Source organism: Pieris brassicae, chromosome 9 (assembly GCF_905147105.1).
Source record: "Pieris brassicae chromosome 9, ilPieBrab1.1, whole genome shotgun sequence".
Taxonomy (NCBI): Eukaryota; Metazoa; Arthropoda; class Insecta; order Lepidoptera; family Pieridae; genus Pieris; species Pieris brassicae.
In genome coordinates, this window is record NC_059673.1 from 14,366,041 (window position 1) to 14,506,115 (window position 140,075).

Genomic DNA, 140,075 nt, shown 5'->3' on the forward strand with positions numbered 1-140,075 from the left:
GACTCAGAAGCACGTGGAGTGCGCATGCTGAGTGCGTGCTAGCCGGTCCCCGCTCCCCACTATACCCCGCAGTATGAATGTGGCCTTTGCGAGTAACACGCACCAACCGCCTGATCACGGCAATTATAAAGCTGACTTTACACTGTTCAATCTTCATGACACATCGATTCCCGTGTCCATTTAGTTTCTATTTTCATATCGACCAAAAACATTTGCATCTCATCGCTTTTTTAGACAAGCCCAGTCAGAAGAACATGTCCAATATTTTTGGATCTAGACGTGAAATCTTCACGATATTTTCCTTAATGGTATGCAAGTATTAGTTTTAAAAATAGAATGTAAATTGTAAAATCCAATGCGAACAAGCGGGAGTCAAACGAACCGAATCTTTTCCTTACTTTCTTAAATTAACTATCAAATCTTCAAGTCAAATTATCGAGTAAGTTTTTAAATAAAATTGCTTAATAAAAGGGTCAAAAATCAAAGCGATCAGTTTTTGTTAACACGCAAAGTTTTAGAGTTAGACATTATATTTATTAGTCTAGAATGTTCATTGTCTGTAAGTACCTAATTAACGTCCGCTAGAACGTTGTTATTTTTATTTGGTATTTAAATAACTCGCATAAAATCTTTTGGGGTTTCTTCTTTAAAATAATAAGTATCTATGCTTTTTGTAAATAATGTCTGTAACTCTTTATAAGTAAAAGATAGACACTGCTAATATACCACCGGCAGGCAATCATTATACATATGAAATTGACGTATTGTATGTGAGGAAAAAAGTAGATTTTAAAAAATAGAATATACACATTAAGAAAACACTTTTTAAACGGATTGAAGCTATGTATTATTATTAGAAATGTATAATTATTTACATAATTTTAATAATTTTTTTTCCAACGTTTCGCGTGCTTTTCACGTGCTTGGTCACCGTGACCACGCGCGGTGTTTTCTTAATGTGTAAAAGCTATGTTAACAAAAGAGAATATACATATTTCATCAAAGTATGTACCGTTGCTATCTATGCACTTTTGCCATCTTATAGGTAGTTCATTGATCCCTTTACTTATAATACCGATCGGACGGAAATCAATAAAATCTTACAAGGCGGGTTCGAATACCCCATCAGTGTTGAAAACTATAAGGACCTAATATAAATAAACCCAGGATCCCACTACCACCACATTCATAGATCTTTATTACCTATCCTATCTTTATTATTTTGACAGGTTTATAGAATGTGACTACACCAGGTACCACACACGCTTGCGGTGGAAAATCCCCCTTTGGGCGGCCTTAACCCGGACGCTCTGCACCCGGTGACGGATGTGCAGGTCGCCGTTCTTATACTGGGGGGTAAATTGCGGTGTATAACTTTAAAAATAATTCAGTTACAAATCGATCTCGGGGCCGATTTGTTCATTCATTTGCACAGCTCATAAAATAAATCAATGGCACTACAACCTTTTTAGGTCTGGACCTCAGATTTCTGTAACTGTTTCATGACCATTTATTAATCTAATAGGCAAGTAGGGGATCAGCCATCTGGTCCTGACGCACGCCGTCGACTTTTTGGGTCTAAGGCAAGCCGGTTTCCTTCACCGTTCGAGCGAATGTTAAATGCGCACATAGAAAGAAAATCCATTGGTGCCTAGCCGGGGATGAGAGACCTACGACCTCTGGAATGAGAGTCGCAGATGATAAAGCCACTAGGCCAACACTGCTCTTATATTTACAGCCCCTACATGGCCAAATTTCAGCAAAAAATATTATCAAACTTTAAACTAAAACTCAGATAACTTTATTAATATAGCACACTTATGAACTTCAACAAAAAAGATGTTAAATTGGTTATTTACTACCAGTTCTCAAGTCAAGGGCGTAAGGCGGGCAAGAAGAATTTGCAACTCTCCGCCACTGTAAGGCCACCTTTACAAAATCCACAGTAAACCCTTAGTATTAATCCTCTTTTAGTATACCTTTAATCATAGTACATAATTATAATAACCCCAGACGCTTCACAAATATTACCTATTTCTATATACCCTCTTCGGCGAAAAGTTGAGAAAACTATTAAGCTGGAAGAGTAACCGGGAGAGCAATGGGAGCTCGTTGACGCTGGACAGTGCTTGTCAGTGCACAGCAGTAGCAGAAGTATGCGCTTCTTATATAATTAAAGCATAATTAATAATTAATTATGCTTAAATTATGCTTTCTGCCGCGGGCAGTAGTTTGCGTGTACGTCGGGGAGTATGTGTGTTCTCATCAGAACGCTTGTAGGAACGGAGCTATCTAACCTCATACTGCGCGTAGACTGCGATGACCATTCCAGATTCTACGCGTGTCTGTATAAGACCCATAATTGGAACGACGAAACTCACCCACTCACGAGCATCGAGCAAAAATCGTGATAATAGACGCTAGAATATCCTTTCACGACTTTGCTTTGACATACAACAATTTTAAAACTTTCATACAAATCTCAAAATACCTACCTAATATATTTAGAATCGGATATTTCAAAGTGGAATCAAAAATGGGAGTTGTATAAATGTTTATCATACGATAATACTAAACTCACAATTTTGACAACTCCTATTAATAATTTATAGACCAAGACTGTCACTCAGATTAGTCACTGTCAAATTACAAATTATCCTTTCGCAAATGGGAAATGTCAAACGTGTTGTTTTCATTCGAAATTGCAGTAAACCATTATAGTAATGTTTTATATATAAATTATAGTTTATTTAATAATATACAAATCATTATTTTGTTTAATGTCTTGTCCAAAGTATACAAGAACATATTGTACGTTCATAATGTCTAACTAATATTGTGTTATTAAATTGTGCTGGATACTTAAAATTTATAAGAACCAAGAAGATGGCTTCACATTTAAGTACCCGAGATCGTTTGCTTTCGCAGATTGATGATATTGAGCTAATTGCCAAGTAAGGATTAGAATTTTGTCCATACATATAACTTCGTAAGAGAAACAAAGCATTTCATTTTGATATTCTTTCTAAAATTCCCTAAAAACTTTCATAGAATTACTGACTATACCTTATAATTTATATTTTTTTCCACTTTCTAATGTGGAAAATACCTTTAGTCTATAATTAGCATTTCATACAGTTTTCTATAAACTGATTCTATTTTGCAGGGAAATAATTGAGGTAGCTATAGCCCCTAAGTCACAGAAGTTATCAGCAGCGGATCATGCACAGTTAACAGAATTACTGCTGTCTAAAGATGCAGAATTAAAGAAAACATTAGATTTGGCAGATGAACAAGCAAAAATACAAGAAAAAATGAATGAGCTTAAAGCTGAAGTGTACAACAAGGTTAATAAAGAGTTGACTATAACAAATTAACTACTGAACAATTGCTATTCTTGTTTTTGTAAATATAAATAAATAAAAACATGGAGACCTTAACCAAATCATCATAATTAGATTGTTTGTTCCATTAAAGAGTATCTAAATGTGCTTTAATATGATACCAAGTCATAGAGTTTCCTTGTGTGTTTGATATTAATATAGGCTATTAGGAGAAAAAAGTGGTATTTTAAGCATTAAAGGAAAAGAGACATTTGAATATTATAGCATATTTTTTAGGATCAAGATATTTCACTTCTTCAACGGCAACTGAAAGATGCAGAGCAAATATTGGCAACATCATTATATCAGGCTAGACAAAAGTTAGCATCAATAGTTAAGTCTAGAAAAAGACCTGTGCCTTCTGAAGAATTAATTAAGTTTGCACACAGGTAAGAAAGAATTCTTGTAAAGAATCACATATTACCTTCCTTATATATACCTTAAAAACTGTAGCAAAGTGAGGTACAGTATCACCTAGAATGGCACAATGAAAAATCTTTTATATATCTGCTTAACTGATAATATTTGTGTTGGAGAAACAGATCTATGTAGTCAAAATCAAATTTTTTGCTAAAAGTTTTTAGTTAAATTGGTAAACTTTACAGTTAAATTGGTAAATATGAAATTTTAATGATATTACATACCCACTTTTTATCCAATTTTAGGATAAGTGCATCAAATGCAGTCAGTGCTCCGTTAACATGGCAGCCTGGTGATCCAAGAAGACCGTATCCAACCGATCTTGAAATGAGACTTGGAATGTTGGGCCGACTCTGTGATTTACCTCTAAATGGACATGCACCATCCACACTTAATGACCTACACAGAATCACTACTGGAGGAGGTGGGCCTAATCACTTGTTTGTCAAAAGTTATCAGTAACATTAATATGTTTACTTAATAGTAATGTTGTAGTAGTGGCAAAGTCACTTACCAAAATACTTTCTATTTAAATATATACCTACTATATAAAATATATTTATGACTTAAGGACTGTAGTATTAATCAGAGAGTAATAAATAAAGTAATAATTACTTAGCCGTAACTATTAGTCCTGTATGTCGAAATGCATTGGATTTAACATACTAAAGTCATTCTTAGCTTAGCTTAGTTTGAGTCTTGCAACAATAATGGTTTGCGTTGGTAGTTTTTATTAAGAAAACAGAACTAGAAATGTATTTGGCCCTAGTACATTAAAGGGTTCAAATAAATCCTATTTAAAAAAGTTTAAAGAATTTAGAATATTTCAAATGTAAAAATATGTATGGTTATATATTTATCGAACCCACAGTTTTGAATAGTTATTGCGAACTTAGCAAGGATGTCGTACCAACACATTTTTTCATCATTAAATTATATTTATATCATAACTGAGAAGTTACATTTTTTTTTATTCATATGTAATATAAATACAATTGCATGCCTTCATAGCAGATTAGGTATTTATTAATATTGAACTCTATTTCAGTACCCGCTTCAGCGACAAATCAATTCACCTGGCACCCATCTGGGGAACTCCATATGTCAGTGGGTGGTGGAAACTCTGTGGCAATCGATGGTCGCGGTAAAGATGCGCCGGCGCAGGAAGATGTCGAAGTTATGTCAACAGACTCTAGCTCTAGTTCTAGCAGTGATTCTCAATAGAATTAATTCGTTTTTAAGTGCTGAAATTTTAACCACTGTGTATTGTGTAATAGTGTAGATGTATGATTGGATGTATGTAACTTCGTGATATAGTTGTTGAGTCGTAATAAACTTTTTCTTATTCATATGGATTTTTATTCCGACAAATGATGTCTGTAACTTTATTGAAATTATCATATTCTACAGTAGGTATTATTTTGTAAAATAAGCTTTTGATGGAGCTTTTCTCGTAGTACTTTGCTTATTTGCTGGGCTATTACAAATGATCGGCTAGTCAAAGCTTAATAAACATAAACATGTCCGGTTACTTCTGAGTTGAACTAAACTTAGGGTTAATCTGTGAAAGCAATTTTCTTGTCTTCTATGTATTCTCATTGCCTTCGCTTATCTGCATTTTATAAATTATGTATATGTTGCCGCCGACTACCTTAGTCGTTCCATTAACAGCCTAACCTTTAAACTAATCAGCGCCGTTCAACTAGCGACCTGGATGATGTTCAGCCAGTTGATGAAACAGCTAGACAAATGACTTGGATTAATGACGTTTCATTACTTTTTTCAAACTATCAATATGGCGTCGGTAAACTGTGATCGGTAAACAACTTTGATGATGTTATGGTGTTTTCAAAAGTTACTGAAAAGCAACAAGTACAATGGAAGATTGTAGTGACAATAATAATGAATGAATTTAGCTGTGCCTGACTCTAGCAGTTCTCAAAGCAAAGCATTGATAAAAAAAAACTGAGATAAAATGTATGTACAAGTTATAATGGTGAATACCTAATATATATAAGGTATTCACTGGGCCGCGCCGCCCTTATGTGCGAAGTGTGCGGTGCACACAGGCGCCAAGACAACGAGGGAGCAGCCACCGAAATTATTTATGTTCCACTTACAAAACAACATAGTATTCTTTGTTGTAGAGTTAAAATGCCAGCAACGCACTCGTGAGCCCTCTGGCGTTGAGAGTGTCCATGGCCGGCGGTATCACTTAATATCAGGTGAGCCTGCTGCCCGATTGCCCCTTAAAAAAAAGAGTATCCATTAGAAAGTAGGTGCAATAGGCGCAACATATGCCTTGTAAATAAAAAAGTATATAATGCATTTATTGTACAAGTCTCCTAAGATATTATAATATTTACGTTTGAAATTTCATTTTACGCTTTGGGTTTCAGTTTATATTAATAACTCAATGTAGAGAATCAAAAGAACGACCGCCGCGCTGGGCCGTGAGGTGTTTTGAGTGTGTTTATACTTTGTCATATTCATAATATACCTTGATATAATTCAAATTTAATTAATTTTCATACTCGGTAATCAAATTCAACATATTTTATACATTTATGTAGAATTAATAAGTGTTTTTCTATAATACTGGGTTGTACTTCTGGCGTTTCACACGTAGAGCAAATTAGTATGATAATAAAACACTAAAGTTGGAAATATGAGAGTATTTCCTAGCTTTCTGTCTAATTATACCCATTTACAACTGGCGCTGGATTAACGTCTAATAAATCTAAACGAAATTGATTTGGACATAAACAACTTAAGGGGATAAGACTTATGATAAGTGATCAAATATGCACGGTAAGAATAATGGTCGTCAAAAAAGATTGCTGGATCTAAATCCCCGCGCTTTTTATATACCGTGTACAGCTTGCTAGCTAGTGGACTGTGAAATGTGTGTTTAATCTTTATATGTATTGAATGTCAAGTATCTGTTATTATCTGTATTGTATATGTAACTAGCGGACCCCACAGACTTCGTTCTGTCAAAAAGATTTGAAATGTGGCAGTTTTTTGTTCCTACCAATTTTATAGTCGGCGACAAAAATTCTCATGGCAGAACCATCACCCTAATGATAGGCCGATGTGTGAGGTTCAGCTCGGGTGACCAAAGTATCTTCGCTCGAACTTTGGCCCCTCTTCTGTGACCCACTAAAAACCCCGACTGGGATGTCTGGTAGAGGGCATCAAACTAAGAGGCGAGCTTAGGGTTCATTGGATTGGAAAATAATATAAAAGGATAGTGGGAACCTAAAAGTGACAAATATTTAAAAATTGTGTGCCTCATTGATATATTTTCCTATTAGTATGTATTCAAATAATTTTGCTCAGATAGGGATATTAAATTAATAATTCAAATATTAAATCCTTTTTTTAACGCGATTTGTTTGGCAGATGTAATGATGTGAAAACATATGCATTTTATGTCGCATGCCGAAACTAAAATAAAAGAAATAATATAACGAAGCCAACCAAATTAAAAATCAGTACTAATGATCTATAGCTCTCACATTTTTTGTCTATTCAATTTGGTCGGGTTCGCGATATTATCACTTGTTGTGTTTCGCAACGCGACATTGCTTAGACAACAGTGAGTGCTTGTAATTTAATATGAACTTTATTAAATGGCAATAAAGTTCAAATTGATTCTACATTTTATTTACAAAACATTTGTATGGGAAAAAGAAAAGGGCTGTTTTTTGGGTTTTCCCGGAAATTATTAGAATTTTTCTCGCCGTAAAAACCATCCTTAGACTTCAACGAACATTTAAAAGGGATTGGTACAATTGGTCCAGGCGTTGTAGAGTTATGCACTTACCAACACATTTTGCGATTCATTTTTATATTATAGATCTATGTATGAGCAAGCTGCACTAGATAACTAAATATATGAGAGGGTGAGATGTAAGAACCTAATAACCCTACGGATCCCTAAGGCCTACAGGTGTACCCTAACACATAAATAAGTACGGGATGTCTGCACCAAGAGACCTAAGCTAAGAGACGGAGGCCTACGGTAGGATCAAAGGTTCGAGGTGGTGGGATTATCTCAAAGCTATCGGGCAGGCTCACCACGATAATTAAGGGCTTGAAGTAGTCTTCGCCACTTTGAGAGGAAGCGAGAAATGAATACAACAGAGCAATGTTCAAATCTCAATTATTGTTCAAAGACAATATCTTAAATACTACTAACACCTATTCACACGTGATATTATTTTAGTGAGCTGTTGGTGTATTGCGCACCTTTAGCTATTAACATTTTGGAACACACGTGAGTCGTGTCAGCAATTGATCAATATTCGAATAAAATATAATTCAAAATTACTCTTCAGCTAATAATATTTGGAACACACGTAAGCCCTGTCAGCACTTGGTCAATGTTTAAATTAAATCTGAACACCGTGAGCCATAGTTTAATAGTATACGAATAGTAAATTTAATAGTAAAAGACGACTGGGTTTTTTAATATTGTTCAAGAATTTTACAAATATTTATATTTATTAAAATTGTCATAAATCTAATCTTAAAAACATCTAATCTTATAACATCATTAATAAGCATCAGTTGGCAAGGTGACGTTTTACCTATTTCAGAAATTATTATTTTAGTAATTATATTAAACTAAAGAACATTTATCTTTCGGTCAAAATTAATAAATAATAAATACATTGAAACTTGAAAATCATATAAATAGGAGGCGGTTTTCGCACACAGGCGCTGCCGGGGGTCGGCGAGGCCCTGTATTCACCATTTAAACTTTTCAAAATAACACAATCAGCATAAACATTTGAATTTTATTTTACACGCGTTGACATATTGGTAGGCATGAAAACATGTAACTATGGTAACTAAAATTGTTTATAAACAATCCAAAAGTAATATATTACGAAAAGATTAATTAAAGAAAATGGGTGAAAGGGCACCAGTTTCTGCTGAAGATACATTAGTACGTTATGATAATCCAGTGTTGGTCACAAAACAGCCAGAGAAGCCTGTGAGTACATATTATATATATATAAGTAATTATTATATTATATATATTTTCAAATACTCCTTGTGACCCAACACTCAACAGCTGAATTTGTTTGATTATATAATTTTGATAAATCCTAATCTTTATCTTGGAATTTACATATGTCACATTACTATTTATATATTATTTATATATTTCACTCGTAGGATAATAGGAATCTGTCCATCTCGTTTAGAGACAAGTGTCAAAGTCTACTAAATTACAACAGTATAAGCGTAATGTCAACTAATGTGTTTTCTAGTCAGAGCCTAGTATCAGTACAGCTGCACAGCCATGTGTTCCGACCGAAGCTAAACGAGAGACTGAAGAAATTCTAAATGCTATCCTTCCACCCAAAGAATGGGAAGAAGACGGTCAGATATGGACACAAAAGGTATTTTATAACATTTATATACTGTATTTCTCACAGACCAAATAGAGGACAACATGTATAACAATAAAAGTATGACTTATGCGCCGGGTGTTAATTAAATGCAATTCTTTCGTATCATTCTTTTTTTTAAGTTCTTCTATATGTATTGTTTTAAGCAGCTATAAGAATTTCTTATAGATATCGTCAACCCCAGCCACAAGGCTCGACGTGATCAACTTACAAGAAATTCTAGATACGCGCCTTCAGCAAAGACAAGCGAGAGAAACTGGTATATGTCCGGTGCGCAGGCAGCTGTATACACAATGCTTTGACGAGCTTATTCGACAGGTAATCCTGAGTTTAAAAATGTTCGAAATCCCTCTCAAATATCACAGGCAAGATTTGTCGCTGAATCGTAACACCATATTTTATCTAAATTCATTTTACCCATCTTATATGCTTCACCGAAGAAACGTCATGTTATTTTTCTCATTTTCATCGGATAATGAACACAATAACATAATGAAACAAAGTGACCCTTACTGAGGTGGTGGTCTACTTGGAAGTAAAGTAACAGTTATTTATGCACTTTCATGATATAAAAATGTTTGAGTTTGTACTTCCAATAGTATTATTGTTTAAGGTAACAATAAATTGTGGTGAAAGGGGGCTTCTTCTATTACGTGTTCGTGATGAAGCCAGAATAACAATGGAAGCTTACCAAACACTATACTGTAGTTCTATTGCGTTTGGAATGAGAAAAGCTTTACAGGTTTGTTTATTTTTGTTTACCTCGTTTGTTAATTTATTACGCATTTTTAATTTTACTCTCTATTTTTATTATTGTGAATTAAGCCTTGCCAAGGGGATGTGAACATAACACATAATCTAGTTTACGTCAATAATTAACAAGATTGTAGAGTTGCTTAGTAAAGTTAAGCTAATAATGTAACTTTTATATTATAATATAAAAAATAAATAGATCTGTAGCGCTACAGCCTTTTTAGGGCTGGGCTTCAGATTTCTGTATCTGTTTCATGATAATTTGTCAATCAAATAGACTAATAGGTGATCAGCCTCCTGTGCCTGACACACGCCGTAGACTTTTTGGGTCTAAGGCAAGCCGGTTTCCTCACGATGTTTTCCTTCACCGTTCGAGAGAATGTTTAATGCGCACATAGAAAGAAAGTCCATTGGTGCACAGCCCGGGATCGAACTAAGCTAACATTGCTCTATATTTATAATGTAAGCTCCGCCTAAATCATTACCTTCTTGAAACTGGTCAAAAGTTCAGCGACAAAATAGGATTCAAGATTTAATGACGTCTGTTATTGTTTCATTCATTCTTACCAATGAATTAAGGACAGACTGGTACAGGTATCAAAGGTATAAAACACACAAACACACACATAGACAGACTACTTTTTTCAATATAATCTATTCTAAAATCAGTAGTAGTGTTGACGGATTTCAAACATACTATTCTTGGAACTTTATCGTTAGTAAAAAAGTTTTCTCTACTAGTCAGAACAAGGTAAATCCGACCTCATGGATCAAGTAGCAAAGCTAGAAACTGAACGTTCAGCCCTCGAAAAGCTATGCACAGAGTTGAAACAGAAGACAGAACAATTGGAGAGGAGAGCTGCAGAACTACGAGCGGCAGAAGAGAAACGTCACCAAGAAGAATTGCTCGCGCTGAAGAAAACTAATGCGCAATTGAAGGTACACATAATACACAAATAATTTAATAAGTACAATAAGGGATCAAGCGACTCAGTAGTAACCACTATAATTACAGGTTAATGAATTAATTAAGAAAATCTATAAGGCTATATACAATTTTACAGCTTTTATCATTTTACATAGTAATTTCTGGAAAGTAATTAAATACACTTCTTAACTTTCATGTTCCGATATCTTGATTGTAATGTTACTTTGAAACAATAAATTATTACCTTTTACAGGTTTGGTTTTTGGAAGCGATCTCGATATATATGTCAACCAAATAAATATAAGACACTTGTTATGACTTCATCAGAATAGGCTATATTATTAATTTAACAAAATTCGTAAGATAATGTTAAAGATGACGTTGTCAGTTTATGCTTTATGTCACTTTAACATCTGTATTATGCTTAAATATTTTTACTATACAATGGTGGAAAGGCATAATTCAAAATTCCTTACTTATGAAAACCTTGGTCTGGCTTGGTCGTCTGATTTCTGTAACTGTTTCAACATTTTTTTTATGTATGCAAGTAGGTGATCAGCCTTACCTAACATCGATATTTTGGGTCTAAGGCATGCCGTTTGCTCATGATGTTTTCTACTACCGTAAAAGTCGCATATGACATAAGTCCAAGCTAGCTACAGAAAATTAAAACAAATTTTCATTTTCCAGGCGCAATTGGAAGGCATCATAGCACCAAAGAAGTAAAATATGCAAAAGATTTGCCCGACTTAACTGATGTTTCTCCTATATATACTAAATAAAACATATACATCTAACATTGGTTTTGTATAAATAAAACCACGTAATATTTTTATTAAAATATATATTAAACCATTTATAGGACAAACGTACAATAATTCATTAGTTTATATCCACAAGTAGCTAAAGAGCTTAAAAAGTTACAAAGGGCACACAATTACCATTCGCACAATACAATTCATTCATAGCGAATACCTATTTAATAATTTTCAAAAACAGTTAAAAACGGAAATATACAATTTGATAAGTCAATAGACAATTATACAACACGGTAAAAAGGTCATACAGTTACAAATGCAATAATTGAAATATTAACAATTAAAATTGGAATCTATTATAATTTATTACAACAAGTGACATTGTTAAAATCGCTATTATACAATAATAATTAAGGCACCACATACAACTATTACAATAAAATAATTGAATTAAAATAATACACCGAACACAGATACTGCACGATTGATGACAATAGAAAAATACGTAAAGCTTACTTTAATCTAAAATCAAACGAAGACTGTGATGCCAATAATATTAGAATTAATTACAGGTGTTATGTACACCTAATCTCAAAATATATAACGTTTAAGTCACAATTACCACTGCATCAACATTCAGTCGATCAATAAATGACGGAATGAAAATATCATAATACGTAAAGTACTCAAAGTAGAATATCAAAATAAAACTCCGTTGCAAAAAAAAATAAAAAAATAAAAAAACAAAATTGTGATCGTAAAATGCATACAAAAAATCGTTAGTGGATTTCTTCTACCTCAATTAATCGGTGGAATTTCTATTTTTATTATCACAGTTAATACAGAAGATGGTGAGAAATTTCGTTGTTCCGAAGAAATCTACGAACGATCATCGACGGAATCGTGTCGTGAATTGTTGATTGTAATGGCGACTCCCACGCACCTAGCGAGAACGCACGAACTAATAATATTTTTAAGTGATTCCTTTTGGGATATTTTGCGGAATAAAGCAAAATTGGAAAAGAAAAATAAAAATACAATAGTTTGTCGGGCACGAGCTGTCTATTCGTGTTCGGAGTAGGTTGTGAGCCTCTGTGCCGGTCCCACGGAGATGGCGGTGACGCGGCCAGCGCCGCCGTCGAGCAAGGGGTTTACAACCTGCACTATGTCAGGTTGGAGGGAGTTGTCTCCTTCTGTTTCCCCTTCCCCGAGACCTATTACAGTACCCTCTAGATCTGTGGGTGCCGTCTCACTACTGGGACTCGTCGTCAATTCCAATGATATAATTTTCTCTTGTGTTGTCTCCACCTGCGAATATTGTGAGTTATGGAATCGAGATACACTACTAGCGACACAAAATGAACTATGTGAGAATTCGACAATGAGCTTGTCCCGTTAGTGGATACTAAAATTAGTAAGCGTTGATAAAGCAAAGCAGTTGAATACTGATGGTATCGATGTGATGATCTCGTAAATATATAAACGCAACGCACCATTAATCCTGCTGTGTTGGCCCGCTCTAGAACCCAGGTATTGTCTGATAAATACAGAACAAATGTTAACATGCCATGCTACCAATCATGCAATTAATAACTTACAAACTACACATCGAAAGTTACTTGAAACTATTAACAAATTCTGCCACCGCATCTTGTGAACGCCTAAGTGCTATCTACTCAAACTGGTGTCGCTAAGTGCCTAATTGCTTGTAGTCTTGTTATAAATAAAAAAAACGCGTCGAAAGCTAAGCATATTCCACAGATCGAACCACACAAACGGCTGTGTACAGCGTCGTATATATAGCATTTACAATCGCAGTACCTCTTTCTCTATGACTTTCTCAATGTACTCGACGGTTCGGACCTTAGTATCGCCGGTCGCGGGACATACGTATTCTTCGGTGCGGAGCGTTATTCTCTCGTCTAATAACTTTTCCTTCTCCTTGACGGCCAGTATCTGGCCCGGTTTTGTACGTAACGCGATACGTGGCAGGGGCCATTTCTATTTTAAAGCCAAAACACAAACCCCATTAGACGTACACAACGCGAAGCACCCACAGATGAGTTAAGGAGTTAGGTGTCAACTAACTTGAAGCTGTACCTCGAATTGTGAAGTATGGAGGTATGAGACAGTATGATCGGAATGCAACACCGACAGGTTTAATGTTAATAACAGTTGGGGTTAACGACATACATTGGATTAAACATTCTATTGTGAGTAGAAAGAACAAGACAACAAAATAAATTTTCTTTATTCATTTCTTATTTATGACTTGTTATTTCTACGTAAAATATTAGATTACGACACATTCGGGATATTTATAAAGGTAACATTTACCTCTGAAGGAGAGGTGTCCCTTGGAGGGACTTCTCCAATGATCTCATGCGCCGGGCCCACCATGCTTTTAATTGCTTTTTGTGACTCAATCGCATCCTAAAAATGTTAATCGTCAAAGCCATTTTAAAACCGTTTCCCTTTAAACTGGATTCTATTACGGTTAAATATGTATAACAATACAGAACAGGAGATATTATAATATAATAGAGTGACTACTTTTATCAGTTTATCAGACAAAACATTAAAACAATTCAAAGAACAGTCCCGTCTTCAGTTAAGTTTTGAAAAATACACCTAAAAACACGGCTTTACAAATTTGAAATATAAACTCAAATTCTAAATTCCACTGAAAAATTAGCAATTACTTTTACTGTGTTAAAATCATAATCATACCTTTTCCAAAGAGCGTAGACGTGCAGCTCTCCAAGCTGCTCGTCGCGCCGCACGTACGTCCGCGTCTTCGTGTTCTGCGTTCTCACGCGCAGCCCTACGCCTTTGGGATTTCGCTGATGGACTCACGCCGCCTAGTGATACGCTATACACCCCAAATTGCAGAATCAATAGTAATGTAGTATTTTAACCATAATAAACAATTTTGCATGGTTTGTGAATGAATTTTACATAGCCTTCCAAAGGTAAAAAAATATTTTTTTGCTACATTGTACTAAAGACTTCGATGTGTTTTAAACTAACCTACAAAAACGGTGGACCTACCTGTGTCCATTTTCATAAGGCTCATCATCAGAATGTTCACTTTCTCCGCTACGCTCCTCCCCCGGGGACCAAGAACTCATCTCGGAACGTGACAACGACGCCATTTTCCTCTCCTCTTCTTGCTTTAATTTTTCTACCTCATCGGCCGACAGAAAGGTGAAGACTTTCTCTGTAAAATTAGTAATAGGATAAAATAAAGTTATGGAGTTATCGCAAAACTCGCTTTGCTGTATATAAGGTTAAATTTATGCCGTCATAATATTATTGTTATATTGTACAACATAGATATATGGATTAGTATAAAAATGTAATTGATATATTTATATGAAGTACTAAGAAATCTTTACCTGGTTTTGGTGACGATTTATGGCTCTCTTCCATGGCGTTCTCAAAAAACTTTTTCTTATCGCTGACAGATGCTTTTACAAAATTACCAGATTGAGGTGGTGACGTCTGAAAGATCGATCACACAATTCAATATCCTTGCAATTAAAATTGTTATTCATGAAAATGTTGAAACAATGGAAAAAAGCACAATAATATACAGTGAAATCCCGTCACCAGGCAATCAAACACCCATGCAGTCAGAGATGAGAATGCTAAACGAAAAAGGGTAAATATGTAAATAAACGAAACATGCAAAATATAATAAATGCAAGTTAAAATCCGTACAAAATGGTATATGAGGAACATTGATCAAATGTTTAGTCAAGTCTGGCTGGGCTGTCGACGAACACAATCAAAAGAAGCTGAGTGTTTGTGTGTGGTGGATAAGTTGCCGAACATCAATTTATTACCTCGCCGATAGCGAAGGATTTGATTTTGCTGCTCCATGCGGGTTTCAAGGATGCGGGCGAAGGGCTTCCCTCTCGCATGGATTCCAAACTTTTCGGTATATCGGATTCAAGAGTACTCGTCACTTCGCCAAAATGCACTCTTCTCTCAGACTGGGCACTCTTGGGCCGATTACTCACATCATGAACGCTTTGGTTTAAATTAGAGTTTATGTCCTTCTCTACACAACTGACTAATGTAGGGGATAGAGATTTATGACCAGTAGGAGGCGGCACGATACATGTGTATGGATTATATGTTCCAGCTACCGTAGTTAAGGATGGATATGGGTCGTAGGGTGGGTATGTCGTGGAGTGCACCATGGAGGGTATATTTTTAACACGCAAGTCTCTTAATGATTGATTCTCATTCGAAATGGCCATGTCAGCGAAATAACTTCTAGTTGGATGTAAATAACAAGGCGAATTAGGTACGTGCGAAACGGTAGGAAGAGTTTTATATTGAGCGTGCAGTAATTCGGGCGGGCCAGGTTGGCCACTGGGACTGACGGACAGCTCTGTATAATGTTCGTCACTTTCGAATGACGGTAGTTCATTACGGAAGATTTGTTGAGAAGGTACTTCAGAAAATAGGGTTGGACCTAAATTGTTATCGATGATTTTAACGGTTGGATCCAAATGCGGATACGCTGTATAATTGATTGGAGGAGGGTTTTCTGTTTCTGGCGAATTTGTGGAGTTAGAGGACTGCACGGTTGTTTCTGCCACAGTCGGTTGTGGAAGCACGATGCGCTCGGGGACAACAGCTATTAGCGGCACTACGTCGTTTAAATCATCGTGAATTAATTTACTTTCACTTACTTTTGTTGCAAATAATGGCGGAGGGGGAATAATAAAATCTTCAGGACGAACAGTGTTGGCTATCGTTTTGATTTCGACCTTGGTCTGACTCTGAGTTAGTAATGGGGTCTTTTCTGGGCATGCATTGTTAGTATCCGATTCTGTCGCGGAGCGTTCATGCAATTCATGCGTTACGGGTCGAGGGTTCGTTCGTTCGTTTGTCGACAAGGATAGGTCGTGTACGTCTTTTGAATCCGGAGTGAAACTAACTCGCTTGATTTGCGGTTTGCGGGGAACTTGAGGTTTCTGTTTGGGCGGTTGAAGCGGAGGGCGCGGACGAAGCGGCGGATCCACGGGAGTACCGTTGTCCATCGGAGGAGGCGTCTTCACCTTTTGTTCCGTGAACACCGCGAGCGGCGAAAGCGGCGCCGCTTGCGAACTAGACGACTAACCAAAACCAACAATATACACTTTACTCGTCGTTACTTAGCAATAATAGAAGCTAAAGTGCAGTATTGAAATAGACGCTTCTGAAAAGTTGCCGGCAGCGAAAGCAGCTTGCACGAAAACGCTTAATTATAAAGAAGGGGAAAACAAAGATTGATATAGCGCTAACAAAATCTTCCAAAATAAATGATTTAAAGGCGGTAACGTAAAGCTATTGCAAAGAGATAATAGAAAAAACAAACATTTCAGAAACATTGTGTATTTAAGTTCAACACTAAATATAATTATATAATTCCCATTTCAATAATTTTGTATACAAAGTAAAATGTCTAATAATCTAATTTTCCAGTCACTTCCAATTAACACAATTGAAATGATTGGCAGTCAATATTTGGCAATACAATTGATGGAATACCCACGAACAACAATAACAATCTGAAGGCCAACAAAGTCTGATATGTCATTAATATTTCCGATACAGCTCTTACAGCCAACAAAAGAACTAATTGATAAACAATAAACTATTGCATTATTACAAATAACATCTAATATAATTAATGAATCAAATTTAACAACTATCGATACAAATGTAGTTATGGGAACACGTTTAAAATTGGCTTAAAATTAACACCTTTAGAGAGATACTAGCTTAATACACAGAACTTGTATAACCTGGGAACTATTAGTACAATATAAGGCTTGATAAAATTGGATGTAACTAGCGCCAGTGTATCTTGGTACAATGTATTTGTATTATTTAATTTGATAACCAAGATACAACTCTACTTGATTTGTTTAAATTGGAACATTTTGTGGAACTACAAAACGGCATCAAAAATGTTACAGAGTACACCGAGCTACGAGATTATTGAGGTATATTGACTACTTGGTCATTTAAATGTATATTATCTTATTTCATACACAGTCACGCCATTATTGGTGTTTCACAGTAAAAGCTATATGTAAAAATACAGTACTAAAGAATAAAAGTTCAGAAAAGCGATTACAATTCAGACTACTTTTATATAGACATCACCAAAATATAACGTATTTGGAAGAAAATTTATTGTAAATCCTTCGAAGACTTAATTTGTAAATACTTAAACCGAACGCCACCATTCTGAGAAATACATATATCTAACCTAATACGAAATAGTAACCATTTAAAAAAATGTCAAGACATTTCTGTTCCATTCGAGATATTTCGAAACGTTATTGCCTCAGTGGAATGCGAATTATCACATCTAAATACGTAAATTACAAATGGAGTGCGCACAACTTAACCTACTAGTATAAAAATCTCAATCGAACTATTTACAAAATTCTGGACTGTTAATGTATTGCTTACTAAGTGTTTCGCTCCTGTCCTTGTAGGTACGCAGTCTGCAATGGACGTAATAACATCAGTAAACTTTACATCTACTTCACGAATTACGACATCTATGTATTCGGGTACTCGAGACCGAGAGTTATCGAACATGCATATTACAAAATATTGGACAATACATCAGAACCCCATTACTACGTTCAAACATTTATTTTGGAAGATAGTAAACAGTTTGTAACAGAGGATATTTTCATGCAAGCCATAGTTTAAGGTGCATGCCTTCCTTTATTCCACCGTGCATCAGAATTTATTAATACAAATTCGAAAACATTCATGCCATCAAGAATCTTATTACGTAAAATAGTACCTGTGTTGAAAGTCTCTATTATAATAGCTACAGACTTATTAGATAGGCATGCATTTTCATTTCATCTAGAATAATAAAGATTCAATATTTTTCTAATCCTAAAACTAATAGCCTTAAAGACGTCCATTGAAAAATACCAAAAACAAATCAAACTAGCCAGTTATAAAATCTTAAATAACGGTTTGATTCATAAAATATTGGTATTTCACTAATCAGACAGTACAATTACGAAGACGTTGTTTAGTACGCGTATACGTGCGAATTCACTTACTCTTACCACAAACATACGTATACTACATACGTCTATAAAAGTATTGTGTTATAAAAATACATAAAATATGTTCATGTTTTTAAGCAATTTGTATTATATAATAAATATATATTGACGTATAGCTTGAATGAAGGTGCACGTATACGCGTACAGTTATAACGTATCTAATGATCTATAATCTACGGATCATACGTCGGTGTGCGGGAAGAAATGTAGACTGACCTGAGGCTGCAGCGTGTGTTTGGACATTACGACTGTAGTTGTTTTATGTTGAGGTTCTGGAGAAATGGGCGGACCGGGGTCTAGTGCGATACTTTCCACTGCGTGCACTATATCCATTACCTGAATTTATGGAAATTAAACCGTTAAAATCTGTGAGAAATAAGAATTGATGTTTAAAGCTGATAATTCGCGATTTCAAGACAAAGAATAAAGGATTTCAGACACATATTTGAATGAAAAGAAAATTAATGGAAGAGACGAAGAAATGTGTCTGGCGCATGCCTCAGCGAGGAGTTATATAAGCGACAGTTTCAGTAAAAATTAACAAAATATGTTATTTATATAGCACAGTTTGATTAATATTAAAATTGTTAAAAGCTTGAAGACCTTTTCTGGTGTAGACTTTTCTCTCATCTCAGCTACTTGCTTTTCTTGCTCAAACTGTACAATATCTTGGTGCACATTGTTGTCCTGAAAATTCACAAACTTACAATAAATACTTTCGACTTTTATAACCATTCTTATATAACTTTCTATAATACATCTAAGCATATAAGGCAATAAGATAACGCACACAAATTAATTTCAATTTTAACAAGCATAAGTGAAGAAATCGATATAATACTTAGAGTATGATGGATTTATGTTTTATTAATAAGCGAGGTGCTTTGGCTTCAACGTGCGACGCATATGAGATCGTAAGTTTGATCCCCGGCTGTGCATTTGGCCTGGACTTTCTGTCTATGTACGCATTTAACATTCGCTCGAAAGGTGATGTAAAATATCGTGAAGAAACCGGCTTGCCTTAGACCCATAAAGTCGAAGGCGTGTGTCAGGCATAGAAGTCTGATCACCTACTTACGTATTAGATTGAAATATATATATACAAAAATCTTACACCTGTCAGAAAAAAGGTTGTAGCGCCACTGGGTTTTTTTAAATTAAAAAGTGTTATCCTAGTAGGTCCTAAGCCGCGCCATCAAACCATACCTGTACCTAATATATGTACACCAAATGAAACTTGCTCATGCGGCGAAGAATAATGTTCATGTTCATTAACGGTAAAAGTTAATTTTGATACGATAATAAAACTACCTGTTGTTGATGAAGGGTGTCGTCCCGATCTAGGCTGGACGTAGAGTGAGACAGCGAACCTCCTGTCTCTCCTGTCCCGCTCTCGCTACCGGTCTGTATTAACATGCACTGTTTACGCATACACATACAAAAATTGCGACCTATATTTAAAAAACTACATTCTATAGTGCATATGTAAAAACAATCACACTAGTATTTTAAAGTTTGGATTAGATTTTAAGTAATGCGTAACAGCGTGCATTTTTACAGGATTCAGATTTGAGATATAGCGGTGAGTATGACTCTCGTATGTGTTAACTTATTGCATTTGACACACGTGAGTCATTCTCAGCGCTAACTCTCAATTCTTTATACTTTTTTAGTGCACGCTATAATCAGAAATTAAAAAATGTTACCCTTCATTCAAACCTAGACTATTTTACAAATAGAGAGAATAGTGAAATGAAATTCAATATAAAATTGCAATTTTGAATGTTGATTTATGAACTCAAAGAGAAAAATGGACTTACGGTATATTTTTCAGGTCGTGAGTAACCGTGGCACACCACTAGGTGTAAAGGAGCGTTTGTAGCGGAGCGTAGAGCGTTCACGGCTTCATTGTGAGTCGCACCCAGAAGCGAGATGCCGTTCACTTCCAACAATCGCATGCCCACCTTAAAAATTTATTAAATAAATGAATTGAAGCTAAAATCATATAAAAATGCTAACCAATACTTTCGAATCTAACTTTTGTTTTTTCTTCTCAAAATACGTGACATTGTTTTTTTTATATAATGAGGAGGGGGGGGGGATACTACGGGATAACGCAGCCCATGGACACCCATTTTTTGTAGGTGCGTTGCCTGCCTTTGAGGTACACTCTTAACATACGTAATAGTTGTGCGTATCTCTCAGGAAAGACCCCACCGGAAGTCACCAAAGTTCGCTTGTTCGAAAAAGTGCCTTGTGAAACGGACTGTGCGTAATTGTGGTGTCCCTAGCCTTACCTTACCCCAGAAGTATACCCAGCATTAATTATTGCAACGTGTAGTGCTTCTTAAAAGACTAAAAAATTTCAATCAGTAGTTCCTTGAATTATCGCATTTTTTTCCTAGTATAAATTTCACAAAAGTAGTGCTTCTTGACATAAATTACAATCTAGCCTATACAATAATTATAGCCAATGAGTAATATTATGTTGACTTAATTTTCTACACTACTAATGAAAAGCTTAAACTAAGGTAATGTTCATTAAAAGTCTTAGTGTTCTATAATGTTTTGACACTATGTTCATGTGTCCGAGATACCGCACTTATATTCTACACTACTACACACTTGATACTACTATTCTACACTTGATATTTTAACTCAAAATGTTTTATCCCTTGAAAGAAAACAATTTTTTTTCACCGGATTAAAGCTATGTGTATTATTATAAACTTATAATTATTTACATAATTTTAAATTATCGCGTGCTTTACAGCGTGCGTGGTCACGGTGACTGAAGATAAAAGGTGTTGAATGTCAAAAGTATCACAGCTGTAGAGAAAGTTGTGTTATCTGTATTTATTTCCCAGGAGTTGAAATAGTTGTCTTTCTATGTGTAAAAGCTATGTTAACCAAAGACTACTACTACAATACTATGTTCGATTATCGCATTTAACAAAAAAAAACTTGTGACTATACATACCTTTAGTCGACCATCTCTCCTGGCAGCTCCACCGCTATTAATCTTAGATATGAAAACTCCTTCATCGTTAGGGTCGTTGGGATTTCCTCGTTGGCCATTCAGCCCACCCTTTATATGCATACCCAGTTTTTCGCCTTCTTGCTTTACTATTGTTAAGTCCTGTTAAACAAATAATCTTTCAGTCTGTACAGACTCCATAAAATGTTATTGTGTCGATCGATACAACGACAATTATGTAAATAATAAATTGAACATAGAGAAAGATGTAAAAACCAAAAAGACTTTTCATTTACGACTTGCTTTAATGATCAAATAATTTTGCTAAGATACTAAAGTCGATGCATTATGAACTGAGGCTACAGGGGGTCATATATCATATTTATCTGTCTGTCTCGCTCGCACTTAAAGCTCTTATAGAGAGGAGTGATGTGCGTAAGAATTGAAGAGGTACATATCGATAGGTATGATGGATGCTTAGGGTAGTTTTCAATTCTTTAAAAAAAGGAACACTTTGTGTTACCATTTATTCTCTTCAAAACCAAGTTAGAAAATAAATTTTCCATTGTGCGTATTGCATACAAAACATCTTATATTTATAGAAAAAAACAACAATCCACCAAAAGTATCGACCGGGTTGCATTGCGTGCACATTTCCTGTCAGTGACATTTATTGCCCTACGACTCAGTTTAAAATGCGTCGATATTAGTCCCTTAAAATAACATCACTGTTTTGGTGAAATATAGGAGTAATAGCGTTGCATTAAGAAGTACAACAAATTGCCACAGATAACATGCAGAATCATGTGCACTACGAAATTTGCATACAAAACGAAAGCAATATAAAGCTGGAAGCGCTACAGTATAGGCAAAATGTTCAAAAATGTCAAATGTCATTTGTCAATATTACGGCGGGGTTACAGACGATAGCACACCAAATTTTGGAATAAGGATTTTTGACATAAACACACAGACTCTTTCGGGTTTATTCCACTTACAGTTGCGTCAATAATCTCAACTTGAATGCGACCCTGCAACGGCCGTTGTACGCACGGGAAACAAAATATTTTTAAACCATTATGTTAAGCTTGTTTGTACTGTAGCGATATTTTTGTTGCTTAACCCTATGTAGAAGCACAATGCACGTCAAAGGTCACAAACACGCTCTTCACTTGCGATTCAAATGTTTAAAGTATTCGAACACAATGGATTTAATAAATTAATTTAAAGAGGGAAACATGTATCACAAACAAAGAAGTAACAATTTAATTATTCGATAATCAACCTTATTCCATACAATTTAGAGTTGATTTTGCCGTTTGAAGCGCAAATGCACTTAGCGTATTTTGTTACCTACGATTATCCGCCAAACTACCGAGCATCAAAATTGTCTACTTCCTTAGCATTGATGAGATACTTGCAGTCATGCAGACATCGTTGCCTCATCGTTTACAGTGAAATGCATGTTTTAAATTTTAGACATAAATCTTCACTCAAACTTTCAGTTACATTTGACACAAGATCGCCAAATCAATGAGATAATTGTTAGTATTACATAATGCTTTCATGCTTGTATATTATATAAATATTTTAAGTATATATAGTCATTATCTAACTTAAATTTTATTTAACCTATTCCGATTTCACGTTCATACAGTTAGAAACAAAAAATAAAAACATATTTTTGTGTCACTGGCAACTGTCAAGTTAATGTAAATTAAAATTGCGTATTGATTGGCGATTCCTGTGTCAAATATGTGTTTAAACACTGACCTGGAATCCGGGTGGCAATGGGTCGTGTCTCACAGATAACGCGAGTGTGTTCCCTGGCTGCAATAAAAGTTGAACTGCATCTCTATGCGATGCACCGATGAGATCGTTTCCGTTGACTTTAAGCAAGCGATCGCCCATACGAAGCTTGCCCGAGCGAGCTGCTACACCTCCAGGCACCACCTGTAAATTAAATTACTGAGATATAAATACGAACATTTACTGTAGGGAATAAATGTCATACTAATAAGATTTCTATCGCGGTTACAAATTATTTGTTTACACTCTGCCTAAGTTCATATGACAGCTTGTTATATTATTAGTTATAAAATGTATAGTTTCCTTTCGTTTAGTTATATCGTATTAGTAACTGTAAAGATAGATATATTATGTGGAAAACGAATAAAATTTGTATGAGTGTGAAGGAAAATTAACCATATGATAAAAAGATATGCAAAAGAATCTATTTTGAACTGATTTTATCTTAAAAAAAATCAGAAAACCTTTTCCTAATATATTAAAAACTTACATGTGATATAAATATTCCAGGTTCCTTAGCGCCAAATGGAACGCACGAGTGATCTGTCCCTCCAATAATACTGAAGCCAAGTGAACCACCCTCTTTAACCAACGTCACGTCCTAGAACAATTTCATCTCAAAGTTTAGTTCGGTAACAAATTAATTTTTCATTTAAAAATACCTTACTGTCATTTAATATAAAAGAGGAAAGAAATTCTTTAGTAGGAATATATGCCTTTTGAGTACGTATTGAAGTGTACCATGTATCTGGAAAATATTGTAACTTATTCAGGCAAAGAGTCGTACGACAACTAACTTTTCAAAAACCATAAATACTATTCGGCCATACTCTAAGTTTAAAGACTACCTTAACAACTAAAAACTAAACATAAACAGCATATTTCATCGAACTGCCGTGGAATCAAGCTCAATTTCCACGAAGTTACGAGAAAACTTATATACTATAATAAATAACAAGCTTTCTATGGATATAATAACCCCAAACATATGTCATGAAATGTAGTTGTAGTTTTGGTATTTTTGTTCTTACCGATGCCTCTTCGAGAAGCATTTCGTCTGAACTTTTCAGTACTAATCGGCTGCTGTCGTTAAAAAAAATGCAAAGACTTTTAGGAAATGGCCTTGCTATCCGCCTAAGTTATATATTTTTTTCTAAATATATTACTCAAGTACTGCTGTGATGCATCAGTATAACTACAACTATGTACTCGAAGCACATTAAATAAAATCAATATATATGTAAAACCTATGCTCTAACCTCGAACGTAATTGTAACTAAACGAAAGCACGAATGGAATTTGTTAAAGCTTTTCACTTTCAACCTGTCAAAAACTGACATTTTAGTTTTATTACTGTGAAAGCCTTGAACCCTTAGCGGATATTTTTCCGTATATACTAGACTATATACTAGACGATACTGTCGCGAAGCGGTACCGCGAATAAATGTTTTATAAATGATTTATGTAATATATTTATGGTGAGTGCTCATGACTTTAGCGGTCTCTGTTTAACACTGATCTGGCCAAATCTTTGGATAAATAGAACTAACTGTTTCAGCTTTTAGAGCATGTTTTTTTATGAGATACTCTATAATAGTACGATCGGTTTACGACATATACAAATAGCTAAATGAAACAAATAGCTAAAGTAAATCAACATTCAAAAATACCTAAGCAACTGTTTTCAATTACACGTCTGTTTTATATAAATAAGGAAATTGCTATTTATTTCGAATAAATTCTTTTTTTTATTAAAACTAATGAACTTTAAATTTATTTTACGACCATAAATAATGATATGACCTAAAATATTTGTTTTGCTAGTTTAGATTTTAAAGTAGTTCTCTACTATAAAGCTCGAGTAACGAGGGATACTAGTATTTTAGTATATATATATGTATATACCTAACCACCGATTTCGATGAAATTTTGTATCAATATTACTTCAATTGAAATATCAAAAATCGCTACAGTAGTCCTTTAAGAGTAGCATTTTTAACTCCATTATTTGTAACTTCTAATACATTACACTATTTCTCGTTAATTATAGTATGTATTTTAAAACACGTATACTTTTTCATTGAACAATGTATTCTGAACAAACGCGTCTATAAATCGTTATCCCCGTTAAAAGTGAAGTCAGACACACAGATATCTTACTTCTATGATCAATGGCGTCGCTAGGTGGTTATCTGTGACCCGGGTGACCGTCGTCTCGGTGAAAGTGGACTTGGTGATGGTCTCAGTGACGCGGCCGAGGGCGGAGGGCGCGGGAGGCAGAAGCACTTCGGCCTGAGGCCGCTCCACGGTGATGCGGAGCCCCTGAGCAGGCGGGGCCGGAGCCCGAGGCCCGCCCAGGAAGTGAGCCGGGATCATCGCTTGGAACTCCTCGTTCGTGATCGGCCGCGCCGGCTGCGCTCAACACGTTCACATCGCATCAATTTAGTTGAAAAACTCGATACGGTAACCGTTATTACTAGCATTTTACGTATATTTTCATATACAACAATTAGATATAGGTTTTGTAGCTAAATTTGGATAGGTTCATAAATGCTAAAATTTCTAAAAAAAATTACGTAAAATTACATTATAAAATAACTTTTTAAACCTGTTGAAATTTTTTAAAAGCAATTACCTTTTTATAAGTCAGAACAATAAACAAATCAATTGCAAATTGAAATAGGTATAATTATAAACTAAAAGTTTTTTTCAAGTTTACTAGTAAGACTAATAAATTACTTGAATAAAACTAGAATATTAACTAAATAATATATATGGGTACCATAACGAGTTTTAGTCGCGATAACTACGATGACAACGTGTGTTTATATTAAATCTATTTATTTTAATTCAATCCCCTGCCATATGAAACACTACTCATTCGCAAAAACACTACAACTTTATCTGCAAACAAATCCAGATATCATAACAATGATGTTAATGAGAATGACGATGAATATTTGGATTTGAAACTCAAATATGATAAGCGTAAGGTCTATAATGCAGTGAAGTCCAAACCAATAGTTTTACAATATCATCACCTATCATCACGAAATATGAGCTCTTTATTTCGAGACGAAACAGTTTAGATATCGAACTATCGGCTGGACTATATATAGTGCACGTGTAAAGCAATTTAAGCAGGACAAGCTTACGTTCCACTTATTACTAGTCATTTTAACGTGACTATAAATAAGCGTTTAAAGTCCTTATGTTGCATGGATGTGAACGTGTTAAGCCGATAACCATCACCACGATCCGCCATGTGTGCCAAAAAGATTGCATTCACATTTTTCAATATACGGCAAACGTCACAGGAACTATAATAACTTATAGACCAGACTTTATTATATATATAAAAATATTGAATACATTTTTCTATTTACCCTCGGGACGTTTTGTTATCATAAAGCACGCTTAAAACAAAGTCAATTAATTGTCTGGTCTTTAAGTCATTACATATAGCCCGTACCGATACGTTACCTGTATGTCGTCGAAGACATCGTCGTTAGATCCGTGCAATCTACCGGCGGGCGTTAGAGGCGTGCTCGCACTGTTAGTTGGCTTCCTTTCCGCCTGCAGTAACAATTATTTATTAACGCAAGCGGGGAAAGCTACTAACTACTAATGTACACTATACTACATTAGGTTAGTATTATATTTTACATTTTAAATCTATGATACAAACAAGTATCAAAATTTGTATTCAGAATACAATTTTTCAATTCGTCTTAAGAACAAATACACAACACACATTTCGACCAAATATCAAAACTTTTTATAATCATTTCGTACACCTGAAAAATAAATGACTTAAAAATACCGACAACACACAACACATATTTCAGAAAACTATCAAAACTTCATATACCGTTAATCAGACCAATACAAACTAACAAATGTTTTAATAGAACATTTCTTGCCTTGATAAAATTATAAACAATTTCAGATAAAGTATCAAAACCATTTGACAATACATCATCGTATAGCAGTCGTATAAAAAAAGCTTTTCACATCCTTACCGTTCCGTTGGTTTGACTAAGTTTCCTTGGCGCTGGTTGGGGCGGGATATTTTGTGACTGTATATTAAGTTTTAGTGGGGCTTTTGGAGCGATTTGTGGAGCGATTTGTGGGGCGATTTGTGGGGCGATCTGTGGGGCAACGTGTGTCGTAACTCGTGGAGCTGTGTGGTTATGTGATACGTGATTTGCAATTGGTTTGTTCGAATTCAAATTGGTGAGACTTGTTTTGTGCTCTCTCACATCTTCTGACGTCGATTTTCGAGCTAGGGCGTCCGCTGGAAATTTGATTAATCAAATTTGTATTGTAATATTTAATAAGACAACCTGATATTGAAAATAAATCTTAAATTTCTAATCAGGTTACATATGAAGTTTCATTTTTATCGCTAGTACTTACCTTATGATTAATTTAAAAATAAGGATACATTTTAAAAAACAGTAATATAATAAAAAAAATAATTAATGGCGCCAAAACCTTTTTAGGTCTGGGCCTCAGATTTCTGTATCTGTTTCATGAGCTAAAAGGCAAGAGCCTGACGCACGCCGTCGACTTTTTGGGTCTAAGGCAAGCCGGTTTCCTCACGATATTTTCCTTCACCGTTCGAGCGAATGTTAATTGCGCACATATAAAGAAAGTTCCTTGGTACACAGCCGGGGATCGAACCTACGCATAGCAGTTGATAATGAATCTAAACACGATAATTTATAATAAAAGGCCGGCCACGCAGTTGCGAGCCTTCTGGAAATGTGAGTGTTCATGGGTGGTATCACTTAGCATCAGGTGAGCCTCCTGCCCGTTTGCCTCCTATTACATAAAAAAAATACAATTTTTTTTTTAATTAAAATATTTTTTTTATCATTCACCTTGTTCAGGAGTGATACTGCGTTGGAGAACAAGTCTGACGAATCTCTCGTGACCCGTAAGCATCGCCACAACGGCCTCGTGCGAAGCGTTCTCCATGTCGACACCATTTATCTAAAATATATATTGCTCAATTACAGTAGTTTGTAGTTGCCATTCACGTACAATAGCTCATTTGGGTTATAGACTCAACTCACTCACTCATACAATTAGTATAGTAATACAACACAAAACAGGAAAAAAAATGTGTGTAATTCACACGTGGTAGAAGTTAAACTTTCAAAATTTTTTGTTTCAAGATGAGACAAATGTTATTTTAATTTTTAAGTTTAAAATTTATTAATTCTGATAAAAACTACGATGATTAAAAACGTTGTTATAATTAATATTTATAAATTAGACATTTTTCACTATCTAAATGTAGGTTATTCAATTTTTCATTTTTAAATCTATCGAGTCGGAGAAAATGAGATCAAGAATTAAACAGTGTATATACAATTTAAATTAGTATAGTAAGAAGTTTTCATTTCAAAAAGGTTTTATAATTGAATTACATCTCTTATATAAAAACTTTTGCTAATCTGTTTTTTTTTTAAATTCGGAAATACACATATAAACAAGTTTTCATTTAAAAAAAAAAACAAATAAAAATACATTAAAAAAATCTATTAGTATTATCATAATAAATGATAATGGTTCTTACCGACACAACTTTATCTCCGACAGCCATCTTTCCGTCCTTAGCGGCTGCCCCCTGTGGGGATATCCGAGAGACATAAATAGCGTCACTGTCATCTCTGTACGGAGGAGATCCCTTTCCACCAGCTATGCTGAAGCCGAGCCCGGCACCGTCACGAATAAGCGTCGTGTGTACTAGGACTTTTTGGTAGTACACTGAAATTGATTAAGTATTTTTTTATCTTTTATGCTACATATTTTTTTTTGTTATAATCATTTTGGATATAATATGTTACACAAATCTAAAACAAAGTTATTAGATAGATAGAGTATTGGCTACTACTCAGTAGACCAGCCAAAGTCAAAGTACAAAAATCTGTTAAATAAATTAGACTACCAGTTGTGCCTTGAAAACATTTTATATATATATATATTACTTAAATTTAAAATTTACCTGGTGGTATATAAGGTTGCGTAGCGGGAGGTGGTGAAGCCTCAAGTCGGTGATAAGTGGCTGGAGTAGGTGAAGGAATAGGTGATGATGATATAATCGGACTCGTAAAATGCAATTGGTCCTTCTGTTCCGGCTCCAACTCTTGCGCATACTGATTGCTTATAATTAACTGCTTCGTTGGTATACCACGACCGGTTAATATCTGAAGGTTTAATTTTTAAATATTAGATCTTATATTTAGGAAAATTTAATAAATAGCTTATCTAATCTAATAAAGTTGATATTAAAAATATTATTATATAAAACAAACTATTATTATCACTAAGCGCATATAAGTTTCTAATGATCCTTTAAATATAAAATTTAAACACCGTTTTCCTTTATCCAAACCCAGAGCTTTTGGAAAAGATCTGGTTTCGCGTTTGTCTAATAAGTAAGGGAGCTAAATAATTATGCAATATTGAGTGAGCTAATGATTATTTCAATAGTATCTTTTGCGTTCAATAGTCTGTTATCAATTCTATCCGAGGGAGATATACAGATAAGGTAGGCATGCGATTACCTGTCCATTCTCGAGTGTTGATACTGTATCGGCCGTAGATATTGAGTGATGGCTCGCTCCACTAGGAGCACGGCTATGCGTTCTGAAATATTAATTTATAAAATATCTGTATCTTAATTGCATCGGAATCGCAGTAGCTTAATTTAAGTTAGTTGAATAATATATATGGTTGCTTTATTTATTAGAAGTGGGTTTGAAGGGGTGCGGAGTACCATAATCATTCAGTAGAAATTTTATTTTTAAAACGAGTATGTAGTGTGTCTTCCTGAATTCTTTCAATACAGCTCCAAAAACAACCCACTTCAAGTACAACAAGTATTGTTATATTATGAATATAGAACTTACAGATTACACTGTGCGATACCAATTACAAAGCGCTGAAAGAGGTATAAAATATAATGTAAATACCTCGTAGACGTAGGAGACTCCCTAGTGACAACTAACGTGAGTGTGGCTCCACTGGCCTTTAGAACTTCCACGGCGTAGTAATGGTCCACCTCAATAACAGAAGTGCCGTTAACGGATAGTACTTTATCACCAACCTGAAAGTATTTTTAATCAGTTAATCAGTCAAGACGTTATAGAGTATTTTTAATCAGTCAAGACGTTAGCTAGTTTTTGGCCGATTTGGACACGATCGTGGCGTTTAAGGCAGAAAATATTATCGTTTATTAAATCATAAAAAAAATTCTGGCTTAGCTTTACTTACGATACTATTCCATAGAAGAAAATGCAAAAGTCACTGCATTATATGCATTAAGTAGATTAAGAACTATCAAAGGCAACTGAGGTCCGGGACACTTCTACGTTTAATTAAATTTCCTATCAAGAAACAACATCTTACACAATGGATTTGGTTCGGAACTCGGGTTAAACGTGAACGAACTAAGTGCGTGACGGTGCTAAGAAGTTGGAGCATGAATCTGTGAAATAGATTCACGATAATGCCCTTTCAATGTAACTGTAATCTTTAATAGAAACAATATCCAACAATTGTTTTGCGGTAAAAGTCTTGGTTTTTATAATACGTAAACCGCAAATTTAGCAAAAACTCGTTTCGCTCAAATCAAATACCTTTTTTGTTCGTCGTAAGATTTAACACTTATTACTTGGATGGATTATGCTAAATATGTTGTCAATGTAATCATTAATTACTTACCCTAAGTCCAGCCTGGTAAGCTGGACCACTAGGCGTGACCCGCGATATGAATATGCCTTCGTCATCACCGATGTAAGGTGTAGATCCTCTGCCTCCAGCTATACTGAGACCGAGCCCTCCCGCCGCTCGTGCAATTCTAACTTCCATGCATCTCTGCTCGCCTGGTATTCTCGTTTCGCTTTCAGGACGATCCGATACTGATTCACCTGTACATAATATTATTTTTATAAATAGTTTTGCCAATTTTATCTTTAGCAAGACTGAAACTTATATTTTAATGGTGGAGGTTTTAAGTAACTCCTTTCGAAGACATCAAAAAATGTAAGTATGACTAAAATATATCTAGTTGTATGCAATTACTAAATTGAAATGTTAGCAAAGTGTAATTAATTTCTGTTGATGTATTTGGAAGAAAATCAAACTCACTTTCTATGTTTAATTATTATTAATATATTTGTATATATTACAACTTTGCTATGTACTTTACCTATAATAAACATGTATAACAACTCCAAGAAACAAAACATCAGTATATCATTCAAAAATCCACCATATAAATTATTATCGAACAGCGTTCCAAAGTACTATACGCCATATAGCCATATTTACTGTGTAAACATTTCAATGCTTGTGCTAAAATTATTTCAAACAATAGAGCATTTGTCAAAGTGAAGGACATTTATAGGCAGAATATTGTTTTTCGGATTGCATCATTGTCAGAATAAGCGGTTAATTAATACCAATTTAGCTGTAAGGCGAACCTCATAGTCAAATCTAATACCGGTTTTGAATAACGTGAGAAGCTGCAATGTTTCCTAGTTACTAACTTTCATTACACAAAATCGTATTCATTACATTATTCTTAAACAAATTATATTAAACTAAGGCGAGTTTTTAAGTTCCGGCACAATTTTGAGAATTATTTCTAAACGATTCATTTCCTGTAAACTCTTTCCCGTGATTTTAGATTAATGATTTGAACGGAGCAGTTTAATTTATTGGAACCAGTATGTTACAAGTACCAGGGATTCATAAGTAAATAAGAGCTTGTTAATTAAGGGAATGTGAGTAATTATGGTCCCTTGATAGTGTTAATGCGTCCAAGGATGCCGCTACAATGCTTTGCGGCATCCTTGCTCAACATTTGGTGATGTGATATTCAAGTGAACTTGGGTAACAAGGTCACTTGAATATCACATCACCAAATGTGGTCACGAATATAACATTTAATGACAACAAATGTTTCATACTTTACATTATTCGTTCTAATTGAATAGATTGATAGAAAATGAAAGCAAAACATACAGGAAAAGTCCGGGAAATCTCACGCTATAAGTTTAGCAATTATTTTTAATTATATGTAAAAAGGCCAAAGTAAAACAATAATTCAGAGCTAACAAACGCTGACAGCACAAACTCATTTGTAAACAAGAGTTCACACGACAATCAAGATGAAGCGAGAAATTACGTCCGCCCTATCCCTACAATGGCCAATCATGACTTTCACTCAATCTCAATTGTATCAAGTCGTGATTTAAGAAGGACTCGTGACCATCGTTTATCGGTAGTCTTTATTTCATTGGGAAACACTCTAGGAATGATAATTTACGAATCGCAATAGACAGGTGAAAGTACGGTATAACAAAGGCCAGGGAAGTAAATGGGCGAAAATCGACGCAGAAAAAGCTACGGACAGTTAAGACAAATAGCGGGGAGATTAGATTTAATGATTACTGTAAATAATGGTTAAACGTTCCGAGCTCCCGTCTCCAATCACGATAACGTAAATTGATAAATACAGTTATAAATAAACCTCGGTTATGTTATGATATTTACTTATTTCTTGTATAAGCCGTTTGAGGACGTCGTAAGGAGTTGCGTTGTTATAATCTACCAGGCCAACTCTTTTGACAATACCGTACTATTTCCACCAACTACGTAAAGCAAAAAATATATGAAAATTTGTGTGTTCTAACAAACTTTAGAGCAGAAATATGTAAAAATGTTACAAAAAAATTATTTCGATACCTTTTTAAAATTGTAGAGCAAAAATACAGTAGCGATATTGTATACAGTTTATATAATATACATATTTTATATTGGCATTAACGTGTTGGTACTGTATAGTATGGTGTATGTATTTTGTTTATTTTTTTCTATACAAAATACGAAAGGAAAAAAGTCAATGCCGTTTTGAGAGTGCCAGCTCAAATCAGTATTCATATCACGTTTGAATTAATAGCATTTGTATGGATATTTTTTTATGTCTGAACCAATGCCAAAGGTTATGACAAATACGTGTAAAATATCGAAGCATTTATATTTGATTTAAGCAAATAAATGAAACAATATATAACATTTATTTATTTCATGTATACGTTGTTTTAGACACCTCTTTATTCGTAAAATTCTTTAAAATTCAGCAGTTTCGGCGTCTACTTCTCATCCCTAAGGTTCGAGTCAATCCATGTTATACACTGTGGACTTACTGTGCGTTTAACACTCGCTAGTTACAGTGAATGAAAAAATCGTAAGGAAACCGGCATGTCTTAGACCCAAAAAAAACTCGATGGATTGTGCCAGGCACAGAAGTAAAAAATTCTACGTTTGTTTGACTTCCCAAGTAAATAGATGTCATCAAACATTTATTAACTAAAGACTTAAAGGACAAACAAAATTATACGGTATAGGCAAACATATACACACTATTAATAATTGTTTTGTTCACTTCCTACAAGCACGGCGCCAAGAAGCAATAATGCCAAGTTACCATATGAAACAATCCAATAAGAAGCTCATACAATTTAACTTTAACGAGGTAAAGTTTCAAGGAAGTCCGATCATCGGCTATCTATTTCAGAAGCCATACGCAGTCATCCGTTGCAACGTAAACATCTAATCTCAATATTATATTACATGAAAGTGTCAATTGGTAATTGTTATTTTTTTACTCTTAAGTAAACCATTTATCTATAATATATAAAATGAATTGTTGCTCGTTCGAATGGCTGAGCGATAATGTCCTTGAAATATTTGTGCAAGTTCAGGGCATATTTAAACGCTGGAAAACATAAAAAATAATTTAAAAAAATATACAAACGATAATTGTATTCTGTAATAAATGACGTCTTTTGTTTTTTTTTTACAAAAAAAAATTTGTCACGTATGGTTGTCATATATTTATAGAAGCCTTCAAAAATTTGTGTTTCATAGTATAAGTCTTATTGATCTCTCGCCAGTTAAGGTAGTTTTAAATAATTGATTAGAACGGAAAATCTCGACGGAATATAAGTGATGCCCGATTACTGATGATAAGCATCGGACATTTCCAGCTTTCTAACTTTGATATATTAATTAATAACTAAGTTAAGTAACCGTTATCTGTTTATGAACCAATCCTTATATCGATTACGTCATACGTAACAATGACATCATCAAAACAATCATACGCAGTTACGAAATAACTTTAGGGTAAATACATAAACCATGACCGCATCACAACGAGTACATTATTTACCTCCACACCTGCGCATGGCTACTTTTGTTAAAAACACATTATTTTACATTATGTTTTCATATTGTAATTTATATAGATTATGAAATATACAAATCTCTTAAGCTAGACTAGACTAGGCTCTTCCTCTTAGGCTACTACTACTTTACTATCGTTGCTATCATAGAATTGACTCTAGGTATATACTCTAGGTAATACCCCTGATAGTGAGTGCCAGGGAAAAAACAAAAGAACAGTCCCCTTTCACTTGCTCTTGGTTGTGAACGCCTTAATTAATATAGACGAAAAGTGATTAAAATTCAATTTTCCATAAATCTAAAACGTATATCAATCAAATATATAAATGTAAATCCTCAAAGAACGAACATAAATAATGTAGGCCATAAAACAAAGTTAGTGGTAGAATGTTAATTGATGAACAGTTTAATAACTCCGAAATAATGATTCATAATTTAACTTGTCGATTTATTAATTAAAAAATACAATTTTGTTAATTATTTATTTTATTTAGGATTTCACATTTTAATATAACCCAGGTCAGTGCTCCAGGATAGTACTACGGTTGAATGGATTGAAGAGTATTTGAAGCATGTTAATATAAAAAACTAGGTTCATCAATGCACCCGCCTTATGGTATGTAGGGAATGTCACCTGCCGCAAAATGTCAATACAAACACATGATCGAACTCAAAAAGCTTTTTTATCGGGTTAACTGATAAGTATTTCATTCTAGTGAGAGCAGTGTTGACCTCGTGGCTTCAGCGTGCGACTCTCATCGCTGAGGTTCGATCCCCGGCTGTGCACCAATGGATTTTCTTTCCATGTGTGCATTTAACATTAGCTCGAACGGTGAAGGAAAACATCGTGAGGAAACCCAATTATTATTATTTAATTCTTGTACCGGCTTAATACTCAATATACTATTAATATTACCAAAATATATAAGATAAGTATCGAGGAAATGCTGCAGGGACAAAAACTTTTTAAATTTATTTCCATTATCTATTTTTCTATTTTAATTATTAGTAATATATAGGTTAAGAATATTATCAACACTCTATATTTGTTCATTTTAACTATATAAAATATAAGGAAACGAAAGTTAAAACAATTTATATGAACCAATATAACTTACGTTTTTTCCGCCTTATAACCCCCATATCCGTTACAGTTGTTTCCTCTAAGAATGTTTATAAACTTAAACAAATGCACTAAACAGTAATTGTCCACACTCAAAACCGGATTATATGTAAACAATATCAGCTCGTACGCGCGGCTCGAGACTCTATGACGGAATGCGCCTAACTATATCCCAACTTCCAAGATGAGAGGCTGTGGCGCCTCGCCCTTCTCCCCTTGATTAAAAATAGAAAGCAACCTGCTGCATACCAATTCCTTTTTTATTTTATCCTCGCATCTATTACCATAAGATCATTAGCTCCATTTTACTTCAAAGGTAACGTTATTTATATTTTTTATACGATAAACTGAATTTCTGATCAAAGCTCAAAAGAGAACTCATAATTATTTTTACAGAAAGTAAAACCTTTTTCCTAATTAAAAAGACCGTTTATTACGTAAGTTTTAAATCGTGAATATTGTTCCAACGTAAGACTATAATATAATTAAATTTTTACGAGATATATAAAATGTAAAAGTTGGTACAAACGTTTGTTTACAGCAAATAGTATAAAGTAGAAATACATATAAAATATATGTATAATTGTAGTCACATAAAATTATAAAAGAAAATTCTAGAACGCATTAAGTTCACGCGTTTATAGTAAAAACGCGCTCGTACGCACCTCTAATTAGGTATTAATTTAAATATAATCGACAAGCAACGTCTAACAATTTACTGTAAGTGAAATTAGAAACCGTCGAGGATACCGCTCACTTTAACTGATTATTAAAAACGGGATCGTAACTAAACGGCAGTTATCAGTACAGTGCTTGGGGTCTCAGCTAAGTGAACACACCCTCTCTAGAGTTCAGGGTCCAACATTCCTTACCATGCCATAAGGGAGCGCACAACCATTATGTATATTATGTATAACCAGCTTCCCACCGATGTATATTCGAAGCAATTCAACGTAGGGTCCTTAAAAAAAAGCGCGTGCCAATACTTAAAGGCCGGTAACGAACTTGCGAGCCCTCTGGCAACGTGAGTGTCAATGAGCATAACATCACGTGAGCCACCTGCCCGTTTACGTAACACTTGAACGTCCCTTGTTAAATCGTATTTCATAAATAAATAGTTTTCTTTGGGGCGTCACCATTGATTAAATGGTTTGAGTGTAAGTCATAGTTTATTCGGTTAAATTCCCTATTGTTGAAGGTCTGACGGGCCCCTAAAACCTGGGGTCCGTCGCTTTCGCCCGACATGCACGCCACTGGTGATCTACATTTGTATGAATAAATTACCATTTAATCAGCAGGTTAAATATATTTATATCCTTAGAAACTTTGTAATACTTTCGCGCTATATTATTTTAATTTCATTAAAATAATGACGGTTTTCACTTTTATAATCAAGTGATTAATCCATTGTGATCTCAAAACTTTTATATTCTAGATTTCTACTTTCGAATCCTTTCCAAGACACATACAAATAACATCAAAATCGGTCTAGCTATTTAGAAGTTTAACATACACACGCACAGAATGTTTATATATGCATCAACACGACAGGGAATTTAGTAAAATTTAACATAAAGACAAATTCATTTCTTGACATTAAAACAAAAACAGTTTTTTCCGTAAGGCATAGTAAGTAAGTAAGTAAGGCATTCAGTAAGGCACATTTAAAATAAAGTACCGTAGTTGTGAGTAGAATATAATAGTTTCCTTGATATAAAGTCCGAGACAAAACATTTTGTTAAATAAACTTAAAGTTCATATAACGGTAGATGTTTAGTGAATTTACAGAGAATCTCGTAACGCTTTTGTTTCGCAAGTGGACGTGATACGAAATTTATATCCCGTAGCCGTGGGCTGCTTACATTATTATAACATTTGTAAAGTATTGTTAAATTAAAAACAATATTAAGATAATTTTGGCACTTTCATAAAATTCCTTAACGAAAGCTTATTAAAATAATAGACTAAGGTCTTCACATATGTACGAAAGCATAGACAATATACCCCTTTCAATATGATTAAAATTTCTAAAATCTTCAAGAACCATAAAGCAAAGACAAAAATACAAATGGAGAATTTTAATGTCCGTTTAAATTACCAAAATGAAACTCCGAGCCATTGATTAAATTAAATATTGACTATTCTAAAGTCTCTATAAGGAATGAATAGTGAAACGTTTCGTTTATGATACTAGACTTTTGCAACTCACTGCATATAATATTCATTATTCATGACAATACTTAACATACCTAGATTCACGAAATCAGGTTCTAGCGACAAGTGTTTTTATGCTATCGGAATTTAAATTTCACCTCAATACAACATTCAGATCGAAACAATAACAGGATGGATTCATAACCATATTTACAATAGCCTAATCTTTATAAAAACACTGAATAACAGAAAAATTCAAAAGTCTTCTAGTCGAGCACTTTTTTCAAGACATAAAAATCGAGTAGAGCATGACGTACAGACCCCAGCTCGGCAACGCAAGTTCGGCTCTGTACATAGAGAGCAAACACCGACAATGGCAAGAGTATAACGTATTTGCTAGCGCATACGCCAATAAACATACTACACGGTCAGTTATAAGTTAAAAAAAAAACAATGGCGCGAATTGAATAGGCAAGTAGCTGATAAGCCTTCTGTGCCTGACACACACCGTCGACTTTTTGGGTTTCCTCACGATGTTTTCCTTCACCATTCGAGCTAATGTTAAATGGGCACATAGAAAGAAAATACATTGGTGCACAGCCGGGGATCGAACCTACGACCTCAGGGATGATTGTCGCACGCTGAAGCCACTAGGTTAACACTGCTCTTAAGTTATATGCTAACGTTTAGCAACATAAAAAGTAAGTTTGAAAACTATTTTTATATGCATTTATTGCGCTCCTAGGCTGCTATGCTTATATTTATACAAAGACAGTTGTTTTTTAAGGTAACGTTTCATGATTTATTATTTTGTAAAATAAAAATAAAATATTAATTAATCTAATGATGCTAAGCGCAATTTAGGGTAATTTTTATTTATTTCTTGAACTCTGAGAAAGGATATAGCGAGAAAAATTAAATTTTATTTTATACTTAAGCTTTTATTCCGGAAATGCGAACGGTCTATGGTTTCTCAAAATCTTCTATACGTAGGTATTTATTAAAATCATGTTAAGGCGAAACGAAGTTCACACGAACGAACCAGCCTAAGAAAAGCGAAAAAAAAAGCCAAGTCAACTTTTACAAGCCACTTTTTTTCAGTGAGTGTATTACGGATCTGTTTTCATTGGTAACATGCTTAAAAATTATCTACATAAATTTTTCAAGCGAGAAGCGTAATTCAATCAAATAACAGACATACAGACATAACATTTAATACTAAGGAAAGACGCAAAATAATAATAATCAAAAATGATAAAACATAAAGGAATAAGGTACATTTTAATAATGTGTGTATGTTGTGGTTGTAACTGGCCCTGGCTCAGCATTATGCTGTTGAGCAGACACACAGCGCTGGTCATTCTGCCCGAGACCACAACAGTTAGTTTGTCAATTATGTCATAGTTATAGCCAAAGAACTATTTATTAAAAAAAACTCATTAATTTCTCTTAATAATTTGATAAGGGCATCGTTTTTGAAAATGTATAGAAAACTGTCTACAATAAAATTATATAAATGTATATGTAAACGGGTAGGCATTTAAAGTTAATACCATGAACTTCGCATTACCGATTTACTCGAGACAGCTGGTTGAACATAATGAGGCAAGTGCCTTAAAACATTCAATAACGCTGGAAAATACGAGAATTCCGTATTATATAAGCTGGAATTTATTATATATCAGGTTACTGTTGCACTTGAATAATTCATTTCACAGGTTCACTTTCAAGATCTTTGTCCGTAGTGTTAACCGCAAGCCTTCCTATGATCGATGCGGTGTAGCTACCGGCATTCGAGCAATAAGACACTCTAGGGTAGATTCATTTATATTCAAATGGAATTAGTGAAAGGCATACCTAGGTACTATTGCTAACATTCCCATGTGATTGATAGTCGGATTTATGGCCAACGATTTATTTATTTAAGGCATTTTGATTCTAATACTTACTAGCCCTGTTGTTTATTTATTATTTTATTTATTTTCACTTCGTTACATTACAATATAACTGGCGGCCTAATCGCTTTCGAGCGATGTCATCATCTCTTATTTATAGAAAACAAATCAGTCTTATAAAAGTTCTCTTCTACATTCTTTCTGCTTTCTTCTTCTAAATTGTGCTTACACTGCGATAAAAAGAGATGACTTTTCTAGAAGAGTTATTTTTTGTTTCCATAACTTTCCATTTGGATCTATCATTTTATTCAACTAAAAATTCTTATTATAGACGCACAAAGATAAAATTTTAATAATTATAACAAATGTAAGGTAGAAGTAGTAAGGAATAATAAAAGTCAATGGTCATTGTAATTTACAGTAAAAAATAATATTTTTACACTTGTAAACTATTAACGATGCACGAACGAATGATGACGTAGTAGGTGGTGTGTATATGTAGCACTGATAAAAAATTTAACCGTGAATGGTAAAGTTGGACTAGGTAGGCCTTGCCGGATATGCCTGGACCAAATCCAGGAGGTCCTAGGGACAAATTAAAAATTCCAATAACCGACGAGAATGCATGGAATGTCAGAATAGTTGAGAAGCGCCTATCGTTGTTAGAGATAAGTGGTCTCTGCCTACACTTTCGTTAAAAAGGTGTGAATACACAATAAATTAAATAAACACACACATAGTGTAATAAACTATTATTGTTAAAAACCCCTATCGTGTAACATTACCGACACATTTTGTTATCGTCTCGATGTCTAGGCATGCGTGACATTTCGTTTTGTTTTTGTTACAAGTACTACAATTTCTTTATATTGCAGTGTATAATGCTTGAATACACAAAAACAACTCCAATATGAGCTACCGAAATTAGTTCTAACATAAAAAAAATTTCAGAAATGAAAACTCGATCATTTGCTTTTTGGAATCTGGCATATTTAGAGGACGTGAACAATTTTACTGGTTTTTATAAATGCTTTTAAATTATTACACTAAATACTTCACTACATTCATTCCATACCTAAGCCACATCTTGCGTTTTAAATAATATATGTACATAATGATGCGTGATTTAATAAGCCAAGCAATTTCTCAAATCGTTATGGACGAACATAATACAATTGCGTTTCTCGTCTGGTTCTAATTGGTCAAACCGAAACACCGTTTATAACGTGGGCCAACGGGCAGAAATTAACGGCCTTTATTATTTATTATAAGTTAAAAGATATGAGAAATAATCCTACAATAATATTTTGGAATAATACGTCATAGCTCTTAGTGTATAGTATAAAGTCCTATCTAATAGGAGGAAAAAATATATCTTGATTGCGACCATAACTTCAGATCACTAATTTATTGATGGCTTATCTGATGTTAAGTGATACTGCCCGTGGACATTTATATTGCCAGAAGGCTTGCAGGTTAAAAGCGTCTCTGTGATTGGGCTATAGTTGGGAAAACGACTCAGAGTAAAATTCGAAAAGGGACTTAGTTTAATGTGCATATGTCGAAAATGTGTTATATTTTCACATACGAATTGGTTGTTTGTGAATTTGCCTTCAGCCCTACAATCACGCAATACTAACATTTATATAACGTAGATGCAATTTAGTTGAAATCATTTATAATAAAATGAAATCTTACACAATAAAGCACGAATACCGTGAAGTAATTACAGTAGAGCGAATCATCTCAACACCGTCTCTCAATTAACTTTGACATTAATATATGGAAAGCTACAATTCGCCTCATGACTGACAAGCCACCTATTTGTCTGTATCATTTTTTGTATCAACAACCTATTGTTGGCGAGAAACGACAAACAAATGTTTATTTGTCATATTTTTAACTTTTTTCACAACAACCATGAAAACAGATTTTTTAACTTCAAAATTGTCGATACCTATTAACTAAGAGGTTAAATAGTAGTTAAATAATACAATGAGTTAGTTAGGTAAATAAGATATTTAGTAAATATACTAATCAAATAAATTCGATATTTTTCTAATTGGTACTGAAATCAAGAAATGACGTGTACGAGAACGTTATCCCACGAGCCGCACTGACCTTTATAAACCCAAAGCATGAACCTGAGCGAAAATTAAATCAGGTTCACAGAGGGTGGTCATAGTCACTCCGCTATCGATTCACGACCAAATTAGCTATCTGAGGTAATGGTCGCAATCGAGATATATTTTTTCCTCCTATTAGATAGGACTTTATTCTATATTCAAGAGCTATGACGTATTATTTCAAAATATTATTGTAGAATTTTTTCTCATATCTTTTAACTTATAATAAATAATAAAGGCCGTTAATTTCCAATCTTTACAAATCTTAACAGTATACAGTTTAAATTAGATATGTAAATTTTAATTCTGGTTAATCGTTATCCTAACTTGCTTCATAACCATTGATCGAAAGCTCTTCACGGGTTTTTTCACACAACTTTCTCGTTCGCTTCCTGCTTCTATACCTCCTATCTACCTTTTTCCAAGGCACCCCCTCCTTCTTGGCCTTGGTCCTTTCTACATAGTTGTCTTTAAAGTCCATATTGTATATGCATCCATCTTTTAACTCACGAACTAAAGACCAACCAAAAGCACCATTTATAATAGCGCGAAAGTTCTGCGAAAACGACCGCGCCAATACATGCCATATTTCGTAATCCAAATGCCATGCGATGAAAAGCACATCATTCAGCCAAGATTAACTATAGACCATTCGTTATGCTACGGGATATAACTCGGCAATTTGTGATATTGAATATAGATAAGAATTATTATTGACGTCTTGCACTGAAGTTTGTTTTTAATTGTTAGTTGATTTATGTAATTTAATTTCTAAATGTAACATACATTACAAAGTTTTATAGACCAGTTAGCTCCACCTGATACCTCTGAAGCCTCAATATTTTAACACTCACCACACAAGCTCGCCAGCTATGGGTGCATTCTTAACGTTTTATTGTATATATCCACTATTTTTTTAATGTAACGGGGCAAGATGCTCATCTGATGTTAAGTGATACCGTTGTCCTTGGAAACACAGCCTTAAAAAACGCTCAGTTGTGAAACGACGGACGTCGAAGTGATACGGGCAGCTAACTCCATATATACCTCTGTAGCCTCACTCATATATCTTTGACCTGCTCTTTTCCAAGTATATATTGTATCTATTCAGAGCCATTCAAGATCTACTACCCGTCGCCAGTCATGTTCATTCATATTTCCGTTAGTTAATCGTCTAGTCCAGACCACCTTCAACACTGCTTTCTATCAGATAAATCGTCGTAAGAGCAGTTGTTTTTTTAACGGAAGTATATTAAATTTATGTAATCCAAACAATCGATCAAGATAAGACTATAAACGGTAAATGTACTTTACATTTATAGCAAACTAGACTCACGACTTCCTCTGAGTTCTGATGAATGTTGAGCGAAATGTGGTGGGGACTTGACGCATAGTTCACGATTGTATTTAGAAGGCAAAAACACTGGGTCTGTTGACGTATACATTTTTCATTTTGGCGCTATTAAACTGGATGTTTGTATTATTTGTTCCGCTCGAGTAAGTTAAAGTAATTACCTATATTAAACGTTGCGAAGTTTGGAATAGGAAAAAAAATCGACATACTTATGTAACTTGTAAATGTAGGTTCGGTTCTCAGCTGTACTCTGTACAGCTCTGTACTGTACCAGTAGCCTTTATTTCTATTTCGCTCGAAAGCTAAGGAAAAACCTCTTGAGGAAACCTACTTGCCTATTACATTGACAAATGATCACAGATACAGAAATCTGAGGCCCAGACCTAAAAGGTTGTAGCGCCACTGATTTATGTATTACAACAACCGTATGCTATCCTTTCAAGTTCAAAAACCCAAGCGGGCGGTTATAAAATAATGTTAACCGGTATTGACCTTCGAAAACCGGTAACTCTATGCATATTCCAAATTTGACATTTTCGAGGACTATAAAAGAATAACGGTTTTATCAATAATGTTTGTATGAGTCATAGACTAGAGTATTGATTGATTTCACTATATTTTTAATTTATAAAAACAGTTTTCATTCAAATTATGCCAATAAAATAAACCACTTTTGGGAATAAAAAAGAAAAAGTGTTGCAATTAAAATAAATCAAAACGTATTCCTAATAAGTGCCAACGTTTGATAACCTAGCACGTAAATGATAATAAACATACGCACGTCTCACGAGGATAAATAACAATTGTGAGGACGCTGAAAACTAGACCTTGTTCTTGGAGGATGTGAGTGGAAACAGTTGAATATTCAATAGACCATGTAGTAACAACTTTAGACTTGAAATAAAGGAGACACTCTTACTTGCTTTGAACGTGAACTCCATCAAGGAACACATAATTCCGCGAACGGCTGACTTTGTCACCGCCATTGTAATTAATACTTGTATGTATCATATAGAAGCTCATGAAGTACTGAGCAGGTTTGCATCTGTTGTGGTTCATTAGAGCGCACCAGTGCTCCGGGGGCCCTGCTTCTATTATTGTCCGTCCCTAGAGGGTTCACGATCGTCCCATTTATGCAAAGCATGTTACAATCTTATTATATTACGGCATGTTAAATACATTTTTAAAATATAACCTAGCTACCCCGAGCAACCTAAATATTTCGCTTGTAAAATGAATTCTAAATTACCTTAACACTATATTCTATAGATTTGAACAAGACTCGCTCAGTTTCACCGAACTGAGAATGCCGTTCTCAGCCAAGTCAAAGGCTATCTACTATCTATCTATTCTTATGATTTTACAAATGGCATCTTTATACAAAATAAGATATAGTCAAGCTAAGGTCGATGACAAGATTAGTTTCTATTCAAAGCAGCTTTCTACGGCGAATTTCTCCTCAAAGTTCAAGATATCTTAAACGCTTTCAACCATTTACCCTTCTGGAATTTGTAGGCATAGCATAACATACAATCGCCTAGCTTGGCGTCTATCAAATAAATGACATAGTAGAATAATTAGTCTAAAATAAATATTTATCGGTTTAATCGCGAGCTTAAATATACAAAAAGTACAAATGTTTTTCTGTTTTGTAGATAATTTAAAAGCTAAAAGTTAACGTACCGTATCCATATACAATGGGTTGCAGATCACTAATGCGAACCCGCCTCGGCACTCTTGACGGCAAGGTACTAAAATGACCTGGAACTGACGCATTATCTTGCGTATAATGTCCATGGCGTGGTAAAGTTCCATATATTTGATTGTATGGTGAATTCAATGCCGTCCGAGACAGTGTTAAGTTACCACGGTCTCTCAACGGCGTGTACTGTACATACGCACTGTTTCTATCAGGGGCGTGTCTTGGTCGTTCAAATTGATCCAGAGCTTGAAGGCTTTGCGCAGGATATCCGTTCTGGTTAGGCTGGCGCCGATACTTATCTAGTATATCGAAAGCTCGGTGGTGCGGCGCTGAGAAACGATCCGTTGCAAATATCTCACTAACCGGTAGCTCACTGTTATTACTCAAGTTGCTGCGATTACTTCTAACACTACTTCTAGTACTATTCCTACTCAACGAACCATCCCCACGCACACTTAATTTCACTTCTATGCGTTTATCTTTCATCCTCCTGAACAAATTTCGGAACTTTCTAGAGAAGGTAGACAAAGATGTTTAAACCGGAAGTAAGAGATGACTACAATGTTCTTTATTCGAAATGACTAATGAATGTCGATGTATTAGTTAATGAACACAAGACAGTACACGCCGAACATTGTCCGGTCAATTGGGGTCAAAAGTTTATTTATAACATCGCAACAAAGGTACTGTCAATTCGGGACCGACAATAAAGTTTGACAGGAGAAAATTCGTGATGCCGATTCGTGAGAATAAAACACGTCTTGAGAAATGCTAATGCAGAATAAACAAATCTAAAACATTAATCGCTTCGTGCTCGGATCCTGCAGAAAGTTTTGCTTATAAAAACACTTTCACGACACAAATCCTATTATTTATTTGATATTGTGATTCAAATTATTGAGAGAGCATAAAACACGACTCTCTTAGGTAATCATTTCTTGACCACTGTTCGCACTTACATCGTTTTCTTGTTGACGTTAATAAGATAATATTAGTAATAGCATGTGTTGTGCAGTTCTTTACGAGTATTGCATACATAGCAGCAAAATTAAATTAAATTGTAATTCATTTGTAACGTACAACAAGTTTAGCAATTCTTAAAAGGCAACGCAATAATTAGAGAAAAATGAGAATTAGACAACAATATAGATTACAAGTTTTTGAATAACTATTTTAAATTCTAATCAAATTTGAATACCCCGAAATAATTATAATAATTAATACTATGTTTCTGTTTGAGACACTTTATTGTTAGGAACGGGTTAGTGAATCTGTTGATAGACCAGAGCGAAGTTACATGAATCACATGATAATATTTACTATACAACATAAACACTTGGCCTTCAGTTAATCGATGTTTCGAGCAAACTATTTACATTGCATTATATATTCTATTCATTTACACCTGTATCGCATTAACATGACACCTGACAAAAATTCTAATCACCACGAGGTTATACCTAATTTCTCGATTTTGTTGATAGTTTAAACTTACAATAGCTAAACTATCTTTTTTATATTAGTAACTTTAAGTACTTCCTATCCCCAATATTATAACATGTTGTTCGTAAATAAGAACAATTGTTTCCACAATAAATCTTGTAGTCATCTCTTAGGGCTCGATTATAGAGTAATTGTAACTACTTCCGGTATAAATATGTTGTTAGACTATGAATTAGTCATTGTTAAATTTTGTTTGACTTCACTTCACTTCACAAATACGAATATTATATTAATATGTTTAATATTGAATGATATGGGCACGAACACTTCACTAAAAAATTACCAATTAGAAATTCTAAAGTTTAACAGGCGACTTCCATTGTGTAAACGCGAATATGGTACAGAGTTTTGTTATACACTGATTATACACGGCTATGTCATTGATAATACGATAACGAACTGATAACGCGCCCTCAAATATTGCGAATGAAAAACATTGCTTCATTTAACACATTTTTTACGCAAAATCCCTTTGTCACCATTTGCTTTTCTTGAGATTTCCATTAGTTCTAGTTCCATACATCTAGTAAAACGCCCGACTTAAAATATGGTTTCAAGGTTGTTATAAATTTGTTGATAATTCATAACACAGTTTGTACATTTTCAGAGAGAGAGGGATTAAAAATTAGAAGCAATGCTTCTAATTTTTAATAAGTAGGTCACGAGGCCGTGACTAGGGTAATAATCAAATATATACTACAAAGACATTGCGCAATTCCAACAAAAAGAAAATAAAATAACTGAAGCCTTGTAAAGTACTAGAAATATGCATTAATTTATTCCCGTAACAAAGGAGATGTGGTCACGACCGCGTGAAGTGTCGCAAGCCGGGCCAGAAACAATTTATCTTGTAGCATCGTGCACCGATGTCACCATACACTTTCATATCTACGTTAGATAGACAATAAACACAATTTTACTTTGCTATTTGTTTTCAATGGGTACTTTTCTAATCGTTATAATTGCCTTATTTCAACGGAAAACACCTAATTATAGCTATGTGTTAGCGCTTGAAATATCATATAAAAAAAACAACTTACCATCAGGAACATCATCGACCCCTTCTTCGTCATCTGTTTTATGTTCTTCAGGCTGCTCTTTCTTCTTGATCGCCTGCAAACACGCAGTTATTAACATCCAAAACAAAGCTGTACGCAACATGGCGCTCGAATCTTAATCGAAATCTTAATCTCACCCGGGCCAGCCATACACCCGCTGCTTTCAAGCACCTCATTTTACCAAGTTCTGATTAAGTTGCATTGGAAAGTCGATGAATCGCGGAGAGAGCATTATTACGGACGTCGTGCAAGACAGTTGCGAACATCACTGAGGTTTGATGATGTGCTTGAGGGCCCACGCACCAGCCCGTAACAACCGTATTCCAATTACCCACGCTAGTCACAGAAACGATTCCACCGGAAGATATGTTGTTTATTTTAAACAAAGTCTATATGAAATTTACGCGAATACAGTAACAAACACAAGTAATTGCGGTCGCGTCTCGCAAAATAATCTGTAATGATCATATGCGCTCTCGACTATTGTTTTGTTCTAACAAGAGCATACACAGCTTTTCCCCTTTCTTTAACGTTCGTACGATAGTCATCATAAAAGGCGCTACACTCGTATTTTGGCAGCATAATTAGCAAAATATTTAGGGAACCCACTAATGTTAATTACGTATAAAACAATTTAAAATTTTCTTTACCTTATTAGTAATACCTAGTATATATACATATATCATATTACTTTTGGATATTATCGAAAAAACAAAGCTCGAAAATCTTGAATATACGAAATAAATATGATTACGTCAACATCTGCTTCGTGATATTACCATTACAGATTTTAATGGCATCTGATCATAAAATCGACACCTTAATATACCATAATGATTAGTAGAAAGTTTATTCTCTGAATAGACAAACTTTAATATCAACAACAATTGGACACACTGGAGCTATAATTTTTTATCTTTAATAACTCCATCATTATTTTTCTAAGAACGATGGACTATAAATATAAATTGCAAAAGAAACGTAAATTGCGTAACAATCAATACAATTTTGTAACTGAGGTTTAAAAATTTTTTTATAGAAAAGTCGGACGCTCGTAAAGGGTTATAAGTAGGTGCTATGCCGCCCTTTGAGGGACGTAATGCTCTCTCTATAAACAATTGAAGGTCGTGTCTCCCAGGAAAGACAGGTCGACTCCGCTAGTTTTCAAAAGGTAATGCCAACTCACGTACCGTGGAAGACTTCTTACAGCACTTCTACTTGCTTAATACACATTTAATCAACAACTCACTACATTAAAACCACGCAAATAAACAAAATAGTGCAGTGCAATGTTTGTGTAAGGCATGACCTATCTCACACGAACACGTATTCCAAAAATTGCATTAAACATATTGAATTACATAAGATCAGGTTTTAAAAGCATTCGAATGAGAAAGACAATGACTAGTGTTACTAGATCGTATTTTTGGATATGATTGTATCGTCCAAGGCCATTTGGAGGGAAGTATAACTAAGAGGTGAATAATAAAAGGAAAAAAAGCTCTAATAAACATGTTTTTTAAAAACGGATCGCTAAGAGGTGGATTAGTACAATTTGGACTAACCTTGTAGACAGATGTCAAATTATTTAAATGAAAACTGGTCCACAGTCACAGTGTTCATTCAGTTTACAAGCCACGCTATGTTTTTTTTATATTAATTAGCAGTAAAAATATTAATTATCTCACAATTCGTGACTATATGGGGACTAAGTGTTTGTTGTATATCTCTTACATAGATATATGTATTATCTTTAGCAAACTGGAGACCAGTAGCTTGTTACTTTATGGGTTATGGTTTACACGCAAAAGTAAGAGCTCTTAGATACAAAACGTATACAAAAAAAGACGAGCGGCTATCTACATGCAAGCTGGGAGACCTGCGCAATAAGTTCCCTGGCTCTTCCAGCGTCCACTTGGCTGATGCGTTTGTTCTTCAAGTGGTGGGGGGTGTCTCGCCGATGCAACCGACCCCCCACCGGTCCGGTCGGACCACGTTCTGTTACCCCTCGCCAGGCTACACGTCTGCCTGCCCGCTAAACGAATACCCAGGTTAATAAGCAGTCCATTTCTTAGCATACTGTTAAAGTGGCCATTCTTCATTGTGACTTAAATTAATGTTAAATATAGTTCCAACCACGACCCATCTAATACTTTTAATGTTAGGTTTAAATTAAGTCCCTACTTAACTCAGTTGTTGATCATTGTTTACGATAAATATCACTAATCTAGATTAAACAAATTTTAAAACTCAAGTCAGGCATTTAAACAAAACACTTTTGTGATGAAATTCATGTTCAATTATTATCTTCTAAACCTCGATAGTGATTTGATATTTTCAATAGAGTCCATTTATAAGGTACATGAACTTACACTCAATTAAGCGTCAGGGCCGTGGATGGGACATGAAAAATTAATTATTACCACCCTTTTAATTGAATAAGATTTCAAAACATTAAGCAATTAGTTTAAATTACAGTCTAACATTTCAAAAGGAAAACATAATTTTCCCGTAATTGCAAGATGACGAAGAAAATATCTAATTGTAAGTTATCACTTTGAAAGTTAATCTAACCTCAATAGATGTTAATAAGTATTAACCGAACTTTCCCAAGTGGTCAATATTATGTTAGTACTACCATCCTGGAATCTTTATACCATTGACTTGTTTTTTTTATCAATGTTTGAACTATATGCCTTACTTAGATATTTCAAATTGAACGAGTCCTTACATTAGAATTGTCAATCGTAGTGGATATTATCGTAAAATTTTCTGCCAAATAATAAAATCCAAAGTCAATAAGCAAAGAGGTTGCAATGAAAAAATTTGGACATGTCTTAGGCCCGTAAGTGTCCCTTGGGTAGAATGCCTGGCGAACCCCGAGGGCCAATCTTCAGGGCGTGTGGAGAGCTTAAGTATTTTTAGTGGGTGGGGTCTCGCTACCCCTTTGAATAGCAGAGGGAGAGGGAGTTTAGTCTCAGTCTCAGCCTCACAGTCCCCGCGTCAAACTCAACAACGATGGTGCGGGATTGCGGAAGCGCATTTATACCGCCCATAAGAGTGATGATGGTCATTTAAACGATTTTTTTTTAAAGATATATTTATTAAATAATTATTTGTTGTAAATTGTTGTTTGTTGTAGAATTTAGATAATTTTACTTATGTCGTAATTTAAAAAGTTAAGATGTAAGATTTGACAATATTCAACTCATTCATAAGTAAGGCATACGTTTCTTTCCAACGTATGGTAAGAGACCCTTTGATGTTAATATCATAAAAACGGTTAGACAAGCATCTAAGATATAAAAAATAAAATGATTAATTTATAAAGAAATACCTCTAGTTCATCAGATTCGTCATTGTCGTAATTTTCTCCGTCGGTTGATTCCTTGTCATGTGTCTGTGTATCGCTATCTTCGTCTTGTGTCTCCTGCGCAGGCGGTACCGGTGGCGGCTACAAAGACCAAAAGAACCTTCAATATTTCGAAAAAAAAACTGGTTTTTGGGAGTGCAAGATTTTGACTACTTTCGACACATTGTCGAAAATTATAAGGCAAGATGAAAAGCCTTCAGCTATCTTTACTCCTCCAGTGTTTACCATCGTCAAAGGCAATCAATAAAATACATACCTCGATAATTTCCTTGGCTTGAACAGGTTCTGGTGAGATAATTCCATTGGTCGTTGGTGCTTCATTCTGCTGCTCCGGCGTCCTCGTGAATAGTTTAACCGCTTTCGCCTTAAGGTCCCTTGGGTGAGGTGTATTTTGACGGACGAACGGCGTCTATAAACAAATGTAAACATGAAACTCATTGATTTCAAAGTTTACGAACAAGGCTATACTGCTATAAAAATCGAATTTTTCAACTTTAATAACTGTCACGGGAATTTTAATTCAAGGTTGTAAATACGGAATACCAAACTGAATACCGACAAGATGATATACATATGCGAATCGGATATACATTTGCAATATTATAAAATTAACAGAATACAAGAATATTTAATATAAATACGATATTATGAGCAGAATAACCTTTGTAACATGCACATGCTGTTATTAAAATTGAAAACCTACAAACTCGAATGAAACAATGGAATCGGGACAAAATAAGTCTACCAAGCAAAAATTCATGATTTATAGCTTAATATTTTATATTTCATAAAAATTATAGTAATTCACGCGAAGCTAAATTAAATAACTTTGCGACTTATACGATTATATATAAAATGAACGTTGTTCACACTAATACCACGATAACGGACCACGCCTACGACAAAATACATTTGACTCGGGCCACGATACCTTAGCCGGTGACTAAATGTCTAATTTTATGTACTCTAACTGTAATCGATACTATCAAAGTCAAGATTAAACATTAAATGAAATTTGTAATAAAATCAAGTTACGTATCAATCCCGATTAGGTTACGTATGTTTCGTTAAGTTTCCTTTTATTTAAGAGATAAGGACAAAAACTACTAGTAACTTATAGTATGTTTATAAGTAAGGATTTACATAAAGTTATTACAATTATTCACCAGAATAACCATATCTTCATTGAGCAATTTAAGTTACCAATTCTGCATGTATAAGAAACGATAATAATTAGCAATAATAAATGCATTTTATAATCGTATTCGTTACAAATTGTGATGAAACCGAACAGATGTTAACAAAGTTACCACCTTCAGTATTTGCGTAATTATGATAACTCAACTGACGTAAAAATGGCTGATAGACGTCGCATCAACGCTTTCGAAATTCGGTTCTGGCAACATATCCTGCATATTTACTGGACAGCCTATAAGGCCAAAGTCTCAATTCAAACTACATACAAACTGTTACTAAGAGGCTTTAAAGAATTTGTGCCCAACACATGAAATTCGAAAAACTTATAATAGAAGGAACGCCCAAAACGATGCATCGACTAGGTATCACAAAACCTAGGCAATAAGGTCTCTGACGCCATTTACCTAGCTGGAGATCGAAGACATGGAAGCAGCCGTCCAGTAATCTTCCACTACGGGGTTGTGAGCATCACAATGCTCAGCAGTACAGAGGAGGTTATCTCAATATTTAGTTCAATAGAATACGGAAATGTTATGTAGTTAGTATACATTGTTAAAAATGTTAATTGAAAAGTCTTAGTAACGACAAGTTCGACAATGACGACAACAATTCTAGAGATTGAAATAAAATGATTTTTAACCCAAATTTATACAGAAATATAAAGTAATGGTCAATAAATAATGAGGATCAAACCGTACTTGTAAACGTTGTAATATAAAAAACTGGAAAACTAAGAATTCTTGACCCGTAGTCAAAGAATTACACTCACGAAATAATTCAGTAACCAAATGAAACAGTTTACCAAGGCACCTTATGATCAGGATATCTTGACCTTCACGACATTATAATTGTCGTTTAGTCTATTAAGACCACGCGTGAAACACAGGATATGATATCACACGATAGTTCACCTCGACGCTGTTTGGACGTCTTGGAGCTAAGTGCAGTGCAAATAGTGATAAAGAGCTTTAGATAGTTATACTTGGAAAATGTTGATTTTTAGAGCAGTTGCCAGTTATATAAGGAAGGGAGTCGTTTGACATGTCAAATTCGTAAATGGTTTTATATAGAACGATTATTATCGAGTGTTTTTGGGGAACAATTATAATGCAGAACTAGTAATTTTATTTTTACAGATGCAATGGGAATGGGGCATATTGCAAGGTGTACAGACAAAAGATCTAGACCACCGAAGCCAGATGGAGAGGACCTCCAGGAAAAAGAAACCTGAGAAGACCACAAAAGCGATAGGCTGACGACATCATAAGGGGTACTGGGGAGTAATGGATGGAGTAAACAAAGAGGAGATAAAATGGAAGATTCAGTAGGGGGCCACTACCCAAAACGGGTTCATACTACAAAACACTAAGTAATGAAAATAACAGACCTTGACGAATTTATCACACATACAGTGAAAGTTATGATAATGTTTGAATAAAAACTAAAAGTATCTATAGTCCAAGTATCAGTTGTTATTAGAAATTCCGAAACAAATTGCGCAATTAACGAAAAATGTATTGTTTCAGGTACATTAAAGCAACGAAATTGTATAAATCAGGTAAGGAATCCCATACTTATAAACAATATATAACATTTGCCACTATTCAAATTCTTAAGTAAAATATTAGGTATATGAAGTAAAAGCTTCACACATTAAAGAACTACATGAGTGGCATAATAAAGTATAACTATAGTCTAGTACATAACAAAATTGCAGGACAAAAATCTAGAAAGGCATGCTTACAACCTATTTCTAATTCTAAAATGTAAAGCGGTATAATTGTTCTCTTACAAGTTACGTAATTGTTTATCTTAATCATAATCTAGGTAGCGATCGCAAAATCTAGTTCAGGTAACTAAGGCGTGGAGGCGGCGCATACGGGCAGAGTGCATTCACAAAATTAATGTATATTTTCTCAATGTATTAAATCTTTGGGATTAATTAAATAACTTGGAGCATCCTTCATACAGATGTTATAGAAACTAAACTAAATTACATAAAATAAGTTTCTCGTAACTTTACACCGAAAAGGCCAATAGCCATTGATGCTAGTTAAGCTGGTTTAACAGCCATTTTACAGTGAAATTAATATAAGTAGTTTTTTTATAAAGTAATAGGGGGCAAACTGGTAAACCTGATATTAAGTGTAACCGTCGCCAATGGATACTGACATTGCCAGAAGACTCGCAAGTGGGTTGCCGGCCTTTCAAGAATTAGTACGATCTTCTCTTGAAGGACCCTAAGTCGAAATGGTTCGGAAATACTTCAGTGGGCAGCTGGTTCCACATAGCGGTGATGCACGGCACTACTGCCTTAGAAAACGCTCAGTTGTGGAACGACGGACGTCGAGGTGATACGGATGGTATTTTGTATTTTGCTGTGACGTCTGATAATGAAACTCAGCTATAGGTATTAGACCGAACAACTCCAGAAGATACGGAGAGACCCCAGATCTCTACGCAACGCCAAGGGATTAAGCCGCACGAAAAATGACTGGTCGTCGACGATTCAAATCGCTCTTCGTTGCATAGGTTTTACGACTACTAGTTATTATATAATTGTTTGAAAATACATTGAAATTTACGCCCCTATTCATGAACATCTAGCCTTAACGAATCGAAGAATGTTTTGTTCCGTTTATGTGTTTGAATTTAACACTAGCGTGGGAAGGACAAAACATTAGATATTTAGGGCTGTGACTTCCCAAATGTTATATGCGTTGTAAATTTTAATATAAATAAGAATTCGCGTATTTTGTGAGTGCACTCAGTTAAAGTGTATAATAGACGCCGCAAATCTTGAGCGATGTGATACAATCCAATTATTCAGTTTTCATTTGTCTATAAGAAAAAAAAATCATCGCTCAAAATCCGCGACTAACTCTACCTCAGCGAGGTTTGTTATCGAGGAGAGCCTTTGTAGTGAGCTCCTTCGTTGTGTCGTGACTAGCTTGCGTACTACATTTAAAGGCCGCCTTAGGCCTAGCATCTGTGTGCCGAAGAAAGAATCGGTCGCTTCCTCGCTGTCTTCTTGAACCTTGAAATCAAATACTCGAGTGTCGCCGTGTACGTTTAACGTACACATACTGGTGCGTACTTTTGTGCAAACTAAATAAATGGAGTATTTTTCATTGTTGTTTTTTTCTAATAAACAATCCTGTTTCTTTACAATATTCTATCTAGATGATTGTTATGATATCATATATAAAAAAAATATTAAGTAAAATTATATAACATCCAACCATCAATTATGGATATTTGTTACAAGCCAAATTATTTACAAATTCATTTCATTGTTTAAAATTTAACATATTTTTTTTATTTGACAAATATAAAATCACAAGGTTTCCTTAACTAGGTTATAAACAAAACATGCAGTTAAAATAAAACATACAATAACATTTCGCAATTTATTAAAACATATGTAACAGAGAATAAAATCTAAAACTATGCGCTATACACGTAATATTTGGTATATTATTCCAACGCTACAACAATAGAACTGAGAGCTGAGTATGCTCTCTGTCTAGATAAGACATTCCCGATCCAACTCCTAAAATTCCTATATCGATTTCTGATTCCAAAACTATTATATGTATGATTGAACGCGTTAAAACAACAGATGCTCACCTCTTTCGCTTCTGAGACGTCTTCAGTAAATTTCACTGATATTGTACGCGATGCTTCCTTTTCTTCCCAATCCTCGTCGGAGTCGCGGTCACGTGAAAACGTTGATTCTGTACATTTTACAACTGTTTAATATAGAATATATATTTATATTATTTGTTTTTATTATAACTTAGATTTTTCACATAATGTGAACTTTAAAAAAAATATATCCAATCCAATGAAGAAATATTATATTTTGCATTTATAATGTAATGAATTATTGGTATGTCTATAACTATTCTACCCTTTTTATTCCATATAACCATAGCTTGCGTAAAGCATACACAATTACAAAACACAAAACAACATGAATATTTATTTGATTAACAAAAAAGTTCGCACGTATACGTGGACGCAAGTTTACGTATACACACGTGCAACCAAAAACTAATATAAGTATAAGACTATCGTGTATTCAAGCAGCTAGTGAGATCAAATGACAAAAAAACATCAGCCTGGCAAGTAGTTAAGCTATTCCAGAAATACTTCGATAGTAATAATCTCCGGGGTAGTAAGCAAACTCAACACGGAACAATACCTTGTTTCAAACACTCATAGTCTCGCGTGAATGTGATTGGACTAGATTCTGTAGACCAATCACAATCAAGCGATAATTGCCATCGTGTTACATTATCTCTGACGGACTACGACTTTACATTGACATACAAACACAAGGTAAAACTGTTCCTGGCATTGACAATTATTCAAAACCCATGAATCTAGTGTATTTGAGTGTTAAATATTTTACTATAAGAAGTGTTTATAATTGGCGACTTTGTCTTCACTTAGAAAATATCAGTTCTTCTATAGGTATTGCCAGGCTGTTGAAACTCACCTCTTATCCTATCAAGCTCCTGCGACTGTGAATTAAATCTGTGTTCCCTGAACCACGTGCCACTGCCGACCTCTGACGTGTGTTCCAACTCTATGTGTCGAATGTGTCGTTAATATTTACACGGCAAACAAAACATAACCACAGTGTCCATACACAAAAGAAAACATATATACAACTTTTTTCTTAGGTTCATATGTAACTGACTTAAAACATACAACAGATAAGGTATTCAGGGCTAATGGTTAAAGGTCAAATGGAGGAAATTAGACCAGAACTCTTAGAATGTTGCATGTAATTAAAACATTATTATCAAAAAAACTTGTATGACTGATTTTATTTTATATGAAAATCGAATATAAGGCGATATGCCTTAAATTCTAGAATTTAGATTGTGTATAGACACTGACGTACGCACAAAAAGGGAAAGCACAATAAGCAAAAATTATGAAAAGAAATTTGCGTTTACATTTCATTGTAACGTGTATTAAACAGTAGAAATAAATTCGTGATAAAACTAGAAAATGCAGTTTGAATAAATAAACTGATATTCGCCCTTGTCATATGTCCAACATTAGTAAACTATAGATTAAGAATAAATCAAATGGTAAAATCCATAAAACTTATATAATAAGGGCGTCAGTCATTAAAAATAAGCAACAATAGCAAATATTTAGACAAAAAAATCATGATAACTGTCAAAGCGAAGCAGCGATATAGAAGCCACTTTTCAGATATCGGAAATCAATCAACAGATGGCGCTAAATCAAAATGCTTAGAATAAACAGCAATGTCCTACAATCTTCTCCTAGTGGTAAAAACAACTGCTTTGGCGTTTTGTAATACCTAATCTTTTTAAAAATCAAATTATTAAGGACGCTAATTTGTACCGTGTTCTAAACTTAAAGACATTTGCATTTAAAAAATGTTTTAGTTAGCAAATTTTTGTTTTGAAATATATGTTCATTTCTCTTTCGGATGTTATGGTATCTATGACATGACAAAGATAACAGTGATTAGTATGATACTATGCTATTGTATAATGTATATTAAAATATATTTTTTAACTTTCATAATACAAATTTTAATATAGAGCCATCTGTTTGTGGAATATCGAAACGGATCATTCCCAGAAGTCTTGCAAATGAAATACCTGGTTGTTGTGTGTAACTCAGCTGAGGTAATAGAAAGCACGTGAGGACATTCTCGCCAGTTGTTTCGTCTCTGTCTGCTTGGAAGGTTAGCAATGGCTGCGCTTGGTTCTCAGACAGCCACACTGCTTTCAACTCTAAATTGACCAGGGTATATGGAAGATATTGTAATCTGAAATCATGAATAATCATTAAAATTTGATTACAATATTCTGATCTGTGGATGACATTTATTAAATTGTCTAAGACATTCAAACTATATGTGTTTACTAAAGAATAGGTTTAAAATTCCAAAAACAAAAGAAGGTGAACAATTGAATGCAAAAACTAAAAATGTATTTCTAATCACAAGCTGCAATGCGAGTTAAGCGTTTACATTTAATAATCCAGCCCACATACCATTACATGTATTATTTTTATTGGTAAGAAATATAAAAACCACTCACCGATTACCGCTAACATCTAAAACATGGAGGGATTTACAGTTTCCTAGGTCGTTTGGCAGCTTTGTTAGTTTATTATCTCGCAGACTTAGTACACCCAACAATGTCATATTGCCTATCTCAGCTGGTATTTCACCCAAGGAGTTCCTATCAACATTGAGTACCGTCAGCTCGTTCAGATTTCCTATAGATCTTGGCATTTCTGTCAGAAAATTTTCCGTTAGAATAAGCTCTTGCAGGTTTGTACATCTGAAAAGAAAATTCTTAGTTATTGATTGACCTAATTCGTGGTATCGAGAGTGTTTTAAAAAAATAGAAATAATAAATGTTTATATCCGGATAATTCATACAATCCAAACATATATACTTCCGGAATTTTTAACGTACGAGAATGTACTGTTGGAAAAGTAAGCTTGTTGAAATATAGCTATATAACTCATTGTATAAACAATAATTAGACAATCTTCTACCATTAGGCTAGTCTCTCAAAGTGCTCATTGGTCTGTCTTAACTTGCAATTCTAATTATTTTCTATGCAGATTCTATGCATCTATACAAGCAATAAGTGCCGTTATCAAGTGTTTATAAGTGAACTTAAACTGGTAACTAAGCACAATATTTTTAATTTTTTAATAGAGGTAATTTGTTGTTGTACCTCTAGAGATTTAACTTTTTTAAGCGTTATACGACAATTCTTTGAAAAATTAACATAAATTCAATTTAAAGAACACACTTTTTACCGGATTGAAGCAATGTATATGTATAAACGACATAATTTTAAGCGTGCGTGGCTTCAATCCGGTAAAAAAGTGTTTTCATTAAATGTGTAAAAGCTATGTTAACAAAAGACAATACTATAAATTTAATTGTTCAAAGAATTATTTTAAAGGCCGGCTACGCACTCGCGAGCTCTTTGGCATTGAGAGTCCATAGGCGGACGGTATCACTTAACATCAGGTGAGCCTCCTGCCGGTTTGCCCCCTGTTCTATAAAAAAAAAACATAACACAATCGTATTGAAAACAGCCTCCTTTGTCATTATGTCGCTTGTTGAATTATTATCCCAACATAGAAAATGTATACACACCTTCCCACATTTTCATTTAACGTATGTAGTCTATTTTGGTCCAGTTTTAATATTGCTAACTTCCCAACATTTCCAATACCGTTTGGTATAGTCTCGAGCATGTTCTGCGACAAATGCAGATCCGTTAACGAACACAATCCACCGATCTCTTCTGGTATCTTTTCGAGTTTGTTCTCGCTAACATCGAGGCATATTAAAGCCTTCAAATTTCCTATTTCTGAGGGCAAATACTGTAGCTTGTTGTGATCGAGCCATAACTCTTGTAGTGCCGGCAACTCGCCAATAAAGCCGGGCTGGAAGGAACAATTTTAATTTTAAATATAATATTCTATGTCTGTATTCTATGTCTGTATTCTAAAGTAACAAGTAATATAATGTCTTCAATTATACTCAATAATATTTTTAAAACTGCAAAATAACTTTAATAGTATAAAGAGTGATGGATTAGATTTCTAAAATATGAAAGAAATACTTCATTTTTAGCAAACATGCATGAGTGTTAAGGTATCCCCTAATACTATTCATAAAATTGGAAGAATGAATAATTTAACATACATTTTAAGCGATAAAATAAACGTACGACTTATGACAAGCAGGTAATAATAAAAACTTACAAGTATTTCGATTTCATTATCACCAAGGTCCAATCTTTCCAGTTTAATAAGATTTTTCAATGACTCCGGCAGGGACTTCAGCAAATTCTCTCTCAGCTCCAGTGATTGGAGAGACACCAAGCTGGAATAAAAAACAATATGATAGAGACGATAATAAAATGACATATCGGATCTAGATCTAGATAAATCACGATACAAAAGTACTTTACAAAAGCAATACCAATTTCACACATAAACTACCACGTCAATTCGGAAATTAGATTTCGTAAGATGACGCCATCTATGTCAGCAGTAGCAGTATGTCAAAGTGTTGTAGTAAAACATTTGGTCAATGAACAATTATTTGTAACGATTTTACGGAGTAGCCTTGCTACTTTATAAAAAAGTAAAAGTCGCCGACAACTGTCATTTGATAAGTATAATAAATCTTTGTGTTTAAGTTTGAGATATCAATCGCAACTGTTTACAAACACATTTATCATTGGGTTAACAGATTTCGCTCCCTGAGTCATACAAGGGACGAAATATACATATATTTTAGTAAATAATTAGAAACGCAAACCAAATGTTTGCAATTATGGCACACATGAAGCCATAATGAGCCCTATAGTTTTCCGATACAAACAAATTATGGTATAATGTTTTTGTTTCTGATAATGCTAAGCATTTCTGTAGTTTATGTCGCTCACCGCCAATATGTCCATATATATTAACTACATTCCCACGAATTATTTAGAGCGTACCAATTCTTAAAAGCATACCATTTCTTAAAAGGCCGGCAACGCACTTGCGAGCAATGTGAGTGTCCATGAGCGGCAGTATCACTTAACACCAGATGAGCCTCCTGCCCGTTTGCATATTGACACATTTCAAAACCTATAGTGCCACGTAAGATTCTTAAAAGAAAGTCATTTCGAACGGATTAAGATGTATGACAATGGATGACTAATCCATTGAGTATTCAAAGCTATACGCAAGGTTAGATAGATAAGTGAATATTATTCACTAAATAACTTGACAAGTGTATTACGCTTATGTATTAAGTGTATTTAAGGTAGATTAAATTCAAAATTGATGTAAATCACGTCGTTTATTTTGTTTTCTTATTTGGATTGTTGTAAAAGTCATCATATTATAATGACAATAATAATAATGCACCTCCAACTTTATATGGGTTCGACAAATTCAATTTATTTTCATTCATCCTTTACTTCGGAATATGATGTTGTAAAATCATTTCCAAGGTCCCTATCTCTGCCAAAACTCGAAGTTATTAGTTTTTTATTTGCTTTGGGTATTCCCAGACTATGTCGTTGCAGGTATTAAGTAACGTAACTAGTATGATTAAATACTACTATTTTCTGTCAACTCCTTTTAACCGTCAATGTATTATGAAAAAAATTGTTTAAACCGTATTTAAGATCTTATACGATTAATTGACATAAATTTACAACTATAATTTTAGTTGTAGTGATTAAATCATTAATACACCTATAAGACTTATCAAACTTGATAGAGAAATAAAAAAAACATTTCTCAAAATAGACTTTTTTTATAGAACAGGGGGCAAAAGGGCAAGAGCCTCTTCTTCTCATCCGGTACACTCTTGACAGAGCGGTCGTGATCGCTATTTAGCAGTGGTAATCAAAGGAGCAGATGTGATGCGCTTCACGACGTTTCGCCATCGTTGCCTATTAGTGGTCATCCTACTACACTCATTGAGTGTACCTCCTACGGCAGACTTGATCTGGTCAGTCCAACGCGTAGGTGACGCAAGGCGTTCTATGGACTGAACACCACGCCGAGATACGGGTCCGAAGAATGTAAGGATGCGAGATTGTACTATTGAAAATAAACGCTGCTTAATACCGAGTTCTTGAAGTATCGAGAGAGCAAGAGCCTCACCTGATGTGTCCATCCATATCACTATGGATGGACACTCTCAATGCCAGAGGACTCACGAGTGCGTTGCCGGCCTTTTAAGAATTGGTACGCTCTTCTCTTAAAGGACCCTAAGTCTGAGATACTTCAGTGATCAGCTGTATTAATTTCTTACTAAGTCACACGATAATACTAGGATAACATAAATACTGTAGAACTAAACATTGTTTATCAATATCACTTTTAACTCTACAATTTAATATATACTTGCGGCACCATATGTATAGCATTAATGAAGAACCAATGCCAATTTAGTATAAGCGTCGCAAATAGGATTGCGTTTACATTCACCTTTGCAACGTATGCTTAGTGGACCTTGGCATCGGATTCCTAAGCAAACCGAAAATCAATAATTGATGAATCATTACGCAAAGATGAATGAATCCATTATCATTTTTTGGAGTGACGTAAATATGCTTATCAAGGTTATATTTGTAGTTTTTACTATATGAATTGGGAACAGTATAGAGGAAACGAGCTGGGTGAGTTGCAATCCAACTCATTACATCCCGTAACCGCCAAATAGAGATCGAGCAAGCAAATAGATTATGTTTCATTGGTAATTATTAAGTACATAGTTGATTATATGTTAATGTGCCCAACATTATTTGTCTAAGGGATGGTGGGGTACAATTAATTGGAAACTACCTAACTACCTACTATGTACTGAACGTCTTGATCTGGACAGTGTGCTACCCAAGTGTAGTGTAAAAACTCAGTTTCTTGGCACCTATGGGGTATGTGCGACGGCGAAAGCCTAGGTTATTTGCGATACAATGAGCAAGAACCAGTCTGTTGCACATATCCCCTTTATCAAAGACGTTGCGCCTGCTGAATGCTGTCTCTGACAATATCGAAAGATTTATATGTTGTACTTATATGAATTCACAGTAGCGATATTGTGTATATTACGTGTTTAAAATTATATATTTTATTTTTCTCGACATTATCGTATTGGCATAGTCTGTAAGGATAATGTATGTTTTTCTGTAATCAATAAGTAATGTTAACCACAAGTATTATTTACGTCAAATATGTTTATAAATAAAATCATTATATAACTTAAATACTATATGTCAAACGTATCCATAACTAACGGGCATGCATGGTGAGTGTAATGAAAGTGTATGAAGCGAGTACGTCTGGACCGTAGCAAGAAGATAGCTGTCTGCCTTCGGTAAGAGTATAAGAGTGTATATAAAAAAGATTTGAAGTTGTCTTTAGAAATCTAGACGTTACTGTTTAGTAAATATACCTTATATTAGCTTCTTGGTTAAATACTTAATTATTTTTATCCAAAAATAACAAGCGTATAAGTCGTAAAAACTTTTGGACAAAAATGTAGGTTTATTACAGGCAATTATAATGCTCTCGACTTTGCGTTTATCGTCTCGCAAAACAAGTTGATTAGTCACGCTGTGCAAGATTTAATACAAATCTCTTATCGTAAATACTACGTTAGCAATGCAGATCGAATCATGAAGTAAAGAAACACTAATCACGGTCACAAAAGCGGTTTTAATTTTTGTCTCATAACATCAGACTTCGGCGAGAAATCTTCCATTCAATTCGAATGATGGAGAAAGTATAAACAGTTGGTAGACTTCAATTGTGACCTGAACATTGAACTTGACAGATGAAGACACAAAAAACGCATTATGCACATGCATTTATTTTTAAATAATATTATATCATATGCTTAAAGTCCATCTGGTTAACAACATATAGAAATAATAAACAAAAAAGCTAAAAATATGGAATGTTATAAAGCCAAGATAAACAATAACACCTTGATAACAGGCACGCCCTAAATACCTATACTTATCGCATTTATTACTTTAATATCACGTTCAATTGCATTTGTATAAAAACTGCATAATAACTCGTATACCGATGCAAATAGAGCTTAAAATTGTTCGTATACAGTTTTGCGGTTGATGGGTCTAATGAATGGGACATTTTATACTTTGAACAATGACAAAGTGTCCTGAATACCTTTGCAATTCGTACATGGCCCTATGTGCTTCTATGTTGTGTTCTTCAATGGTCGGTCAATGCTCTACTCTACATAAAAATAAATCACTAATCATATATCATTGTAGCACAATTACGGGCCGTTCAAGTATTACAAGTATTACGTAAGCAGATTTATAATCCCCCCCACCCCTTTCGCCCTCCTCTTACCAGCAAAAGAAGCAAAGCTCTCAAAAATTACAGTACATAAATGTATTAAGTTTTTGTAGGAATCCTCGAAAATGTATTTTGTTTTCAAGCATAGACAATGTGTGGGTAATATATGTAAAAAAGTAAATTATTGCCGTTGACGTTAAAGATTAACTCAGGTCGTATTACTATTGTAAATACGATTTTGTAAAGTAATTGACGGAAGGTGGCATTTGGTCGCAGAGCCAGCGGAGACATTGTTATAGGGTTATTATATGTTTATAAAATTGATGTAAATTTAATAATTAAGAGTCTTTATATAATATATTATACACTTGTTATAGTACGTGGTGGAGTCAGTCATAAAAATTATGATACAAATTTTCGGCTGAACAAATTGTAATATTACATATGTATTAGCGAAATTAGTTTTACAATACAGAATATGTAATTAATTTAAAGGTGTTATAAAACCTTAAAACTTTTGGCCTTATCATTTTAAAAATAAACAAAGCGTCTTTAACTATTTGAGGCAAGACCGTTAAACTATAATACAAGCCATTGTACAGAACTCAGAAGACTTCACGACAAAAAGTCGCCCAGGGCAGTTACTTTCCACTGAACTTTCGCTTTCATTTCTATTTGCAGAGCTCTATTAAGCTGTCATTTAATAAAATATGGTTTACCAGCTATAAACATTGTTTGACCGAGTTTCCGTAACAACAGAGAAAAACCCGCTATATGCTATGAATATTAACTTCGATGACAATCATTATCCGTATAGCTTTAATGATATTTAACTAGATATACTGTATATGTTTAATGATTGTCTAGGTTGCTGGTAATAAAAGTACTATAAAACCTCAAACAAATTAATACAAATAAATTATACTACTCAGTGCTAGCCTAAGAAGATGGTGGAGGGGATAATGATAAAGAATTAATTTGCAAACCATTTGTATCTATGAACCTTATCAATTTAATCATACCTGCCAAAGTCGCTAGGTAGGCTGGTGAGTGACATATCATTGAGGCCAAGAACCGTGAGCGACCGGAGCTGGCTGAATCCAGCTGGCAGCCGAGGTATAGGGTTGCTACTGAAGTCCGCGATCTGAAGAGCACGGAGTTTCTTGATGTCTTCTGGTATGTCGGGAATGTCTGGAAAATTTTATATTTTACATTAAAATTATGTTCAACGTTCAGAATTCTCAAAAAAACTACAGAACTTTTATAAAAACTACACACTTGGTGTAAATAGATGTTTTTTTTTTAAATAGAGTAGTAAGAAAATTTTGTAAAACTCTAGGTAGGCAATAAAATTCATCCTTCAAATTTTTGTATTGGAATCTTTGCAACTTATAACCATTATTTTAAAATAACATCTTTTTACACCAGATGTAAATTTTACCTCATTAATTATTAAGTAATTAAAAATGCTTCGAGAAAAAAGTAAAGTTGCGTCGCTAATTCAATACATTTCACGCTTTCGAATAAAACAACGTGAAAAATCATAGAAAAGAAAAAATATATATCGATAATATATATTTATAAAATACTGAGATATTGTTAGCGTAAAATCCTACGTGGCCATGTATTGTTTCTTTCTAATTCAAAACTCGAATAGCACTAGTTTGCTATATCGAACGTCATAGATCGCGAAAAAATATACTTTACGGTTTCCTTGAAAACCGATATGAGTACACTGTAGCCACATTGTAAAGCTATTTGGCAGCAATCATACTATTATTCCATACACCGTAATATAATCGTAAAACTGTTACAGACTTGCGTGGTTTTAAAAGATTTTCGATTTTCCTGTTTGCGAGGCGACCATATGAAATTTATCTTCGTAATTACTTCACAATATAAATTTTATTAATTAGGTTGAATTATTAGAAATATAGCGGTTAAAAGTGAAATCACGTAAGGTAAATAAACCTCCGTGTCACGTGTCTATGGCACATACGATTATCCTTAAAACAAACTTTAAGCTTGTAATTTAAACGACTGTTTTTTGAGTCAAAATTGCTGTTTTTTTTTCTTCAAGGGCATGGCGTTTTGGCGGCATGCAATACAGTGTCTGGTTAATAATTATTATATATACAACTTAAATTGTTAAGATAAATAAATTAGTTACGTTAAAATTTGTTTCAAATTGCGTCAAAAACAAGTCTGCCCTTCAGAACTATTCATAAAGGTAGAGTAGGTCAAAAACGATGATTTCATAACTCGAAAAGCATTGAGAAACCATATTTGGGGACATTGTATTCGTGAACTACTCATTAAGGCAACCTCAATCTGAAAATGGCCAGTGATTAAAATTAAATAAAAGCGCTGTAAGCTATGAATTCTCGAAACATATAACATGCTCTACACTCTAAATAACAACAAGTGTTCGCGGGTAGAAATTAAACTGTGTACATAAATTTGAATTTAGAATTTGAATTTCGTTTTATGTCTTGTTTATGTTTCTATAGCACAAAGTCTAAAGTTGCCACAAATAAATATTTCTATTTTACAAAACAGGGTTCAAACGGGCAGAAGGCTCACATGATGTTAAGTGATACCGCGGTTCATAACGCACTTTCAATGTTAGAAGGCTCGCGAATGCGATGCCGGTTTTTTAAGAATTGAAGCTATAATATTTTTGAACCGTAGTTTTTAATAACATAGCGACGATAGGCTTAATTTTTATCACTCAAATATTTAAATAAGCAGAACATAGATAACAAAGGCTTTAAATAAAATAGCGTACTCAAATTAACCTGTTCTATATAGATTTTTTAACGTCAAACGACGTATGGGCATCACAAGAACGGCTATGGACAAGATGCAAAAAATATGGAGAAACAGGAATATAACAAAAGCCACGAAGACCAGGCTCGTGAAGACTATTATATTCCCCATATTTCTGTACGCGGCCGAGACGTGGACCTTGCGAGATATGGAAAGACAGAAAATAGACGCTCTGGAAATGTGGTGCTGGAGAAGAATGCTTAGGGTTTCGTGGACCGAGTTTCTTACAAACGTCTCGATAGTTCAACAACTTGGTATTAAGCAGCATCTATTTTCATCAGTACAATCTCGCATCCTTACATTCTTCGGACACGTATCTCAGCATGGTGTTCAGTTCATTAAACGCCTTGTCGTCCAGGGAAAGGTGTAAGGCACCAGACCGCGCGGAAGGACACCTACGCGTTGGACTGACCAGATCAAGTCTACCGTCGGAGGTTCACTCAATGAATACAGCAGGATGACCTCTAATAGGCAACGATGGCGAAACGTCGTGAAGCGTATCACATCTGCCCCTTCTAATACCACTACAACATAGCGATCACGACCGCTCTGTCAAGAGTGTACGGGATAAGAAGAATTAGAAGATATAGATTTTTGTCCGAAGTTATTATTTAATTTAATATCCATACCATATCCATAAACATCTTTAGAAAAGTACAACGAACAAAGGCATTATGTGCAGTTGTTAAATACTACACAAATACATTAAGTGTTTCGCTTTTTCACTTTCGCTTTCCATATAAAATACATTAATTTGTCAATTGTACATATATTCGTGTAACAAAACGAATGATCAAAATCTCAACGTAAATTTCCTTTTAAAATTTGTCTGATATTACGAATATATAAAACGTTAAGAGGGCAATTGGTTCTCAAAGAGTGAAAAAAAGTTTAACGTGAACGATGTCGCTAAATTGAATTGTATAAAAGCTTAGGTTCAAATTATTTGAATTGCAAGGGCCACTGAAGGTCAACCAGCCTTAATTGACACACATAGCGTAAATAGAATTTTATTGCCGATCTTTAAGTGACAATCGAACACACAAAATTGATTATTTTGTTATCACACAAAGGCGCGTAGTCAGCCTAGAGTAATTTTTATAAAAAAGTTTATAATAATCACGTTCTACGAACTAAAAACGAATCAACGAAGGAGACGCTTAAGAAAAGTAAAGTAGCTTAAAAGCTCAAACAACGTAAAAAGGTAGTAACGAAAAAAAATATTTTAATAAATATCCATACATTGATGAAGTAACTTATGATTACTATTAGTTACTTATTTATTTAATTATTATCTTACAGCTAACGTATATATAAAAACAAAACACTTAGAGAATACAGAAAGCTAAAACAGATAGAAAAACAACATATATGAAACAGAAAAAAAAGTAAGTACATTAATGGACAAAATATATTTTTTTAAACTAAAGAAAACTGAAATTTAACATTTGAAACCACAAATAATACATAATTCAAATTACTGCTTAAACAAAATCTTCCCGCCGCTTCAAACACTTCCTCACATCTTGTTTGGTGAGGTGGAAAATATCGTAATAGTTGTTGTCATAGTAAAATAAAACCCGTAATACTGTTTAACGTTTAAAGATGTTGCGCGTAACACAAGAGTATTGGAACAAGGTCAGGCTAACCAGACTATTTAATAAACATTCCTACGTACGGCCATTGTTATCTAATATTGGACACAATCCCGTAACTACCGCAATCGAATGCACAGAGGTTAAATTACATACAAATGCTAAAGTGAATAATGAGTATAAGCCTTAGACAGGCTCGTCAATCATCGTCGTATTGAGTCTAAATATTATATAGGTGACGATGTTAAAATTTCCTATCGGTTGGGACGACCAATGGTTAGCAATACACCTGGAACTACCCGGCTCCCTCTATATGTAATTTATTGTCTCTTGGAAACATGTTAAACATTTCTTTAAAAATTCTCATTAAAAAATTGCTTTTATATCATTAACCCATTTAAATTTAGTTCGCGACATAGCTTTGAAGAAGGTATTGAAATTTTTATTTTTGTTAACGCAGTAATCGCATTTATCTATTTTCAGTTAAATTGCATGAAAATAATCCTGCGATATGTTAAATTTCAATTTCCATTATATTTTTTATTATTTATGAAGAGTGTAACATTTCACAGATTTTCCTAGAGAACTTAATATCGTCCTCGACGTAAATGCTACTTGGTATTGGGCTTGGCAAGGTTCTCCAATGCGGTAGATTTGCTGAGACTCTAACTAACAGTATTAAAGCCATCATTCGGAAATAGGTGGCATCCATGATGCATCATGTTAGGCATAGCACCAATGGTATCCTGAACATGTTGGTTACAAAGAGCATGCATATCTTAAAACGTTGGTATGGTGTTCATGTTCTACTATAGATCTTTTCTTGTTCTGGATATTACCAATACTAGTATAACAACTAAGACCAAATCAAACTCTAACTAAAACAAAAACAACATATTAATATCGTTTGAAATAAAGAATTTATTATTATTAAATACAGAAAAATATATTGAAACACCATAGCGACATTGGCTTCAATTACTTCAATTGAAACGCGATGAAAATAAGACTATTATGGATCTCAATCGTGTGGCATATAGTGCATCAACACTAACACTTCCGAAGTTTTTCTTTGTTTATTTAATTATTCACACTTCGTTACATTTATACATAACAAATAACATAATACATACAAATTATAAGGTATGCAACGGGCGGCCTTATAGCTAACAAGCGATCAGTTCCAGGCAACCCTAGTAGGGGAAAAACTAAAAAAATATATATGATGGATAAACTGCAAGCACTGCATAACCAAATATTATAAAAAAAAATATAGAAGCTTAACCTAACAAATAAGAAAAACTAGAACTACAGTTAATATTAAGTAGGATAGGATATAGTTAAGAAATGTTTATGCAGAAGAGTTTTAAAAGATGTTAGGGAGGTATCGTATGAAGTCGGGCAGCGTATTCAACACATAAATGGCGGAGATCCTAAACAAATTGCATAAGAAGGATGAGCTGTGAATTTGCAATAAGCATCTATTGGAGGAGCGTAAGTTGTAAGGGCCTGAGAGTTTGAATTCAAGAAGTTTTTCAAGTAAGGCAAATATAATATTTTAAATGTATTTGTATGTAATATACTTATAATTCAGAAATAAGTAGAGCCTAAGTATGCTTACCGCTACGTCTCGCCTAGCTTTATTTTACATTTCTTAGTCGTGGTAGTATAAGTTCTAAAAATAACGGTTTTTGAGTGTTCTACTTTTTGTATGGGTAAAAACTTATTCCATATTTTCCATTTCCCTTATCTTGACCAACACTCATCCAGTTTCCTCCCGCTTGATCTATTACGTCATCTGTCCATGATTTCTAGTCCTATACATCTCTTTCCATTAGGACTAGTACATTTTGTTGTTTCAAGTGCTGTTTTTATAATAAAATATATAAGACAAAGTAAAGTTATTATTTAAACCGACAATGAAGACTCTCGCTTTTAAATAACATTAATCGCTTCTGTCGGGATGAATAAATATCACATGAATTCGAATCAAAAAAATTGCTATTTTATTAAGATTTTAATACACTGACTAACCAACTAACATTTTAATAAATTGCATTATTCAAGGGCGTCTATACAATTAATATCAAAGCATCGGTATTTAATGTTATCGACATCGTCGTATATTTTTAGTTCACAACCCGTTATTTTAATAGACCGTTAAGTAACCTAACCTAACCCAATTTTTTTGTTACAAATCATCGTAGCGCGACGCATTTACGTTTTAAAACAATTGTGCTAGATTAATGCACCCTTTATAGATAAACCTATATCTAAAATAGTAATTAAACGTCTAATTTCGAAAGTCATTTGAAATTAACGAAATAATAAAACATTATTTATCTAGACCACATACGAGTAGAATATATATATGCCGAACACAGTGTACATACATTCTATACAGTTGTTATAAATAGATTGGATATCAAATCTATCTAGAATAATATTTTTGACAACTAAAATATTTCGTTTTTGCTTACCAAGCAAGTACCTATTCGCATTTGATTAAGTTTAATACAAATAAATAAAATACAATATCTATTAATTTATTTCGCGCAGTTTTTTATCACCAAAGTAGGTGCACTAATATAACTTAACATTTAAAAAAAACACTTTTTAAACGGATTGAAGCTATGTTAACAAAAGACAATACTAACTTAAAATTGTAAAAGTGTACAAATTATTAACAGTATAATTCGTCAACTAACTGGATTTCTAATTTCTCACTAACGGTAGCTTTAGTTTCCGGTTCCAACATTCCAACATGACATCATCAATCATTTGTCAAGAACATGCATTCCGTAATATTTCACTGTAGTTGCATCGATCGCAATAAGTAGGTCGTAGTTAGGGCCTTGCGACGTTTCCTGACTATGGTAACCTCACGATTCACCCCTAAGATAGGCTTACGTAAGTGATAACTTAAATGCATGCATGCTAAACTATTCTACATAAGAACATGCAACTCGTATTTTTACCTCATTTAGTCCGGATTCATTCATCAAGTCATTATATAATACACATAAAGCTCATAAAATACATAGACATTATTATGTTTACTATACTAACAATATTTCGTTTACCAACGAAACACACAACATAATAATAATAATAAAAAACGATTTAAAGAATAAGATACATTTCAAGTGTGTAATGTGTGTGTGTTGTGCTTGAAACTCAATCTCAAAATAACTTTATTCATATAGGTAAACAAGTACACTTATGAACGTCAGAAAAGAAGTTATATTAATTTACTACTAGTTCGCAATTCAAGTGCGTAGAGCGGGCAAGAAGAACAGGCAAGAAACTTTCCACCACTATTATTAATCTCTAAGTTTTGAGTCATACAAATTGTTTGAACTGGAGCGAATCAATCCCAAGGATTGGATTGGTGGAAGGATTGGAAGGAAACTGGTCCTGGCTCAACATTATGCTGTGTAGCAGACGTGTTCCACGACGCTGGTCATTCTGCCAGAGACCTCAAGCAATAATAATAATAGTAAAAATTAAAAGCGTAACTAGAACGCAGTAGACTTAAAAAAATCGCATAGTGACTATGTCTATTCTTAAATATTTACGTAGAACTATTAAAATATAAAATGTTTATTTCACCTGGAGAATGTTTAGCGGTTCGTTTATTTATGTAATTTTTAAACACGTAAAATCGTTGGTGTTTAGCTATTTTGGGCGCGGTATGGTAACGGTTTAAGTGCATAAGTGTAGGGTGAACGACTATTCAGAGGAAGCCTGCGGGTAGGGCATTCACGAGCTTTGAAAACGTTTATTGAAACTTCCGCTTTTAAAATAGGCCAGCGTTTTTGTTAGAGTAATGACATACGGTCTTAGTATGGGCTTTGCGAGATATTTTTTAAATCGGAAGTGAAGATGCTTGGGGACATACCTCGCTCCTGAAGGCTGTTTTTTATTTTTTTTAATTAGTTAAAAATGCGCTTACGCAAGCCCACACCAAGGATGTCCAAAATTGACGCGGGGACTTTGGGGCTGGGTCTACACTCAAATCCTTCTGCTATTCAGAGGTGTAGCGAGACCCCACCCACTAAAAACACCATAGCCTTTCACACAGGCATTAAGATGGGCCCTCGGGGTTCGCTAGGCATTCTACCCAAGGGACTCCCGAAGAAGGCTATGATATATAGGCTCCACCCACACCAGATTTTCTACACGTCAGAAGAACATACTAAAACCAGCTCGGGTAGTTTTAATTGGGCTGGACTACAGAAGCATCAGCATTCTTGAATTGTATAGAAGAGACCAACTGAGTTTTTATATACCTAAATCCTCATTTAATTATTCATTCCGAACACATTTCTTTGTTTAATATCTTTAACAACGCGATTCCGTTCGTGTAGAATCATTTTAAATATTTATGTTATGCCCAGAATAGCAGAGCAGTGTAGGCCTAGTGGTTTCAACGCGCTACTCTCCCTGAGGTGGTAGGTTCGATCCCGGCTGTGCACAATTGGATTTCTGACTACGCGCGCATTTTAAACTTGCTCGCACGGTGAAGAAAATATAGTAAGGAAACCGGCATGCCTTAGAGCCAAGAAATAGAATAAAAGGTCATTGGTATTGATATACAGTCAAACTCGGATAAGTGAGAACTGGGAACTTCTCTATTAATGTGCGTATTTACCAGGTCCCATAATTGTGCCCTACTAAAACCTCCATGAGAAATATAAAACCTGATAAGTGACAGACATTTGTCACGCGTGAACCTCTATTAAAGAGGTTGATACTTACCGATACGACGATAAGCGACAATTAAACGCGTTTAGTTTTGCTATTTATGGCACATTCTTAAATTTCGAGGCATCCTTATTTAATTCAAACCAAATGAGCGTCCCGTCATTTTACGAAAATGTGGTTGGCGGTGGTTGATCAATTATTTGATAGATATTTGATAGAATTTATGAACTTAATAAACATACACAATATTTAAAAACAGAATCGCAAAAGAAATTACAATTTTTTTCAAGTAAATGTTATAATGTTAATTAGATTAAACATTTATGTTCAGCTACAATTTCAATAAATATGTAATACTTTTACATACACGTATTTTATTTCTAACTACAACCTATTTGCTATATTTTTATAGACCTCTATAAGTGAGACAGACCGTCTGTAACTCTGTAATATCGAAACTCGAGTTAGCGCGAATCCTCAACAAGATAAAAAGCGATCGCGGTTCCTTGAACTCTCCCTTATCCAGGTTTAACTGTTTTAGGTGTTAGATTAATTTCCCTTGTTGCGCAATTATTCGCGATGGAATAAACTTCAAAAGTCGGTGCGCCAGTTTGAACATCCAAAACAAACACTCTCTGCCCTTTCATTCGCCAATTTCTACTTCATGATAATAAATCAAATGTATAGTCACACGACATATTTAGTCTAAAACGTGAAAGTTCGCTTTCCTAAGGAGCTATTTATACCAACTACTACAGTAATGGCCTACTTATATATTCGCATATATATGGGAACCACTTTAACCATGAACAACCAATCATAACAGGATAATTATATTGCATTTACTAGTAACCGGTAGTGCATTATGTACTGTCGTTAATCATGTCTTCAATAAGCATGATGCCTCAAATAACTCTATCAAAATTTTTACGGAAACCCCACATAAAGTCCCCGAGATTCGCCTTTCGGTTTAATTAAGATCGCATCTCATAATACCATTATGTTTCAGAGCTAATAATAATTTTAGACTCAACGATGCATTAGCGTCTGCAAACATTCTTAATTTTTCGTTTTAAATTTTGTATGACATTTTGCATAAGCATTGCAAACGACTTATAAAATAATTAAGATAAAATTCCTCACAAATAGATATTCTTAAACTAATTGATTGGACTCATGCTTATAACACCGTAAATGTCCTTACTGGTACAAAGTAGTACAATTTCCAGTTGTATTATTGTACATATATATTTACAAACATGCTTCACATAACCACGTCCTATAAAACCGGTTGGACATGTTGCAAAGTGTAAAAACCTTTTACTAAGTTATGTCATACGGTGTAAATAAGAAAATAGTATCTTGTATAACCAAAACGTTTGAAAAGGAAGCCATATTGGGTACGCCGCACACGTGTCTACCGATTCTCCCAGATCTTGATAACTACTCCCTGAGTAAGCTTGCTTAGGATTTCAAATCTAGCATCTAGTTGGAAAGTCAACTAGTACAAACAACTAAAAACAACTCCATCTTCAGTCCTTCACTTTAGCCTTCACTTCTGACTCTCGTCTTGTATACAAAAAAAACCACTTTACAGTATTAGCTGTTTTTGTAAACACATTGTCTCCTAACTGAGATATTTAACATTACGATCAAGCTTAACTTAAAGGCCTGTGTACACTTTGACTAGTGCAAGTGCAAATGTTTAGTAGTGCAAGTAGTGTCGAATTCTTGTTTAGTAGCTCTGTTAAGTAAATTCAGTTGTCGATAGCTTTGGATCAGCTACGCACAACGGACCAATTATGAGTCTAAGTGCGGAAACTGAGTTCACCAACCTGGCTGTCGATCAGCAAAATTTGACGAACATCTAGAAGCATGCTTGAAATTGGAAGAAGTCCTGAAAGAGGTATTAAACACGGTGCTATCTGAAACCGAAGAAGTTTTGGAAGCTGCGAGTAAGGGGGAAGGAATGGCGCACGGGACGTAGTAGCCATACTGGCAGTTCACTCGCAAACGCTTCTAAACACGTTACTACGCAGCCAACTAATCACTTGTTTTCTCCTAATCCCTTATCAAAGTGAATACAGGCCTTAAGACTAATAAGTAATTTACGTCTAACCTAATTTAATTATATGTAATAAGTGTCCATAACGTGACCGTTTTAAAAGTTTCTCTCCATTTAGAGAAGAGACTCCATTCTTGTGTTCTATTTCACTTACCACGGTTTAGCACTTAAGACTAACGTTCGCTTACACTAATTCAAGTTTTTTTACATGTGTCTTTACTAAGGCATCATGGAACATTACGATCGAGCCTAACTTAAGACTAATACGTATTTTAAGTCTATTACAAAAAAGGATTTTTAACATAAGGATGTGTCCAATACCGAGAGTATTTTTACGCCGGCCTTTTCTCTCGGCCTACATCCTCTGTCTTCTTTGCTGATGGGTATGGATGTCTACCCAAATTTAATGACGTGGAATAAGTGATACTTGTATCTTATGTTTCATAATAAACATATTTTATTATATATATTTTTAATAACACTACTTACAGTATCTATTAAAGGGAAGACACTCTGTTTTTGTGTTCTATTTTTTCACTCACTGTTTAGCACTTAATACTAACGTGTATTATCACTAATTCAAATGGTTTTCATTTCTTCAATCTTCTCACTAGGCCCGAGGTGTCAAGATTTTGATATTATGAGCTTTACGAGCCGAATCGAACTAAAAGCCTCATTTATCTATAAAAAATACAACTGTATCTAGTTTCGCACTACGCACGATCGCTATAATATACGTCATACGCTAACCGTGAATCAAATAAACCCGTATAAAAAGCTGTTGATAATATAGGTCAAAATATAGCAACCGCTTTGATACGTGATTAAGACCCAACCCTCAATCCGGGCCGTAATATCCGTGACGCTCAGCCCGGAGCTCCACAGGAAATATAAGGAAATTAATATCCACTGAACAACATAATTTGTTTACGTACGACAAATTTGGGATTCTAAAACGGTTTATGTATAATCTAATACTTTTAGATGTTTTCTGGCTTACACTGTAATACATAATTTTAATATATATATATTTAGGAGGTCAAATATGTAACTGTTACATATAAATCTTCCGTTTGTGAATAAATTAAACGGAACCGATCAATTCGATTCGAGAATGGTTTATATTTACACTAAGATGTTTTTTTTTATATAAGACGTGTATAAGACAACAGTGAGAATCGCGGAGAGTTCTTTTCTTCTGTTCTACGCCCTAGATTTGAGAACTGGCAGTAAATGTAAAATTAGAAGCATTTAATGTATTTTTTTTGACGTTCACAAGTGTACATTGTACCTACATGAATAAATGATTTTTTATTTTGACTTTGAACATTTGTCGAGTCCGCTGATATAAATCGAACAATAACCTCTGAATCTCCATTGACAATTTCCCACAAGAATACATCGTCCGCGTTCTCACAGTGATATTATTACATTTCGTTTTCATTGGATGGCGAGGTGAAAATAAACGAAAATTAAAAGTTGGCGGCTGGTTGGCCATTAGGGAATCCCATTAGATCAGTTGCGAATACAAAGGCTCCACAAGTGGATTGTGACGACCCATCGAGCACGTTAATGGACTGTAGCCGCGAGTTGGATACAAATTAATACCAATACATTTTGCGACTGTTTTAACATTGGCTTTGTGGTGATATTATCAGAAATGCTTTGTATAGTACAAATATCGCGAAAGTGGGACGGCCAGTTTTAATCAAGTTATGGTGGCTTGGGTTATGGCGCTGGTGACTTGGAGTTCTTTTCTTTACCTTTTGCGTTAACCTATATCCCTCCTATATATTTAATTTAATGCTGGTTCGGAAGTCGTGTGTCAGTATAGTAAAAAAGCAATCCAGAAATTGATCACACTAAGACTGGCACTCACCATCAACGGTGGTGATTGGCTACTCCAAACACGGAATCCTAAATGTAAAAAAGTGGGCGTTGATAAAAAAAATTACTGTGTATACTTCCACCATTACACCGTAACGTCATCTACCATTTCTGGTTCCTGTGTCAAAATCAAAATCCAGAATGACAATTCATTCTTCTTTTGCAAGCACGCGCAAACACCAACCACTCGTAACAATTTCAGTGTAGATTGAAACTAAGTAAAATTGGTATATGGTCTATAAATGAAGCTTTAATTTTCGTTTAACAATACTGACCACGTTGTCATATAAAGTTTGTTCAAGACTATACGCGAATTCGTTTACGTAACAGTTATAATATTACCGTTGATCATTCAACACGATTTAGCATTATTATACCGCATTACAAAACGTGAGTACGATAATAAAACGTCAATAAAAAACGAAGCAAAAAAAAATTAAGTTATGAATTTTTTGCAGACAAGATCAGTTTTACATTTAGCTTTGTACTGTACCTTAACTTAAAAACATCAACTGTAGAATTATAGGAATCGCGATAAAAACTTGATCTGAGAATGAATGGGCAATTCAACAGAGGGTTACGAATAACAATAGTTCGAGGCTTTCGAAAACTTTTTAACATTTACTTGAATGCAGGTCAGCTGAATGAAGAATGCTTTTGTTGGATTGCGTAATGCGTTTGCCGTGGCTTTTGCGAATAATATTACTTGTAGTATCTGCTTGCTGTGTATAAAAGCAAACACAAAGGCATGTTTGTTTGAATAATTAAAGTAAAGTAATCATTGGAAAAATAACTAAAAATACAATTAAAAAAACAAAATGCCAATACATAATGTTCATAGGTTTCGTAACTGTCAAAAATTTAACGTAAATCTCGTCGATACGGTAAACTCACCCTTCAAATTAAACTAATTTAACGTATTTAAATAATAGGTTACAATCGACAAGAGGTATCCACAGTATTGGGATTACGTTGTTTAGATTTTAGTTAAGCTAATGTGTAAAACGACATTCATTGACTGATAGGCGGTAATATAGTATTCATAAATAAAAGACATTGAATAATTCAAGAAACAACGAACAAAAGCCAAATACTCTTAGATTAAATCCTGTATTATATTATTATTATACCTTTTATTAGTAAAAAATACTAAAAGAATATTTTAGCTATAATAGGACAACTAGACTGATTCAGGTTTGCCTCAAATCCATCTCAAAAAAGACACGATACTGGTCTAAAGGCATTTCAATCAAAAAGTAAACCGCACCAATCACCACGGTCATTAGAGTGAGACTATACACATTTGTACTGCATGCTTATGACATGCAGTACAACAAACAACAAAGTAGAAGAACAACGAATTTATACGTACATTCGTTGTTCTTCTACTTGATAAATCTTTGCAAAATTTGGTTAGACTGAATACTATTTTTGTATTATATACAGACCATCAAACGTCTGTTTCGTGAATATTATCTTTTTCTTATTGGCAACTAGACGATCAGCCTTCTGTGCATGACAGACACTGTCAACTTTTTGGATATAAAGCAAGCCTAACGACGTTTTTGTTCAAACATGGAAAGAATCTCATCTCATCTCAAAGAATTACATTCACTTAATGAAAAAATTTAGAATAGGTTACCAATGTACTTCGTGCTATGAAATTATTTAAAATTAAACAATATAAATTAGAAATATTAGTTGCTAACAATAGGCTTTATATGTGGAGCATTGTAGGTCCACATATAAAGCTGGAGAAGTTTAGAGGGAGTCCATACAATGTTACAGTGCGATAAGAAAATGCATTACATACTTTATACCTGTCTTTTAACAGTGATGTCGTCATTTTACGACGTTTAAATTTAATACTTAGGCACGAGGTTTAATGCTGTCATTAATAAGTTATTACTCATAAAACCGTTTTACCAACTTTAAGGGGTTTGAAATGATAAAGATTTTAAAAGTTTGTATATCGTATGATACCAGCTTATAAAAAGCAAATCCCAACGTTGAGTGACACTCGTTTTCCATACATAACGCTCTAATAATAAGTAAATTAAAATCTTTATTAAATTGCTGAATTGAAACATCGAAGACGGCTGGACCAATTCGAGTATTATTTTGTTTAAGTTATTCCTTGATATAAAGTTTTATTTAGTAACTAAGGTTTTCATTCCGGAAGCGCACAGTATGGAGTCGCATAGCAAAACTGTTATATATATACGTATCTACTAAAAGTAAAAAAATAATTTTAAAACGAAACAAAGCTCGCGGGGGAAGTTACTTATAAATACATTTTAGACATTTCAATCTACGTTAAAATGAGTATATTTTTAAATGTATGTGTAAATAAGTTAGCAATAAATTAGCCCATCAAAAGACTATACCAATAACCGAACCGGTCCAAAATGATCTCACTGTCTGGTGGCCTATTACGTAGAATGGAGCTCAATATCTTAACAATATTGAAGCGTGCCTAGAAATCAATGACGTAAGTTTAAACTAATAATAATTTGTATTATTACAGCATTACTCGCTCGATGATGAATTATAAAACTACGATAATAATTACAAACACTTTTATATTATTCGTTTGTATGAGATTAAATTGATAAAATTAACTACTAGAATTGCTAGCGAGATTTATGCTTAAGGAATAGGAAAGAAAACTGTAGCCCTACAAACTTGTTAGATCTAGGCATCAGTGTGTCCATCTAATAGGCAAGTAGGTGATCAGCCTCCTGTGCCTAACACACGCCGTCGACATTTCGGATCTAAGGCAACTCGGTTTCCTCACGATGTTTTTCTTCACCGTTCGAGCAAATATTTAATGCGCACAGGGTCCATTGGACCCTGAGGTATGAGTCGCTGAAGCCACTAGGCCAACAATGCTCTTGAAGAAAACATTAATTACTGATTTAATATTCTTATACTAAAAGCAAAGCAAAAGAACGTAATGCATGCCTAATATTTGGTATTTCGAAATGCTATGACCGAATGCAATCAAGGTTGCCGAGCAACCTAACTAGACATTTATTTATAAATATGCCAAAAAGATACAAGAAAATATGACATCACAAATTGTACACATACACATCAATTACATTTGAACATAAAAATTACAAACTGGAAAGAGAAAACGAACACATGGTATCAGTAAAAACTGAAACTATATAGAACATAATAATAGCGTAATAGACAAAATTTCAATAAATAGGAAGATTTTTGTAAAATATGTATTAATATTATTCATTAATATTAACATTCTTTGAAAAAGATGAGCCACAAATCAGCTGTAAAAGCTGTTTGAAATTATTTTTCCGCCAATTGTGAAGACTAGACTCAGTTATTTAAAAACACTATATCTCGAAAAGAAAACAAATCATGGGAACAGTCGCTACAATCAGAAATGTAATGCAAAATTATTTTAATATTCATTAAAAAGTATGGGAAAGATGTGCAATGAGATGAAAATGCGTGGGAGCCGAGGACAATGCGGTCAGGTTCAATAGCCGAATAAGCCATAGCCATCGAACCACACAAACAAGTTATTCAAACCACTTTTACAAACGTAACGAATAGATCTCAAATGTTTTACAAAATACACTGGTAAATCACAACCTACTTTGCTATGTAAAGAAATCTTGACGACATTATTTTCTATTAAAAATAGGAATTTATTACTCACCCATTACGCAACAACTGATTGTAATTAGTGTAAATACAAAAATTAATATTCCTTAAATTATCAAGTCACTTTCCGACCTTTCCACTATCCGTATGCGAAACATTACATCAATTCGTTGATTTATAGAATGCACTCACTATAGTATAGATTTGAATGTACACTACAAAATTCAGATCGTCACGGACTTTACTTTGCAAAATAAAAAAATCTTTACAATTGGACTTTAAAAGCGTCGTATTTTTAGGCTTAAAGTGACGTATGCTACTGTATATATGTTTGTCTACAAATTACCTTAACTAACAGTCGTATGAAGATTTTTATCAGGTTAATTCCAACTTGGGAACAATCAAAGTATAATTAAAGTCAGCAGTTTTCGAGATCTAAGCAATTTCAGGAATTTCATGTATGACATAGGTATTTTTACCTTACCAGTCGACAGGTCGGTTTATTTTTCTTTATTCCAGTTTGTTATCGATATTACTCAAATAATCAGGTCAACCTTATCAAGCTTATCTATTGTTATCTATTCTTGGGGGGCCTTGTTATCCTACAACCTGCTCCCCGTTCCTTGGAATACTTTGCACAGAGTAACATAAGGGTATATCGTTTATATTTTAAATTATTGTCTTTATATATATATATATATCGTATAATATAAATTAATAAAGAATCCATAATATACGAGATGAAAGTAACAATGATTCATGACAATTTTACTAATTCTGGTCAGGGTTAAGATTTTGAAGAGCCTCCTCTTGTCGTTTTACTCGTAACGAGGAAAACCTATTAAGATACCCCTTTAAGTAAGTACGTTGCCGGCCTTTAAGAGTACCTATACCTATGCTCTTTTTTAAAGTTTGTAGGTCCAAACACTGGAAGTCGATCCCACAGCTCGCCAGTTCGCAAAACAACCAAGAGAGGCGGACTATGAAACACTTCTAGCCATTGAGGTGGTGCTGATTAAACTTGGATGTATTAAAACTTGGATGTATTACAACGTGGTTTTACCGGTTATTTATTCTAAAAAGGGGAACAAACGGAAGTAACCAGGCAACATGGCTCGTTGGTGGTATTGGTGACAACCAGACACCGTGACCTTTGCGCATCCGATGAAAATTACACCAATTACATTTAACCTTCAGCTTGAAAGGTAACATTACCGTTAACAACGTAATAATTCTTTGCACATAATATGTATTATAATCTTTTGTATGTACCCTAAGGATGCATAAGAAAACATTATAAAGTATGGGCCTTCTCTAACAAAATAATTAAAAGCCATTTTAAAATAACACAACAATATACCTCACATACAGTACAACTTATAAAAGAAGTCGCAGTTATGGGTCTCGCAAAGTGTAATTGCTTTTATTATGTATATAGCACGGATTTTCCGTAAAACATGTCGTCTAGGAGTGTACATATACATAGGCATATAGTTACGATATGCCACGAGACTAAAGTATATCACATCTATACAATAACTATATATTAATTATTAAGAATTCCATACTTCAAAGTAAGTATTTATCTTTATCAAAAACCTATCGTACGCAATGCAATCTTCATTTTACTTACATATTTACTTACTTATATTTATAGGCTAACAAATTTTACACATGCTCTGCAATAAGTTGTGCATACAAAATTTTATTGTTACCTTTATTACTCAAATTTAACCACCAAAGACTACACAAACTCTACTAATATTTTGTCTGACATATATTAAATAAAATTTTAATACATATCACAAACTTAAATAATCGCAGTGTATTATAATAATCTTAGAATTTAATCTCAAAACTCAGGCCATTCCATCGCATTAAAACGGTACTAGTAACGTACCACGCAATAACTATGCAATTGCATTATGTTTATCTCCATAGCGAATATATTTTATTTGAACAATAACGGTAGAATTGAATGCATTCAACGATTATAACAGTTAAATCTCTAGTAGCTGCAGCTGTTTGTTAAACAATATTCGACATTCAAATCATTGCCGAATAGGTAAACGCTGCGTAAAAGATTCCTTTCGAAATGCAAGAAAAGGTTGCGTTCATTTTTTTGGATCTTTGTTAAAGAAAACTTTTTTCACTGTGCACTCTAAATTCACTATTCTTTACTTATTATTATATTCATATATTTGTGACGAGAATTGGCGCTTTTGATGTACTTAATAAAATTGTTACATGACAAGGACAGTAATTACAGTACTTAATGTGCATGATGAGTCCGTCCGCCGTTACTTCATGTGACCACAGCTAGGACTAACCTGAAGGGTACATATGATTCGCTGTATAACTTTTAGTTAACGAATTACATAAGACTTCTTTTATAACGCGTTGTGTGCACTGACAAAAGTTCTATCATTTCTTAGTGTCTTAGCAGTTAGTTATTTTTTTTAATTACGTAATTCTATGATTGTTTTTTTCTGGTGTCAATTAAAAAATATACACTTTTAATTTTAATTACGAATCCATAACGAATTTCTAATAAAAACTCATATCTTTTCGGTCACATAACATATCTAACACCAATAAAACTCGGAAGCTGATAAGCCAATAATTCCGAGCGATATAAATTCAATCAGCTCATTTCGTTGAGAATCTGTAATCCTATCATGTAATAAAGTATACGATTCAAAATATATGTACGTATCGAATTAACACTTGCCAGATGTACAAAGAGAATAATTGTATCCAGCTACTTAAGAAGGATATAAGTTTCATAGTGTTACAAAATTAACAAATTTCAGGGCAGAAATATGAATGTAAAATATTAGAAATTTATACAGTTCACGAAGCACAAGTCACAGCAACTTGAACACGAACTTGTGATAAAAAAGAAACAACTATCAATGTAAATATTTCGTAATGCGTAAATTATTCCGATATGTACAAATAACAATAATAATATGTTGGATAACTGGCTTCATGTTCCAAAACTCTTAATGAGGCTGACATATTCTCCTTTTTCATTGGTGGCTTTATATTTTACACGCCTTATAATCCAAACAATTAGTGGATCGATAGGAAAACAAGACCTACCATACCGAACATCTGCTTAAAATTAATTCTTAGCCACGGAAGCAGCGGAGGTATGGACATTTTTTATAAAAACATTCGAGTACTTGTTAGTGAATTTAGAGTGAAAAAAGTGTTAGTATTCGGTAAAATCAGTTCTATAAGTCACCAAACATAAGTCTAAAATTTTACAAAAAGCTGGCCATATCCGATATTTTTAAGCTAGAAACTGAGTACTGAAACTAAAGGTTACCCGAGTGTTTATCTCACAAAACAAAATTTTGTGCACTTTGATAAAATTTTATTATAATCCGTTTAATAATGTCTACGTGCATACATTCCATCCTCAAATAAATATAATTTTATATATTAAAGTACACAACAGGAAATACAATTTTCTACAGTAATATTATATATATTATACAGTGAACATAAAAAATACACTTACAAAAAAAGATAAGGAAATAATGTAAGTACAAATCAAATCTATATAAATAAAAATAAATCCCAAAATTTGTTGCTAAGGTCAAAATTCAGAGACGGTTCTACCAAGACAGTTTCCTTGAACTTTGAGGCGGTTTTTATAGAGAAAAATTTAAAAATAATAGGCTAAGTAAAAATCATATTACGGCGAAACGGGGTTCACGGGGGCAGCTATTTGAAGATAGCTTTTCACCTTTTCTTTTTAAATTGATCAACTTACTACTGTAAACTGAAAAAGTGGCGTTCGGCATTCTGTTGTAACCTACTCTTTTCTATGCTTATATTATTTTGATTCATAACTAATTACTTTTCCGTAAATACCACAAATACCAATAAATGCTTCTGATCTGGCCCGAGGTAATTATTTACTTTAACAATAATCTGAGATAAGACAAGAAATATTTTTCAAAATTAGGTTTTTTCATCTATACTAATACAAATATAAAGAGGAAAAATTTGTGTTTTTGTATGTATGTTTGTAATGTTGTCACACAAAAACTACTGGACCTATTACAAAAACTCTGTCACCATTAGATCTGCATCTACTTACATAGGCTGTATTACATTTTCAAAAACTAATATAATGCAAGGTGTGAAAAAATTATCTAAAAAAATGATAGACCAAAAAATATAGAACGTATCTATATCTACAAAAAAAAAATGACTTGCCCATGGGCTTAGTATGTTGGCCTGTGCCGAGTCGGATCTAAGAATATGAAATTATTTAGCTGCCACAAAACAACGTCAAATGTTGTGAAAAGGGTTCAATTTCAGTCTCAAGTGTTGGGAGAAGGCGGTTCTAAGACACTGCAGTTCTACAAATAAATCTCTTCTCTAATATTATAGAAGATAGTTTTTATTTTTAACAATTTATAAAAATCAAGTTAAAAGTTCGTGGACTGTTTACAATATTTCTTTCATTACCTATTTGAAATCAAGAAGTTTTCAACACCTGTAGAGTATTTTTAAATTTACTTCTGTCGTACATTCTACGTAAATGATGTTGCGAATTTAAAAATGTATTAAATATATATTCGTTGTAAAGTAAAATCTATATCATGATTAAATTGTGAATGTAAAGTGTGTATCTAAAAATCAGAAAGGAAGATTTTAAAAACTAAGAAAAATAAGTAAAATTAAACTTTTTTGCTAACAAAAATATGTCTATAGTCCGACTTAGTAGACTTTCCACTACCACGAGATCGGTATATACGCGAGTGAAACCGCGGGGCATTGCTAGTATGTTATAAAAACAAAATTGACTGCTTGATTACGATATATTATTAGTAACGCTTAAAAAATAGTAACAAGGTATTTACGAAGTTTGATATGTATATAAACTCTAAACAGTATAGACTATAGAACAAAGTAGCTTCCCGCCATCGTTTCGCCAAGATTTTACACTTTCTATTCCCACGCGAATCAGCGTATAATATCTACTGTTCTCTAATTATTTGCCTAAAAACACTATAATAAGTTTCTTAAACAAATCTAAGCATGTATAAAAACCTATTATTGAGACACGAAGGAGGAAAATTAACTTAATTAGCAAAAGGAGAACGCGTACACGGAAAATCAATGTTTATTGTTGAAAAGTTTGCTTGAAATTTGATTACGTTAGATTAAGGTCGGAGCTGAAAACAATTAGCGAAATAAATATAAGATTCGAAGACACAATTGATAAGAAATTATGATTATAACCGGAAGTATTCATTAGTAAAACGGTACAATTTCGTATAGTGATCAAATATGATGTATGATGGCATGATTTTCAACTCTAAAAGCATAATCCCGTGGTGTCAATACATGGTTTTAAATTTGTATGTGTTATGTTATACGGTTTATTTGAAATGCATTCTTTGAAAAAATTACCATACTTGAACCTTATAATCTACTTCAATTAATTAGGGGCATGAATTTAACAGTCTTTAAAGGCTCTATTGTTTAATATCAGTTTAATTATCGGTGCTACGAGTGTACATGACACTAGAAATTACACACGTTGAATACAAAGAGGACTGTAGGCATAATCAACCACGCCTGGCCCTAATGCAAATTAGCTAGCTACATTAAGAGTATGCTCGTGCCTGAAGTGCCTTTATTTGACTTTAGCAACATAGGGTCGATATTGTGAATAAAAAGGCAGTTTGCAAATTAACAAATTACCCGTTATTAAAATTACATAAAGTATTTTATAATCACCCTGGCTTTTTTAAAGAACGATTACATATCTTTGATAAATTCAGTCCCATAAAACAAAGATAGCAGGAGCCTTAAAATATGACTATTGCTTAAGATTTGACATGGCTCTATAACAAAAAACCAAACCTACATATGAGTATAATTTTGGCCAAACAAACTACCCAGTAACAGACGTAATTGAAACAAAAATATACATATAAATTTCGCTAGTGCATAGTTTGCACGTACGCGTAGTTATGCGGGTGGAATTATCATTGCTTTGCATACAAATAAACTGTCACTGTTGTAACCTTATCTATAACAGTATTTACCCTAATATTTGGACATCACATCAGAATACAACTACTGTTAAGTATTGTCAAAATTGTTGCATAGAGGTCATATAAGAGCAACTATGAGTGTCTCAATGTTAATAAATTTTAATACTCATTATAAATAAGTATTTCTATAGTCATGAAAACATGAACTAAAGAAATATACATAATTTATTACACACATAATTATATCCTGTTGATGACAATTAAGAAAAATATTTTAATCAACTCACCATTTCGAGATACATCTAGTTCAACTAAATTTTCAAAGTTCTGAATATCTGATGGCAATTTGTGTATTTCATTATCACTAAGACCCAAACGCCTCAGTCGATGTAATCTGAAGAAGTTCTGCAAGGAAATAAATAAAATATAATTATGACAGGCTCGAGCATTGAGGCAAAAAAATTAATTATTACATGGATTATTTTTTGTATTTTATTTTGAATAATGGAAGAGAATAACATTTTTTTTCACTATTTCCTATAGCCTTGATTTTTCATATTGCATAATTTGAATAAAACAGTTAAAAGCCTAATGCTCATAAATGCTACCATATGTGAATCATGCAATAGTTATAACAGTGTTCAAAAAAGAAATATTTTATACACATGTTTGTATGCTATATATTTTTGTTAATAGAGTATACCATATGTTTTTTCTGAGAGTTTAGTCTAAAACATTTCTTGTATAATAGTGTAGACTACATAGTGCATACAACATAATATATAAGCAAGCAACTGGCAGGAAGAAGACAGAGAGTGGGAGAAGATTCTAGTTATAGAGGCCACGACAAATTTGGAGCCACAGGGAGTAAGTGATATAGTATCTTCAACATTATTCAATCTCATAATATAAACTAAATACCTCGCCCCTAAACCATTTCCCAATATATTTTTTGAAGTAAAAATTTCTTTGGCATGAGGCATGACGGTAAAATTTTTAAAGCTGAAATGCAATTATAATAATATTAGTGTCACGAAGTGTTTGACAAAGAAAAGGGAGTGAGTGATTAAGACCAATTGTGAGAGAGTTAGAAAGGGTGAATGGAATGTAGTATGAAGCAAATAGCCATATAGCGAGAGTAGAACTACAATAGACACTTTTTTACAAGATATTTAGATAATGTTGAAACACAAACTTATGTTGCATATTTTAATTATAAAAATGGTTTAGACTGCTATATCTTCCTTTCTCCCTCCATCTAAGTCTCGGAATTTAGATTTGTAAAAATATGAAGAAGACTTAAAAATAATAATTTACCAAAGAAGTTTAACTTCTAACATGTGTACTTTTTGAGGACACACTTTTTTTTATATTCCTTCCTAACAAACTATGTATTCTAAAACTTTATAGGTTAAAAAGCCCATAACAACACTACTGTTTTTGTGGTTTCCAAAATGCAGGCACAAATTGCAGATCAGTCTGCGACAGAATACAGAGATAATCAGTGAAAACACACACAGAGAGAGCTGCTGCCTCTTTGCATTGCTGTTTGCCTCACTAGGCGTTATAAGAATTGTGTCATTGTATGTATAGTTTTGCCTGCTTTATTAGCCAGTGTAAGTAAAGTAAATCTAGCAAAACTATGCATAAAGCCAAAACAACACATATATAATTAAGAGAATTATAAATAATATGATATACTTTCTTAAACTACTAAAGCTTCTAAATTAAATAAGTTAACCAAAGAATTCGTGACGAAATTAGTGTCACTCTATTTACGTTACTGATAATATGGTAAACGCCCACAGAGAATGAAAAGTCAGTAAGTGTAATTACCTTAGGTAGATCTCGTATATGATTAGCATCCAAAAACAGTTCTTCTAAACTCCTGGAGTAACGTAAAATGTCTTCAGGTACTGTTGGCAACGAGCAGTGCCGCTTGTCTACACATTCCACTTGACGATTACATTTGAACAAAGGTATACATCGAAACATGATGGAAACTACACTTTAATGAAACTGTTCTCGTATAATTCACTATCACGACACATATTCGAGCACTTTTAGTTGATAGAACTACACTAGCATTTTGTACTTTATGTCAGAACAATATAAAAACGACGAGGGAAATCTCTTAACACCTCACCCTTAAAAATGAAGCCACAAACTAATTCAGTGTTGCCAACTGCCGGTTGCCACTGTTTCACAGTTCACACTTCGCAGCTATTAATACCACAGAGTATATTTGTACATGCACCACAGACATATAAATAGTAGTATTACTATATTACTATTAGTGTGCATGAATTAAGCATGTAGGCCGAAAGTTCGGCACATTTTTTTTAATTAAAAATTACTTTATTTGACTCAAAAAGCATTACATTTTGTACTACATTCTAAAGGTAAACATACAATAGGCAACGAAACGTTGAGATACAATATTCATTTTGGTTAACCTTATACATAATATACTTCTATGAGCACTATCGTTTCAACTAGGCCAACAAGTTTGTTCTTACATTCATAGATATTAAGAGGATAAATATTTAGAATTTTATTCAGCTTATTGTACAACATGGGGCCTGTGTGACATTGGAATTTTTTAATATAACTTGTTCTATTGATTGTGTCATGTGAACAAAATATCTTTATAAAATTTAAGATTTGTGCAACAGAAACTAAATTAAATATGTGACTTCATTTAAAAAACATGCAACAATAAAAGTTTGAGTTTTTTTCTTATTTAGTTATACTATTGTAATCAACACTTTCAATTTACGTTAAACTTGTTATAATAATATATATATATATATTGTATCTGCTGTAATTAGATAATATCTAGATCCATTTAAATTAAAATAAAGTATAGGTTAAATCAAGTTTTGTATCGTTGTAAATCTTAGTTGAAATGTAAAATTTGTGAAGTGGAAGGTGTAGGAAATAAAATTTAGTAAGAACAAAACCAGCGACAATGCCGGATTTATTCAACGAAAACAATGACATAACTAATAGAAAGTAGATATTTGATAATGTCTATTTCTACTATTTCATTTATTATGACAGTAATACAGTCAGTTATATAGTTACTTGGACACTATTCTATCGTATAGCCCAGTATTGGCCTAATTTATACGACCAACATTTACTTCAGATAATTATAGCATGAAGTTGCAATAAATCACAGAATCTAAATATATATTAATATTTTATATTGTAATGAAACTTCTAATGCGACAACTCTTCCAACGAGGTTGCGTTAAACGTTTAACACTACCATAAAGGGGGTATGAAAGAGACAGAGCGTGAATGAATGTGTGGCACTCGAACGCATGCCCTGTTACAGGCCAGCGCAAGCGTTAGCTACAAATAGTCCTTTTCATGAAAGAAGTCCCTTAGACGCAGCGCTGTACTTGCATGATATAATGTTGACATTTTTGAGTAAAAAAAAATACCTATTTTCCATTTAGCATAATTATGTAATTTACCTATATTTACTTTAATATTTCTTTGTGTAAAATTTATATTTTTATTTACATAAATAAGCGGTGTTCTACCTACAGACAGGGAAACACGAGAAAATAAAGTAAAGAAAAGCATACATTTTTTCAGAGTTTTATTGAATCAGTGTGATCAGCGGTCATAGAACCACCACTGTCTGAAGAGTGGATGGAAACAGAATCATGGATTTAGTATCACTAGCCGTAGATATAATTATTCGGTCCATCTCTTCATCCATGAGCCCTCATTTTTTATTATTCCTTCTCTAAATATTCAACTTGCGTGCACTGAGCTGTTCAATCTTCCGCCGTTACAGACTCAAAGACCTCTTCAGTTATTTTCATCACGTTATTTATTTGTTCAATTTTGTAGTAAAAAGGAGTTAATAACATAAAAGTCCCATCAATACAGCAAAAAATTATTATATGGCAACTCTAAAAAGTACCTGTTATGGCGGTGACTCTTCCGAACATTGTGTAATGGTATTAAAACACCTTGATTCTTTTGTTCCGCTTCACAGCACTCTTTCACCATCAATGTCAGTTCTCGATCTCGTCCGATCTTTGGGCATTATAAACAATCTTTAAAGTACATTAAGTTAGTTAAAATCTACCACAACAAACGAACTTGATAACATCGACGAATGATAATGCGCGTGGTTTTCTTGCTATGCAGCGTAGTAAACAGTGTGAGCGTCGTAAAATTAGCTGAAATATGTTGTTCCATGTTAATTTATAAAATTTGTTTATTCATTTACTTGTTTTTTAGTTTGATGTGTATCAAACACATAATTTAATAGGGTAGTATTTTGTAAGTGGCCCACAGGCCACTTCAGGATCACAATCCTCGCAGGATATTTTAATGTGAATTTCTCGTCTGAAGCTGAAACATTATTAACCTTCCTTAAAGACAAATTTGGATTAAAAATGATAAATCAAATATCACATTGATTTGGACCTTTTAGAAAATCGATCCGATCTTCAGAAAGATTTTATTGGTTCTTTAGTAGTAATACTACTCGAACTGCTAATACTGTATTTTCATTTGATATTATCATCTACTGTATGCAGCATTATATAAATGCCTCTGAATGCCACCACAACTGTGGTGTATTTATTTATAGGTATTACTATAAATAATATTTTATTGTTATTCAGGTTAAGTTATTACGCTAACAAATTACTCTTAAATTAAAATATTATAAATGTTAATTATATATATTTGTTTATACTGTAGTTTTTGTTTAAGCAGGTCCTGAACTTTAGAGGGCGTCTAATTTATTTTAAAAAATATAGACGAGATACGCCAAAAATATAGAAGTAAAGGCTGCTCTGTTGTAGAGATTTTGCAAAGCACCTGACACATGACAGTTAGGCGTTGGCCGTTGGCACCTTGTCGCACATGACAGAATATGGACAGAATACTGATTAGTCGCGCGCGAATTTTATTTAAACAAATATTAATAAAAACGTAATTACTCTCAAGTCACATTTGACATTTGGCTTTCACCAAATGTATCTCCAAATACTTAGTTATTAGTATCATATACCAGATCAATTATAATACATATTATATTATTATACAACACATGAAGTTTATTATTCGTAATTATTACTTTACTTATGATCGCAAAACTAAGTCTAAAGTGGTTTATCTATGACATTAGAAGTCAAAATATTTAAATTTCACACCTTTTAAAAAATATTTATTCACGATTTAAAAGCATACCCCGAATATATCATCTATATTAGAAACTAAAGATGTCTTACAATTTGGGCTTTATCGGTGGAGGCAATATGTCTACAGCAATTTTTCAAGGGATATTGAGAAATGGTAAGAAATCAGAATGTTGAGAACAACAGACCAGAAGGCCTAGGTAGTCTTCCAAGCATGATTACATGTCTAAAAACTATACACTTTTATAATGTTGTAATACATTTTTATAGAATCTTATGTATTTTTCATATAGGTGACCATCCAGCATCGAAGATTTGGGTATCGGGACCTCATTTGGAAAATCTATTACACTGGAAAGAACTAGGTGCAAACATAACAAATAAGAATGGAGATATTTACAGTACCTGTGACATGATATTTCTTGGAGTCAAACCACAATTTTTATCGAATGCTATAAGTGACTGTTACAATACGTTACCTCTGAATATGCCGCCAAAGAAAGTATTATTTGTTTCTATATTAGCTGGTACTAATATAGAACAATTACACAAGGTTTGACCTGTTAACATTTTATTGTAAAAAATAAATTTTAAAATTAATGCATTTAAATCAAGAGACATGTAGAAAACATGTCAAAAACATATTTAAATATGTTCAATTTATTAAGTACTGTTATTATAGAAACATAATTAATGGAATTTATTGCAGGCTCTGAGTATTCTACCTGGTGAGAAACAAGTTGTCAGAACATTGCCAAACACTCCTATGGCAGTTGGTGCTGGAGCCTGCTTATACACACCAGATAATACAGTCACTGAAGAACAGTGCAGAAAGATTGAAATGCTTCTCTCAGGATGTGGTGTTTGTGAAAGAGTAGCTGAACATTTAATAGGATCTTTAGGGTCTCTTATTGGATGTGGCCCTGCTTTTGTAAGTAGTATTCTTACTGTTTACATAACACCATCTTATATATATTAAGGACTACAATGCGAGAATGCACAAATTTGACGTACATGCGAATTTAATTAATAAAGATGCTTATAGATCTTTGACAATAAATTCATTGGAAGAAAAAGTTATCTATAAAATAGCTAATAGTTTTTTATTCACAAATAATTACAATAAATAAATAAAATTGTTAATTTTAAATACAAAATAAAATATTGTTAAATATAATTTACATACATTTCATAAGTGGCAAGTTATAACTCAATTATGGTTAATTTTTTCAGTTCCAGGGTCATATACAGATGAGATAATATAAAGCAAATTAATAATGATGTGATAATATATTGTTGAAAGAATTTTACTAATGTGCTCTATTTATATTAGGAAAGTGCTCAGATTTTAAACTTTCTGTCAATTCCTTATTCCCATAACACATTTTTAATATAAAATTTTGTATTTAAAATTAGCAGTTTATTAGTATTGTTCTACCGTAAGGGATTAATATATGTTTTATTCATTTATTGTTAAAAGATAATTTTACAAAAAGTTACTTATACTGTCAGTTTCATATACAAAATAAAATAATAAATTTCCAGATGTATATTGCAATTGAAGCCTTAGCCGATGGTACAGTGAAACAAGGTGCACCCAGGGCCTTAGCAATGAGACTTGCTGCCCAAATGGTCATGGGTAGTGGAAAAATGGTGCTAGGGAATACTAAACATCCTGGGCTCTTGAAGGATGAAGTCTGTTCACCTGGTGGATCAACCATCTGTGGTGTCACTGCATTGGAACAGGGCAAATTCCGGTATGTTAATATACAATCTACATTAGTTGTAAATTCTTCTCTTCCAAAAAAGAGTTGACAACTAGTGTATGTGACAAAATAAGTAATAATTAAAGAGATAAAATAGGGTTAGCTGATGTTACAAATAAAACAAAACAACTGTACTGGACATGTCATAAGAGGTGAGCCAGCAGGCCAAAGAAATCATAGAAATGGTGGAAAGACCTGGACAAGATTCCTATACAATAAGGGAAAATGGAGGACAATGGGGGGAAGCCTTAGCTTGTAGGCGCACATAATTGGTTATCATAGATTAAGATATATATATAGATTATATATTTTTTTATATAAGGCTATAAATAAATATATCAAACCTAGTGTATGTCTATGGTGCTTAGGATTCATCAAAAAATAAAAAAAAGGAAAATCTTGCATAGACTTGCTAATTACCAACCGGTATGAAATATTGGGTGTTTCGCTTTCCTTGTAAGTCCTAAATGTACATATGGAGTGCTTTTTCAGCTTTTCAAACAATAACATAAGACAATCTAGTAATGAAGTGAGTAATTTAGATCAATGTCATTCAACGTTTCATTTAAACTGTGTTACCATGAACAAACCTATTACTTCTTTCATTATGATGCAAATTAACTCTTGAAAAAACAATGCTATTTGATTACTTTTTTCTTGACTTTACATATGGCTACAATATGTGTATTATCCTATACATATGATAATTAAAATAATTTAACCATGAAAAAAGGCCTACATGTTACATGCTACATGTTAATTGGAACATGTAAAACTCCTAGTGGGAAATCACTTTTTTCCTAAAGCCATAATTCATTTTTATTTTAAAACGCTTTGTTTAAAATGATGCTAGAAAATAGACATAGAGCAAAGTTATAGGTCTCATATAACATATTCTTAAAAATAAGACAGTCCAACTGCAACAATTATAGGATATCACTTTAGGTAAAAAATTGCTATTACTGATAAGTTTGGCTTAGTTTTTTAAATTCTCTTTAACACAGTATAACCTCCATGTAATGTTTCTCGGTTTAATAACAAATTCCCTAAAGCGTCGAAATCAAGAGGCTTTGGTTGATTTAGCTTTCATACAATGATACACTCATTTTGAGAAATAAAGTACTTTTGAAGTTGCTACAATTAGTAAAAACTGCGCACATGTGTACGTTCTTTTGTCGCTTTATTATACTAGCCCGCAACAAACTCGACTGTCGGCATCATACATACGCAACATTCTCAAAAATTCGTTCTTTAGTTTACGAATTAAGATTGATTGCACGTGTAGACTGTTGTTGACCATGACTAAAAAGTAGGAGTCATGGATTATCTATATGTTTTTCTTCTCTCCATTTAACCACAAATAGTTTCACTGTGTGTCATTTAGTGTTGATTGAGCTATAGTGATAGATAAAAACTATTAAAACTATCATACTTCTAAGGATTCAAAACAAGCAGGAATTTAACCTAATATTATTTTGAACAATATTGTAACTAACGCAGTAGTAACCAAATGGATTTGTAATTAAATAAATAAATTATTTATTGCTAAAACATTAAATACACATAGTCAACATCCTGATACTATACAGATTATTCTATGGTTTGTAGATGGTAATGAGTGTTGTATCACATATATTTTATTTTTTTAATTAAAAACAGTATCTTATCATTGTGTGTTATAAATTATTAAGGTCTTACACTACTTTTTGTTTGATTAGATTTAGCATTAAGACTAAATATTATTATTATTAAATTGTAGTACCTAATATAACAGCAGCTGGTTTTAAAAGTCAATTGATAATATTGTATTGAAGAACTATGGAAAGTAACACCGGCCTTATAAAACTGGAAGGATGTTAGGCCACAATCCGACCTGATGCTAAGTGAGATGTGTCCTATGGCACGCCTGTCCAGGATGCCTATTTAACTGCCACGAAATTGAACCCATATTATACTGTCTAGGTAAGATCGAAGGGGGTAATGAGCACTACTCCTTTGCTGTTTTTATAAGGAACGACGAACCAACCTGCAGTGTGGCATCTGGGGATGTTGAGAGTTCAGGAAGAGTCCTGAAGGGGTTAAAGATCTAGGGGGCTTCCAGATGAGTGTTGTTTAAAACAGGATGACGGTGTCGGATTGTGAAGTTCTATGGAGCATTCTCGGCAGTACAATCTATAGAAGACTAAAGGGCAGGCAACTGAACGCCGATGGTCAAGACTCAATAGTTGAGATTTAACGAATGAAGCATATTTTCGAGGAAACGTCAAATTTGCTTAGTCCGCCTGTCAATAGCATCCAAGCACCGGCTCAGGATAACTGCAGTACTCCACACACGAATGGACCTCAGCTTGATAAAGATTAAGAAGCTGTTCCGGTGTGAAGAGCTGTCAGACTTTTGGCAAAATACCAATTCTATTCCTTAAAGCTTTGTCGAAATAAAGTCTATTCTAAAGCTTCGTAAACCTTCGATGATAGACAATAACACTGATTTGTGTAATTATAATCAAGCAGCGCTACAAATATTTCTGATTTTCTATAATATCATGTGCTTCATTTATCCACAAATAGTAGATCAGCCTTCAGTCCCTGCCGAACCATCCTGTTTCTATGGTTTACGATGTTTACCTTCACCGAACGAGCATGTATTCAATGAAAGATTCTATCGTCTATTTGCAAAGCCGTAATTAAGTCTATTTGAAAAGCCCGTGTTCTGATCGAGGAAAAATTCACTAGTTTTAATTTTGACGTATTAAACATTATTAAATTGTTTTATAGGGCAACATTGATTAATGCAATCGAAGCGGCAGTGTTACGGACTAAGGAAATGGAAAAGAAATAAAAACACTGGTAAGAGATGAGGGTAGAATTAAAAAAAGTTATCTTTTGTACAAAACAAGACAATGAAAACACAGTGTAATAGGCATTTAGTGTATCTTTTTTTTGCAACTCTTTACAGTATTGAAATTATCATTTTACAGTTCTTAGTCGTTCATGAATAGTTAACTACTTGCATACAATGTCTTTTTATATATAATTTAGCCGCTCGTTTGTCTCGCTAAAACTGGAAAATGGCTAATGGACCGATTTGGCTAATTTTGATCCTGAAATATTTGTGAAAGTTCAGGAAAAGTTTTATCTAGAAACATGTATAATATACATATGATACAAAACATATATAATTTAATTTTCCAATAATATTCGTTTCTAGCTTCAAACATTTAATATCTTTTATTTTTCTAGATATATATTTTTAATTAAAACGAAACGGCTGGATGAAGTGGATTTGAGAATAGTTCAAAGTAATATAGTTATTTTTTGTTTCCTTTTTTAAGTTTGAATTTTTTTATTTAAGACGTGTATCTGTATTAATCGGTCTGACGGGTACTTTAAGCTAAAAGCAATTAGGTAATTTCTTTTTCAGGTTATATCAAAATATATATTTCATATTCTATGTTATCTCGAAACGTATAATCTAAGAACTTTAAAAATCTAATCTTTAGATTGATACAGATGCCCTATAAACCAACCTCAAGCGGAAGACGGGTGATATGTAGTGTTTTTTGTTCTTTAAAAAAATGCTAATGAAACTAAGGGCTTTTGACTAAATGCGCCATCTGTTGACGTCACTTGCCCATTGCACAGTATTTTCAACACAGTCACTTTGATGTCATAATAGAAAGTGCACAATTTTTTTATTTTATTGAAATACAGTGTAAACTACATGTAACGTCGCTCGAATTAACGATGACCTCCCTAAAACGTCCAAATCAATTGGCTTTGGTTTGCATTAGATCCACTCTCAATAACGACAACAATTGAGTAATAAAGTACTTTTTAAGTTGCTAAAATTTGTAAAAACTGCGCAACTGTGTACGTTCTTTTGTCGCTTTATTATCCTAGCCTGCAATAAACTCGACTGTCTGCATCATGTATACGAATTTTCTACTGTTGTTAACCATGACTAATAAGTAGGAGTTATGGATTATCTATACGTTTTTCTTCTCTACATTTAACGACAACTCTATAACGCCATAAAATGCACATACCCCTTCAGTGTCGTTATATAAAGTTTACACTGTAATTTCATAAACACGAGACAAATTATTGTATTCATTTCAGTTCACTCACTCGATTTTGGCATGATGTCGATGTGTGGGACATGCGTATAAGCTAAATCGAATTGGAAGGTAAAAACCGTATGTTTATTGCTATGCTTAAAAACATATTAACAACAAAAAGTTTTGTTACGGTGGAAAATATGTGAAATTCAGATTTGAGTTTGTTTCGCGTTCTAGAATATGTAACACACATTATGGTTTTTATCGGCATATTTATGTTAAATGTCTCTATCTCTAACAAGAATCTGACGTATTTGTATGTTTTAGTTCTAATTTTATTGGAAAAACTGAAGAAATTACTAGATTATAATCATATTCATATCTCGGAATAGATGAATAAAGTCAGCTAAAAGTGCTAGATTTCGCACAGTAACTCTTCTATAGCACCACTTAGTACGCAAACAAAATACTAATCTAGCAGCTTTAAATTTTTGAGCGCTGATGAATCTAAATTATCGCTGGAAAAAAACAGTAATTTCTTTGGTTTAGGTACTCAAACTTCTGTAATTTATACATCGACGCTACGTCAGTGACCACGATTTGTAAAAAAGTGTAAGTAATTTTATTGAATCTCGATTTTTTCTATGATCTGTTAATAAAAATATCTAAATATTTAAAAGCCCAATCAAATTGAGCATAAATTCCTATATATTAAGAATAACAGTATTAACCATATTAATAATTACAGTATTTAAGTGGAAAGTTAAACGATACAATACTCAATTGTTGGAATCTTGTACCTCATTTCTGTTTTGCTGTGTTTGTAAATGAATAATAAACTATGGAGCTCCATGTCTTTTATTTTTTCTATATTATACATAAAAATATAATACAACCACAATCTTTATCCAAAAACTTTAATGCTGAGAAATGCATTTTCTAAGTATTTGTATCGATGTCTTTCATATTTGGCGTATAATTCAAATATTTCTTATTTCCGAATTCTTTAAAGAGGGTAACATAATTTTCATTATCGCAATTAATTTATCAATATGAAATTATATGACAATCAATTCTTTTGTTTCTCATCGTTCCGAAGAAAAATCTTCCTGGTTGTTTGCTTCGGTGTGTACGGATGGTATGGATGTAAGCAAACAGACCGTTTAGTGAAAATAAACAGTGATACCCTCCGGGCTAGGCCCACTCCTATGTCAATACTTTTATGCCTCGGTATCTCGATTGGCATCTCTTCATCCTCAGTCTTCGATACACAACTCAGTTTCCGAAATCTCTTACTAACTCTATGAAATTTCGGTCCTAAGCGAAACGGGTCATTCCATATGAACGAACGATTTCCTTTTAACGTTTTCTGTGATCCTATGAGATTTGCTTCTTCAGCCTGACACGTTTCAATCGCGTCTTTTCGTGATAACAAATCGAATTGTTCACTCATTTCTTTCACATTTTTAGTACTTAGGATACCGAGTTTCACTAACAGACTGTCGTATCTCTAAGATTTTTTATTTTGGCATTGATTGAGCACGACGCCAACGATAAGATTATAAGGATTTATGTGATTAATTTCACGATTTTGTTTGCTTCCTTATCTCAGTTTTAAAATTTCATGATAGCTAAATTGACCAGTACTTATCGGTGTAAAGTTAGAAGTAAAATAATTCAAAGGTACATTGTTATAATCAATGACGCCTATGGTGGGGTATAATTGATACATATATGGGTGGTAAAATATTTACATACAAGTCAAGACAAATATATGTTGTGAGTCATAGATAAATATCTGAAATGGGTATAATAATGGTTTTCTATTGGTGGTCTAATGGATAGTAAATACAAGTACGTTACAGTCATATATATATACTAAATTCATGATTAAAAATTCCCCATTAATATATATAATTATTAGTGAATGCGATCGAAACAATTTTTGCATTGATTTGTCATAAGGCGTGTATATTGTTTGTTTCAATAAATTATTTACTTCAATGCCATCTATTGGCGCCAGAAAACATTACGTACTCAGCGCCATCTATTGGTTGTGAAGGAAATTACTTTGTCTTTTTTAAGTGGCGCAGTCTCTTTCCTAAATAAACACTGAATAAGTGTCTTGTAATCTTTTACTAATCACCCACTGTTATGGTTCCAATTTTAAAACCTCCGACTCTACCATAACAAATAAATAAATATACAATACAACCGTTTGCTTTATAAACGTTATACGATTTGAAAAATTTAAATAATTTTGGTAAGCCATTTGGTCACAATGTTTTATTATTTTCCCCTACAAAGAACATCTATCTAGTAAAAAAAGAGAGGACATTTTTTGCGACGTTGCCATTTTGAGTTAATTTTTTGTGCGAAAACTAGGAAAATACCGTAATAGTTTGTATGTTAGGCAAGCCTTTTTAATATTAAACAAGTCAAGGGTTGCTAGTATTTTTTCTCTACAATGAGCGCGGTCAGTGCATGTAGAAACCCTATTAAAAACCACCTAGGTATAATTAAACACATGAAACATGCTAATGAATTTAATTTTAAGTTTACGACATTCGACTCTTATATGTGACGATATCGAGTTTTTCAGCTTAGTTAGTTTTCATTTGTTTTGGTGAATTGTAGTTGTTAGTGTTCATCATTGTTCAATGTTACTGTGGAAGTGACAAAACTAGAAACCTTGTGATTACGAACCGTGGCGTTTTGCCTGTTATATTTGGTAAGGTCGTTTTGTTAGTCAAGGTATTATCGCTACAGTATAGTGTAGTGTTTCCCAACGTGAGGCCTACGCCCTACATGAAATTTAATTGTTAAGGGGCTATTAGAAAATTTATCAAAATTACTTCGAATATCAATTTATTTTTTTATTATTAAAAATTACGTATATTTTATAGCATAGGAATTTTAGAATAGCTAACAAAACACAACCCAAAAAAGGTTGAGAAACCATTGTCATCCTAGGCTTATGTCTTTTCGGTCTCAATTCCATAGCTACTGAATGAGGCAAAACTTACAAATATATTTTTCAAAGAAGTTTTTAATGCTAGCCCAAACTTGGGTATTTGAACTCAGAAACATAGTTCTGTGCCTACTTAATTCGGAGTTATCAGATGTCAATCAACTCCGAATCCGAAAAAAACCGTCAGGTTCAGTTACAGCTAAGCTATATACAAGTCAAATCTAGGGAAACAACAGAACATATTGCCGTTCAATATTATTATTATTCAGTAACGCCCTGCAACCGTTTTGCAGTGTTATTGATTTATATAAGCCTGTTGTGATCCTAAGAAATTGGCTGCAAATCCGAAACATAATGGTCGTTGGGGCTCGCATCCATCGACTTCTGGTTATAGGTTACCAATCACGGAGGTGTTTTCTTAACAAGCAGCAGCAGTAAAAAAAATCGTATTGTTTATAACTATATATGCTGTACTTGTTGCACGCAGTTTGTTTTGTTGCTTTTAACCGACGTCGAAAACCTAATTAGATTTTCCTATTTTGTTAATTGCTTCTCCCTTAGTGGATTAAGTTTTAACTTGACTTCAAAAAGGTATTTCGGTGAATACTTTTATTTAAGTTAATATAATCCCCGTCTCCGATAGTTCATAAACAGTCACTTATAATTGAGTAAACAATTAGGCGTATCATCAAAATAACCGTTGTTTTCCCATTAAGATAACCAGATGACGTATTAATCGAATAAAAATTGGAGTATTCATTAAAGGCCGTCAGATATGAAAAGCGGGTTTATGTTGAAATTTTATGCGTAATGTTCATTGCCAGTGCAACGTTCATTTTCCTTGCGTTATCTCTTTCTTTCGCATACTAGATAACTGAAAGAGAGCATAAGTGTGACTAAGACGTTTGTTGTGCGCAGGCGCAACTGATCGTCACAGTTTTCCCGCAGTTTGACAAGAGTGCAAGAAAATATTTTGTTGTGGATTTTTTGTTATACAAGGGTAGGTAATTTTTGCATCGCTTTGTAGAACTTAATGGTCGTCCACTATTTTTACAAAGTATAAAATAAATTGTGATAGTGTACATAGCGTGTTGTGAAATGAAATATAAATAGACAGGCTGGCTGGAAATTTGTCGCGGCTGAAGTGTTTCTATAAAGTAGTGAGGGTTTTTCAAAATATACACATTTATATACATATTCAATCATGTAATCATGCTGTTTAGATTCTGGAAAATTTAAAAAAACAAACATTAACTGAAACATTTCGCTATTAATCCCGTCCAACCTTACCCCCTTTATAAGTCAATAACAAATAGCCCTTGCCAGTTAGCCCTATCGTTTATAAAAATATATGAATTTATAACAAATTCAAACTCGAAAGCTGTCAAAGTGTCGATAGATAAGATAATATCGAGGATAATTTTATCACTTTTCCCCTCATCGCAAAGGCTTTATTTTAAGGTGTTACTCATCGATAGGATTGTATACTTCAGTTTCTTTTGCGCACCAGAGGTCTTTACGATAGCTTCGTCAAGTATCTTTACCAATTGTAATGAACAATGAATGCCCGTGCTTCCATTTCGTTCCAAACATCACCACCGAGAGCTAAATTGTTGTTTTACGTGTTATGGCCGCAGGTCGTCGACTGATACTTGTCCTTATCATTAGAAGTTTAATGAGAATCCCTTTATATTCCATTATAACAAATATAAATATGTGTTATTTCTTTCTTATTCCTTCCTAATTCGCTACATAAATAAAATTTAATGTAATATTTGATAATTATTGATAACTTAAAAATTAGATTCCTTGAAATAACATCCGTACAGATATTGATTTGGTTAAAGTAAGCTGATAACATATGTCCTCGTGGTAATTGTTTTAATCTAAATTTTAATGATTTCCAATCATTTATAGAAATCCCTTATCAGAGAATAATATATCTTTGATATCTGTTATGATCTATGGCTTAAACTATTTCGTATTACTGATGACCAATTGCAGAATGTATTTGGATTAATTAAAATTTCATATTTAATTCTATTGTGATCAAAAAGGCAAAAAACAAGTAATCGCAATTTTACATTATTTATCTATATACTAATATTACAAAGAAGTAAGTGTAAGTGAAGTTTGTGAGGTAGGGGGTAATCTCTGAACCGAACTTTTAAAAAACTTCGAAAGTCTTCGAAAGGACGTTATTTGTAGACTAGACTTTCGTGGTTGTTGTTGAAAAAACGGTCGAACGAAAACGTTTCTTATGATGCTTTAACAATGAGAGCTATATTATTAAGTTTTAGAACAGTGTTTCCCAACGTGGGGACCACACCCCACAGGGGGGCAATTTGAGTTTTAAGGGTTATTCGAAAATTATTTTAATTTTTGTTTTGTTAACAATATCCTTCTAAACCTATCATTTCAGTTTCATAAGTGTTCAATTAAATTTTTAATTAGAGATTAAAATTTTAAAAAGGCTAAGGTTGCACAAAACTGGTTGGGAAACACTGTTCTAGAGGTTATGCCTACAAAAAGTCAGCGACAGCACATGTAAACAGTTATACATAAAAGGATAGGAGGAGGTGTTTTCAATTTAATTTAAAATCCAGAATGACGTATGTAAAAACAGAAATATACATACCTTTAACCGTTTTGAATTGGTTATCAAGTTATAAAAAAATTGATAATTATTCTAGCTAAATTTCCAATAAAACTAATTCCAACAATAAACACTATCGTATATCAGATACTAACCAAATCAGATAAGCACAAGTATTAGCTTAAAGCGAATCTATATTGTATTTCTATATATTTAGAGGTGTAAATACTATCTATACAGGAAACAAGCGATAAGTTATCACGAGGTTTATTCTTTTAGTCGAAGGAGAAACGTTCCACTATGGGGTTGTGTTTTTCGTTCGACTGTGGCGATGATTGCTGCAGTGTAAACCCCTGTTGTTTGGCGTTAACGGCCTGTTGTTGCATCCCTTGTCTATGCCCGAACGCATGTGGACAGCAACAGCAACAACAACCGCCCCAGACGGTAGTTATCCAACAGCCACCTGTGTATATTGAACAGCAACCAGGTTATCCGCATCAGCCTGGAGGTTACCCTGGATACCCGCAGCCGCCACAACAGGGATACCCTGGCTACCCCTCATACAGATGAACGGATTCTCAAATAGTTAAGGTAAGTACACTGTGGACGACCAATTGCACTGCTTTTTCGATTTGCTATTTTACTTTACAACCATTATATATATATTTTAATAACATATTATCAATAAGTACAGCGTAATCAGTAAATTTTATGAATAATTCGAATTCTTTTCCTGCAAATAAACCGTGCATATATGGGTTTTCAATATTACATAAATAAGTATTATATTATAGTATCATGAACTCATTAGCATTACATTTAAGGTAAAGCATACATGTGCAAATTACTTTGTGCCTCGTCACGGTTTTTCACCTTGACACCTCCATTGCTTTACAAGGTGTAGACCTGATAACATGCCTATTTTAAAATCCTTTATAAATTCCATTAGCTACTATAGTATCTTAATGACCTTAAACTGTTGTATATCCACTATTTTACACGCATTAAGACTTTCTACCTATGCTAAATGAACACGCACGTCCGTGACAGAAAAAGTGTAGACACAAAGCTATGATAAAATGAAATAAAAAAACATGAACAAATTCGAGGCTAATAAAAGAATATTGCGTCAATGGATATTTATTTACCGGAAAGAAATATTTCTAGAGGCAATTAATTTTTGTGTTTTTACTTCAAACAATGGATATAAATATTTATGTATGTTATTTTATGACGCTATACAAAATGAGAAATGTTTCACGTTCAATGGCGTATACTTATTGTAAATTGGTTCGTTCTTATTTATTCTGACAAGGCTGGCTCACAACCCACAACCCACTCACAAGCCCTCTGGCATTGATATAGTCTACGGGCGGCAGTAACCTAACATCGGGTGAGCGTCCTGCCTCTTCAACTCCTGTTCATTTAAAAAAATAGAGATTGAGATTGAGAGGCAGTTTAAAATAGTAACTAAAAAACTACAAACAGTCTTATCTAAAATTGACAGTCGATTGAAAATTTGTGTTTGTATTTTGGTAATAGCTACTTTTAGCATGGTGTAATTACTCTCAGAGATACCTTAATTTTATGGTTTTAAGTCTCAGCTAGATAGCCTACATAGTGAACCAAATTTTGTATTAAAATTACATATCTTTAACGTCAATATATCTATTATAAGTATCTTGCAATTCATACTAATTCACATTTTCTTATCACCTTGATCAGTAATCGTCAACGTGATGGTATTTACACTGATAGAGACACACTAGGTAAAATAACTACAAGGATTTTTAATGTCAATTAATAATTAAATCATAAAACTCCTGAAATGAGGAAAAATACTGATTTAAACAATAAAATTTTAACTATAAAACTGGCTAGGATCTGTAGTGGCTGATAACTCATATACATAATGGGGCAGAGGGTTTCCACAATGAGTTTCCATCTCTTTGTGGAATGTCTTGACATGTCTTTAGTCCCGTATTTCACCTAGCTCCAAGTCCTTCCGGCTCTCTACAATAAAAAGTATTTAATCCTATGAAAATATTTATTCACAGCATAAACCCACCATTTGTATGGTAGTGTACCTATTTTTAAATATATTTATCATTTTCAGGATGGGCTGTAACATATCCTGTCGTCCGTGTTGCTGCTGTTGTATACCATGTCTTTGCTGTGACTGCTGCCCCGACCCACCTCGTACCAGAGTGGTGCACACCACAACTGTTGTTACTGTACCCGTTCAACATACACCGCGCTATGAGCCACCTCCCCCCTATAGATAGCCAGGAAATCTAAAAACGCAAAGTAAAAAAATCCTGTAAAATTAGATACACAGAACTTAATTAGTATCAGAGCCAATTAAAGAAAATTTCTCATAGCAATTTTTACAAATTATATTCGTAATTAACTACGCAATTTTAACCTTTAGGGGCGAATGTCCTTAAGTGTACTGAACAATATCGTATTTTTTTAAATTAAAATACAGATATATTCAATTTTCAGACCCATTCGAAATGTTTAAATTATTACAGGGCTTCTTGTACGCATATTTAATAAGAACAAAATGATAAAATTGCTTTGAAGCTGTGTCCTGATTTAGTATTATTAAATACTTTTTCTAATATAAAATCTTTACTTGAATATGCAATCCGAATTACATAGGTAATACTTTATGTTCTTAATATAAATTTAGAATAGGAAGCCTACGGCTAACATTTTCTTTATCTAAGAGCCTGTTTAACACCGTCGACTTCGGGCCTTTTTTTCGGGCATAATTATAGTTATTTATTTTACGGAGATACTAAATTTTTGGAGCGTTTTTAATGATTTGTTTTGAGAAAACCTACGTATTAACACTCTTCAGATATCAAGCTCGTAATAACACAAGAAAATAATATGCACGCCAGCAACGACATGAAACACAACAGCTATGTACTTTTTTATGTAATTTAAAAAACTTTCGTAAGTGCAATTCCTTATTGTTTGTTTTTATAAATATCTTATTTTTACACGTTACCATTTTGTCACAGTAGTGTTTGTTATTTATTGTAAATAAATGTATTTGGTTAATAAGTATTTTTATGAATCCTGCTATATTGTTATCATCGTTGTCGTGATAGAGATTACAGATTTATGGTATTTCGGATTTAGTTTATTCTCAATAATAACATGTATATTATTACCTCAGAAAAATACTTAAAAATTAGAAAAAATATCATGTCACCTTTGTACGGTACTTCCTCCATGTTATAATTGTGTAGTGTATGTTCATTTAGTGTAAATGTAAGTATAAGTATAGTTTGTTAGTAAGGTACTACGATAGAAAAGAAGATAGTTTCAGTAAGGATACAACGAATTAATACGAGTTTCCATCTCCGATAATTTAGAAAAGGTTCGTGCATATCACATAACGGATATACTTTGTCCCATGAAGCGTGCCTTGGTGCCTGTTTCTATGTACTCGGTGCCTCTAACTACAATATTTAGTGTTGACAAATTATTTGATATGAAATATAACTAATAACACGCTTATAAAAAAACCTTCGCATGCAATGAATCTCGCATTACTTTAGAACAATGTGATTACCATAATGTACATGTAATGTAAGTCTTAAATGATGAATTAATGAATGATTCCGTCATATATTATGTTTGAGTATAAACAACGTCAACCAACAATGCAAAATGCATGATCTGTCTCTTTCCGAGCAGCTTGAACCCACGTAGAGATCTGGGAACACTCTACATCTTCTACCTCAAATTTTAATTCTTTACTCCTCATTTGATTTAAGGTCATTTTATTATGACGAATTATATCGAATGTTCTAATGATAGTGTCATTTGGAAAGGGTTGGAAGATACCTTTTCCAAATGGTGACTAACATTATTAATGAATGTTACATATCCATTGCATTCCTGCATAAGCAGTACCTGTACCCTCTGATGCAACGATAAAAGGAAGCGGACAACAGATACCAATAGCTTTGGTCGGATACCTTACATCCGGTCAAATTCTCTACTACTAATAAGTCTATAATATATTTGTAGATTATTTGTCGTGCATATAAAATTGTCATATTTAGTTAAGTGTCTTAGTATGTAAATTAAGGATATGGAAATAAAACAAGGCTTTATTATTATTTATATCTAAATTACCAATAAGCAACGAATTCCGAAAAATATTAATACTGTACTTCGTATGTAAGATAAGTCTTATCAAGAGATAACTTATGTATTTCAGTCGATAGCGCTTTTTTTTTATTCAGTATACAGTGACTTCAAAATGGGCTTGTGCATTACAATTGATTGCGGGAATCCTTGCGAAAGTTGTTGCAACGGTGGTGACAGTTGTAACCCTTGCTGTATGGCTTTGACGGGCCTCTGTTGTATACCTTGTTGTTGCCCAAACGCATGTGGACAAAATAACCAAGATCAACCACCACAGACAATTATTATAAATCAACCGCCAGTTATAATAGATAATCAGGTTCCAGATTACGCCTATCCACCGTACGGGCAGCCAGGATATGACCAACCTGTATACAGATAAATTATAAATATTGGAATATGGATCACGGCTGAAGGTATTTTCTTTTGTTCTTAGTCAAATATGCTATGTATTGATGGCGAGAAAGTGAAACTAACTGGGTATTGTTTTAGTTAAAACACAAATTTTGGGTCCTTCAAGAGTAGAGCGTACCAATTCTCGAAAGGCCGGCAACGCACTTGCGAGCCTTCTGGCAATGTGAGTGTCAATGGGCGGCAGTATCACTTAACATCAGGTAAGCCTCCTGCCCGTTTGCCTCCTATAACATTTTAAAAAACTTATATTTCATGTTGCTACATAGTTATTTTCGATCGACCACAACTTACTGTATACTTTTTACAAAACACCAGCTCAAAACTGTTGATCTAGACCATAGATGTCTCAATGTGTCGTGACTTTTTGGCACGTAACACATGCGGTCGATTTGGGTCTATGACACGCCGGTTTCCTCGGAGTGAAATATGGGCACATTTCTCAGGAATGAGAGTCGTACCCTACATAATGCTCATTAACTGTCCGGGGTTAGCAACTGACGTTCCCTATCATCGGACTTCGTTGATTTATGGTGCCATCTGTATATAAATTAATTGTATAATATACATATATAAGATCGCAATCTTGTTTTCAGATGGGCGGTTCTGTGTCAATCCGTCCTTATTGCTGCTGCTGTAATCCATGTCTATGCTGTAAATGTCAATATGAACATAGTCCGAAAGTCGTTTACCATACAACCATTGAGGTTCCTGAGTCATCAGCCCCTGAGGTTCCTTCTAAGAACTATGACCCACCGCCGCCTTATGTTGATACCTAATGTTTTATCTAACGCAATATTCTAAGGGAACAAATATTATCTATAAATTGATACACTTTCTTGAAATTAAGAATGATACAACCATTGTAAGGCTTTCGTTGGTTTATTTTATTTGTAAAATACTATACAATGAATACTTATTATTCGGTTTTCAGCATGAAGCCATTATTTTTTCCTTATTTATGCGCTAATTAGCATTTATTACAAGTAATCGATAACTTTTATGCAACATAAATAATTATTTGATTTATTTTTCTCCGTATAAATTGAAACAAAGGCTTAGAAAATTGAAGGTAATATAAAAAAGCACATAACAGTGTATATACGTTACCAAACGCTTAACTAAAGCATTAAAATTAACGTGTAATTTACTTGTATACATATATCTGTATACAAGTTTGTTGTAAATAATGTTTATTATTAAGTGTAACACATTAAAATAATAGCAGGGGTTTAATAAAAATATGTCATATTGATTATATAAATTATTTAATTGCCCTACCCGAATTTAGATTTTCAGAAATCACAAAATTACTTCGTATATCTTATCATATGCTCACTGATTGATCGTTTAGTATCTTATCTCGAATATTCCAGGAATTGAACCATTTATTCATACAATATAAAAGCTAAATTCAAAGAATAGCGAATTTATTTTATATCTTTACTCGAACAATTAAGTACGTCCTTTGTTTGTGATATTTTGTAGTAGTAAAGTCATTTGTCTCTTGACAAGGTGTACCTATCGGCGCGTTTTGTCTGTTGGTACTGTCAAACAGAACTACGGATCGTGTAGAGTGTCTGCGATTGGACTAGTCCAACACATCTAGATTTTGCTTTCATCTAACATTTTCCTTTGAGCGTCTTTCTCAACTTTTATTAGAAATTCAAACGATTATTCATGAATATTTTCCTTGGCATATTTCTATGCGAATTTTACAGTGAAACGTGAATTTGTTTTTCAGATTTTCAATATGGGCTTAATATGTAGCAGTTGTTGTTGCGACAGTGATCCACCGGCAGGAGATGGAGTTTATGTTGCCGACAACAATCCTGGGTACAATCCTGGGTATCCACAAGACGTAGTTGTTATACAGGATGAGCCTGTGAACTACGGAAGATAACTACAATCTCTATGAAGATTATTTTTAGTGTTCGATTTAAAATAGCCTATTAACATTTTAACTGTAATAGTGAACACTCTCTTGCTTCATTGACTGTCCATATAATTATTATTCATAGCTTTATAAAATTCATTTGTTGTCTGTTTTAGGAAACTCATTAGTTCTTATGGTGTTATTATATTGTATGTGCCAACCTAATTGAATTTCATGTTACAAGGTCTTAACTAAGGATAAGACTATTAAATTATGATAACGAGTTGTTTTCTTGGAACTTTATCAATCTATCTATGCAGCAGTTTATTGATTAAATATTTTAAACGATACATGTCATTTTTCATACTATATAAATAATTATAGCATAATGAAGTATTGATATTTAAATTAAATATATGTCAGTGGTGCCACAACCATTTTAGATCTATGCTTCAGATTTCTGTATCTGTTTCATGATCATTTGTCAATCTAATGGAATGATAGTCCAAAGCCGAGGATGGCACCGACGACCTTAGGGATGAGAGGCGCACCCTTAAGCCACCACGCCAACTACTCAGTAAAAGTATTGATATCATCAACATAAATCATACATATAAATTACCAGTTGTTCTGTTCATTCTACAATCTAATTCCTTCATATAATCTCAGTGAAATAAAATAACATGTAAAATGTATATAAATTTTATTATAAAAGCCTTCATAACAACAAAAGTTATCAGGAGGACTCATTCTTATCAAATAGTGGTAAAAGCGCTAAAAATATTTACACAAACCAACCACGCAGAGAGCACCTACTTCTATATCATGGTTATATTTTAATGTACATCAAACTCAGATAAAAAAGCGGACTTTGAAGACTTACTTCAATATTGTGAAGACAAAAAATCCTATTCTTAATGCACTGTATAGTTTAAAGTTCACTCAGTAGTGGTAAATAATGTTGTTGGCTTAGCTAAAGTACATGCGCACTTTCTCTACAGCTGTGATACTTTTGACATTCAACACCTTTTGTCTTCAGTCACCAAGACCACGCACGCTGTAAAGCACGCGAAACGTCGGAAAATTTAAAATTATGTAAAATAATTATAAGTTTATAATAATACATAGCTTCAATCCGGTAAAGAGGTGTTTTCTTACAATGTGTAAAAGCTATGTTAACAAAAGACAACACTAAAGTACATCCCCCAAATTTCCCCCACCAAGAAACATTTGACCACGTAACTGGCCGAAAGTAATAATATCATTTATAGTGGTACAGCGCGGGCAATGCCTTGAGGTGGCCCTACACTACACAAAACTTCATAGTTTTTGTATGATACTTCGGATCCATCAAATGATATATAACAGCAGTTGTGACTGGGGTGAACCTAAAAAAAATATATTAGAAATGTATAATATGTAAAACTAGCAACTGTCTCGTAGTCACAATTCATTTGTTTTAGGTAAATTGGAGTCCCATGCCTTAAGGTGCCTCAAACCCTCAGTGTAGCGCCAAAAGTCGAGTCAGAGTCATTATGTAAAAAGCAAGTACGTATTTCTTATACTTATACTGTCTCCACTCTGATCTTATTCTTAGGTCTACGATTCATAGAATCTACTAATGTCTGATCTTTTTATGATATTTTTAATTTATAAAGAGTGCAATCAGTTAAAAATAAAAAAAAACTTGAGAAACGCCTTGCTATTTTGAATTGAAACAATGCCGGTTGATATAAATTCCTTTGAGTTGCATGAATTAATCTTAAATTTACCAACACAAAGGCCTAATTGATGGAACGTTAAACGTTAAATTTTAAAGATAATTAGATTGTTAAAGTTAGTTAGTTGCTGGCCTAATTATATATAAGACTAGACTGACAATTCAAAGCCACGTTACACGTTAAGATTCACGTTCGTCCATTGTTACCTTTCCAGGAGTTAGAGATCCCCTGTGCCTAACTCGTCCAATGTACAATGGCTCGGCATTTTCTGTATTGCCAGCAGGTATAGCACCTGGGGCGACTGAACCATTGCTAGATGGAATCCATCTAACCTTATTCGGATTTGTACATAAAACCTGAAAACAGTTGTTTTGTAAGCTTCAAGTCATTACACTAAATATTTAGTTGTATTCTCGTATATAGATATTTACTTTCTTGTACAAATACAAACAGTACTTTACAAACTAAGCCATCTAGAATTTAATCTCTAAAAGCTGATAAACATAACTTGATAATGATAATTTTAGATTTTAAGACACTATAATTGTAAAGACGATTTTAAAACACTATTAATTAAGAACGAGGTTTCGTTCATGACAACATCTTTTGAAGTTTATGTGCCTTTTTCAAGTTTGGCCAACCGAAATAAAAAGCGTTATCGTTTTACAATCTAAGTTTGTTTTACACCCACATACTTCTGACACGAGTCACACAGTTCTGTCTGAAAATTCATTCAGTTAAGAGCAACTTTCATTTCAAACACTCACCTCAAAGTTATGTACGCGTACTTCCTTTCCTGCATAAGGGATATAAGCAACTTTATGCTTTATCGCTAACTTTCCAGGGATCAAATTCCCATTGTGATGGGCTCTTATAGTCCATAGGGGACTGCTATCCCATCCTTCTCTACCCGTCACGAATACACGGCTGGATAGTGACTCTGCTGCCTGCGAAGACGTAGGAACCCAGTCAACATCTGAATCACCGAATGACTTTGGCGGATCGTCTGGAATTAATGAAATAGTAATAAACATAAAACCTTTAAAAAGAAATAGAAACTTACCTTCATAATCTATCTAGAAGAAAAGTATATCATATATCAGGCCGTACAAGCATATTTTATATCAACCAAATTTATATGGAATTGTCATAGCAAGCAGGAGGTAATGTTATTATGATTTAATCGTTGTCTGCAAGTTACTTCCAACATATTTCTTTTATTCATTTTTTAAAGACCCAGCCCAGCAGAAGCACTTAACTTAAGAAGAAGAAACTTTAACGAGTTGTTTAATATATTTTTAGTACCCAGAGTTAAGACATTGTCTTTTTTTTAAATGTACTTTATCAATTAATATACAGGTTTTGTTAAAATTACTTACTTTCAATGACGTTTACTGGATCGTCCGGCGGTGGCTGGGGCTGAGGGTGTGGGTACGCTGGTGGGTAGCTATGTGTTGGAGGGTAACCATGTGGCGGCGGAGGGTATACCGGCATTGGCATCACCATCGTGGGAGGATAGACGACCCCGGGAAGAGGGGGGTAACCAGCATATGGAGGGCCCCCAGGTCCACCGAATGGAGGACCACCGTATGGAGGACCTCCGGGACCACCGTATGGAGGGCCTGAAACATGTTTATCATCTTGATTATTCTCTTTGGAAATATTCTCAAAACATTTTCAGAACTCCTAACTTTTTAATATTATCGTTTTGCACTTTTAATTCTTATGACAATACCTATAATTATTATTTAAATAATTATTTACTTTAATAATACTGTTGTTATCTTCATGAGTAATTCGAACGAATCCTGCATTACGTGAAAACGTTTGGAACATAATGTTCAAAGATATGATTAATTAATATTTCATATTTATATTCACGTAGTTACCGTTAAACCAGTTTAATTAATACGAAAAAAGTTAAAGTGGCAATATCAAAAAATTTATCAGTCCGTGACCCAATCTTGTGATTGCACGTCGAACGCAACCCATACATTATACACAGTGCAATAAGTCATTTAAATCTTTGAAAGGCCTCAACATTACAACATCAAGATATTAGCTAAAACAGTTCACCTTTAGACATCCATCCTATTATTTCGAGTACGCTACTTGTAGCCAACGATCCAACTCCTTTTTAAGGAGGGAGTTCAGGAGTTCATTAAGGAGTTCGAATAACCGTTGCTACGCATTTGTCACAATTAATCCCGAAATGTTACATAAGCAATTGTCCTCAAGACTTTGACTTTGACAAAAAATATTAAGAATAACTGAGCTGTAAGCTCCTCGCCTTCTCCCGCTCGTCTAATCAAACATGTTTACCCTCGAAATCGCTACAAACTCGAAACATCGAAAACAAAATCTGTGAAGGAGATCTCAAAGGTCGCCTTTGTTCTCCAACGAGGTGCTATCACCAAAAACCCCTGACACCCTTCAAGCCTTACGGACAAAACATCCTTCAGCTCCAGTAAACCTCCAGTAAACAGTAAAAAAAATTTCTTGACTCACACAGGGCATTGCCTTCAAATTGAAAACAAAGATTTGACGGTTCTTTTAAACCAGGTTCGGCTGCACGTTTGGATGAAATCTCATCATTTGAAAGACTACTAAGACTACTAAGACGATCACTAAATGAATCAACTTTATGTATTCCGGTAATGTCAATGCAGAAATTGTTCCCATTCTTTTCGGCGCGAACCTCAGTGCCCTCACCAAAGAAGACGGAGGGTTGAGACCAATTGCTATTGGATCAGCACTACGACGTCTGGCACATTTTTGTTATTATATTTTAAGGTTATATTAATTTATGTTATCGGTAGGATTACTTTATATTATTTTTTACATATCTTATATTTCATTAACTGTCGAGAGTATAATTTCATTAATACGAGATATAACTTTACGGTTATCATTTCCCCACTCAATTATTTAGCAATTTTACACACATTTTAATCATTTCATCAATAGACACTACTTATACTAAATGTTAAGAAAAAAAAAGTTATTTTCAAAAAGCAACCTAATGCATAAATTAAGAAAAAATCTTACCGTATGACATTTTCAAGTATTTATGGATTAACTAAATAATGTGAAACTAGTGCACACTTATTCGCTTCTTTGTCCAATTGTTTATTGTACATGTGATAGTCGATAAATAAATTATCACCTGCCTCCTTATCTATTGATTAGATAGCTAGCATATAAAATTGCTCCGTTTCTACAAATTTTAAGGTCATATTTGCAATTTTAGATTAGCAAATAAAATTAATTGTTACTTTCCCCGAAACAATACTAATACCGAATATGAAAGTCTTATCAGTGGAATAATTAATTAATTTCGTTTTAATCATACGGTTCGTTTCTAACGCTGAGTTTGATTACATATTTAATTCTATAGATATAATAATGGATCATCATACGAGTTGTGCTGCCTTATAATTGTTTAATAGGAATAATAATATAATATAAACGAATAAGTATCGCAATACAGCGATGCCAGCGTTAAAGGAACGCTGCCAAAGGGACTAAACTTTTTGAATTTGTTTCGATTTTCTTTTTAATCAGTTTAGTTAAGAAAATTGTAAATATTTTTTAATTGTATTCGATAAAAAGTTTAATAATAAATAAATTATTTATTTTAAAAATATTTTGTATAATTAAAAATTAATATTAGTTTATTAGTTAATTAAGTAAATAAATTTTAGTTCAGTTAATTTATATCACCGAATAAATTGAGCCCTTCAGCTCATGCATGAAACCTTACGATGGGTGGTGAGGCGTCACATATAAAATAACAAAATAAATCATCGAGGTGATAAAGCAAAAATAAGCCCAAAGACTGAACATTAATTGTGTAAAGCTCACGGAGGCTATATAACATTACGCTTATATTTCAGTGCCATATGTTGCAGCCTTAAAATTTTATACATATGTATCTGGTAGGCTTGTTGTTTACTGTTATCTCAACGATCATTCCATTGAATTTATTAAAAATAAAAATTATAAAAAAGACATTCTTCAATAAAATATTTTATTATTTCCCAAACAATCCGATAACTCGAACATGTTCTATCACTATTTTCGATTTTTTAATTACATTTCTACATTATTTGGACAAAGAAAACCATTTGAAATTCGCACTGCCAGTAGCATAGGGATTCTTTCCAAGTTTTGGTCTTTAGTTATTGCAGCTTCTATAATTTATAGCTCTATTCTGACTATAGATTTTACTGTTTCACTTCACATCAAAAAGAATGACGAAACTGGAAACATAAATGAATTTATTGTGTGTTTGATAATATTTGCAACTAATTTGCGAAGAGAAGATATGAATAAGCGCTTGTATGCGGTTATAAATAGTGTAGTATCGGGACTTAAGCTTACTAATAATAGTGTTAAATTGTTAACAATTAAACTTTATGTGTGGATAACGTGTGTTTCGTCCTTCTATATTATTGCCATTGTAAAGGAAGTTCTCAATTCCAACCCTCCATTTATACTTCTCTTAAGAATACCATTGTATCTCACATTACTGCATCTTTATACACATTTATGCTTAATCCTATCATTATTAAAAGTAATCAATATTTTAATTTGTGATATATTTAGGTTGCATTCGGAAGATAGTTTTTTGGTTGAGGGTTTTTCGGAGCCAAACAATTTTGTTACATATTTAATCAGTTATGACATCAGATTTATAAAAGTTAAACAAATAAATTTTGACCTCAAACATCTCTGCAAAATGTATGACCATCTTAGTACATGTGTACAATTTTTACAGAAAATACATAGCTTGCAGGTAAGAAGATACATTTCATGATGATATATTAGCAAAACGTGAAGAAATAAAGATTGCGACATTAATTCTAACAGTTAAACTACTATTATTAGTTACATACAATTTTGAACGCATAAGAAAATAGTACAATTTTTATTTTGTTGTTACAGATCATATTAACTACGTGGCTAATGTTTTCATCTTCAGTCAGCGCGGTGGCGTTAATAAGTACCGAAAAGGTAATAACTAATAATTAATTAATAATATGTTCGTTTAAAATTGAATTAAATCTTCTTAATCGTTGAATTACGCGTAATAATAGCGTAGATTAATTAAATGAAATTTGGAAAAAAATAATGGAGTGAGGTAGTCACAATTATGTTATTTTTACTATCTAGTTCAAACTTACGTTGACAGTGACAATGTATAGAGTTATATCAATACTCCTGGAGTTAATCTATCTTGGACACGGCGTACATGTCATTTTGTTTTGAAATTATTACATATTTGACATTGGACATTTCCAATTACAATTTCCAATATTCAAGAGTAATAAATAGTTTTATTATGAGTGTGTCACCAAAAAAATATGTATATCAGCCATTTTCACTGTAGTTAATTTTATTTATTACAATAAAAGCCGTACAATAAAAGCAGGCAAACAACTTTTGTAATCTTAGAAATGCAAGGAAAATGAATAAAAAATTAGTAAATATCTTGCATGAAAAACTCATTGGAACTAAAAGAAAGAACGAATACGCTTCTTTCGAATAGAATATGTTTTTCTAAATAAATTTTAATGATTTTCATTCCTTAATGTCTGATATACACTGGACCAAAGTATTATAACTTTCGAAGGCTTTATCATGCAAGCTGAAAAAAATATAGAACGAGTCAACTAAAATCGATGCCTGTCTCTATAGACAGATACGCCGCTGTTAAACGCTGTAAATGGTCTTCTTCCATTCTTCTGGTTCGGCATTGGATGCTTTATTGATGACCAAATACGTCAAGAGGTGGAAAGAACTGATCTTATTATAATAAAGCTTCTAATTGAGTTTCGCTGCGGTAAGTAGATATTATAATAAATTTTGTCTTTGACTATAGTATATAGACTTGTGTCTAGACGTGTATAGAATGAATATAGATTTTTTTTTATTGAAAAACCAAAATGTTAAAATGTAAGTAACAAAATTTAGAGATTACTTCTCAATAAACATAGATCTGAAGATATCTTGAAACCGATATTTATCGAAGTGGTAAAACCCGAAAACAATACTATATGCATAAATGTCACATACTATCAATATTAATCTCGAATGGGTAGACTCTGAGATAAATGTTCGTGAATAATCAAAGAATTTCAAGCATAAAATCATCTCTAAAAACGAGAATTATTGAAATGTATATTGTCTCTCAGTTGTTCATATAATTTAACATTAATAATAATAAGTTTATAATAATAATACATAGCTTCAATCCGGTTAGAAGGTATTTTCTTTTAATTTAAAATTGCCAATGAAACCCTTGAAACAAATATTGTTTTTCGATAGTGATCTTACAAAATTAGTCATAGGAATGTGTTTCACGCTTTATCAATAAGAAAACATGACATCACAAATACAAGATATGTAAAATATATATATTCAAATTATAATTATAGAACTGTGGTTAAATTATTACACAGATATATGATAATGTCGGTGTAAATCCGTAAATAACGATATATATAATTATTCTTTCAGAACCTGGTACAAGAGAAGTTTTGAGCGTCTTTAAGCAAGCTATCAGTACAAATAACTTACAATTCAAAGCGGGAAACATGTATAAATTGAATTATGCTGCTATGTTGGGTACCCTAGTCAGTGTTATTACATATAGTATAATAGTAATTCAATTGTTCTAAACTCTAACTATCTTTTAAATCAAAGGGAAATGAAACGTGAACACAAATGCATGAAGCAAACTACACAAATTATATGGAAAGTCGTTAAGTTGTTTCCAAAAACAGAAACCATCGCATTATTGTTTACGAATACTTGACGAAACTGTGTTGTTCAAACTAAGACTTTTAATCTAGTGAAGCATACATAAGTTTATGTTCCGATATTACGTTATCTTATTTTATTTCACAACGTAACAATTCTTTAACGAGCAGTGTTCTTTAAGTAGCTTCAGCGTGCGACTAGACGGTAAAAGAAAACATCGTTAGCAATCCGGCATGCCACAGACAAAAAATAATAGCTGACGAAAAAGATACAGAAATCTGGTGTCTTAAGTAGACTAAGATTGTAGGTTATTGCGCCTCTGGTAATGTAATCTAGTAATCTAAATCTTTGATTCAATTCTCTCCATGTGACTGTAACTAAATTGTTAACGACGAAAGATATATAAATAACCCATGTAACATAATATAATCACTCAAAGTGTCAATATGATTGATTCGATTTTAGAAACATTATTCTGATATAAATAATACTTAAGACAAATACGTAATATTACCTGTAGTTTATTTATAATGCGTTCTAGTAAGTTTTTTTTTTGTTAATGAACTATTTTTAAACTTATTTTTGAAAATATTTGTGGTTTTAGTGCGTGTTTTACCACACCAATTTTAGACTAAATTTAGTTTAGCCATGTCAAACCTATTTTATTATGAAAAGTACGTCCCTCGATTTAACGACGACCTCCCATGAGAAAGCGTCTAAAGGCTTTGGTTGGTTCAGTTTTTCTTCCATACAATAAAATTCCATACACACTACATAACATTACACCCAGTCTCAATAACGACAACAATTAAGTAATAAAGTATTTTTTAAGTTGCTAAAATTAGTACAAACTACGCAGCTGTGTCATACTTTTTTAATTTGTCGCTTTATTATCCCGCAATAAACTCGACTATCGGCATTATGCATACGAAATTTCTAAGTTATTCGTTCTTTTGTTTACAAATTGAGTATTGCTTGCACGTGTAAAGTGTTGTTGGCCATAAGTAATAAGTAGGAGTCCTGGATTATCAATACGTTTTTCTTCTTTCCATTTAACAACTCTCTATAAGGCCATAAAATTCACATCCCCTCTAGTGACTTCGTTATATATAGCTTACGCTGACTCTTAACCTCGAATTGTTAATAATCAAGAGATAATAAGTGGGAGTGAAGACATTAAAAGTGGTTTTATATTTATAATAAGTATTTGTGCACTTCTAATTAAAATATAAATAAAATATTCAACTTAAATTGATTTTTATTTAAACATAAGTTTAAGCTAGCTTAATCGAAAACCTATTATAATCTATTTAAAAGTTTACAAAAAAATAGGTATTGTCAGAAGATGTTAGTATATAGATTTTCAAGCAACCAAGATTATATTTATACAAATTTTCTTACTCTACCCTTATATTAAATAAGTATAATTTAGTTAGTTCTAATGTCATACTATACAACCCGCACATACAAACATAAGTCAAATTTAAGTTCCAGTAGTTGAGATCTGACCAAATTTAGTAATTATAGAGTATTTTGAGAGTTTTATGACATACTTTTCAGAATACTGGAATGTCTTTAAACGCACTACTGTCGTCAGTTTGGTGGTCTCTGCAAACCTCTTGGGTAATCTGGCGGTCCGTGAGGCCGTTCATGCGGTGGAGGTTGAAATGGTTTCCTATCCTTGTCCCCGGAGCCGGACATCTGAAAAAAGATTTAAATTCCACTTATGGTTTTAACGTGCAACTCATCCCTAGAGTCGTAGGAGTCCTCGGATCCTGTGTACCAATGGACTGTCTAAATCCGCATTTATTACTCGCTTGTACGGTGAATGAAAACATCCTGAGGAAATAAGGATCTATCTAAAAGACTCAAAAGTCCGGGGCATGCCTATTTCGGATATGTCAGGCACAGAAGGATGATTACTTACTTGCCTATGAGAAACGATAACGAAACAGATACTAGATGTTAGAATTCTACACAGTCTTCTAGGCAGATTTGATCTTTACAGAGTATCAGTACTAGCTATTAAAATCCCAGATTCCTCAGACTTAAATACATTAGAACTTATTTACAAATTTCATTACGGCTGGTACTACACAAAACAACCTAGAATTACATTACTTGTTTGAATGCGGTAACGCATATAATAAGACATTTTGCCTATCATAAGACGACTTAATTATAATTGTACAAAATATTTATATTGCTTGAAACGGAATAAAAAAACTGTTGTATGTTCCAATTCCAATTATATTCCATTTCACCTCACTAATTATGAAACTTCTAAATTTTTAGCATTGAATACAACACTCGATCTTGTATTACTCGTGTACATGGACTGACACCTGTGATGTATATTTGTGAATAGCAAAAGTTATAGAATATGCACAAATTGGTAATTTCATTAGACGAAATGTAGGTATTATAAAGAAAATATAAGTATGTATATAGTAAAAAATGAAGCTATAACCTTGATTTTTATCTGTATTGCATAAATAAAAAAGAACATAGTAAGTTATAGGTATAACGTTAACGAAGTGAAACTTATAGGGCAGTACCGACTATTACTTACTTTTATATGTGCACTCCAATGAAATTACTGTCGTGAGTTATTAGTTGCTGCTCTCATTGAATACTAACAGAAGTGTGATGACAATAACGTATCTATATATTAAACAATTTTGATAAAAGATTTTCGTTTTTATCTCATACAATTGAAGAAGATAGAAATGGGCTTTTCCAAAATGTAATGTGGAAAAACACATTTTCCAGTAAAATCTGGATTAATATGAATTGCATGTATGTACAAATTGATTTATGCATTTTTTGTTCAGTCATAGTTACAATGATGATCAATGTTGATAGTATATGGTTTTAACTTGTGACTTGCCACATTCGTATATATTGGCATATCGAGAAAGTGTAAAAAACTAGCCTACAGGAAAATTTTACATCGTTATTGCCATCCTATTATATCCTATTTTTAAAGCCTTTACAAAAAGAAATAAGGCGAAGAAGCAGTATGGCTTCGTAGTGTATTTTTATCATCACACCACTACTTCCATCGATTTTACAATATTAATAATAAAAACATGGAAATGTAATAATTTATACCAGCTCTTGACTGATGTGACCTGCTCCACTTAACCACTTTACCTTCGCTTGCATATCAGGGCATCTAAACATTTGCATATCTACATAGTCTTTGTAGTATAGCTTGTTGGTCAACCCCTAACCCCTTTAGGAAATTTAATTCTCGTGAATAGTAATAGCGTTATCACTGTTAGCGGGTTTTTATGTGTATTATACAAGTAAACAGCAATTTTGTATAGACAATTGCTTGCAGGTCGAATAGAAATTGCGAGAGCGGATCACGCCTAACCAATTCAGTAATTGTTTTAGGTTCCTTTATTAAAATTTACAATCTTAGGACCAACCGTATAATTTCCTTGCTACCTCAAAGAGTATCCGTAATAAATAAAGGCATCGTTATCTAAAATAAATTTGTAGTAAGCTTTTGAGTTAATTTGAGACTGCCTAAAGATCCGCTTAATAAAGGGACATACGGAAGAGCTGGGTGAAGTAACTTGTCATTACTTAGAGATTATATAATATACTTATAATATGTAGCTACCAAATTAAATACTACAGTATTTGAAAAGTTTTAATGTATCTAGTGGACAAAAGAATTATTAAATAAAAAAGTGTGTGCGTACAAAATAGACATGTCAGAAGTGAAATTTAAACTACTTTTTAAGTCTTGTTCATATTTATACAAATGTAAAACTTTAGATTTCCGAGACTTAGAGGGAAGGAAAAAGGAAGATATGTTAGGAATTTAATGAATTTAATTGTCATTAAAATATTAAAAGAGTCGAAAAGTAATAAAAAAATATAAATTTAACTTCTTATATATTATTTCTTTGGTAGTTACATTATTCGACGCGATTCCTATTGGTATTGTTGTGACTAAAGCATTATAATAAGTAAAATATGCAATATAAGTTCGTGTTTCAACATTATCTAAATGTCTTGTAAAAGTAGCATCTATTGTCGTTCTACTCTCGCTCCATGGCTATTTGCTTCATGCTACGTTCGCCCTTTCTCACACTCAATCGGTCTCAATTGCTCTCTTTCACTTCAAAAAAATTTGCTTGCTCATGATAAATGGAATATAATTTCAGTAAATCGTCGTATGTCATACACATATTGGCTATTTTATTTTAGTTTATCAATAATATTGAAGTTCACATTGTCTGATTGTCAAGCGGTGATGTTGTTAAAGAAAATCAAATGAAACAATGAGAATTGTTGAAGATCTACAAATGAATTGACTATTTGATAGTCTATTTTCCATAGTTATTATTGTTATTAAAATTAATTTATTATGTGGGACCAACTATGTGGGTAGTATCAGCTCACATTGTCATTATAATTTCTTAACTTCTAATTACTTAAAACAGCTTAATAACCTATTTGTCTTCTATTTTATCGGCCAATGTTGATAGATCGATAGTCATTATTATAAATAAAAGTGTCTTTTTTGCTAAACCTTTGAAAATTAAAGACAATGTAAATCATTTGTCATTCGATCCTACGACTGCTGTTTGACGAATTGTCAAAACTTGTTTATCACAAATTCGGGTTGCAATAAATTCAGGCACTAGTTGGTACGGTTAGTACGTCTTACCAAAAAAATGCCCGTAAGAGGCCTCGACACGTTTTAACGCATCCGTATAATCTAATCACGATCACGCACTTCCATCCTGCCCTTAAGGCGATCGACTACCCCAGGACTGCCCAAGTTGAGGTCTCAGTCTCGCAAGATTCTCATTGCGCTAGTCGCGGGAAAAGGCCCACTTCCGGTCGAGCTTCGCTTGCCAAAACAGCCCGAACTGAGCAGTCAAGGCCCTTTAAGGGCTACGGCCCACGGCAAGATTCCATTCCATAAAAATATACGGCCCTATTCGGTATCGCTTTCGAAAATCTCTTGCAAATAATTATTAAGACCATTCAAAGAATTGTTATTGCTAAAAATACGGAATTCTAATTTTACGTACCTAAAATTCAAGCTAGAAATGGGTTTAGTTTAAGTCTTATTTGATCAATATTTCATTAAAATATCAATTGATTACTAACGTATACCAAGTTTTTTTTTGTCTGTATCTGTGAGAAAATTTATAAACGATGAAACGGTACGATAAACGATAAACCTCAAAAAGTTTTATCGTTTTATATACATATATATATATATATATATATTGTTTGAAAGGGAAGCTAATCAGAATTTGTAAGGCGAATTGGTTTTTATATACTCTATGAGAACTTTTTTAATTATCTTAAATCCAGTGGCGTAACTATACCGTCTGGGGCCCGTGGCAATTTCTTTTGATGGGGATCAGTAAAAATCGTCACGTTGTACTCAGTTTAATTTTAATAAATTTCGAGATTTTCAGCGTACTCAATTTCACGTTGTACATGTCCCACTAATAGCACAATAATAACTCCTCTTTTAGGCGAGAGGGAATGGTCAGTAGCCCCCACACTAGCCTAATGCGTATTGTATTCATCCATAGGAAATAATATCTCAATGCATTCATCGTCTATTTGCTAGATTTTCGGTGAAGGAAACGTGAAGAAAACTGCATACATTTACACTGAAATAAAAAAAAATTGAGCTCGCGGCCTCTTGGGTCGGGGGCCCGTGGCATTTGGCCAGCCCTGCTATCCTATTGTTACGCTACTGCTTAAATTCAAACGTAAGCACACAATAAGTTTTAGAAACTTCTCCTTTTATTTAGTCCCTGCGGATTTTTTCTTTCCCGCTGGTAACATTTTCATACAGTGTTCATAATCTCTTTGGTGATTTAATATGGCAAAATCGTTTTCGGTCTTTGTCACCTGATCCAGCCATCTGAAAAGTCTTATTAATCATTAATCTCAGTGATAAGTTAAGAAGTACAGATTGAGTATCGAGGTCAAAATAAATTTATTGTACAATCAATAAATTTACTTGTGTTTTGAAAAAGGTTCTATGTTAAAAAGTAAAAAAAATATACACATTTAAATTAATAACTAAAGAAATTAAGAATGCTCCTTATTATTATTGTTTATTTTTTGGAATTTATATCGACTATACGTATGAAACGACTTACCTTTAATACGTATTTCGACAACATTTTTATCTTAGGATAAGGAAGATGATCAAGACAAGGGTTTTTTTTCTAATAGGGATATACCTTTGACATTTTTATACATGGGCAAACGGGCAGAAGGCTCTGCATTATTTTATATTGACTGCGGATAATATTTTAAAGTATGAAGAAGTGTCGCGGATAATTAATCTGCCTATATATAATAAATAAGCTGCCGTATTTGTGTATTGTTTTGATATAATTAAGAGGCAAAATGTAACTATGGAAATCATTTGCCAAGTAATAACGATGAAGTATATGAACAAAACAAAATCTTATATCTAAGTAATAGATTTCATATTAAATTTCTTCCCTAGCTACTGTTATATAAAAGAGACTAGCTGACCTGTCGAACTTTGTTCCGCCTTAGAAGCAATAAATACGTGAATTTTGTATTTACTAAGTTAAATTTTTTATAAGGATAATAAATGTAAATAAAAAAATAACATATTTTAATGATTCTTTTTTGGGTAGCTATTTTGCGGTATACATTGCATACAGTTAAGCACCTTGTAATATACATTGTGTGTTTTGTTATCAGGCGCAAGAACAGATAACGCAAATGGTCTTCCCACCCGTGAACATGCCACATATAATTAATTGACCATGGGAAAAGCATGTAATTTCTAGATTCAGACGACAAACATTGAAAGATTATCCTTATGATTTTTTAATGGTCATAGCGAATGCAAGACGGGTCGGAAATTAAACGTTTAAACTCAAAACGGATTGAGAATTTCCTCGAACCTTCGAATTTTCCTTCGTCGCATAAATCACATTGTTTCTCAATTTACTTCTGTTTCCCAGATTTGCTTTACATAACAACATTAAACACAAGCATGATTACTACGAAATCAACCGATGAACTTTAAAACGTGTAATATTCATGTTTTTGTTATACCACGATTTTTGTCACGTCCTACGGAAACAGGGTAGAAATCCTTTGTATGTCTCCTGGTCCTAAACTATCTCCCAACCAATTATTTACCAAATTGAGTGCTTGAGTTATATCTATTTATAAAACACTCTTTATAAATAGTGTAACTAAAACCACTTTATTTTAAATATATACATATAATCGGGGTTTTTTTGCAAGACCATACTGATTTGCTTGTATATAATTTACCCAGTCCTCACATACATATACGATAAATAAAAACAATAATTAAATGAGAAGGATGTATTTAGGCGTCGAACTTTTAAACGAAACATACTCAGAGTTGTTATACTGTTAACTGATTAAACCCAAAAAGTCAAGTAAGCCAAAAATCTGCGGCAAGTCAACGTAATACGTAGACATTTGCTCCAGGCCGGTCTCGTGATTTATCAGCGAGTGTATACCACGGTTTTTCCCAAATACTGATATGCAGTACATACATGCATTGATATCTAACAAGTTTAATGTAGATATCAGAAATATCTAATACGATATATACGATAGATTGGAGCTATTTATTTGCGCTTAGTCATATACCTAGTCCAGCCATAAGTTTTGTTTCAAATGAAAATGCATTTTTTAAATAAAGTCATGTAATATTATTAAATTGTATACCTACATATTTATTAAAGTCTCAGCAAAAAATATTATATTCGAAATGGCCACCTTTGGGTTTTATCTGTTTGGCCACGAATCTATGGATTTACGCACTGTTTCCAAGGGAAATTTCGCCACTGCTTGCTCCAAAGATTCTTTAAGAGGCTCAAGTCGCCGTGGCATTTACCAATGTCCTCTAAAACTGACCATAATTTAAGTCTAAAGGTCTGGGCTAGATGAGGGCCGGATAAAGTGTGGAGTTCATGCCTTGTGACCAGGTGTAGAATCCTGTTGGACTTGTCAAGGTATATTTTTAAAAAGTGTATTACTGAGAGGTTATACAACGTGATTTAAGTCTGTATCTTGATAAATTTTGGCTGAAGGTTTCACAGTATTTCACAATCAATGTGTGTGATTCTTTATATACTGTGAAATGCAGATTCTATAGTATAGGGCTACGTAACAAGTTTAAATTTTTTTAGTATGATCATTATTATTAAATTAATTGGCAAGATTATTTCGCTACTGTATATGTACTATTTACATAGGTATAAATGAATTAAATGTTTCTCTAGTGAAACGGAATTGACCCTGGCTAGGAGGAAACCGGCATATTGTATTGATCGCCTTATCTATAAAACAAAAATCATCAATGAAATGGATGCAATCTGCGGTAAAGACCCATACAGGGTTACTAATGTACCTATTAATATTGTTTTTTTTGCTTTCACTTAAGAATATTACATTTGGTAAACCTAACTAAACCCTAAGGCAATCTAAGAAATGTATTACATTATCGATATGTGTGTGCTATAAGCACGCGTGTTTGCTTTCAGTCGAACTCGAAAAGTGACTGCAAAAAACGCAGGAGCTTATCACGGCTATGTTGCCTCAGTTCTACGCTGTGGTATCATTTTATTATGCTATAACACACATAAAAACTTATCTACGGTATCCATATTTTTTATGGACAATATTTTTAAAGAAGAACATTTGACACCACAATATTTATTTTTAAAAATCTGTAAGAGTAAAATATATTATAACATGCATAGTGGTACCTCAATGTACGAGTTGATTTCGTTCCGTAAGCTTGCTCGTATCTGAAAACAATTTCCCCCAGTGAAATGATTGGAAATATCATTAATCCGTTCCAACACCCAAAACCTCACCTCAGTTGTTTTTGAAAAAGAAAAGGATTTCATGCTTCAATTTTATAGACATCTTCTTCGGACCTATGGTTATAAAAATAAATGATAATGTTTTGTTAATGTACAAAAAGGCAAGAAACGCAAACACAACTTATCAAAAATGCTTCGAAAACGAGGGAAATAATCAAATACACTGAGGTCTAGTCTGAGGTGGGAGAAATTGTTAATATGTACTGTGATACGTGGATCACGTATCTCAATTCTCATATCTGAAAACACGCATATTCGAGTACTCGTAGAAATCTCGACACAAACAACCATCCTACATCTATTGAATACCTTGACATCACGTCAAGTTCTTTGTTCGTAGTTCTTTGTCTATTCAACTATAGCTATTCAAACATGAAACAAACACCGCGATGAAGATACCTAGTTATATAGTAAACTAATTCGACTTCGATAAACATATTAAAATAGCGCCATTTAAATTTAGGTTATTTCATTTTGGACATACAACTTATTTTTATCAACAATACGAACTAGTTTTTATTATAGAGACTGTTACTGTATTTTTAAATAAAATCTTACTTTATTTGTGACTTATAAAATATAAGATAAGCGAATACAAACATATTCAAATGTCAATGTCGCCTACTACAACTGGAAATAACGTTTGCTTTTAATTCAATTATATAGTATTAAATCATTTAACAAATTATTTAATATTTTCAGTGAAGCACGCGAGAGCTTCTGCCATATTCTTAACAATAATCCTCAGTAAACCTCTGTTTTATATAAAAGCCCTGACCTCCGTAATTGCTTCCAGAAACATTACAGTCAATTTTATAATATTCTCAGGTAAATTAAGAAATCTGAAAAAAATCTAGGCTAACTTGTCTCTATTGAGAAAACACTTTTTAAACGGATTTAAGCTATTATAAACTTATACGTCACTGTGACCACGCACGCTGTAAAGCACGCGTAACGTCGTAAAAAAATTAAATTTAAAATTATGTAAATATGTTGATCGTCTTATGCTTTACTTGTTTTGGTGAAGTCTCAGCACGGGATCAAATCGGGCTATTTAACTTTACTAAATCTATAAAGTTGCCGCTTGTCTCACTCGAACCTGCGTCAGATGTTAACTTCTCTCTATGGCCCCTGAATACCAAATTGTGAGATGCTAAAAAATTTACAATTGCATACAATCATTCTTAAATATCTCTCCAACGTTGGCTTTCTTATTCAATTTGTGACAGGGATAAGAACTCAATAGTGAAACAGCTTTTTTAACCATTCTCTAAAGTAATCCATTTCAACAAAAAATCTTTGTGCTGTCGACTTGATTCGTGAGACTTTAGGTAATTATCCAAGTATTTCCAATAACACACTCCTTCCCTTGATCCAATTTTTATATTGTCTAGCCCGAATATTCGACACGGAAAGCAGTAAATGGCATCCTTCGTTGGTGAATAAATCATCCAGCGCCTGTCAAGCTCTTCACCGTTATTGATATAATGATATTCACTGAATCGCTGTCCATTATCATTTACAGGAAATAAATCAACTTTAACCCGGATTGGACCTTTTAATACAATCTCAGTTCGGTCTACATCAGTGAATGTTATGGGCCACAAACCGGATTTTGCCTTTTTTGAGGATTCAGATTTTCCTTTCCAGCATCTATAAATTCGGGCTGAGATTTCTGTTCTTGACTGGATAGCGTTGACGGTGGCACCGGTGCCCTCTTAAGACACTGATGTAGTTAATCCATCATCATCTTCAGTGCTTTTACTTAATGATGGTGGCTGCACCCATTATAATGTGGAAGGAATGTTTTCACCAAGATCAGGATAAGTCACTTTCAGTCAATGAATGTTTTATAGAGGTTTCTTGATCAAATTTTTATTTAGTTATATAAAGATCCACGTATATTTTCTTTTATCTGCTTCCTTTTGATAGCTCGTTTCCTTTTTGAACCTGACTCAAATTTTCTACCGGCATCACGATTACGCGAGCTAATTTCGTAAATCTTGTTTTGTTTCGCACAAACAGTCAGAAACAAAATTTTGAGTATCACAAAGTTTTTTTACACTTTTTCAGTTACTATTGAGTATTGACTTCAAATACTATAATTCCTACTTTTCCAGCTAAGAATAAATACATCTCATCTAAATACTATAAAAACGTAATATTCAATAAAATACAATATATGTACTGTGCCATAACGATTTTGTAACTCAAAGCAAAATGATTTCAAGGTGACAAGATTTAACGAATGATATAAAACACGGGGATGCACGGGGGGGGATGATGATGCGATAGAGGAGCAAAACATTATGCCCCAATTCCCGAGTGCTATGCGGTAAAAAAACCATCTTCTAGTGTTTCGAGGCGCGATATTCAAGTACTACACGATGAATTATTCAGTTATGTTTTGAGTGAATGAATTACTTTAACTAAAATTATTTAAATTTACAGTATGTAATTAAGGATCAAATTCAAAAGTTTTTTATTTTTCTTCTGTTGTTGCGCGAGGCCCCTGCAAGAGCGAGGCCCCGCGCGATTGCCCTGTTCGCCACCCCCTAAGACCGCCGCTGCGATTGTTAATGAACAGTTATTCAATCTGTAACTGGCTATATTTACAAAGCCGCAATATTTATATTGAAGGTTTATCGGATTATGATTGTTATCAGATGGCAATTTCATAGTCATCATTCTATTTTAGGAAACAACTCTGATAAAAATTTCATAATAGATGTTTATCACAACTTGAACAATTATTGGAAATGCTCTAATACGTTGCTAGATAATATTCTGAGAAGACGTAAAAGAAATATAACTAATGTTAAAGCTAGGACTGGAACCAACTGCTTTCATTTGTGAACTCATGAGATAACTGCAGGTTTCTACTGTAATTTATACTTCACTAATAGAAGGTTCAATAGCCTATTTTAACTTAAGACTTTCCAGAACAATCTGCGGTGCTCCAGCGGCCAGGTCCTTCTACCTGCTACTAAGCCTTGTCAAACATAGAGAAAATATTTTAAGCTTAATAAGACTACTAAACGAGGCAACTACGAGAATAAGGAGTGGAGAGTCTACTCTCGAAAAATCAAACCCAACCGTCAAGGCCTTCGATGTCATCAAAAATATATTGATGTGGATCTCTTAGATGAAAGGAGAAAATTTGAAACACAACAAATTTGCAAACAAAATTGTGTGAATTTGTTAATTCTGAGGAGTAACCTACTGAAATATCACCAGAGTCTATGACAGGTCACGGTGGATTCTTGTTGTATCTTTACAGGTTCAGGGTTAGACAAAGTCCTTGTAGCAATACAGCTGAAGAGACGATGTTACATGTTCTGACCGACTGTCCAATGTATGGATACGACAGGCATAACACTGAACAATCTATGAGCATAAAAGTATCAGAGACGAAATTAAGGGAAATAATGTTCAACATTAGGTTAAGAGGCATCTTTCTGGGATTTGCTGTAAAGTCATACAAAAAGTTGTTAATAGAAATAGATAGTAGTGTTTAATCATCCGGGTTAACAATACCGTAAGCTATTTAATACCTCCGATGACTACATAGTCGGGGAATTATCTAGAACTATAAATTAAGAATTAAGGTATATAAAGGATCAAATTCAAAGTCAAAATTTGTTTATTCACATGACTCATGCGCATACATGATACGAGTAGCTTATGAACGGTTAAGCTTAAGTTTACAGGCCATTCATAGTTCAATAATATGTGTAACTGCCTCAGAGGTATATTGGCTATCGTGTTTAATAACAGACTATGAAGTCGGGTTCGATTTCTGGGTGAAGCTGAAGTTAAAAAATATACTGTATGATATTTTTTACTCTTGTTCACCAGCCTCTAAAGATGGTGGTGTGCACTATGCACTTGCGGACATGCAACATCTCAATAATGATATGCCATGACCGCTTAAATGTAAAATATTAATTTTATTAAATTACAAAAATGTATTTTATCTAGAATTTATTTGTATGGTATCTTTTATATCACTTTCATTCTGCTTATCATTTGATATTTAGGCATCGCTTTTTATGTCCGTCTTCGTAAACGCAACAGGCTAGGCAATTATGAAACGTCATCGATCCAAATCATTTGCCTAGCTGTTTGATGAACTGGCTGAATATATTTCAGGCCGTTAGTTAAACGGTTAGGCTATTAATTGAACGGCTAATGAAGCTATTTGTCCGCGAAATATATATTATATTGGCCATAGAAACACAAGTGAGTGTCTTGGCTTTCCTTCTCAGCCAAGTAATAACTTTTTATACGGAAACTGTGACATCAAGATTCGATAACATTCGGCCCATAACATTTTATTGATACAAATTAGCATATTAGAGTATAATTTAGATAAGATTCATGTTGACGATTACAGCATATTTACGTAATGAGTAAGAGGGTAAATAGGGAAGCCTATGATACTAAAACTAGTTCGATAAGTATGACAAGACATATAACATAAGAATGGGAGAAAAGACGAGTTCTACAAATTTTAATCAACATAAAATTATTTAATTGATACAATGGTTGTCTTTTGTTAACGTAGCTTTTACACATTGAAAGAAAACACTTTTTAACCGGATTGAAGCTATGTATTACTATTATAAACATATAATTATTTACATAATTTTAAATTTATGGTTTTCCTTGTCAAATTCGTCAATTCATATTTCGTTATCTAGTTACTCATTTGTTTTTATTTCGAACTGTTTATACGAATGATTGATAAAATCTTTAGCCTTCCAAGAATTGTACACGTCAGGGTAGTAATAAAACTTTTACCCTACTATCTACTTTATGTTCCTGAAAATATTCAGTCAAAAAGATCAAAGAAAACATGAAGTCCCTTAACCCTGTACATCACAGCATAAACAGAAATAGATTTTCGTTCATCCTCTCATTTGCAATTAAATTTAGTTTTTATGAAAATGCCTGGATTCGGATTCGCTCCCAAAAAGCAATCATAACATTTATGACATGCGTTACAAATAGCAACAAAAGCTATAAATGTTTTCAAACGCCTTAGAAAACCTTCTGATCCACATACAATCAAGATAGGGTATACTGCATTATGCCAGTCCATATTATCTTACTGCATATCGGTATGAGGTGGAACGGCATTGTCTTCAATGCTGACAATTGAGCGCACCCAATGTGCGATTCTTAAGATATCCTATAGGAAACCTTTCCGCTACTCAACTTCAAATTGCTAAACGAAACAAAGATTTTAACTATTAGATAATCATACAATAAAGCAATATGCAGACATTTTTGGAAACAAACATCCGACACACCACATCAAACACAACCCAAACCTCCCCCAAAAACCCCAAAAAACGTTTTTTTCTCCTTCGGAGGCCCTTTCTTCATTAATCACTTCCTTATAAACAAAATTATCATTAACATTTCAAAACTCACGTTACGTATACATACACTTACTAAAAATCTCAAAGAAATAACCTCTCCTATGCTGATTCAGAAAATATCCTTATTGTGCAAAAATTGTTTTAATATAAATTTGTGTTATCTAGAAATCACAAACGTAAATTGAGTTTACATGTTAAAAGGAAGGGACTGGCTGTCCACAACACAAGTGATCCTTAACCTAAATATCCTGTATATTGTGTCTAATAAAGTCTTTCTTTCTTTCAGGGAGTTCGTCGTTAAATCGAGGGACGTTACATGAAATTTACACTGTACGTTAATAAACACTAATATCGATACACTAAATACCAATTGTGTTCTATGTGTATACGATGATTCTATGTCTGCTAGAAGTGGTTTAGAGTTTTGGTCATTGCTCAGTCATTGAGTGACAAAATTAAGAAACTTTGACTAGTATTAATTTTTAAACTATATATATACAATGCCTGCTTAGTAACTGATTCAGGCTAATTTAGGCTTCCATCCCTCCTATCTACAACGAAGTTATAAGGGGTCGAAAATTGCCCAAACTGCTTCGAAATAAGGATGGTACGGCCGTGCCGCTTCTTTGCTCAAATTGGCGGGGACATTACTGTGCCTCCCGATTTGTCTGAGGCTCTTTGTTTTTACAAATATACGTCTTAGAAAAGAAATATTAGGCTTTGAAATGAAATTGCAGAGTCTGTCTAACTATATAATTTTAAAACTATTGTATAACTATATAATTTTAGTTTCTATATGGTATAATTTCACATCAAATTAATTGAATAAATAAATTAAATAATAAGTTTTAATTGCTCATGATAAATGGACAATAATTTCAGTAAATGGTCGTAGATATAAGACCGAAACTGGTCATAACATGATATTTTCAAACATTATTAATCAAATCATAAAGTTCTTACGTTATTCAACAGTTTGAGCCGCTCTCGGGCATAATTTCAGTTTTATTTTTGTGTTCATGCCGTGAAACTTTATACAAAATGGTAAGGTACAGGGGATCTGATTTCTTTGTAATGTATCTGTCAATTCTAGGAGAATCAACTCATATCCATGATTAGACCACAAAAGTATAATAATTGCACATTACAATTACGATGACGTCTTAAAATTCAAAGGACTCCGTTAACAGCAAATCACTTAAAGCATGGATCATATCGTCGCTGAATCAAATGGGGATGAGATTTTCGGAGTGATGCTACGGTGTTGAAGCAGATGTTGGAATTTTGTGGAGGTGTCGCTGCAGGTGCTCCGAAGCATGGGTAAAGGGAGTGTCTGCTAGGCCCAAATTGCCTTTGGTAAGGAAAAGCTCCAGGTGTTGGGTTGTTCGATTGATTCATTCTGAAAAGAGATTTTATTATACTATTTAGCTCCTAGTATATCAAATACACTTTTAAAAATCTATTTAGTCACTTATTTTTAGATAGCCCACAACCGTTCCACATTTTATCTTTATTTTTTAATATTATTTTAGACCTTCTTCTAATTTACTATACAACTAACGAATACTGTAAAGTATGTTTTAGTTACGACTGTTGTAGTCAACAGAAGAGGCTGACGAGATTTTAAAATAATAACCAAAATACGACTGTAAAATATACATAACTAGATAATTTTCATAGTTGTAACATCCTTATAGGCGCTACAACCTTTTTAGGTCTGGGCTTCAGATTTCTGTATCTGTTCCATGATCATTTGTCGTACGTGATCAGCCTCCTGTGCTTGACGCAAGCCGTCGACTTTTTAGGTCTAAGGCAAGCCGGTTTCATTACGATGTTTTCCTTCACCGTTCGAGCTAATGTTAAATGAGCACATAGAAAGAAAATCCATTGGCGCACAGCCGATGAGATGAGAGTCGCACACTGAAGCCACTAGGCCAACACTGCTCAATGTTAGGTATAAGTAGACAGGAATTGAGCGGTTCCAGATCCGGGATAGGTAGGCCTATGTCAGTCCATATTTTTTCTATTTTATATTAGCATTGTAGCTACCATATTTATTAAATAATTCAGATTAATGCAATGTATGGTTGTGGTCATATTGATTGTACGTACGTATGAAAATCAAAGTATCAAAATAAGTTCGAGCTAAAAGTGCGTTACGTTTACATAAATTAAAATCAATTAAATATCAATTTATTACCAATATACTTACATTTCTTGTATACAACAGTGGAACTATATCCAGTGATCTGCGTGTAAGCCATATTTATACAAAGTTTTATCAGTTTATAATTATCTGATGCAACATTTTAATCGGCAGAAACAATAGATGCTATCACTAATTACAATTAAAGAGTTAGCGAGTTTCCATGGTTGTACTTACGTGCTGATTCTTTGCGATGTTAACATCGAGATAAACAGAGACTATTTATATTTTTTTTTCATATAGGCAAACGGGCTGGAGTCTCATCTGATGTTAAGTGATACCGCCGCACATGGACACTCTTAATGCCAGAGTGCTCGTGAGAGCGTTGCCCGCCTTTTAAGAATGGGTACGCTCTTTTCTTGATATATCACAAATACAAGATATATATGGAACTCGCTGGAACATGAAAGTTTATTATACCGAACAGTTCTGTGGATGTCACCTCGCCAGTGCAACTTATTGTAAGGTAGTTCAATTAATTAAAGTTCGGCGTTGGCTTAGCGTTAAAATATAGCACTTCCATAATAATGCGTTGTAGATACGGTTTCTATGTAATCGGTAATTTAAATACGTAACATTTTTTTTAACAGAGTAGTAAGGTTTCCATATAAACCAGGCGTATTCTAGATAAGGCTGCCCGAGTTATTTATGTGGATAGACGTTTCTAACTTTAAATTGCCTACAACGTGTTTAAACCCTAATATACCACGAGCAGAATATACCGAGTATATATCAAGAGGTCAGTTAAGTTATACATGTATGTATAACTTCAAATCGTTAGCATAAAGTAAATATGTATTCAATTTATAAGCATTGCGATATATAATTGACGAATATGGAAATAGTAGGGGAAAAGTTTTTAAGAATATACTCGTAGTAGATACGTCGATGTAATTATTAAAAATAACAAAATCGAAATTATATATAGTGACTTATAAATAACTTTTATCTACTAATACTAGTTTAGTCAAAGCAATTTCAGATCGCAGTTGTATAATTTTATACTCATTGGTTTTCCCGAGGAAAACACAACTGATCTTCACCCACGCAAATCATTCATTTCAGCAATGGACAAACATTGCTATGGAACAGCTGTAACACTCAAAACTATGTAATTACCAACATTACGAGCTGTAAAGCATGTACATATGTATTTATAAACTTAAGTTTATCTTTTATTTCTATAAACATATGTTTTACTATTGCTTAATTAGCTATTAATATTGAACTAGACAATTGATGTGAACTTATATTTTATCTTTATAAAATTACGTAATATTTATACGTAACTACGTATTTTACGTAATGTTCAAATTTCCATCGGTATTATTTAATATAAATAAAATGTCTAGACTATTTGGGTACGTACAAGTACGAGACGTTCAAGGAAGACGCTGCACAAACGCATGGTCGACGTACACGTTACTATGGTTACGGTCGACTCCCCTTACCCCTGTCATTCATTTGTTGTTAGAAATTTAAATAAAGCCCCATCTAATAGTAGTAGTGTGGTATTAGATGGTGCTTTATTACATTAACAATAACACACACTTGACACTTGTTTTATTGCTATCTACCGATACGTAATAAAGATTTCATGATGTGGATCCAAAATATAATGTTATAATAAAGTACTTATAGGCAGATTTTGGTCAATATTAAAATGCATTCCGCAATATGTACGTCATTTAATGTATAATTGTTTAGACAAGCCATTTTATATATTTAATTGAAATATGGGCTATAGCGTGCAAAAACAAAATTTCTATCTTACAAACACTACAAAATAAATTAATAAAAGCACTATTTAGATAAAAAAAATTAACGCAGACTAATAAAATCTACCAACAAACCAAAATTATGACGATAAAGCAACTATATGTTTGTAGCACTTGTAACTTAATTTAAAAAAAAATACTCTCTCCATAGTAGTTTATCATTTAAAAAAATCGAACACCACTACACGCAATACTCGTCGAGCGAGTTTGCTTATCTTGCCGAAGCCGCGTACAAATTATCTGATGAAATCTATTAAGTATGAGGGTTACAATTATTTAATCAATTACCATCTAACATTCGTTGTATTGGCGGGTTTAACCAATTCAAAAGGGCGTTAAAGAAACATATCAGAATGAGCCTTAGCTTAAAATTGGGACGGCTGATGGCGAAATTTATCTCGTTCGGATATTGTCGGAAATCGAACCGGAATCGAATCGGTTTATTGATTATACCGATTATATTGATTTCCTTTTGTCACCTACTTTATAATACATTTTGATTTCAATATAAACATTGCTGGTCAATAATTGTCTTTGGAAATATTCGTTAAAAGCCAAAAATGAAAACGAATTAGTTAATAAGTTAACGTTGATTTTTGAAATGATATCTTTTTTCTTTTATACAATTTGTTTGCGTTGTTAAGATCAGGATATTCACGACAAAGAAGATCTACAATCTCTAATGTTATCTTTATGATGAGTTATAGGAATGTAGAAGAACTAAATAAATATAATATCAGAGATACTGTTTGTCTCTGCAGGCAAAGTTATAAATCTTTTCGTAATGTTTTTTTATAAATCAAATATTATTTTAAAAGGTAAAATCCCTGTAAATATTCTGAAATAGATTGTACAAAAAAATTTAACAGCTTGATAACTGTTTCCAAAAAAGTAAACAGTAAAATACTTATCTGGTTCGTTTTGAGGAGTCCAAAGACTTTAAAAACTTATTTTTTTAAATTCCGATAATTATACCGACGAGCTTTTGTTACCAATTTAATTATAAATAGATTGTTTGTAAAGGCAATTTTACTATTTGTAAGGCAAGTGTTTTTTGAATCTGGATTGGAGTGACGGATTCAACGTACATTGCTCGAGTTTTAAATCGTCGTTTCTAAGATGGAAACACTACTTTTTGCAAACACTTTGAAAAAATAAATATTGTTAATTCCATTATACGTCATTTTTTAGTAGTATCTTAAATATAAATTTGAAGAAAATTAAAGCATCCATTTCACGCGGTTTTATTATTACTGAAACTTATATTAAAATTTTTAATTTTAATATTTTTTGCCAGTGAGGTTTTCATACAATGTTCATTATCGACCTAGAAAAAAATTTGTAAAACTAAATAACTTCCGAGTTTCATTAAAGCCAAACTGAAAAAAAACCATGTTATTTGTAGACATAACAGAAAACAATATGTATATAAATATGGTTATACAAAAACTTAAAATAATTTTCTTATTTCACTTTATTTTGTCTTAACTTAGTACTTTACAAGTTCCTTTGATGATGCCTTTCCTGGTTCCTCGCCTGGACCACAAACTCAGCCATAGTGTCGTTCATATGGTGGGAGGCAAAATGGTTTTTGTCTTTGAATTAATTAAACTTTATCAAACTAATAACTGACTGGGTTCTTGGTAGTTCTTAGGCGACAGTGATATTTTAACGCCTCTGTTTACTTAGTTTTCAAGAACGTAAATATTTTTGTTAATTTCTCTTTAACTTTCTTATAGTACACCAAAATAGAACTGGTCCTGTTATCTATCAGCGAGTGTAACCTTAAGGTTTTTCCCAAATACTGATGATTTGACAGCCGTTGTCAACTGAAACAACAATCCTAGATAAGGAATAGATATGTTCTGCTGCATATATCTACTTGATAATGTAGATATTAGGAATATCTGAAAAAAAAAGATTTTTTTTTATATATACAATAGATAGGATATTAAGGAAAACAGAAAGTGCACTAGGATGCCCAGTGTCGTGAGCGGAGTCTGTCTCTATGTGCCACGAGACATAATTAATAATTTTTTACATAATAATTTTATTTATTTCTATATATTTATGACAGCTTTAAAAATGATAGCATATTACTTACTGTAAAATGCTAGAAGATATTTAAGGAGAATATTGATTTATATAAAAGCCAAAATACATTGTTAGCTCTAAAACAGTTTCCAAAATTTTTTTGGACACACCTTTCTAAAACTCTAATATCCCAACCCTATGTAACTTTCATACTATAATTTTGAAAATTTAAAAATACATTTAAACAATAGGTCTAATTTTATTCATTTTCAAGTTACCCTCCTTAACAATGCAATTACCCTCTGTGGGGCGAGGGTCCTACGTTGGGAAATACTGCTCTAAAAGATACAAGATCGTGTTGTACCTACTGAGATAACTAGTTGTATAGTATATACATTTAGTACGGAAAATATTGGAGATATAGAATTATAAGAGATTCCTTTTACAATAAATTAATTCAGCAGTATCGATAATATTATTTTATTGTATATTTTCACTTTCAGAAATTTGGACATTGCCAATCAGATAATTTGTTAATCAACTCATAATGAGGGCAATACTATAATACTAATTACCGGGTCATTTACTTACCGATAATTAGTGAATTACCTACAGCCAGATTTTGCTTTTGCAGACGTGAAAAATAGAAGAGCACAGGCTCGTAAATTAAAACATTATTTTTAATATTTCTTTATTTGCATTTGCATCACATAACAATACCATTTTACTACGATCAAATCATTTCATACTGAGTTATAGGAAAAAATTCCAATAAAATCTAATCTTATCAAGGCAGAAAAGGTATCATGAATGCTAGCTATTATAGCCCCAAACTCTGCAATTTATCCCTAAAAACCGGCTAATGCCCCTAAAGGCTTACGTTTAAAAGAAACAAAGTAGGTATTCTCTTTCGCAGTTGATATGAATAGGTACCTAAATGAGGACGCCTGTTATTGTCCCTCGAGGCTCCTGGTTGGCAAGGAATTATTTACGATTTTTAAGTATGTATCAAAATCGTTAATAATATTTGAATCCAGCAGTGTTAAGGTTAGCCTAGTGGTTGTATGCGATTCTATCATTAGATCGTGCATTTGAACCCTAACTGTAAACAAATAACGTTTTAATTTGGACATTTGTAATGTTCACATTACACGTTTGTACAATCAAGAAAATCAGCCCACGAAATTGGCATGATCTTCATGATTGATGATCAAAAGGAGGCACAATATTTTAGATATGTTGTATCGTTTTCTCAAAAATATAAATAGCCGATTTAGTACTATCATAATAAATTAAGTTTATTACCTATCATATCATATAAGTATCATCATTCTT

At 33.4% G+C, this 140,075-nt stretch overlaps 5 protein-coding genes and 1 long non-coding RNA gene across 22 annotated transcripts; 4 read left to right on the forward strand and 2 right to left on the reverse strand.

Annotated features, from left to right (window-relative positions):
• The first annotated feature begins 2,670 nt into the window (after positions 1-2,670).
• LOC123714137 (mediator of RNA polymerase II transcription subunit 4) lies at positions 2,671-5,152 on the forward strand. Its single transcript, XM_045668292.1, has 5 exons — positions 2,671-2,954; positions 3,167-3,347; positions 3,621-3,772; positions 4,049-4,227; positions 4,852-5,152. The coding sequence occupies exons 1-5, from the start codon at positions 2,887-2,889 to the stop codon at positions 5,025-5,027; spliced, it is 756 nt and encodes a 251-aa protein (XP_045524248.1). The 5' UTR covers positions 2,671-2,886; the 3' UTR covers positions 5,028-5,152.
• A 3,485-nt stretch (positions 5,153-8,637) lies between these two features.
• On the forward strand, positions 8,638-11,702 carry LOC123714318 (putative inner dynein arm light chain, axonemal). The gene is made up of 6 exons (XM_045668539.1): positions 8,638-8,808; positions 9,089-9,220; positions 9,398-9,547; positions 9,843-9,971; positions 10,724-10,921; positions 11,601-11,702. The coding sequence occupies exons 1-6, from the start codon at positions 8,722-8,724 to the stop codon at positions 11,634-11,636; spliced, it is 732 nt and encodes a 243-aa protein (XP_045524495.1). The 5' UTR covers positions 8,638-8,721; the 3' UTR covers positions 11,637-11,702.
• A 35-nt stretch (positions 11,703-11,737) lies between these two features.
• On the reverse strand, positions 11,738-89,092 carry LOC123714088 (protein lap4). Of its 15 annotated transcripts, none has more exons than XM_045668201.1 (36): positions 88,755-89,092; positions 87,206-87,323; positions 65,199-65,367; positions 60,106-60,226; positions 59,492-59,784; positions 58,409-58,654; positions 57,965-58,134; positions 56,815-56,904; positions 55,941-56,047; positions 51,370-51,522; positions 51,078-51,194; positions 49,620-49,775; positions 47,723-47,795; positions 31,295-31,500; positions 30,544-30,677; positions 30,136-30,217; positions 29,574-29,775; positions 29,145-29,335; positions 28,444-28,555; positions 27,580-27,854; positions 27,041-27,133; positions 25,718-25,969; positions 24,048-24,158; positions 23,522-23,701; positions 21,752-21,910; positions 20,592-20,735; positions 20,083-20,175; positions 19,375-19,458; positions 18,988-19,107; positions 16,624-16,800; positions 15,067-15,172; positions 14,720-14,888; positions 14,399-14,540; positions 14,006-14,101; positions 13,490-13,669; positions 11,738-12,976 (listed from the first exon to the last, which is right to left on the reverse strand). In XM_045668201.1, exons 1-36 carry the CDS (start codon positions 88,911-88,913, stop codon positions 12,731-12,733), a joined length of 5,526 nt encoding a protein of 1,841 aa, XP_045524157.1. In that variant the 5' UTR covers positions 88,914-89,092; the 3' UTR covers positions 11,738-12,730. The 15 variants fall into 15 exon arrangements, with proteins under 15 accessions (XP_045524157.1, XP_045524156.1, XP_045524148.1 ...); XM_045668200.1 differs by having other exon boundaries at positions 16,375-16,800; XM_045668192.1 differs by having other exon boundaries at positions 15,517-16,800.
• Positions 89,093-91,850: 2,758 nt separating this feature from the next.
• On the forward strand, positions 91,851-98,772 carry LOC123714303 (pyrroline-5-carboxylate reductase). Of its 2 annotated transcripts, none has more exons than XM_045668524.1 (6): positions 91,851-92,249; positions 92,386-92,645; positions 92,802-93,023; positions 93,638-93,849; positions 96,634-96,705; positions 97,978-98,772. In XM_045668524.1, the coding sequence occupies exons 1-5, from the start codon at positions 92,177-92,179 to the stop codon at positions 96,695-96,697; spliced, it is 831 nt and encodes a 276-aa protein (XP_045524480.1). In that variant the 5' UTR covers positions 91,851-92,176; the 3' UTR covers positions 96,698-96,705; positions 97,978-98,772. The 2 variants fall into 2 exon arrangements, with proteins under 2 accessions (XP_045524480.1, XP_045524479.1); XM_045668523.1 differs by lacking the exon at positions 97,978-98,772 and adding an exon at positions 97,099-97,798 and having other exon boundaries at positions 91,852-92,249.
• Positions 98,773-100,622: 1,850 nt separating this feature from the next.
• LOC123714039 lies at positions 100,623-110,290 on the forward strand. Of its 2 annotated transcripts, none has more exons than XR_006754261.1 (5): positions 100,623-100,647; positions 103,763-104,074; positions 105,600-108,069; positions 108,661-109,523; positions 109,809-110,290. It is a non-coding gene; the product is annotated as an uncharacterized LOC123714039 (long non-coding RNA). The 2 variants fall into 2 exon arrangements; XR_006754260.1 differs by lacking the exon at positions 100,623-100,647 and adding an exon at positions 101,767-101,887.
• A 336-nt stretch (positions 110,291-110,626) lies between these two features.
• On the reverse strand, positions 110,627-114,859 carry LOC123714038 (annexin A11-like). The gene is made up of 5 exons (XM_045668071.1): positions 114,710-114,859; positions 113,041-113,283; positions 112,429-112,667; positions 111,868-112,017; positions 110,627-111,328 (listed from the first exon to the last, which is right to left on the reverse strand). Exons 1-5 carry the CDS (start codon positions 114,717-114,719, stop codon positions 111,206-111,208), a joined length of 765 nt encoding a protein of 254 aa, XP_045524027.1. The 5' UTR covers positions 114,720-114,859; the 3' UTR covers positions 110,627-111,205.
• Between the last annotated feature and the right edge of the window lie 25,216 nt (positions 114,860-140,075).

Coding starts and splice junctions, on each gene's coding strand:
- LOC123714137 (XM_045668292.1), top strand. CDS start 2,887: ATGGCTTCACATTTAAGTACCCGAGATCGTTTGCTTTCGCAGATTGAT. Junction 3,348..3,620: donor AAGCTGAAGTGTACAACAAG/GTTAATAAAGAG, acceptor CATATTTTTTAG/GATCAAGATATTTCACTTCT. Junction 3,773..4,048: donor TTAATTAAGTTTGCACACAG/GTAAGAAAGAAT, acceptor ATCCAATTTTAG/GATAAGTGCATCAAATGCAG.
- LOC123714318 (XM_045668539.1), top strand. CDS start 8,722: ATGGGTGAAAGGGCACCAGTTTCTGCTGAAGATACATTAGTACGTTAT. Junction 9,548..9,842: donor TTGACGAGCTTATTCGACAG/GTAATCCTGAGT, acceptor TTATTGTTTAAG/GTAACAATAAATTGTGGTGA. Junction 9,972..10,723: donor GAATGAGAAAAGCTTTACAG/GTTTGTTTATTT, acceptor TTTCTCTACTAG/TCAGAACAAGGTAAATCCGA.
- LOC123714088 (XM_045668192.1), bottom strand. CDS start 88,913: ATGTTTCGATGTATACCTTTGTTCAAATGTAATCGTCAAGTGGAATGT. Junction 65,368..87,205: donor ACTAGATGTATCTCGAAATG/GTGAGTTGATTA, acceptor AAAATTTTCCAG/ACATTCCCGACATACCAGAA. Junction 19,459..20,082: donor ACACCCTTCATCAACAACAG/GTAGTTTTATTA, acceptor GTGAATTTTCAG/GACAACAATGTGCACCAAGA.
- LOC123714303 (XM_045668524.1), top strand. CDS start 92,177: ATGTCTTACAATTTGGGCTTTATCGGTGGAGGCAATATGTCTACAGCA. Junction 92,646..92,801: donor ATATAGAACAATTACACAAG/GTTTGACCTGTT, acceptor AATTTATTGCAG/GCTCTGAGTATTCTACCTGG. Junction 93,024..93,637: donor TTGGATGTGGCCCTGCTTTT/GTAAGTAGTATT, acceptor ATAAATTTCCAG/ATGTATATTGCAATTGAAGC.
- LOC123714038 (XM_045668071.1), bottom strand. Junction 112,018..112,428: donor TACGCGTACATAACTTTGAG/GTGAGTGTTTGA, acceptor AACTGTTTTCAG/GTTTTATGTACAAATCCGAA. Junction 111,329..111,867: donor GATCTCTAACTCCTGGAAAG/GTAACAATGGAC, acceptor TATTTTTTTTAG/GTTCACCCCAGTCACAACTG.